General features: G+C 44.1%; 3 protein-coding genes and 1 long non-coding RNA gene across 8 annotated transcripts; 2 read left to right on the forward strand and 2 right to left on the reverse strand.

Annotated features, from left to right (window-relative positions):
• Positions 1-4327: 4327 nt before the first annotated feature.
• On the forward strand, positions 4328-26190 carry LOC138111716 (uncharacterized). 4 transcript variants are annotated; one of them, XM_069018071.1, is made up of 9 exons: positions 4328-4384; positions 5193-5267; positions 12651-12730; positions 14548-16512; positions 18673-18915; positions 20495-20578; positions 21172-21284; positions 23359-23557; positions 24043-26190. In XM_069018071.1, the coding sequence occupies exons 2-9, from the start codon at positions 5239-5241 to the stop codon at positions 24237-24239; spliced, it is 2910 nt and encodes a 969-aa protein (XP_068874172.1). In that variant the 5' UTR covers positions 4328-4384; positions 5193-5238; the 3' UTR covers positions 24240-26190. The 4 variants fall into 4 exon arrangements, with proteins under 4 accessions (XP_068874172.1, XP_068874350.1, XP_068874262.1 ...); XM_069018249.1 differs by lacking the exon at positions 4328-4384 and adding an exon at positions 5774-5893 and having other exon boundaries at positions 5058-5267; XM_069018161.1 differs by lacking the exon at positions 4328-4384 and having other exon boundaries at positions 5058-5267; positions 24043-24180; positions 24417-26190.
• Positions 26191-43482: 17292 nt separating this feature from the next.
• Positions 43483-96179, forward strand: ABCG1 (ATP binding cassette subfamily G member 1). 2 transcript variants are annotated; one of them, XM_069018369.1, is made up of 15 exons: positions 43483-43548; positions 46489-46732; positions 76444-76561; positions 77294-77426; positions 78835-78885; positions 80928-81073; positions 81728-81851; positions 82968-83082; positions 83783-83931; positions 84114-84215; positions 85346-85514; positions 86280-86380; positions 86816-86974; positions 87828-87946; positions 89294-96179. In XM_069018369.1, the coding sequence occupies exons 1-15, from the start codon at positions 43507-43509 to the stop codon at positions 89520-89522; spliced, it is 2001 nt and encodes a 666-aa protein (XP_068874470.1). In that variant the 5' UTR covers positions 43483-43506; the 3' UTR covers positions 89523-96179. The 2 variants fall into 2 exon arrangements, with proteins under 2 accessions (XP_068874470.1, XP_068874558.1); XM_069018457.1 differs by lacking the exon at positions 43483-43548 and adding an exon at positions 43941-44105.
• Positions 96180-97410: 1231 nt separating this feature from the next.
• Positions 97411-100180, reverse strand: LOC138117683 (uncharacterized). The gene is made up of 3 exons (XR_011154794.1): positions 100016-100180; positions 99269-99362; positions 97411-98457 (listed from the first exon to the last, which is right to left on the reverse strand). It is a non-coding gene; the product is annotated as an uncharacterized lncRNA (long non-coding RNA).
• A 5035-nt stretch (positions 100181-105215) lies between these two features.
• Positions 105216-108650, reverse strand: LOC138117689 (trefoil factor 2-like). The gene is given in 5 exon segments (XM_069028223.1): positions 105216-105288; positions 105907-106056; positions 107392-107538; positions 108481-108604; positions 108606-108650. Coding segments are annotated over 5 exon segments (474 nt in total). The 3' UTR covers positions 105216-105280.
• Positions 108651-124220: the final 15570 nt, after the last annotated feature.

Genomic DNA, 124220 nt, shown 5'->3' on the forward strand with positions numbered 1-124220 from the left:
GGCACGATTTGAGAATTCGTGGTCAGATGGGTTGAACTCAAAGAGGAAATGCAGCCCTCTGTAGCTCACAGGATGACCTCTGGTAGCAGTGAAGGCTCAAAGCTTGGAGAGAAAGGGTAGTGCAAGTCTTCCTTCCTGTAGCTTTTTCTCTGCTGTGCACTTGAATCTACTCTCAGGAATATACCTGAGTACACTCTCAGGAGACATTCCTGCTCATCTGTCCATGACCTCTCTGGAATGCATCCCATGGCCTAACGAGGATTTGAGACCTGATGCATGTGGGCAATATTTTAGCTCTTCCAACTACTGCATTCACAGAGGTGCATGAGCTTGCACTTTGTACTTTCCCTTATTTATATGCAATGATGAATTTTTTTGTAACTGATCCTTAGAGATGACGTAATTACTCTTTTTATAGTTCCAGTTTCTGTTGATAACCATCTGGTGAAGCTGTTGACTCTCTCCTCACATTGCTGCAGGGAATTTCCCCAGGTTGGAGGGACAAGTCAAGGACAAGCATAAATGAGGTGTGTCATTATTTCTGTCCTTCCCCTCCGCATTTTTTACCCAGTTTTGACCAGCTAGAAGGGCAACAGAAACTTTCTTAATTAGAACTGCATTATAGGTGTGCCTTCTTGAGATATCTTACTGTGTGATTGCATCACTACTGAAAACTGATTTTTCATTTCTGCTCATTCAAAACTCTTCCTGTTCTCCTCTTTCCCCCTTTCACCTGGGGTAGACTCCTCTCCCTCTTCAGCCAACAATTGTTTGGCTGAAAATACTTTGAAAAACTATAATACTGGGTTGTCACAAGGCTGAAGTGTAGCTGGTAAATTCGGTATACCAGCAAGATGAACCCACTCATGGTGTCAAGAAACCAGAGTTTGGGTGGTAAATTTAAACAAAACCAGAACTCTCCTTGGTTTTATTATTTTCTATACAGAAAATCAAAGGTATTCTTTACTTGGAGAAAGGAGGAAAAGCTTTGGGATTTTAAGGGAGTTTGAAGAGCCAGCCACAAAGGGCCAGATCTCAGGCTTCATGGGATAGGAGTGAGTCCTTTCTGGAATCCTGCAAGAATATCTTTGCATCAATTGCTTAGTGGAGAGAAGACCAGCCTAGGATAGAAAATATGTTTTTCCAGTCAGATAATGAACCTCTAACTGCTTCTCCCTCCACCCCCTCTATTTCTGTATTGGCAGCAATAACAATAGCTATTAATTTCAAGTGTCATGAGTTTGGGAAAGTGTTGCTTTCCAGTGCTATTATGCAGGAAACAAGCAAAACCACAAGCCTGCCTATAGATATAGACAGATAATGAGACTCTTTTTCCAGCCTGACCTCATGGAGACCTGCTGTGCTGTGTACTTTAGCCTGGAGGTTGTTTTGTCCTGCTTACGAAGAGATCTGCCACTCCTGGCAGCTGATCTGGTTACCTGTCCCCAGGTGACCCAAAACACAGCATCTTGCCTGCATATGAAGCAGTGAGGTGAGGGGTTTTACAAAACCACATTTGGGACAGGGAGAAGAAAGCTTTTAAGTGTCTGCACGTCACAGTACAAAGACAAATTTTAGCACATCACCTGGACACGCCAGTGGGACGTGCTCTGTTTCTAGCTGGGATCAACCTTCTGGTGTTTGGAGAGTTGGGCAGTGACTGAGCCATGGCTTCTTTCCAAACCTTCTCTCAGGCAGTGCAGTCCTGGTCCCCTCCTTCATCCCTCACGTTACACCGGTGCTGTCAGCCCACACGTGCTACCACAGTAATGGACAATGGGAAAAGCCCTTAACAATCCTGCTCTCAGGCTGGGCCATGAGGCACTTACACCCAGGAGCAAGGAGAAAAGAATGTGCTGAAGAAAAAGCAAACACAGATCTGCAGTGATAAGATCAGAAATGGCAACGGCGTTTTTTGTTCTCGAATGAATGGAGGTTCTGACCTTTGTGGGTTAATTTTGGAGACTTGACATTGAATTCCAGGTAGTGTTGCTTGTTTGGAGAGCACCTGTAGTGAAAACTGGAGTCAGGTTTATGAAAATACTTTCACTCAGCCAACAAATCCCACAGTTGAATAAGAAATCTATAGGGAAATATACTTGAAGAGTATTTGAATAATTGCTTTTCATTAAATACCCAGGGTGTGCCCTTTTCTTTTACATGTATATACAAATCTGTCCCCATAAATTTTTTTCACCTGTTGTTTGAGGCACTCAGGTTAGAAGATAGTTTTCACCTGACTATTAACATTGCAAAGTGATGTGTGGATTCAGAATTGCACTGTAAAGGAGGGGCTCCTTCCTTGGCTTGTCTCCCCCTTCCCTTTCACCTCACCCACCAGTGTAATTTCCCCCATCCCTGTTACATAGCAGAGCAGAGCAGGAAGTTGTCATAGAATCAGAGAATCACTGCATGGTTTGGGTTGGAAGGGACCTTAAAGATCATCTTGTTCCAACCCCTGCCATGGGCAGGGACAACTTCCACTATTCCAGGTTGCTCAGAACCTCATCCTACCTGGCCTTGGACACTTCCAGGGATGGGGTAGCCCCACCTTCTCTGGGGAACCTGAGCCTCACCACCCTCAAAATAAAGAATTTCTTTTAAATATCTAATTTAAACCTACCCCCTTCCACTCTGAAGCCATTCCCCTTTGCCCCATCACCACCTGCCCTCACAAAGTCTCTCTCCATCTTTCTTGTAAGCTGAGTTGTCAGCAGCTTCTTACAAGACTAATTTAGAATTTGTAGCCAGTTTTCACTTCTTGAGACTGAGTTTATGGCTGCTTTTGTGTCTTCAACAGTAACTGGAAGACAAAGGCAGTAGAAATGCCAAGCAAGTGGGTTTAATCATTTGTGTCACAGTAGAGCAGGGGAGGCAGATTGGCAGTGGAGTCACTGTGCTTGGTGCTGACACTTTGTAGGACATGGCTGTCCCTTCTCCAAGGAGATCACAGTGCAGTAAGTGACAGTGGAAGAAATAAGCTGTATGCAAAACACCCAGCCACTGATCTAAGAAATATTTATGGGGCTTTTTATGCCATGCAGCAACACGTCTCCCATGCAGTGATATACGTGGCATCACAGAAAAGGAAATTACTTACCAACAGCTAGAGGACTTTGTGGTTTATATTTCACATGTGCATACATTTATGTCTTTTCTCTATGCTGTACCTGTAAGGACACACATGTCACCAAGACCTCAGCACTGAGGCTTTTTCATTTCAGAGACTTCTGGACCCACCTCCCCTTATGTTCCACACAAAGGGGCCCTTACCACCCTCCACACCCAATCTATTTTGCACACTGGTTTTCATTCACCTTCAGAAGCCTGTTGATCAGACAGACACGTGGTGGAGAATGAGCAATAAATGTGCACATGGACAATGTATCTCAAAGTACTCTAGTTAGCAGCAGATAACCATTTCTTCCCTTCTTGAGGAAATACATTTACATCTTCTCTATTTCTGTCCACCTACATCTCTCCACAACTTACCTTGCTATCATAAAAGTAAATAAATAAAATACATATCCTCACATTGTTTAGTCACTTAAATTTATTTGGGTTTTAAGCTTTCTTCAGGGAAATAGAAAGTTTTCAAAGTGCTTGCAATTTCAACACACCAGTTCTTCACCTCTTGTGGTACCAACTGATCTGCTGCACTAATTCATGGGAAAAGTTTCCGTGCCAGATGTGGGCAGATTTTTAGTCTCTGAGGAGTGGTATCCATGGTCTGCAGGAAATCTTTGTGGAAGTACTTAAGCCAGCTACAAATCACTAAATTTCTCTGTTAACAAGACCAGGGAAATCCATCTCAGAGAAACCCTTAGGGAAGATGAATTATGAAGTGTAGCCAAATCATGTTTCCAGAAGATTCTGAACATCTCAAATGGCAGCTGCTGTAGAGATGCAAGCTTTAAGGTTGTTTCATAATCCTTCGGCCTTGAAATAAAATGACTGCCTATGTCAACACAAGCTTGGAGGACTTGAGTGGATATTTTAAATTATTTTAATATTGTTTTATTTGCTAATGATCATAGATCCTCTCATTACCCTATGCACTCTGTACTTGAGATACAGAATCACAGAATATCCTAAGGTGAAAAGGACCCACAGGGATCATCCAGTCCAACTCCTGGCCCTGCACAGGACACCCCAACAATCCCACCCTGTGCCTGAGAGCGTTGTCCAAACTCCTGGAGCTCTGGCAGCCTTTGGGCCGTAACCATTCTCTGGGGAGCCTCTTCAGTGCTCAATCACCCTCTGGAGGAAGAACTTTTTTCTAATATCCAGCCTAAACCTCTCCTGACACCACTTCATGCCATTCCCTCAAGCCCTGTCACTGATCAGAGAGAGCAGAGATTGGTGCTGCCCCTCCCCTGCCGTGGTTTGTGCTTTGTCACATTTATTTTCTTTGCAGGGCTCATACAGGAATTTGAAGATTTGTTTTGTGGTGATTCATTTAAAGAATTGGTGCTTTAGAGAAGGATCATTAGCTTAATTGCTTGGGATAAGATCCCTTTGTTTCTGGGTATATTCTTGCTAGATCAATGTGCCAGCTTATCATATGTTTATTTTGAAAGCTATGGACAGATCAGGCTGGTGGAGGAGAAAGTCTCCAAAGTCAGAGTCTAGGCTAGAAAATTATTGAATTAATATCCCTCTGGAAAGCAAACCAGACCAAATTATGGTGAGGAAAGAAAAGAGCATTCTAAGGAACTGAGACAGAAAAAAACAACAGCAGAGGACAAGTCTTAGTCATTGATCTCCAGCTGGAGCCCTCAAAGGAAGACAGCAACAGGGAAACAGAGCCTTCCATTATTTTCAGTTCTGAAATGAAACAAAACAAGAATATGGGTCCCACCCTCCTCCCATGAATGTTGGCAGGCCCCAGAAGAATAATTTGCATTCCAGCTAAGCCCTTGTTCTCATGTCTGACTTGCAAAATGGTTTCTCACAAATAATGCTGGAACAGGCACAGAGAGCTGAGCCCACCTGGCACTTGGATTAACTCAGGAGCTTGATGTCTTTCAGCTGCCCCAGAGCTGCCCCAAATCACAGGCAAATCCAAAGTCATCTTAAGCTAAAACACCTTTCACAAACTTATGGGGTGGTTGCAAACAAGGCTGTTTAAACTCTCTGTACCCTTTTCACAAATGTCACCAACTTCTTGTTCCCAAAACTGTGTTGTGTAGGGACAATTTTGTGAGGCTTTGGAGCACAAAAAGGGATTGTGCTGCCATGCCAGGTATTCTGAGCGCTCATTACAGGTAATTAATTTTTTTTTTTGAAGCGCACAGAGGTTGGGACTGTTTTTCATTGGGAGAAAAAAGCAGCTAGAAGCATTTGATAATCCACATATTCATGGAATTAACTTTGTCACTAATTGTAGTAATTGGCACTGACATTCTGTTGTGGTGCAGAGGATAGGGAGAGAGTGGGAGAGTCATGCTGTGTATTTTTAGAGATGGAAATTTCTGTAACTCTATATCCAGGCTGGATGGGGCTCTGAGCAACCTGGTCTAGTGGAAGGTGTCCCTGCCCATGCCAGGGAGTTGGAATGAGATGATTTTAAGGTCCTTCCCAGACCAAATAATTCCATGATTCTATGTTGTGCACACCTTCAGGGTAATGTGTTATAATGCATGCAATATTCATATTTTTGTAATTATATGAGTCACCTATTATCTCATTTTTATATTTGCTCACTGCTTTGAAATGTTCATTATGTTGTCATTTACCTGATCCACGCCTTCATTTATTTACTGTTTTTAAGGACAAATACCAAGATTTAAGGATATTTAAGTGTTTAAGGATAAATCCCAGATTTTCCCTGGGACGATTCTACATAAGGGATACCTGCCTAGAAAAACAGGTTGCAACTGCCTTGCTGCTGGTGAGCAAAAGTCATAATTCTTTGTGAAAGAAAAATTGAACTAGTGGAAGAAAATTTTAATTAACTCCCTGTGTGTTCCTCTGCAGGCTGGGCTAGTGAGTGTCAGTCCCTCTGCCAGCTCCATTGTCCTTGTGCTATTTGTGCAGAGGGATCCAACCCAGACTGGATTCCAAGGCTGTTCAAACAGGGAATGTTTGGCTGCTACACACAGTTGGTTAACTCAAATGTACAGAGTGAATTCTTGGAAGGAAATCACTTATTTAGCACAGCAATTATGATCAGCATTCAGTCCTCATCCAAAAGAGATCCCCACATACCCTTAGCACAAATACATTTTATTCATGGTGGTCTCATCTCCTAATTCTGATCCTGAACCTTTTAGATCTTGCACCGGTCAGTGAGACAATGGAAAATTTGTGACTGGAGCCTTTCCTTGCAAAAAAACCTGAGAAAAGCTTCCACAAATGTCTTTTCTGAACAAAAAGAGATAACACATTCTCCCCACTGACATCTGTTCTTCTAAAAAAGCACGGGCCAGGGAGCGAGTTGATGCACAGAACCTCTGATCTCTCACAGTGCTTAACTCTAAGCTCACTCTGGTTCTCCCCAAGATAAACCTGCTTTAGAAGCATGAGCTCTAAGAAGTGTAACTTTAGCCAGTTTTTGTCTCTGGCGTGGGGGCCCAGGAGCAGTCCAGAGCTTCTGTTTAGTGATGTTCATGCTGAGAGCGATCTTTTGGCACCTCCTTTCCTTTTTCACTTCCCATTTCTAGAAAAAAACAGTTTGTTTGTTTGTTTTTAAACCTCAACCCTTTGAAAAAGGTGGTGGAAGTTTGGAATCCTGATCCTGGCTGTGGAGGTATTTGTTGTGTTGTGTTGTAGCAAAACCAATGATTTACAATGAAAAGGGTTCAGGGATGAAAAAAGGTAACATGAGATGGAGTAAAGTTTTCTTGCACAGTCATTGCCTAAATCACATCAAAGAAAATGGTCAGCACAGAGGAGTCACTGGCAAAAAATTGCTCCATTGAAAGGTCTTTAAGTACTTTTTTTTTTCCTGAGAGAGCAGACTATTGAAAAACAAAACCTGTTTACATGAAAAGAAAATCTCCTTCAGAAGTAGACTGATTTCACTGGAATTATCATGGAAAACTTATCACAACACTTCATCCCAAAATACTGTCAAATAAGTTTTACTTTGCCCTTATAATTGGGTATTTTAGATAAAATTGCCATTTTACATGATTGGGAAATCAAAGTGTTTAAATTAAACACTTTGGCTGTTTAAACCAAACTGTTCAGCCTTAATGCAACCAGAATTTTCCTTCTGACTATAATTTTTTGTCAGAACACTTCATTTCAGTAGCTCTTTGGAGAGCAGTGACATTTTGAGTCTTGAGCTTAAGGTTCAGAGTTTTGAAACAACACAGTGATTCCTGTGGCTCTCACACCTACTACTACTTTTGTTAACGCTGAGCCCAAATAATTTTCAAAATTTTGTGGCTCACTTCTGTGGACTAAGGCTGGGAAGAAGAAAAAGTGAATTATAACATACCCTTCTTAAAAGCACCCCGAAACACCTGTAGCAAAAAGGTGCTTATTGAATTAATTCCAATATCTATGGGTGAAATATCAAAACTGATCACAAGGGTTGATACAGAGCATCAGAGTTATGGTTATTGAAGTTACACTGTTACTGTTGGCAACAATCCCTGGCTCGCTGCTCTTGAATTCTACCCTGGAACCCACAGCTAATTTCTTTTTTTTCATCTGTGGTCTATGATTAACATGGGTATTTGTTCTCTGCCAGTGGCGTATTTTAATGTGTTCCCGCAGCAGATGTTGTGTTGGTGATGCTGCTTCATGGAGAACTGGAATTCCTTCTCTGGAGAAGAATTTCCTCTTCATTTTCCTGTCCAGACTTATGGGGACTACACAGCTTTATTCCCTGATAGAGCAAACTACTGCAAATGCACAGGACAAATGCACAGAAGAAAGTAAAGAAAAGTGGCTAATGAAGTCACAGAAACAGCATGGTGTAATTAGTATAGATCAGGATTACCAGGGCTTTTCTAATTCTGGTTCTAGAGCCACCTTGGCTGCTCTTACCTGAGTTATCTCCCTGTGCAGTGCTGCTGGGTGAGGTAGCAACATCCTCTGATGATGTTGTGCTTTTGGTTTGGTGCCCTGCCCAAATGCTGAACACACCTCCCCTCTTCCAAACTCCTGTCCTGCACAGAAAGCTTCTCTGTATTTTTGCTACCCTTATTTCCAGAGCATTTTGACAAATCCATGAGATGCTTGTTTGGAAGCCTCGGGGATTCCAAGCTAGACTGTGACCTGTGGGCATTGATTTATTTCAGCTGCATCCCTGATTCTTTACCTGTTCTGTTTGTCCTGGTATTTTGTACTTGATTCCTCTTCCATTTGCTCTTTTCAGGATAATCCAGTGCAAGGCTGGGAAGGAAAATGTGGGTTTTGTTTAATCAGAGCTCGTTAGAGCCCTCTCATCACCTTAGTGGCTCAGCACCATGCCTCACCAGTCCTCCACAAAAGGAACTATGCTTTGCCAACTGTAAACAGCAATGGTTTCTAGGAAACCCACTGTGCCAGCCTGGAGCTTCTTGTTTGATGACACATCGAAGATTTAAACATATTTAAATCTTTAAGCTCCTGTCTTCAGCATTCCGTGTTGTTCTCTCCAAATTTTCAAGCAATACAACACATCAAAAGGTTTCTCAACATTTCACTTCCAATTCACTAAATCTAGGAGGCAAATAGAGATACCTTTGGACTTTGTTTCTTGTCTTTTTATTTTTCCTTTTTTTTTTCCCCCCATGAAAAAATAATGACTTTTCTAGCCTGGTTGGGCTGAGCTTTGGATCTTCTTTTAACCAGATCTTCAAGTATGGATGATACGGGGGCAGGGACACTGCTGGAACGTGATGTGCTGTTTAGGTCTCTAGTCAAGAAAATTTATACTCTTTGAACACCCAGTGCTAATACCATCTGATTTCCTTATATCTGATTAAATTTGAATCAGAAATACTTTTGTTTCCTCTGAAACATTTTCAACCCTCATGACCAATAAGTTTTGAGTGCACATTTAAAGCCAAACACTTCGTATGTTTTGGGGCTTCTGGGATTTATCATATCTGTGCTGTTTGAAATCACACCAAATTAGAAATGGATGAATTGGTTGAAAATAGGAGAGTTGTTGGGAAAAAACCCCACATTCTCTCTGGCACTGAAATTACAAAAGGCAGCACTTCTGGAAGCAGTTTTGGACAAGGGATAATCTTGTGATTTCTTTTGATTATTTATTATGATTAATGGGAGAGCAAACATAAAAACCTAAGAGACAGTCCTGAGTTAATATACAATAGGCTGATACAGAAACAAACCCAGTGATTTCTGCTGGATAATGCAGCTGTGCATTGCTCAGGGGGGCTGAGCCCTCTGAAATCAGGTTCACACACTGAGGAACTGAAGGGAAAATTCAGTGGTAGGGCACTACTTACACAAGTGTGGTTGCAAATAATGCAGAATGGCAGCTGGAAATGTCACTGACTCACAGCTAATATTCAAATTATAACAACAATAATAGTACTACTATTAATAATATTAATGAAAATAAAGAAAATAGCAACAACAACAATCTTGAGCAATTTTAGAAGGCAGGAGGGTTTGAGTGTCTGAAATCCATATTGTGACCACACTTTGTGACAGTGCAGGTACATCCTGCTTCTAAGTGAGGCTGTTTCATTCACCAGCATTTCCTTCTGGGAACAGATTGGTTACAGAGCCCTTTTGGGTTATTCTAAGATGAAACACATTTTGATTTTTACCAGTGACAGTTGTGTGAACTTACAGACATCCTCACACACATGGGAAGTACAGTTCCTACCTAAAAACCCCTTTTTCTTTCACTCCCAACATCCACAGAACAATGCACATCCTCACTGACAATACTGACACACTTTTGGAAGTTCTTGGATATTGAAGTTTGGTACTACAGCATGATAAAAGAAGTTAAAACCAGCATTATTCTCTTCCCCCAAACTGTGATTTTTCCAAGAAATTCCATCTCTGACTTACAAAAAGACAAGTGATAATCTGGAAGTGTTTGAGGATGGCTGGCAGGAGGGAAAATAAGAAAATTGAGTACCTCAGAACGGGTTGTTTATTTTTCAGCTGTCACTAGCTTATCTCTCCAACATTTAATGCTTTTAATTCAAGCTGGCAGGGGGGCTTAGAAGGCCAGAAGAATTTTGTTTTTCTCCACATTGTATTCTTTGATTTAATGAAAGATACTGCCTTCACCAATTCACCTGCCCTCTGTATTTCTTTTAGCTTCATCTTTTTTTTTTTTTTTGGTTTGTTTCAGGAAGTTAAACACAGGCTTTTAACAATGTATTCTTAAGCAGATGGAAATTAGTATCTAAAGAGGGGGTTTTTTTAAAAGTCCTGAGTCTTTGATCCTCCCAAAAGAATGCTAAGGTTTTTGCAAGTGAACTTTATGTAATTTAATCTGGTTATTTCCTTGTGTACCTTCGCCTTCTAACTCCAGGTGAAACCTGAGTTTCTTCAGCATCTTTCAAAAATAAATGTAAGAAGTAAGTGATCACTTAAATCTTGAGTTTATAGATTGGTGAGGTGAGTCACAAGGCACTTAAAATATTTGAGAAGGGTCACCAGTTTCATACTGGGACGTTTCTTAGCTGTAAGGCATGTGGCAAAACTTGTTCTGTGTTTACCAGAAAGCAAGTTTTACTGTGAAGTATATGACAAACTGAATTAAAAGTTAGTTTGGTTTTGGGGCATTGTCAAGGTGAAAGAGGAAAAACTGTAGAATTGAGGCTGCTTAACAGAGGAGCTTATCTGAACCTCAGCCCTGGTGACAGGCTCTAATGCAACATCCAGCCCCTCTGCTGTATCTATTTCCTGAAAAAAAGGAGAATTTGGGGTTTTTTTCTAATGCTATATGCCATTTGCTGTATGTTAGCAAAAATGGGCTTATACTGCTAAATTTAAACTTGATTTCTTCTTTTTCTTCATAAGAGACTTCTCCCTTTACACAAGTTAAGTGTCATTGCACATTAAAAACCAGTGGTGCTTCTAAGATACTAAAAATTTGACTTAATAGACCTTGCAGCCAATTTTCCATGGCTGTCATTTCATAGAAAATCCTGGTTAAGAAGGTAGGGAGTGGCATATCCCACCCTGCCCTCCATAGTTTGCAAGAGCATCAAAGGTTATTTGCACATGAGTAGGACCTGCAGAGGTCAGGGAAGGGGTTTAGGGTCAAAAACTACTCTGGTACGTGGAATTATACCACCACAATTCCCAGCTGAGTATGAATTAGAAACTGGTTTTGGTTTTATGGCAGTCCAAGACAGAAAAGTCTGAAGACACTGGCCTCCTAAGTAGAAGGAAAACATGATACCAATTATTTATGCAAGAAGAAATAGCTTGTGGTTATTCTTTAAGAATTCCAGTTAGATCTGTAAACAAGTGATTGCTAAGAAAAGATCTGACTGCATCAGGAGTTTCTACATCAAACAAGGCACAAAGCTGAAATTGCTGCCTCACACCAAATAACAATACCCTTAAGTTCATTTCAAGGAATATTTTTCTTTGTCTTACTTCCCTGTCAGAGTAAAACTGAAATGAAACAAATTTTACAGAACAACTGCTGAAGCAAAATCTGGAATTTATGTAGTTGTAAATGGGCCAGGTCTTGCAGATCTATAAAAAACTTGAAAAAGAATTAGGTAAATAATGCTCTTCCTTCTTCAGGCCTTACTCTGCCCCACTCCACTCCACCCTGCCCTACTCCAGACAACATTCCTCTCACACAGTATGATTGGAAAAAAAAAAACCTCACTGAAAATGAGTTAATGAAGACTTTTACCAGTATAAGCCTCAGGCAGGGCAGGGTATGAAAAAATATGACAAAATGTAAGCTGAAGTCATTGATGAGCCCCAGGCACACAGAGGCAGGTTTGACATCATTGAGTTAAAGTTGTGACCCAAATTTGGTGACCAGCAGGGACTGTTCATGGCAGCTGCCTATAGTTAGGAGGAGTTTACCTGCTATAGAAAATGGGGATAAACTCAGCTAAAAATGACAGGCCTGGTCACCCAGTATTTTCCACCTGTTTCAAAGAGGTGAAATAATGGAGGTTTACAACCACTCCAGTATCTTTACAGTATTGCAGAACCAATGACTGGCATCTGTTTGGGGTATTTCTAGCAATTTGTTGTTCTAATACAATAAAAATGCAAGTTAGGACTGAATACTTAAACATTTGCTCCTAAATAATTAATAATACAGGAAAATAAGGAGGAAAAAAAAAAGTGTATCTACTGATTAGGGCAAGGTTTTTGACCCGAGGCTCCTCAGTTCTGCATCTTAGTCATGCATTGCCCAGACCCAAGGTTGTTAAAATACTTCACTTATTGAATACCCTGAATAAAAGGGTGTTCAGATGCGTTGCACTGCTCACTAATTTCTTCCTGTCTTTGCCTCACCTTTGGATCACACTCAGACCTTGCTCCATTAAAGAAAAGCAAGCATGCTCCACCAGAAAACTTTGGAATTTATTACAGAACGGGTCAGGTGTGAGATTTTCATTGCATTGGCTGCCATCCCAGTGTGCAGGAGGGACTTGCAGAGGCTGGGACGTAACACTTGCAGCCTCGCCCCTGTTTAAATTAGCAAAGTGTTCCATTCAAAATGTCACTCTCACGCACAGGACGAGCACTGCCAGGAGGGGAAGACTCAACATGGGCACTTGGAATTACCTCTGGCATTTCATCCTCTCCGTTTTCCTCTGTAAGTAAAAATTTATTTGGTTATTTACCATTGCTATACGTTTAGAGGACGTCCTTGAGAAACATTCAAATTTGTAATCAGGGCAGGGGGGGCTGCTAGAAATAAATATAAAATCCAATAACATGAAATATTTACAGGGTTCTGGTTTTTTTTTTTTTTTCATTTAGCTTGAATGCATAGGATTTCAGCAGGTATTTTAGTAGGGATATAAAGCTGTAAGTAGGTAAAAGAATGAGAGCAAAGTATTTAGAAAACTCATCTAGAAGATCAAATATGCAGTGTCTGACCAAATTATGTGACTTTTTTACCCCTAAGCTTAGTTATGAATGATGCATTTTGCCAATTTTTCTCCTCTGAATGACTCTTTAGGAAAAAACACATAAAGCCCATGGATTAGGTTGTATTAATTGTGCTGTGTTCTCACTGCACCTCAAGAGTTTTTTAAAACAACATGTAGACATTCAGAGGGCTGCTTTATTTTATTCTTAATGTCTGGTTTCATGTTGTTCAGTGCTGACAAACACAAATTTCTTGACTGATCAATACCTGCTGTTAAAAGCTGAGAGATACAAGTACAGGGTCTTAAAATTTAAGCTGTCTTTGGAAGAAAAAAAGATATCAGCGTGTGAGAAAAATGTTGCAAAATATGTATTGTTACATTACAAGTTTTTATGTAGACACCAAACGATATGAAAATACCACCTTCATTTTACAGATGAGTAGAGCCACAAGTAGTTAATAAATGTGGTTCTTAAGAATTTGATAGAGCTACTCCAGTACACCCTGTCTGAGAATCCTCTAAATTTCCTACAGTAAAACCCAAAGATCCAGGATAATAATTAAGAGTTGCTAAGGAGTAAAACTGACATAAGACAGAAGCATATGTCTGTGTTTTTAGCAGGAGCAAAGCCACTTCTCAAAATCAAAGTTGAATTACCTGATCAAGTAAATTAAATAAGCCCAAATTAGCCTGACTATTTAATCACAATGGAAAATGGGTTTGATTTTCCTTTTAAAGAAACTTTGGGAGTGTTAGAAATGTTGTCACCTTCACACTTGGGAACTTGTACAGGAGTTACAATTTATTTGTAGTTAGAAATAGAGGTGAACATGGAAGGCAATGAATTTTCGCTCATGATTATTATGATTTAGAATATCAAGAGAAAGATATCCCCAGAAAAATTGTTCTCTCCTGCTTGACAGAAAGTAATTAGGAAAGGAATAAATGCCTTGCTAAATAAAGAAACTGAAACAATTAAATATATGCAAACAGGTAAGGAGAAAATGATGCTGAAAAATGCATTCTGTTAATTTTTAATTTTCCTGTTAATTCTCTAGGAATTTTAGTTTAGAGCAATCATAGGATCATAGAATGATTTAGGACAGAAAAGACCTTTAGGATGATCTAGTCCAACCTTAAACCTAGCACTGCTGAGTTCACAACTAAACCCTTTCCTAACTGTAAGTGAAATAATATTTACAAGAAGAAAAGAACATAAAAAGTTGAAAAAATATGTAGACTAGGAATAGAAAGGTAAATCTCTACATTTATACAGAAAAGAAGTATCACCAGGAAATCAGTAAGATCTGCTCAAATTTATGCAAATGAAAAAGGAAGTATCAGAGATTCAATGGTAGTTAAGGAATAACTACAAAAGTGTGAAACTGGCAATGAGGAAGGAAAGGAAAAACAATGAAGATGAGAACATTAAGTGAATTTTTCACACAAGAACCAAGTTACACTTGGTAGACGATTGAAGTACTTCACAGAATTACAGGGCACCAATCCATAATCCACATTTCTGAAATTCTGACAGGTACCAGGACTGGAATGGCATTAGAGGAAAGAGGCACAACGATTACCACCCCTGGGAGCCACGTAAATGTCTTGAGGAGCACAAACAACAGAGAGCAGAGAACTGGCCCAGATGCAAACAGCTCAGATGCCTCTACGGCAGAGCCCAGCACCCAGACAGCCCATTCCCTCCTGGGCACAAGCTCGCTGTCTCCCTCCACGATGAGGACGGTGGGTGGAGATGGGAAGATGAACACTACACCCACGACGCCAGCACGGGAGGAGGGCTCATCCGGGATGTCTGCCAGGAGCCCAGCGCTCCCAACAGCAGGGCCTGGCACCACTGCCGCCAGCCCGGGCACAGAGAGTGGCACTGCTTCCTCCCTGCCTCTCAGCTCAGCAGTGACGAGCCACTCCTTCTCCTCCTCTTCTCCTGAGGGCTCCTCAGCTGTGACTCCCAGCCCCCAGCAAAGCAGCACCAGTGGCACCACTGAGACGCCCTTGGCCACCACATCCCACCCACCCACAGCACTGGTGTTCTCCTCTCCGTCCTCCCCTGCTGGCTCTGCTGTGACAGCAGAGGCCGTGACACAGGGACCAACTACCCCCAGGCCTGTGGCTTCTACCTCCAGCACCTCTCCTGCCTCAGGTACCATCGAGGACAGGCTTTCATCCACGCTGGGCAGGAGCACAGAGACATGGACAGCCGAGCTCACCTCCACACCCCTCACACATGGACAAGCCATGGTGGAGGTGACGGCCACTTCATCTCCCATGGGGAGCCCCTTACCTTCTGTGAACACAGCCCCTGTAGGCAGCAGTGCCACGATTCCTCCTGGAGAAGGGGAAAGTTCCACCATGAATCAGGGGAGCGGAATGACAACTGACCCCAATGTCCAGACCTCCCATTCCCTCCCAGCCACATCCCTGGTGTCCCTCTCCACGATGAGGACGGTGAGTGAAGAAGGGAGGACAGACATTACACTCACCACACCAGCAAGGGAAGGGAGCTCACTCGGGACATCGCCTGGGAGTGGTGCAGTGAGCCCAGCGCTCCCAACAGCAGGGCCTGGCACCACTGCCGCCAGCCCGGGCACAGAGAGTGGCACTGCTTCCTCCCTGCCTCTCAGCTCAGCAGTGACGAGCCACTCCTCCTCCTCCTCCTCTCCCAAGGGCTCCGCAGCTGTGACTCCCAGCCCCCAGCAAAGCAGCACCAGTGGCACCACTGAGACGCCCTTGGCCACCACATCCCACCCACCCACAGCACTGGTGTTCTCCTCTCCGTCCTCCCCTGCTGGCATTACAGGCACTGAGTCAGATACCGTGACAGCAGAGCCCATCATGAACAGCCCAGCTCCCAGCACACCCAGCACCAACCCAGTGGCTTCCACCTCTGGTACCCCTTCCGTGGGCTCCTCAGCTGTGACTCCCAGCCCCCAGCAAAGCAGCACCAGTGGCACCACTGAGACGCCCTTGGCTGTCTCATCCCACCCATCCACAGCACTGGTGCTCTCCAGTGCTGGCGTTACAGGCGTGGAGTCAGGTGCTGTGACAGCAGAGGAGGTGACACCCAGCCCCGCTCTCAGCACAGCCAGCACTAATCCAGTGGCTTCTGCCCCCATCACCTCTCCTGCCTCAGGTATCACCGAGTCCATGCATTCACCCACGCTGAGCAGCAGCACAGAGACACCGGTACCTCGACACACCTCCCCGCTCCTCACACAGGGACACACCACAGTGGAGGTGACGGCCACTTCATCTCCCATGGGGAGCCCTTTGTCTTCCATAACCACAGCCCCTGTAGGCAGCAGTGCCACGACTCCTCCTGGAGACGGGGAAAGTTCCACCATGAACCAGGGGAGCAGAACAACAGCTGAGCCCACTGCCAAGACCTCCCATTCCCTCTCTTCCACAACCTTGGCAAGCCCATCCACAACAAACCACAGTATATCAACATCTGTTAATCCTTCTTTCCCTGGAACTTGCTGTGAGTATTTTAACACGTTATACTAAATTTATTTTGCTCTATGTTTGGAAGAATTGAGTATAATTTTCTTTTATTATTGTTATTTTTGGTTGGAATTTGAGCTTTTTACAATGTCTTTTTTAAGCTGGGAATTTAATCTAGGAATATGAATCCCTGCATCTACACGCTTTTCTCAAAAGCTGCAGCTCCTGTCTGCAGTTCTTTTTGAAATGACACACCTTGTCTTAGGCAGTGCCACAGGAGCAAAATGCTATGTAGTTATGCTGCATAGGCCAAGTTATGCCAGTGGAAAGTTTAATTGATTTTTATTTAAGTCTTGAAATTTCCTTTTATGAAATATTAGAGGCAGTTCCTTCATTGGGACAATCAGATTGAATTTATTTTTGCTAACTCGATTCTTATTTGTTTCAATACTAATTATTTTCTAGTGTATATTTAAGTTTTTGCCAAAGGGCTGTCTGCCCATATTCAAAGAATATGCAGTAATGAATCTTTCATCATTTTTTAATGGATAAAAAGGTAAAGCAAAGATGGAAAAGAGGAGAATGCAGTCTTTTTGTACTCTGCACCCAAAAAAGAAGGCAGCATGACTTCCATTTTTAGTGCATAATAGTATTCTTCAAGATCTACAAGTCCAAGGGATTAATCCTTTCCCTGATCTGGAGTCACAGTGTTCATGGAATGCAGTAGGAGATGTGCCCATGCACAATAAGGTGCAACTTGGTCTTTGACAATGGCTCAATGGCCAAGGACAGCCTGGTGACGAGTGGTTCCTCAGGGGTCACTGCTGGGACCGGCGCTGTTTAATGTCTTTGTGGGTGACATGGACAGCAGGACTGAGGGTGCCCTCAGCAAACTGGCTGATGGCACCACACTGTGTGGTGCAGCTGACATTCTGGAGGGAAGGGATGGCATCCTGAGGGACCTGGACAGGCTTCAGAGGCGGCCCTGTGTGAACCTCATGGAGTCCAGCGAGGCCAAGCGCACGGTCCTGCACATGGGTCGGGGCAGTGCCAGGCACAAACACAGGCTGGGCACGAATGGACTGAGAGCAGCTCTGAGGAGAAAGACTTGGGGGTGTTGGTGGGTGAGAAGGGGCATCACTTGGCCATGTGCCCTCACAGCCCAGAAAGCCAAAAGCACCACGGTCAGCAGGGAAGGGGGGATTCTGCCTCTCTGCCCCACTCAGGTGAGGCCCCACCTGGAGAGCTGCCTCCAACCCTGGGGTCCCCAGCATGAGAAGGATGTGGAGCTGCTGGAGGAGGTCCAGAGGAGGTCACAAAGGTGCTCAGAGGGCTGGGACACCTCTGCAGTGGAGACAGGCTGAAAGTTGGTGTTGTTCAGCCTGGAAAAGGCTCTGGGGAGCCCTTAGAACCCCTTCCAGTACCTAGAGAGGACCTACAAGAGGGACTTTGTACAAGGATATGTAGTGACAGGACAAAGGGGAATGGCTTCCAATTGAAAGAGTGTAGGGTTAGAGTAAATAATAGGAAGAAGTTCTTCCCTGTGAGGGTGGTGAGGCCCTGGCACAGGTTGCCCAGAGAGGTTGTGGATGCCCCATCTCTGGAAGTGATCAAGGCCAGGTAGGATGAGGCTCTGAGCTGACTTGGGCTTGGGTTTGGATTGGGTTTTTAAACTTATATAAAGCAATTACATGAAGGTAGATCCTGCAGACAAACTCTCCCTGGAACATGGGGACTCTTATCAGTGAATCCTTTATTGCATCCACAGGAATAAGTGGCTCCTTCAGCAGTGCAGGTTGCATTTTGGTCACAGTCATTTAAACCTGGCTGACAGCTATTTTCCTCAACCAGCCACATCAATTCTCCATTGTCTTAAAGCAACAGTGTACAATTCTGACCATTTACCACACCTTGACTGAAATTAGAAAGGCTAGAAGCAAGTAGAATGTCACCCATTTGTGTTTTGGAGCCATCAAACAAATGGCTCCAAACCATTAATGTATGGTTTCTGTCTATAGAGCAAATGGTTCACCTCTGCTCTGGTGGGAGAATGAGGTGAAAAACTGAAATCAGCTCCAACAAAACACACAGGAGTTTATATTGGTTTCACTTGTATTTTTTCTTCAGTATTAAATGTGTAGAATTGCAGAAGTGAAATGAACTCCTCTCAGCCATATGAAACTTTCTCACTTTGCAGTGCCAGTGTCCGTCGAAGTTCAGAACATCACTGCAGAAGAAATACACCTCAGCTGGACCAGTGGCAGCAAAGGCAGCATTTACAACATCTCTTTCGGGGATGGAAACCAGGAAATAAACAAAACAACCACAGAAGAGACCAAAGCTGTGTTTAAACACCTGCTTCCTGGCCATGTGTACACCATTTCTGTGGCAGTGTCATCTTGTGCTGAGAATAATCAGACTTCAGTCACTGTCCGAACAGGTACCACCTCCATCACCCTGGCATTTCTTTACTATAAACTCACAGAGCCTTGTTGCAATATGATCTGGACTGGATCTCACAGACTCTTACTCCTGCAAGTCATTTTCATTTATTTGACTCATCCCCTTACTTGGATAGGACTGCGTGGATTAAAGAGGAGTTTGCAAGAGTAAGAACTCACTCTGTGAAGTTTCTGATCATGTCAGGATATTTTGGTTGTAAATTTACCAGAAAATATGCTGGTAGTGTGAAGTTTAGGTTCTATGTGCTCTTGTGATTGCAAGCAGTCCTTAATTGTCATTGTTACCTTTTTAATTTCATCCTAGGTTACAGACATTAAAACAAATTGTTTAATTGTGTGTCTGTACTAAAAATGATTCTCAAGGGACGTGACACATAATATCCCTCTACAGCAAAGTTTCTCCTTTAAAGCTCCCCATTGGCATCTCCCCCTTAGCCAATTCCTTTAGACAAAACTTTTTCCACTGAAAGAATTGCCACTTGGCACAGTATAATACTGCTTTTCTATCATTGGAAGAGATCAAAAATCAGCCTGTCAGAGGAAACCACTGGGTTATTTTGGCCTGATCCACGTTTCATAAAACTGTGCTGCACTTTATCATTCTTTCCCAGTGGCTGAGAAGGTGTTCACGATTTCTTTTTATATAACTTAAAAGATCTAACTTGACTTTTGGCAATTGTAACTTTCTTCCAGCATTTCTTGACCTCTAAAACATTTGCAATCCTTTCTTGAGTTCTCTAGTGGATTGATTATTCTCAAAACCCTTCTAGGGCAATTATTCTGGCAGTTGACTGTGGGGGTTCCTTCTAATGGACTTATCCTCTATCTTCGTCTTTAGGACCACAAAGCCAAGGAATTCTCATCATAATTTCCATTGAAATCTTTCAATTCTTCAGTCCACTGGCTTTCATTTATTAGTTTCTCTATTTAAAAAAAAAAAAAAAAGGTTTCCTTTTGTAACCTGGAGCCATTTGTCCTACCAGAAAAGTGTTTGTAATCTAATTAAAAAGAGCAATAAAGACCAAGTCATCCATATTTCTTGTGAAGTAAAAGATTATGTTCAATTCTATGAGGAGAACTGGAGATATAACCACATAAAACCTGCTATACCACCCTTTAATGGGTTTTGACCCATTATAAATAATTCAGATTAGCCAGTCCAGGCAAGCATACTGAGGTTTTGAGACTCCAGGATGCATATTTTTTCCAAAAGTAATTGCAGGTGACTTCTACTTCTGAAAGCTCCATCTATCTTACCTGAGTTGTACAAGCATGTAACAGCACAACCTATATCTTTAGCTCTCATAAGAAATCAGAGTTCTCAATGCTACTTCAGTGAGTTCTCAAATACCACCTACCCACCCACCACCTGCCTCTCTTTTGATATGCTCCAATTTTATAACTTGCAATTCTAAATTCTCACTGGGCCAAAGGAACTTCTGCTTAGGTGACTCCTTGGCCATAATTAAAGACTTCCACTTATTCCATAATTTTCTTATTAGCAGCAATAATGCATGCACAGAAGTGATTATCTTGACTTTTAAATTTATTTTACAGATCCTGCTTCCTGTTTCGAAACAACTGAGTTGTGTTTAGCAGAAAATACTGGCTGCTCTGAGTTAAAAGGCATGGCATGCTCCAGTAAGTTTATAGAACCTTAACATTTGTTTATCCATAACTACGGGGTATTATTTCACAATATAGTATCTTCCATGAGTATTTTGCCATCTGCTTTATGATGTCAGTTCACACAGCATCTGAAGTTCACACTGCTTTGGTGAAGAAGCTGCCTCCATCAAACTTCAGTGTCAGCTTCCAGCTCTATTTTAGTCTGGACTTTTCTATGTAAAGCCTTCTTCTTTTGGCTCAGGGCTCATCCACCTACTTGGGAGGATTTAAACACACTCAGAGCCTTGCAGATTCTAACAGACTGATGTTGCTCCTGCTGGAATCAGTGGGAGAATTAGTGGAGTGGGATGCACCCTGAATAATACAGGAATGGTGAGCAAGTTGTGAGCATTGTGATGGCTGACAAACTTAGAGAGATTCAGCTCTGAGGGTTCCAAAGCCAGGGCATTAGACACATATGACACACTTTATTATCATTATTTGATTAGCTTCTGGTTTTATCAATTCTTATTATAAATACATGAGATAACAAAGTCCAAAGACCAATTATGGAGTGACATCCTGGGAATCATCTCATTGTTTCTTCTTTTTAAATTTTTTTCTAGAAAACCAAGCATTTGCCTGCAGCATTGTTTTAAAAAGCCAGATATTTAATAATACACTTTACAACTCTGAGAGTGAAGACTACCAAACATTGGCTGGAAAGATCAAAACAGATGTAAGTTGATGCAATCTTCTTTGTCAACTTGAATGAACCATGGAAAGGCTTGTGATTAGCAGCCTCAGACTCCTACATTCATTGTTAAATCAAGACTGGGACAGGTGAAAAAGAAAAGACAGTATAGGGAGTGCAAAATCTGCCAAGGACAGACAGTTTGTTGTTCAATGAGGAGGGTTATATTCCCTAAGCCATCCTCAAATGTAAGTTATGTAGTGAAAGGCACTTTAAAGTTCTATTTTTGTAAGTTCAAGGAACATCCTGTTCTGCTTACTTTCTCCCACTTCGCTAAACTGATGCCTGTGGAGGCAAAAAAAGAATATTACTCAAAACCAGCATTTCAACACAGACTTGGAAACATGAAAACTTTGCCAGTGTGTACTGTGAGTCCAGATCATTGGCAATTCTCTTCATGGAAGTGGCTGCAGGACTGGACAAAGTATCAAGGGGGTCATCTCAGGGGGAAAATGAGGAGAGAAAGTGGAAGCTTTGAACTAGTAAAGCTGACAGGCAGAAGCAGCAGTCTGGCACTTCTTTAACAGCATGTTCAAGAAAAGCACTAATAATTTCAACACCTCTCAGGAATCCTGATGTATATAAGTCTGTTGGAAAGGTAAAACTACTGTGAGATTGGGGTAGACTGCTTTAAATAACTAACACAGCTATTTTTAGTGTGATGATCATACCCTTTAGCTAAGAAACTCCACAGATTTCAAAAGCAGTAATTAATTTGTTCTCACCACGCCAACTCGGAGGTAACCTTGTCTTATGACTGCTAACATCTCCATTTCATGGACAGAAAATTTACTTTAGTAAATTTAGAAGGTTTCATCCAACCTGACTGAATGCAACAGGAATCCCTTTACTGGCTTTTAAGAAGCTTTTTCCTCATGCAAAGTGTCACCTTTTCTTCAAAAAATGACAAAATCAAAGAGAGGCTGTACTAAAATGATTGGAAATACAGACAATTTCTGTATTGGATTTATTTTTTCAATCTGAATGTTGAACTACTTCTTTTATATTCCACAGTACTACCACTTTGTAGTTGTAGCTTTGAAATTTTACAGTTTTACCTGCATAAGTCAGGTTTCCTATCCAGACTGCTCATCAAGGTGAGGAAAAGAAAAGCATTTTTGAAGTCTCTGGCCAAAGAACTTAATGTGATGTAAAGTCTGAGGTGGGGATATATCTTACAGAAAAGATGGAGGCAGAAAACTGAGCAGTGATTCAGAACAAGGTCTGTTATCATCTATGAAAAATAGTAATCTTTCAGACTTTTCAGGTAAAATACCATATTTATCCACTGTGAGAAGATAACTTCTCTTAGTGGGTTGAATCAAACACCTAATTTTCTGAAAAGATCAGTCCTGACAAAAACATATCAACCAGTCTTATCTAAAAAAGGGGGCTGCTTGTTCTTGCTCTATATCCATATGGAAGCACTAAGCAAGACTCTACTTTTGGAGATATCAGTGCAATTGATTTGATTTTGATTGATGTCATGGGATTACACTTGGTTTATGCCAGAATGATTGAGAGGCAAATCACACCCCTGTCTCTCTTTGCATAGGTATTCCCTAGCATCATGACTTTGAAAATCTGGTGGCAAAAAAAAACGTTTTAGACCTCTAACATCAATTTCTGTGCAGTTAGTGTGTGCTGGTAGTTCAAGGACCATGCTTGAAGTTTAGTTGCACATGTTAAAAAAAGTTAGGGGACACTGAACATAACTTTAGAAATATTGGGTCTCTCTGTAGATTCCAAGTTTTGTACAGTCGGGGTCCCATATGGGTTTGTGGAGGAGGACAACTTGTTTTAATGCATTATTCATTGATAGCTAGCTAAACAGATTGGAGCTTTGGAAGTCAAACTTAGATTTCACATTTTCAACCCCAGACAATGCGTTGCTCCGGAATCCTCTTCACTAAGTTTTTTATTTGTTGTTTCAAACCAATTACCTTGGAAGAATAGTAAGTGAAGAAAATTCATATCCTGATGTGTGCAGGATGTGTGCATTCCTGCTCTGCCCCAGCTGAGTGACAAGTGGAATAAATATCAATTTCACCTTGCACAGGTTGTTGCAGACGTGCGCGCTGAACTGAACAATGACCGCTTCGATATCGTCGTGCTTGGGTTCAGACCTGGCAGTGTGGTTGTTGATTTTCTCTCCCTGTTGCCAAAAGAAGAGCCTGTGGATATTTATTTTATATGGACCAGCCTGACTAAAATATTAAGGAACAAGTTTGGGAACGAAACTAAAGTAATAGTGCAACGTAAGTGATGCTGAAGCAGCTTCTCTGTAATGGTGTGGGGACTAAAGGGTCAGATCTACTGCTTTTATGATAAATTAACTTCCTTCTCTTAAGACATTCTAATAGTTCAAGTAACCTACTTAAACATTCACTGAACACATAGTGATTTCATACAGATTATGGATCTATTTTAAAGAGTGATTACGTATACCCAATTCCAGATTCAAAGGATGGGTCCTCTTCACACTAAAGGATCTAAAGACTCTCAGATTCAAGAAAATCCTCAGAGCAGCTGTTATGGGTGTCACCAAGAGATCACAAGAACCCTCAGAAAAGATTTCTAGTTAACAAATCTTCACTACATACAAAAACATTTTCAATATTATTCAAAAGTTTCAAAGCTGCCAAGCAGTAAAACACAGCTGTCACTTAGGGCTCCAGGATTTCTTACACCCACTTTTTACTGTTTCTAGCTAACATTTCTAAAATGTGTTTTGAATTTTCAGCTCTGTCTGTTCAGCCATCAACTGACAACTATTCCTCCTGGAGAGTAGCAGTGATTGTCCTTGGAGTTTTACTTGGAGTTGCATTAGTGCTGATTCTCTTGGCAATACTGTTTTACATCTATGTGAGGAGAAGATCAGGTAAATACTTGGTTGAACCCTCAGGACTCATGGGAATGTTTGTCTACAAGCACTTCTAAGATAAACCATCAGTTTCACTTAAGTATTTTGGGTAAGGCAGAAGATTAATATATTTGTCTTAAAATTCAATGTTAATTGTTTATATTAACTTAGGATAGTTCTACCCTCTCCTTCACAATGTCCATCATCAAATTCCTCAGCTTCTAACAACACCTAATGGATCTTCCTTTAAACAGGTATGGAATTTTTCACATTGTACACGTGGTAGAGTGAGAAACAGAGAAACTTCTCTTCAGCCTATCCCCTATAGGTACTGCAATGCCTCCTAACACTGGAAATCTAAGAGAGACAGGATCCAAACTACTCAATACTGTCTTGTATTTAGGTGACACTGAAAACAGGGTGGCTGAGCCTGGTAGCTGTGTCAGGTCACCTGAATGCCCAGCTGAGCCCAGAGTCATCCTGTTGGGCTTTGTGTACTTGGCCAAGGGTGATTCACCTCCCCTGAGACTTTTATCACCAAATAAAGATGCCTCTTTCTCTCCTGTGACTGCAGAATGGGCCCAGGGTAACTAATGTTCTAGCATATGCATCTTGGTTAGGAGCTTGGAGAAAAATGGGAGACATCTCAGTTATGTGGGCTGGCTATAGAAGTCCGGTGGACCAGAAATATGATTTGGAGGCTTCTGAATTTGGAGGTTTCTTTAATTGTTGGGCTATGAAGAAAAAACTGCTTATAGGTCCAAAGTATAGCATGCTAAACACAGATGTGGTTTCACAGCATAGCCTTGATGTATTATGGGATGGGGGAAGGGAAACAATAGGTTAATTTGAGCCAAAAGTATTTTTTCCACCTGTTTTTGCCTGTTAAAAATGGTTGGCTGAGCAAGGACGTGCCATATAGTGCAATTTTGTCCTGCCCTTGGTAATTCTAAAGTAGAATCCAGTAGAAGCAGCTTCTGTGGCATTGGAGCAGACCTTGCTTTAGATTTCTTAAGCAATTAGAAGAAATGACCTTTTACCTTTTCCCACCACTCTTAGCTGCAGTCCTGGTGAAGTTGCAGTCTGTTTCTCCCAGGGTGTAGTTTTTCCTGCTTGGAATGTGCTGAACAGATGACAAAGGGCAGTTTACTGCTGTACATATTTGCAGCAGGATTTATGTGTTTCATTTCAAACCAGCTCTCCCTGTATCTGTGTATTTTGTCAGTCTGCCTACACTCAGAGTTCCTGTTGAGACACTGAGTACCCCGTGATGTTGAGGCTCATGCCCCCTGAGCAGCCCTGGGTTTTGGGGATTATGTTATGGCTATGTGGCACAGGTTAGAGTAAGGTGGTGCCAGAACTGCAGCACAGGGTGGGAGCTCAGCAGAGTGGTGGTGCACAAACAGCTCTGCTCTCCGTGGGCAGCCAGTGTTCATTCTTTTTATCCCTCCTTCCCTGTGCTATAGCACAGCTCCCTGCCAAGGACCCTGTCTGGAGTATTAATTTTAGTAGCAGGGACCTATGAAACAGGGTCTTGCATGCCTTGCTCTCCCTTTCCTTCCATGTAGTGTCTGTCCTGCTTAGGTCTGAGGTGTGGAGTCACAGCCACCTTACTGATGGAAAGAGAGCATGATTAGTATTTGGTAAACTTATATTATGTGGCTTTGAAATATAGCTAGCTCTGGTGTTCCATTCACTGAGTAGTCACTCAGCAATGTATTCTGTCAGTCAATACAAGTTCCCCAGGGAGCTCTGTTGAAAATACAAATGAGTGCTCTTGCTTATGTTAATATTCTTTTATTTGTTCTTTGAGGGATCTACTTTGAATAGCAAATCCTCATTGCCAGTAAAGCTTTCTGATGTCCTTGTAAATAGTGTTAAATAAAGACCATGTACAGCAGGCTTGTACTATAGAATCCTGGGATTGTTCATGCAAAATGTATTTAACATACCTGGAAAAAAAAAAAAAGTGGTATTTTAAACTATTTTCTCAAATATGCTTTCCAAATAAAATCTTTATTTTTACAATTGTGCATTCTGAAGGAATCTGCTGTTTTTGTTTTGTCATGTAAATTGGAGCCTCTTCTACCTGCAAAGGGGGAGGGTGGCCAGTGCAGTCCACAACAGAGCTAACCTTGGTATGATTACACAGAGGATGATGTCTTTGAGCTAAAGATTAAACAAGAGAGAAGATCTACTGAATCTAGGTTTTTTTACCTTCTACTTCATTAAAAATCCCCCCTACCACCACAGTGTGGAGTCCAGACTCTGCCAACTCCCTGAAAATGAGAGCAAGGGAAGCCAGATCTGCCCTTTCCACAGAGGATCACTTCCTCCCTTCCAAACAGCATTGATGGGCTCCTCATGCATATTCCCTTCTCCTCATGCATATTCCCTTCTCAGAGAGAGGCAGCAAGTGGGACAGAGAAATACATGGCTGAGGATAAGACACTCAAAAGTATCTAGTTATCTCACTCTGAATCCTGCTATCAGTGGGATTTAAGCAATTCCTCCATTTTTGTGTGTCAGGATGTCTGTGACTGAGAAAGGGCATTTTGCCTGTATCAAACTCACTTTTTTCCCCCTGGAACTGACTGACACTGTGATCCAGAAAAACTTGAGCTACCTACCAATCCCTCCATGCACGCTGTGATCAAGGCCAAGGTCTTAGGAAATAGTGTTCTGTTCCTATTGGAACTGAGGAGATGAGACCCAAGTCTTCAGCTGATTTTTTTTAACAATTGCACCTTTCCACAGTTTATTATTCCAGCTTCTGTCAATAACCAAAAGCTTTTGTTTCATGAGTATGAGAAAATCGTGGTGCTCTGGAACCAGAACCACACCCAGCTGTTGAATGCATTCCCAAGGGCACAGGCAGTTTAAGACTGGATAAAGCCAAGCCTTGGTTGTGCAGTTGCCATCTCGTATCTAATTGGGATTATTTAGGCTATGCTAGGAATTTCCCTTAGTGCCCTTGTCATTGGAGATTTGTGATGGAACAACACCTGGAAAGGAAGGAGAAAGCAATAGGACATGATCTCAGTCTTAAAAAAACAGGCCTGGGAAACACTGGGAATGCCATGTCTGCCCTGCTGTCCCCCAGCCTGTGACAAGCCAGGTGCCAAAGGAACAGAAGGAACTGGGGATTAATACAGGAGAAGAAGTTCCCTCTGCAGGGAGCTGTCTCTGCCATGTGCTGGATTAAAGACTGGAGTGAGAGACTAAAGGGTCTGGAGACACTCAAGTTACACAAATCAGCAACAAGAGGGGTCAAAGTCACAAATAACATAGCAATGTGCCTTCCCCAAACTTAGCTGCTTGCTTTCCTCTTCTCCAACAGCAAGAAAATGCTGTAGGACTTCAAGTCATCCTAAGTACACGTTGACCTATAGCCTAAGGAGTGCATGTGTGCCCTCAGCACGGCCTGGAAATGGGAACTGTGGGATTTGGGTCAGGCAGCTGGTGCCAGGAAATGGGCACAAGCTGCTGAGACATCAGCCAGCCCCCTCCCCAGGCCCACATTCCCTGCACAGGATATTGCAGGGCTCTACCACTGGCTGTGGTTAGTCCTCATCATTGACTTGGTAATAAAAAACCTGCTGGCATCAGCTTCCAAGTGTACTAATGTGGAAAAAATCCAGGAACAGAAATATTACTGCTGGTAATCCAACAATTTTGGACACTTTTATGGGAGTTGAACTGTCCAATGACATCACATTCTGGGGACCCAAATCACTAACATCCCTGTTTAGCTACCATTAAATGCATCAAGCTGGTGTAGCTGCCTGCTGCAAACCCAGTTTCTCCTTTCTGAGCAGATGCAGGCTGTGCTGCTGCTGAAAAGGAGTAGAATTTAAACATTTTTGGTGTATAAACACACCAATCAGCCATTTGTTTCTAGAGTTAACTGGTTCTTTTAAGGACTCAGTTTCCAAAGAGTCAAAAAATGTAGGGCTGTGCACAACTTCTGGTCAGAAAGCTTGCAGTGAAAAACTGGGATCTGTCCAGCTCACAGCCACTTTGCTGCCACATGGCCCCAGTTAAAAGTCTGCCCTGAGGAAATGAAGTTCTTTTTGTGCTGTAGGTCACAGCTCTCTCCAGTTGTCTTGACGTGGGGGATACCTGAACTTTGCATGGTCAAATATATGTGAAATTGGGCTAGAAACTGTAGCAATAATTGATGTTTTAATTCAGGGAAATAGAAGCTGTTGATGCTGGCATTGTACGCGCCCTGTTCTAAGCCCACCACGATCCTGTGCTGGCAGCAACACAACACAGGTTAGGCAGGATTAGAAACGACTCAAAATGATTTTAGGGTGGCTTGGTCCTGTCAGGTGTTTGAGGCATTTCCTACACCACCATTTGACTCACAGAAGACAAGTTCAGCTTCTTTTTCTGCACTTCAGGGTGAGTTTGGGTGAGTTGTTGCACAGTCAGCACAGCTGTGGGGTCCCGCAGCAGATGTGCACAGTCAACCAAAAAATATTTAATGGATTAATTAGAAAAGGGGATACGTGTGTGTGGGCTGACTTCAAAGCCACTTCACTGCCTATTATTCCTTCTTCTCAGCTTCCAGCTTCATAAAGAAACCTTTTTTTCTTTGCAATTATTTTTAAATGCGAGGCTGAATGAATATAACACTACATCTGAGCCTCCGTAAATCTTGTCAACACCTTGCTTAGACATGGAAAACTCTCCATCCAGGAAGGTGTGGGGTCAGAAAGTCCTGCACTGTGCAGCTGGAGCCACCAGATAGCGCTCCCTGTACCGGCATCAGCTGCTCCAAGACCTGTTTGAACCAAAATCTTCAGTAATTCCCGAATTTTTAGCTCAGAACAGGGCAGCTGTTCGCTCACTTCCTTCCAGTGGCTTTTGCAATGCTGATGTGCACTTCAGTTCTCTTCAAGCCGTGTATTCTTTCCCAGCACAATAGATAGCTGGAGAGTTGGGAAATTAATAAGTTTTACTTGTCTGGAGAGGTGACACGGAGCAAGGAGAGGCTGGACAGACAAGGGGAGCTGCACATCCTGTAGGTCACCTTGGCTGTGCCCCCGCAGCAGCTCTGGGGCCGTGCTGGCACAGGCATGAGGAGCCATGCAGCTCTCTAGTTACACATGCACTTAAGCTCCTGGGGGAATCACAGCCAAAAAAGGCAGGGATAAAGGTGTCTGTGGGAATGTCAGTGTGATCCTACCTGTCTCTCTGAGTGCCTGAATACCAGCCTAAAGCAGAGCCCTGAACCCTCAGAAAATACTCAAAAAAAGGGGGTTTTTTGCTCCACAAACTTCTCTTCCACTTTCTTTTTTACATTCTGTGTTGGTGCACGGTGAGGTGAGGACATCACAACTCAGGGAGTCAGGGAGCCAGGAGCAGTCACCTGCCTGCCCCTGAGGCTCTGATGTGTTTGTTGGACACTGCCAAAGCCACCTCGCTGTCACTGTGGTCAGGTATTGACAGCATTTCCTAAACTTTTATTTGTCTCATTGCTACAGTAAACTACTCAACTCAGTAAAGGTTAATTGTCTATCAAATACATTTGAAATCTTTATTTGATTTCTCTTCTCATAATCAGAAAGCTTAAGCAGCCTACGGAGTCTATTTTTTCAGTTGTTCCTTGTGAAGATTTTCACATTGGATTCAGGGAATTGGAAATTTAAGTAAATTAATATTAAAAAAAAAATATAATTTTATGAGCCAAATGGCCAAATTATCTGTGTAAAAAACACCCAATGAATCAAAACATAATTAAATATTAGCTTTTGGCTAATTAAAAAATGTGACATTCCAGCTGCCACTTTCCTTCTCTGTCAGTAAGGTAATTTCCCAGGTCTAATCATTCCCCTTGCCTAAGGACAGGGATAGCTGCAGAGAGAAGCTATCAGTGAGCTTCCTCTTGAGTATCACATACAAGAGACTGATTATTGTGCCATTAGTTATTAAATCCTAATTTGCATTTAAGGAAAAGATCCTTTTTTTCTTCACTTCTGCTGGACAGTGCCTAAATCCATGCCTGGTACTTGCTGAATTCACGCCTGGAACAAGGAAATAAGAAGATGGATTGGCAACAGATGGCAACAGGAGATCATCAAGAACTGCTGTGCTGCTCAGCTTATGGGGCAAGTGATGTGCCATAACCCTACAGCCATGGGCTAGTGAACAGCCCTAAAGTGCCAAACGGATGAGCAGAATAATCTCTCCTCTTTCTTTTCTGTCTTTCCAGAAGAAAGGGACTTGGGAATAGCTGCTCATCCTTGGCCTGGGGGCTGCCAGCAGCAGGGCTGCCCAGGAGGAAGGAACTCCTTCTTGCAGGAATCAGAGCTTTGTCCCTTCCAGGGATGCAGCTGTGTTTGCTGTGTGATGCTGTGACAGGGGTGAGGCATCTGCCTCGCCTCGGGCTGGCCTCTGCTGTCAACAGAGAAAAATGAGCACCACCAGGACATGATTCATGTGCTCTGTGCTGTGTGTCTACTTCAGATGAGATGAAATCACCCAGAAATGGCTGTTTCTCTCCCCTGGCTCCAAAGGGAACATAGAGCAACACAAATTCATAGACACCTCCATTATAACACAGCTGTAGGGGCTCAGGAAAACACCCCCCTTCCCAAATTCCATCAGTTGGAAGAAGGTACCAGCCTTGTCTGTCATGCCAACACCTGATGAGGTGGGTCCTCAAATCTGTGGCATTACAGGCCTGGGCAAGGCATTATTTTGGATCATGAAGAAAGAGCAGGAGTTGTAGCAAGCATGGGGAGTTGAGCAGCAGCAGCAGTACCTGGCAGGGACAAAGCTGGCACTGGAATTTTTCTCTGTTTTCCAGGATTTTGCCATAAGTCTATTTACCACAGCTCCTTTTATGAGTGGTGTTTCTCCTCCCCTCTTTGCTTTGAGTATCACAGAATCACAGAACCATTTAGGTTGGAAAAGACTTCTAAGGTCATTGAGTCCAATCTGTGCCCAATCCCCACTTTGTCACCCAGCCCAGAACACTGAGTGCCATGTCCAGTTGTTCCTTGAATACCTCCAGGGATGTTGACTGGACCACCTCCCTGGGCAGCTCATTCCAGTGCTTAACAATCCTTTCCATGAACAAATTGTGAGCAGCCTGAACCTCCCTTGCTACAGCTTGAGGCAATGTCCTCTAGTTCTGAATAACTGCCTAAATGAGATGGGTCTTGCTAACAAGAGTTTGGTCCTGTGTGGGATAGGACGTAGATCCCTCATGTCTTTCCATCCCATATCCCTCTCACCATGCCTGTTGAATGCATCTTTACCTGAAGGCACACACATATTACAGAAAATGCACTCTTGCACGTGCCCCCTGCAGCACAGAGCTGCAGCCCAATCCTGTGTTTTGGCAAAGACTGGGCAACCCAGGAGCTAACAAAGGGAAGGGTGCATGAAGATTATGCAGGAGAGGGGAAGACAGAAAAAAAGGATAAGCTGAAAAATTCTTTAATGCTAAATTAGTGCATGCTGGTCAAGCTAAGAAAACTAAGGAGAGTTGTGAGGGCTTCCATCTTCATGGCAGGTCACTGCCCAGGCTCCTGCACGGAGCCCTCGGAGCAGAGAGGAAGCAAGGGTGTGTTCTGACTGTGAAAGCCTGACAGGAGACACCTGCTCTGATTCTCACTGGCAGCAACCTGCCTGCCTCAGACAAGCAGCTGGCAGCAGCAGGTGGCTCAGCTGATACTGAGATGGAAACCAGATAAACCCCTCCTCCTCCTTTTTTTTTTTTTTTTTTTTTTTAATATATTTTGTCTAGGTACAAAGGTTTATGGTTGGCCTGTTGGTTACAATGAGCGTGCTCACACTGCTCTGTGAAAAATTTCCTCGCTTCTAGCAAAAAGTGCTGAAAAACCTAGTTAGAAAAGAGAATGAATTTGCAGGTTTATGCCATGCTTGAAAATTCCCTTTTCTTTGAGTTGTCCAGTCTCATGCTAGGAACTGGTTCCTGCTTTGCTGTAACACCTCTGTACTTGGGTTGTCCTTAATGCCTTTTGCAACACGAGGGTGCAAAGGCATGTGAGGTATTTACAGTTCTCTCAAAGGAAAATATGGTCTAGGCTGTCACTGCCAAAACAAAAACCCTAGCAAAGGAAGCTCTTGGGTCACTGTAAAGAGGAATCTGATTTTGTTCAGCTTGTGCAATGGTCAGAAGTGACTGATATGCTAAATATGAGGAAACAGCATTTTCTGCTTTGTCCTACAGCTTGTATTGCAATTGTCTCTGTCTCCTTCTCTTTTATTAAATGATCTTTCCAAGGGTAGCCAGGAACAGTGGCCCTTTTCATTCTCTACATTACACAATGCAGTCTGTAATTATTTCATTATGACTTTAATTAGTCTTCCTTTCATTAAAGTTACAATCACCACATATCATGATTGACTTATTTATTTAGTTGACTACTCAGCTCTTAAAAGAGCTGAGAGAGTTGAGGGGCTTAAAAGAGAGTGAAATGGCTACTCAGTTTTGGAATTACCTCTGACACAGACTCAAGAGTACAAAACTAGTTCTCATTTTTTTTCAGGCCAAAAACTTTACATTGGAAAACTGCCAAATTCAAAGAGCCCTGTAGGATCCTGCTGGATTTCCTGTCAGTTCAGACTGGCCAGGGAGGCTGCAGGTGCCAGCCTTCAATCTGCTTCAAATAGGCTGGTGGAGAGCTCGACAGTGAAAACTTCCAGCCATGACTTCCCTGAAGGCTCCTTCCTTCCCTATCCACCTTCTCCTTTCCCCTTCGCTTCCCAACGAAAGGCTCTGCAAAAGTGGAAGAGTAACTTGAATAAAATGAAGCTGTTTCCATCAGTCAGTGGGGTTGTCATAGTCATCTGGCCTGTCCTCTTCTACTCAAAAAAGTTATCTCAGCCAAGTCTGAGGAATTGCTGTGTAAGGTTGGGATGCTCAGTGTGTGCTCCTGCCCTTAAAAACACGGCCTGCTGTCATGGAGCATTTGTTACACCATGAGCACGTACATGACTGGTTGCAAGGAGCTTCTCACCACGGGTGCTACATCTGGAAACTCCAGATGTCCACAGAGCGTGCACAGGTGAGGTGGAAAGTTGATCTAAATGGTTCAAAACAGAAAAGGGAAACAGCAGGATGCTTACTGTCCATGTGCTACACAGAGTGCACCTTGGTGGAAATAAAAGTAGAGAGATTTTAGCTGTATTCTGCAGCTGTCAGTGCTGAACCAATGCTGGAATCTTTAAGAAGTATTGACTTGGTAACTTGTAAAAACATTGTGATCAACAGAGGGTAGCTGTGTATTTTCTGTCTCACTGGACCAGAAGCCAGTGGCTGCTGAGGGACCACTGATGCCAGTTCTGTTCAGGAAAGAATAGAATAGAATTCTATTTAAATTTATATTCTATTTATTTTACAATTCTCTTCTATATAGATGGAATGGAATGGAATGGAATGGAATAGAATAGAATAGAATAGAATAGAATAGAATAGAATAGAATAGAATAGAATAGAATAGAATAGGAGTAGGTTGAAAGGGACCTTAAAAATCATCCAGTTCCAACCCCTTGCCATGGGCAGGGATGCCTTCCTGTAGACCAGGTTGCTCAGAGTCCCATCCAACCTGGCCTTGATCTCTTCCAGGGATGGGGCTTGCACAACTCAGCATGTGATACAGCTACATTCTTGTGAGGTTTGATTTAGTATCCTATCCTAATCTGTCCAACACTGTACAGTATCACAAAAATAACATAAATAGTTTAGCAAGAGGTAAACTAACATCCCTCAAGGCATTTATCACTGGGAAAGCTGCTAATGGGCATGTTTTGATTAAGATTGCACTGGAAGTGGTGTTAGGCCTGAAGAGATTAAATATTTGAATCAGTGATTTGGAAGTAAATATAACTCCTCTGCTGATTAAGGTGTGTGACTTAAGCAGAATGGTAAACAAAGAGGCAAGAATGGCTGCAATGCAACGATCTTGACTTCTTGATAAACTTGACTCACTTAAGGGAAAAGTATTTAAGCAGCTGACTGCCCAAATGCACTTTTAGGAATAAGGAATGAAGCCTCCAGAACAGGAGGCTGTATCCCAGCAGGAATGGATTCAGCAAAGGATTTGGCAGTGGAAGGATAAGCAGGTCAGCCTGAGCTCCCACAGTTACATCGTGGCCGAAAAAGGTTAATGGGATGCTTGGATTAACAGTGCACAAGCAGGGCAGGAGCAGGGTGATGTTAACTCCGAACATGGCATTAGTGGGATCAACGCTGAAATGCTACATCAGGTTTTGGCATCAACTGCTCTAAAGAAAGGCTGGGAAGGTGCAAAAAAGGTGCAAATGACTGGATGGCAGCAGAAACTGCCACAAAGGGAGCCCTAAAGGGTTCAGTGAATTTAGTTTAAACAAAACAAACAAAAAAAAGATTGGACAGAACTTTATTATGTCTTTGCTGTTGTTTTGAGGTATTTACCTTCTTGGGATTGGGAGGGGGAGAAGTACCAAGCTGCAAAGGGCTTTTACACCTGGTTAAATACACATGTAAACAAATGGTTGAAAATTGGGGTAGATATGTAAATACTCTATAAATTATTTTACAGCAAATGACAAACTGGTGGGGAAAAACTATCAAAGGTAACCTTGCTCTCTTCTGATTTGATACCTTCAAATAAAGCCAGGAGAGCTGCCCAGAAGTGAGCTGACTCCCACAGAGAGTAACTGCTTGGCTGAAGGACTGGTGGGATTCCAGGGACCAGATTAGCAGATATGACCAGATATGATAGTGACATAAACCAGCCTATCAGTGATCAAATGTGCATGAATTAGGAACAGTTCATCATGAAAGGTTTTCATGTCAGGCCTGTGGAGGAAGTCAGACACTACTGAATTCTGGCTGTGAGGTTTGTAATGGTAGCAAATAATTTGCAGGATTCCAAGCTCACCGCTCTCAAGCCTGTTTGAGCTGTGCCAGGGACTCCAAGGAGCTCATCTCTCCAAACTGACAGACTGTCACTCTAATAACCATGACAAATCTGAGTGTAGTGCAGGGCCTGCAGTTTGGCTCCCTCATGGGTAATGACAGCTCTGCCTCCTTGAGAACCTCCCTGGTGACCAAGCACCTTTTGCAGAGTGCATCACAGTCTAAAATCCCAAATTTTCTGTGCGTCTGCTGCCAGTCATGTCCAAACCCACCTGGGGCAGACAGGTTGGGAAAAGGACTCTTTTTCCTCCTGACGTGGATGGTCAGAGTGCCCATCTGCCAGGCACAGTCACTGCTCCACCCAACCTGCAGCAGGTGGGGTTTTTCAGAGTCTCCTGCCCTTTGTAGAAGAGCTGAATATCCTGAGGTGAAACTGTGGATTTCATGAAGCTGTTCTGCTTCATACAGGAAAAAAGAGGAAGGTGGTATTCACATCCCTTCCCCAGCTGGCATCTAGCTGCATTTTCAAAGCAGAACAACTGTGAGGGGAAAGACACACAAAACTTTCCCCACAGAATACTTAACAGCAGTGACTCAGGCCTTGTCCTGTCGCATCAGGCATGTTCAAAACCTTTCTCGAAACAGAGCAGTGACTGAATTTGAAATTTACTTTTTTCAGCTCTGGGATGAGTGCTCAGGGGCAGGGCTGTTGGGTGCTGTGGGATAGGTGCTGCGGGATAGGTGCTGCTTGCAGCTTTCAGTGAGAAAAACATGAGTTTGGGTCATGGCTGAATCATGTTTGGGTCATGTTTCCCTTTGTAAACAGCTTTCAGGTACTAAGTCCAAGCCAAATCCTCCAGGCATGAATCTTTCCCTGGCATTTCCTTCTGCCTAACTTTTCCTGGTGATGCCTGTGTCCCCTCTTTCCCAGGTGCTTGACTCTATCCCTTGGCACTGCACAGGGAGGCTGAGCTAAAGAATTTCAGGAGATTGGTGCCATGGCTCATTTTCACGTTGCCCTGCGAACTGAGACTGCAGCCTTTTCATCAGACTGCGAGAATATTTTCTTCACCTCATCTGCTCACAACAGGTTTGCTGAAGGTTTTCCCCTTGGCTATCACTGCATAAGTGCTATCACTTACTTCCCTGTGCCCAGACCCTGAGGCTACACTCTGGGAAGGTGCAGTTTAGGGAGATATGATGCCTAAAACCCATCTGTGGTTTCCAGTCATTAGTCTGAGCAATGCATACATGTCTGGTTATAACCAGGGCAGTATGATTTGAGGGGGACTGCACTGGAGGAATGCAGAAATATGCCCAAAATAGCCTCTGTGCTGGGCACCTTTTCCCTAGAGCCCTTGTCTTCTTCCAGCATGAAGAAAAAATTGCTCTTTCTTCCTTCATGGTAACTGAGGGAAGGTAAATTTGGTGCGAGCCTGCTCTGTTTACACCAACTGGAAGCAGTGAGTTCATATAAATTATGCCAAATCTCTGACAAAATAACTCTATTTGTTCGAGCAGGAAGCCTGGCAATATTGTTTTCTTGCTCTCTCCTAGCACACCTTGGGATCAGCTGGCAACTGAGTGCTACTTAGATCCAGACTAATGAACCACCAGCTCTTGCAGAGCTGAGCTAAGCCATTGCACCTATGATTTGTTCTTCCCTGTGCTACACCCCTTCAGTTTGCTTGATCCAAAAAAAAATATAACCCCCTGTACACCTACTGATTGCCATGAGTGCCACAGGGAGCAGCCACAGAAATGAACTGCACCTAAACTGGTCAGAAAAAGGTTGATATCGTGCCCTTGAATTTCTTGCCTGTGCATCTCGGGAGAGGGACATTCCAGTACCCAGATGTAAAAATACAGATAAAATCTGGTGAGAAATGAACATGTGAAACCTCTTGTGTTATTCCTGGAAACGACAGCTGAAGACAAATGTGGTGTAAGACACAGCTCAGGTGGCATCCATCTCTGTAACACTGGCCATGGCTGTTCCAAGTCAAGTGTCTAGAGCTCTCCCCACCTGACAGGGATGCTAAAATGGACCCAGAATCCCTCCCAAATCAAGGTCAATATTTAAGGAAAGCCTGAATTTTCTTTTGTGGGTGCCCATTTCTCTCCAATTTCTCCAAGATTCTCACTCTTTTGAAAGAGAATCCACATGACTAGCTCAGATACCAATTTTCCAGGCAGCTAAAATTAGACATGAATCCCACCCATTACACAGAGTATACCTAACCTGAAAGGAATGACTGATTATGTTCTTCAATATTAAATAGATCTGAAGGCAGATCTGTTTAAACTGACTGATCGCACTCTTCTCAAATAGAATTATGTGAATGTTTCCAATATGGATAGGGAAGTATTAATGTCATGTATAGAAAGACATGACAAAATTCAGAGGGGTTATGACTGTTGTTCCAATAAATAGGGAAGGGAACCAACAGGAAGGACCACAGCTGTGAAATCAAATCTTCTGGGGAGGGTAACTTTGAAGTCAGAACTGAAGCATGCTCAGGGTAGACAGTGTCTTTGAGCCATTAGAAGATTTTATTAAAAATATGTGAAATTATACCTTCCCCTCCCTTTTTTTTACACCCTAAAAATCTGTAATTTGGCCAAAATGCCTTATTTGGTAAGAGCTGCAAGAGCCACACCCCAGATTATGCCTTAGACAGTTACTCAAAAGATGGTTATAAAATATGGGGGGGGGGGGGGGGGGGAAATTACGGCTCTCCTTATATTTTGGTCTCCAATATGATTTTACCTTTTTTGCAGATTCTTTCCCCGCAAAACCCGAGAGAGAAAACTTCAGGTCTAGTGGCTGAAGTCGAGCAGGATCCAGGGAGTTTGGATCAGATACAACACAGGCCCTGAGCTTCCGTGGGGTCCTGTCTGGATGCCAGGCACCCACCAAAGCCACTCTGTCACTGCCCTCCACAGCCAGACAGAGGAGAGAAAATACAATATTCATGAGTTAAGGGCAGAGAGAAACCACTCACTAAATATCATATGCGTAAAACAGACTCAGCTTGGGAATATTAATTGAATTTACTACCAACAAGATCAGAGCAGGATAACGAGAAGTAAAAACAGATCTTAAAAACCCGTCCTCCCACCCCTCCCTCCTTCCCAGCTCTGCCTCCTCCCCCAGCGCTGCGGGGAGAGGGGAATGGGGGTTATGGTCAATCCATCACACGCTGTTCCTGCCCCTCCTCAGGCAGGGGAGTCCTTCCCACGGGACAGGGTTCTCCACGAACTTCTCCAATACGAGTTCCTCCCACGGGAGACAGTTCTCCAGGAATTCCTCCAGCCTGAGTCCATCCCACGGGCAGCAGTTCTCCACAAACTGCTGCAGTGTGGGTCACTCTTCCGCGGGGTGCAGTCTCTCAAGGCCAGGCTGTGCCTACCCGGGTCCCCCACGGGGTCACAAGTCCCACCAGGAAACCTGCTCCAGCCTGGGCTCCTCTCTCCACGGGTCCTCTCGGAGCTGCCTGGGGGCCGTGCCATGGCAGCCACCTCCATCTGATGCCTTTTCCTGGTTTTAAAATCAAGAGTCATACACGGTTAGAAGGGGAAAAGGGATTTTACCTTGGTATTTATTTTAAGGACCCTTAGGTGTACACGTCCAGGTCATGTGCATCGAGATGCACCCCGCCGAGTCTGTATCTCCCCACCATCGGGTATAACATTATAGGTGTTACTAATTAGCAGATCTATCAAAGATTCCCCAATGAGAAGCTCGAGTGAGCCCCCCTCCCCAAGGAACCTTCCCCTGGATGGTTCTATCTTGGTTTACAGAATGTGTTCTGGAGAGGACCTTGGGCTCTGGGGCACACTGATCCCTGGCTGTGAAGCTTCTAAAATGTTGAGTCTCTTAGCTGGACAAACACGTCTAAGAATGTAGGCAAAAAGCACTAGGAGTACAGAAGTTGTGAAAAGGTACAACAGGGGTATAAAAGAAAAGGCAAAAATCTTCATGGCATCACATCCCACACTTCCTTCGTCCCACAGGTGAAGCCGGGCACGGCTGCCCCGCCCGGAGAGCTGGCGGGACACCTGGGAACATCAGACGAACGTAGGAATCACGGCAGAGACAGCACCCTGGGACACATCCCCCAAACGCAGGGCCGCCGGCAGAGGCGGGGCCGCGGGAATCACCAGGCGAACGCAGGGAAGGGAAGCGCAGTGGAACGTTTGGCTCAGCGCGTTAGAGCGCTGCGCTCGCAGCGTCGCGATGGTCCAGATCGCCGGTTCGATCCCCGCCCGATGCGGTGTACGCTCGGCTCATCTCAGGACCTCGGCGTCGGCCGTGAGCAAGGCGCGGATTACTGCTCTGCTGTGCCCGGTACTGCTCCGGTTGGTGCCTGCCCTCGCCCGATCCCGCGCAGAGAGAGGAGACGAGCTGAGACCGGCCCGTGTCGTGCAGCGGGCAGCAGCCGTGTGCTCCTGGCTCCCTCCACCCCAGCGCAGGACCCCGCCGAGGGAGCTCCACCAGCCGCGGACCTTCAGCCCCCCGGCCTTGGGGGGCACAGTAGAACCAGTAGGATTACAAGTAGTAGAATAGTGAAATAGTAGAATAGTGACCAACGCGAAACTGCGAGGGAAAGGACTCGCAGCCTAAGCGGGAAGTAGAGGAAGAGAAGAAGAAAAAAGCTCCTGCTTCGGAAGCACGCCTAACTGCGATACTGGGAGAAAAAAATCTCCCTTTTCATGAAAATTAATCATTCTCTTTCACTAAAGCACTGAATTGTTTTCCCCTTCCCTGTCTCTCCTTTCCTCCTGTCCCTTTTTCCCCAGTGGAGACTCACAGCTGGCAGAAAGCCAGGGGCTCAGAATCAAACCATATTTTTTTTTCTCAGTCTCACCTTTCAGCCGTTCAAACCTGTATTCTTTCCACTTTTATTTCCCTAAACCTACAGAAATAACTGGGGCAGGGATAAGAAGACAGGAAACATACTCCAGAAGTGATCCAAACCAGTATGTGTTTTCAAACGGCAAAATGATGCTCTGTCCATGCAAACTCTTGTTGGGGTTTAATTCCAGCAAATAATTGCACGAGCATTTCACAGTGGGCAGTTTGTTTTTGCTCTCAGCTTGACTCTTTAGGAAGATTTATCCTGAAATATTTTCCAGAAAACTCCTTAAACTCTGCCCTGAGCAGCTTAAATTAACAGCAAACCGCAAATTACTAAAGCTGAGGTATGGTTTTAATGACAATTCCATCTAAAATATTTTGCCTTTTCCCGTTCCAACTTTCCCTTTCTCGTCTGCCTCCTCCACACTTCTCGCTGGGCTTTCCCCACATGTTGGATCCCAGCAGAGAAGTCCACAGTGGCCTTTGCATTTCCCGAGGCTGCAGCACTTCTGTACAGGAACTAGTTCTCGCAGAGACCCCAGAGCTGCCAGTGCTGCACTAAAGTGCCTCCCGTGCCTCTGCTGTTCGTCTGCCCTCTCTTGCCGTTGGTGCATTTCCACTTTTCCCTGCCCTTCCCAGCGCATTTCTGCTTGCAGTGTTCTTTTTCCTTCCTGTGGGCTGCACCAGTCTACTGTCTGTAATGCTTATCCTGCTGTAAAGCCTGGAAGCTACTACTATTTCCTCATCTATTTTAGGAGTCAGATTTTTGTCCCTGCCTGCCTGTCCTCACCTTCACTTGTAACTTCCCTTTTTTTTTTTTTTTTTGTCCTGGATATTTTCTAACACGGTTTTATCTCTCTCTTTTTTTTTTTTTTTTTTTTTTTTCCCTTCACACACAGTTGTGTTCTTGATCTCTTTTGTCTGCAGGGACCAGGGGATCACCTGTAAAGTTAATGGAAGAGTTAATGAGGGAATGTAGGAATGCAGGAGACTGCTATTTTTAGCGTGCTTCATCTTATGTAATCTTTTTTTTTTCTCCCCTGTGTGGTATCAAAATAGATACCAAAATACCAAATAGAACTCGGTTTCTGATAAACCTGTTTTATATCTCAGTGTTTTACAAGAAGCCCCTGTAGATACTGATACTGCAGCCACCATGATAAAAATAAATGCTGTGGATCTGGTCATGTACACCTGCTCAGGAAAAACTCTCATGGAAAGCAGCACCTTGGTACCACAAACTTGTTATGGACAGAGCTGAAACTTTGGTTTGTGCAGCAGATTTCAGTTTTTGTACATTTCAGTTTTGCTCCAGCCTTTATGTTGTTTTCCTTGCTTCTCTCTGAGCCTTTAGGAAGTTAAAACAGAGGATAGCAAACATCGTGCTGGGTCTCTATCACACAATCACTAGGATCAGGGTATGGCTGCCTCTCTCTCTGTGTCTAGTTCCCCTTCAGAGTTAAAATAATGATGTTTTTAAGTATTTTGGTTTACCCTGTAAGCGCCTTAAACATACCCATCAGTATTTCACAGCCCTTTTCAGGTCCTGTATGGAGATGATGCAGCTTTCACAATGTTCTAAGGGTAAATACAAGAGACAAGCTTGGATAAATTTTGGGTGCTACAGACACATGCTCCAAATCAAGTTAGCTAAAACCCTGGGATCCTCACTGGAAGAATGTCTCATAATTTCTCTTTATTCCTAATATTAGGAGATAATTGTTTTTAAAATGTCTACTCAAACACAGTTTAAGCCTTCAGTGAGGACTTCTGGATGGGCCCATCCAAGTTTGGTGTGGTATTCCCCAGCAGGTTGCTATTTCTTCCCCAATAAATGAGTTATGAGTAAATAACCTTCTGCAACATCTAAGGACTGAATCCAAGACTGAGCTTAGAGAGTCTCCACACTATTCCTTTACAATGGGTTGCAGTGCATGGTAAATTTTGCATGTTTCCAAGGGGGAATCTTTCCTCATGGAAGAGATTCCTACTGAGGGTTATTAGCACATTCAGGAGAGACAATCACATGAGGAAATCCTTGAGCCAAGAACAGCTGTGGGCTGGAAGAGCATCGGGCAGACATTTGGTAGAAGCCAACCCCGTGCTTAAGCGCTTGTTTGCACATGTAGCATGCATCTCCCTCTTGTCAGGAGGGAGGATACTGCAGGGCAGGGACCCCATCTGACCTGGCACAGATGTTCTGTGCAGCAGTTCCCTCCCTGCAGCGCTGCGCTGCCTGTGGTAAACACCCCTCCACAGCTCTGCAGGGATAAAATACTTACTTGCCTCTCAGGGGCTTTGTGAAGCTTATCCCGTGTCTGTACAATGCTACACGAGTTCCAGCCACGGTGGGAAGCTCCCTGATTAGAAGATTCCTCTCAGATTATGAACTCCTGTATAAATGTTTGGTAGTTGCTTTGATTCTTGGTATATTTTATCCCCTCCTTCTGCTGCTTCCAGAGGAATTGAGAGGGAGCCTCACACACCTAAAACAGTCCCAGCAGGTATGGGAATGCTCAGATGGCTGGTGGGTTTTTCAGCATCTGGCTTCTTGGCAAACTGGTCAGGCAGAGCTTTCTGTCCCCAGGTAGCACAGGGAATAAATCTAACTCAAAGCCTAGTCATGGATCAAGATTGAAGCCAGCAGTGCAGCACAGCCCCAATGCCATGTGAACACCACCCACTGCCTTTCATGACCTCAGTGTCAGCAGGGAGGTGTCAGAGGATGAACCAAGCTCTGCTCCTGGTGCCCAGCAACAGGACAAGAGGAACGGGCAGAAGCTGATGCCCGGGAAGTTCCACCTGAACATGAGGAAGAGCTTCTGTCCCGTACAAAGACTGAGCACTGAACAGATTGTCCAGAAAGGGTGTGGAGTCTCCCTCTCTGGAGATATTCCAGAACCATCTGGACACAATCCTGTGCCCTGTGCTCTGGGATGGCCCTGCTGGATGGAGCAGGGAGGTGGGACCAGGTGATCCACTGTGGTCTCTTCCAGCCTGACCGTTCCACGATTTAGTGATTGTGTGACCTCGCTGAAATTCAGGTCTTTGCTGTGAGGAGTAAATGAATGGAGAATGTAACTCAGTGACAAGTTTTCTTTTTCTCCATTCCTGAGCACAATGGCTTGCTCATAAATCGGTGGGTAGCAGTCCCAGGGCCAGAAGAGCCGTCTCGTCCTCGTGAAAACGGGATGGCAAGAGGCGAGGTTAGATGGTGCTTCTACTCTCCATTTCCTCAGGGAATGCCTCCGGAAGCCCATCAGGAAGCCCATCCCTGCCCGGAGCGTGGGGACAATGCTGGCAGCCCCTCTCATGATGTCCCGGCGAGCGACCTTCGGTGCCCCGGTCCCCGGGACAAGCATCTGCCGCGTGTTTCGGCAGAGCCACAGCCAGGGCCACCAGCGGGTTGGGGACACGCTGCCCACCTTCCCCAGTGCCGAGGGGTGCCCCAACCCCGCCGCTCCCCCTATCCCCGGCGGGGTGGGCCGGGGCGGGGGCGGCCCCAGCTGCATCCCTGCCCGCCCGCCTCCCGCAGCCAGTCGGGGCGGAGAGGCGGCACTCGAGGGCTCCTCCGCCAGCAGCCGGGCGGGCAGCGGTGCACATGGCATGTCTGATGGCGGCTTTCTCCCTGGGCAGCGCTTTGGTAAGGAGCGCCCTGCCTTCCCTCCGCGGGGCCGCGGCGAGCGCCGGGCGGGGGGCGAGGTGCGGGGCTGGGGGATGGAGATGGAGCGAGGGCTCCGCGGGGAGCTCCCGAGACGCTTCCCGAGGGAAAAGCAGGGTCGGAGGGTGCGTCCGGGGCTACGTCCCGCCGCGGGGTGCAGGATGGAGGATGAGGGATGCGAGATGCGGGGCGCAGGATGCGGGATGAGGGATGCGAGTGTGCGAGCGGCCGGCGGCGCACGGCGGGACTTGACCGCTAGTTACCTCTGTCTGTAGCTAAGGCGGGGGGATTATCGCCGAGCATGCTCCCTGCGCCGCTGCGCCCCGCCGGCTTCCCAGCGGATTTGCGGAGGGACCGTAACCTTTGCATAACACCCGGGGCCGGCGGGGGACGGAGCGGGCAGAGCCCGCAGGACCCTCCTGCTGCTGCGGCCGCGCGGGCGCTGCCGTCCCCGCCGGGCTCCGGGAGCGGCCCGGCTCCTCAGCGGCTCCATCAAACTACATGGGAAATACCCCAAACTGTCCGAAAGCAGCCGAGAGGTGAGCGCGGTGCTGCGGGGCGGCCGCTCGCCGTGCCCGGCGCGCAGGGCTCGGTGCGGGCACAGCTCGGCGTGCGGGGCTGGGCATCACTGCGGGGTGGCAGCGGGGAAGAGAGGGGGCCGCGGGTGTTGGGGCCTGCGGAGGGGGTTCAGGTGTGTCTGTGCCTTACGCACGGCTTGGGTAAGTCAGTGGCTGTCGTAGCCACGGGGTTGCCCGGCTTTTTTCCAAGCGAAGGTGATCCCAAGACCGGGAGGCGTTTGGACCGGGCCAGGTGCTCCGGGGGGATCCTCACCCATAGCAGGTGGTCCCTGGAGGAGGCAGGTGTGTGAACAGGCAGTTCGGTGCACAGAGTGACTGAAATTGCTTAATGTCCCGATAACAAAAGTCTTTGGCTTCATGCTTTCAGATAATTGAGTGGTCAGAGGCAAGGATCTTGTCCAAAGGGTGTTTCTTTTTGAATGGATCTAAACTGGAGAAGCTCTGACTGTCACCTGAATAATCAAGGTGACCTGCTCATTGAGAGTTAGAGTTTGGATATTCCCTCCGATGTGTGAAGGTGCTCAGTGGGTCCCCAGAACAAAACAGATTATGAGTGCCATAGAAAGCCTTGAAAACATTCAGGGAAGAATATTGTTAACTCGCCTTCTCTTAGGTTTTAGGGAAGTTCCCCTGCCTTAATTGTTGAGTTCTAAGATGTTTCACATTAATCTTGTTATGTTCAAATTACATACCATGGCAGTCAACTATTTAAGAATTTGACAGTAAGTGTTACTGGATACCAGACCTCTAAGTAAGTTGAGAGCACGATTAAAATCTCTTCCTTGAGAAAATGTGGTGAGCAGAGCTGATTTTCTTCCCAGAACTTGGCACTTGTGCACGAAGAATGTGAAGACACCAGCTATGGAGTGGTTATGCAGGAGTACTTTTTTTTCATCAGTGATTATGTAGGACTGTGGTTTTCTTTAATGTTTTTGTCAGCATTCATGACAAATGACTGATCTAAACTGTGCTGCTGTTATAGCAAAGACGGGAAGACCAGGAACCATGAGAGAGAGGATGGAAGTGGCACAGGGAAGAGGGGGCAATGTCACTTCTTATCTGAGTTGGACAAATGGAGGGAAACAGTGGCAGGACCCCCAGCTCTGTTTGCATTCATGCATTGAGAAGTAGTGCAGCACATCTGCTTTCCAGGAGATAACTTTGTGGATCCTTGGGCAGATGTGTTAGCGTGGAAAGCCTGGCACATAAGCCATCTACAGAAGTCTTTTCCAATACGAATCTGCATTAAAAATACTAAATTTCCTGATAGACAACTGTGCAGATGTTCAGCTCTGCTTATGACATCCACCAAACAGATGACAGCCAACAGCCTCTGAACTGTTCAAAATTCTGTTTAGCTGAAGAAAATTCATTACTGTTTTTCTTTTGAGCTTACACACATCCTGTTCATATTGGTGCAAGGCACCTGTGCTGGTAAAAGGAATGGAAAAAAATCCAGATTTTGTATGCATAATTAAAAAAAAGAAGAGAAAGGCTGTTGTCATGGTCAGGGGAGGAGGGGAAGGAGATGTAGTCCAAAAAGTGCCAAGTGGAATTGCACTGAATGCTACGATAGGCAAATATAGCAAGAGGTATGGCTGTGAGCACAAAACTTTGACCTTACAGTGTCAGTGGTGCAAGAACTGGAGCAGGGTTTGTATGTTTATGTAGCTGATAAGATTGCCATTAGTTACCACTATTGAGCATGGAAAGAACTCAAGAATTTTGGGTGCAAAGCATTGTGCTTTCCTAAAAGACCTCCAGAAAAACCTTTTTTTTTACTTTTACTGTTGTCCCAGGTTGCGAAGTCTCCAGAACTGTCAGTGCAGGAGAAAGGGAGGCAGGAAACAGTATATTTCAAAATTCTCAGAAATATCATTTCACCTTTACAGAAGCATAGGCGGATCCAGAGGAATGAGAGCTTTTGGACATTTTGAGTGGCTGTCTTTTGAAATGTCTGCACATGTAATTGTTCAGCTAGCTCCCTTCCCCCTTCAGCTCTGTCCCAAGCTCTGGAATCAGAGTAACTAGAACCAAATTCCTTAAGTGCATGAGAAACCAAATACAATGGGGACTGAACTTACAAATGTATTAATCTGGTGCAAGATCTGAAAGGAAAACTAGTGCTAAAGGGACTGTATGTGCTGCAAGAGCTCTTTAACCTCTTCAGTCAAGGCTTAGGCAGAATGAACAGAAGATTGCTTCATTTTACTCTTCTTCCACCTTTCAGCACATTACGGTGCCAGATTCTTGCATTGTTTACAGAATAATTCCTCTGATGCAGAAGGTTTTGCAACGTGTTCCTAAACAAAAGTCTGTGAACTTGTCTGCACTTCCCCTGCAGGGTGGCAGCAGTTCTGGTTGCACCATGGCCGAGCCAAAGTCCGTGTGTGTTTCGGTGGACGAGGTGGTCTCCAATGGCACAGACACCCAGGACATTCGACTCATGAATGGACACTTAAAAAAAGTGGACAATGCTCTGACAGAAGCTCACAGGTTCTCCTACCTGCCCCGTAGGCCAGCTGTGAACATCGAGTTTAAAGAACTGTCCTACTCTATCCAGGAAGGGCCGTGGTGGAGAAAGAAAGGTGAGGAAAACAAGGTTTCATCCACGAGAAGCTGTACCTGCAGTAGTTCATACAACTGCTTATTTCTGCCTCCCAATTCTTAAGTATTTGATGTAAATATAGTATTGCTGTGCTGCCAAATATCTGTCCTGTGATCCTGCCTGTCTACAATTTATTGTTGAGGGTGGGTAGAGCATGCAGGAGTTTAAAGATGGGGGTGGGGGAAATGAGGAGGCTTTGTTTTTTACTCCTGCAGTTGGTTGTTTTGTGAAATGGTTGTTTTTTCAGTACCCTTTCAGAACAGCGAGTATCTCAGAATTTCAGAAGGCATTAGACACCAGGATAAAAATTCTTTTCTTTAAAGGCTGTGTTTGGAAAGAAGTGCTGTGAGCTACAGGTCTCTCTGCAGCTTGGATGGGTCTCTCTAAGCTTATAGTTTCTTTGATGAAATTACTGGCTCTTGCTGGGACTGAATCCTGTGGTTTAGTCGAGGACCAGGATGCTCTTTGGGTAGCTCCTTTGCTGATACACACTGCAAAGAGTTCACAGCCTGCAACACAGGCCATGCCAAAAGGTATTGGGCACTTCTTAGGGAAGAGAAGTGTTGGGAGTAAGAACTCTCAACTCTCTTTTTTATATATTAGTGGCTGATTCCAGTTCTCAAAGGTGGCTCTGTCCCTTATCCTCTGCTTGGCATCCATTCCTTTAATACCTTCATTTGCTTTGTGTAACCATGTGTTTCCTAGAGAGTTTTTGGGGGTTTTTTGGGTGTGTGTGACTAGTCCTCTCTGAAAGGAAAACTAGGTCGTGCAGTAAATTCCTGCCAGCGAAAAGAAGTATGCCCAAGGGAAAATATTGAAATCTTCAGGATTCTGTGTACTAAATGATATAATTGCTCTTCCTTGAGGAATTCTCTCTCAGTAATGTAAATTTGTATGGTTGTGTGCTTTAGATCTTTTATGAGATAAGGCCCTGCCAGTGCAGTGCTCACCTGAGCCATACTTGATACCTGCACTGGCTCTGAAACTGTAAGTCCACTGGCTTAAAGGTTCCACTTGAAATTGTTTCACCAAGTAGTTGGCTGCTGTCTGTAAATTGTGTTATTATCACAACACCAAGGCTTCAATAGTCTAAAAATGTGTGGTATGAAAAGAACTGGAGCTGTTGCCATGAAAGTGCTACTGTATGTGGACAGGCTGTGCATACAATTGAAAGATCTGCAGATTTCATGCTTTAATGGGCTTTTCAACATCAAAACTGAATGTGGACACACTGGCCTTCTTTTAATTATTTGCTAGAATTGCATGGAGCCACATTGTCCATAGGAGAACAACTTGGTTTGGCAGCAACTTTGGTACATTCAAAATTATTCTTTATCTTATCAGAACAAACACAAAACATTGAAGGTTTTTTGTCCTCCAAGAAATGGAGCTATGCCAAAATGTCTCATTTAAGATTTAGAAGCTTGAGATTTCTAACTGGATCTCTTTCTCACTGGCCAGAAGTGATTGAGGGGTTCTATACCAAAAACCTCTGTTCACATTTACTGATGTGCCTGGGTGACTTGGCTTGAACAAAACAATGTCCTGGCAAAAATGTCCTGCAGCTGAAAATGACCTGTGGAGGGATTTAGCTCTGTGGTATGGCTATGACTGTGTCACTACATTTGGATTTGAAAGAGGAGATTGAACTTTCCTGGCTGCCTGTTTGCAGGGGTTCAGATCCTCCTCACCTGGTCCCACACCTTGTGTCATTCCTGGGACCACCAAGGACAGCCTTGGAGTGGCTGAGCTGCTGTCTGCCAGCAGCACTTGGCTCTCTTCTGCTTGCCAAGGACCTAAAACAGACCTGGGAGGTCTGCACTCAGTGCCAAGTGAGCGTGAGCCAAAGAGTGCTCTCACAGGCAGGAAGGTGAATCACACCGTGTGATTGAGGCCATGGCCAGCTGGAGGCAAGGCGTTATCCTTCTCCTCATCAGTAAAAGCACAACTGGAATATTAGATCGGTTTTGGGTGCCTCATACCAACAGAGATACTAGGAAGCTGGAAAGGATCTGACAAAGGGGTAAAAAAATTGTTCAGGGGACCTACAAAGAGCAGCTGAGGAGTCTGGGCTCGTTCAGTGTAGTGAGGGGGAAGCTGGGGGATGGTCTCACTGTGGCATACAGCTGCCTAGAGGGTAGTTACCCTCTAGTAGAGGAGCCAAACTCCTGCCAGTGGTGCCAGATGATACCTAACGAGAGCCCATGGCCACACATTGCAGTTTGGGTGGCTTATGGTGGACCCCAGGAAATAAATACCTGTTCCCCAGGTGCAGCTTTGGGATGTGTCACCCAGGGACAGTGGGGCTTTCTCCATGACAGGGGAGTGTGGGAGATTTGGCTGAGCAGCTGATCTGATCTGGAGTTGGGGATTGTCTTGCTTTGAGTAGAAGGCTGGGCCAGGTGACCTCTGAAGGTCTCTTGCTTCAGTGTTTCAGTGAGTTGCTGCTCAGATTACAGAAACCAAACTTTCCTCACAGCCACATTCTCTGCCCCAGAGACTGGCTCAATATATTGGTTTTAACAGAAAAGATTTTCCATTAGAGAAATGAAAAACCAAATTGCCTAAATAGTTTCCAATGAAGGCAGGAACCAAACAATTCAGATTCTTTGAATGTTTTAGTGGTTCTGCAAGTAGAATTTTATTTTGTGTGTAATTTGGGGTATCTCTGTTTAAACCTGATGGATTTGTAGCTGAGTGCATTACATATAAAACTATTCTGACTGCCTTATACTGGTTTCTGCTCCAGTGGGAAACTGGGACTTTGCAGTGCCCAAGAGAAGGGCAATATTGTGCCTCCAGACACTGGTGGTGGCTGCAGTTCAGCACTCCTTGTGGGTACCCTGTGCTAAAAGTCTCTTTCATTGCTGTAATATGAAATATTTGAACTCACTTTTTATGAGAAGAGTAGCAGAAAACATGCTGGGGAAAAAAAAGAAAGGCGATGTCTCTCAGTTCACATTGTTCTTGGGTGCTGGTTGTGGTAAGAAGCGATAAGGGGATGCTGTTTCAAAAATACGCCTTTTAAATTAATGGTGTTTCTATTCTGAAATGGAGCTTGAAAAAGAAAATCTACTATTTCTACATCATTCTCTACGACTGTAATGAATTAGTTAAAACCTTTCAAGACTGTTGGATCACAAAGGCAGAAAGTACAGTTTCCTTGCAATTTGTGCCAGCATGTTGGAGAGGAATTCAACTGAAGAGCAATTCCCTTCAGTTAAAATGGCATTGCAAAGTAATGTTAAGGTTAGGTTGTAAATTAGCAGAAGGAGGAATAATTAGTAGTGCTGCCATTGTGTTCTGTACTTAGCTTGATTGTTCAGACAATGCAACTCATGGTATGTCATGTCTTTTACTTTTCATTAAAAGCCCAAAGAAAGGTGAATTTGTATTGCTTGTCAACAACAAAGAAGCTAAATAAGACATAGTAGACTTCAAATTGGAATTTTTCATTGATTTTTGTCTCAGCCTTAAACTGCCTAATTAAACTGTTAAATATAATTTTCTCTTTAAATGTAAGGAGGGGCATTTTGATTCTAAGTTTTATATGATAAATGCTTCTCTCCTTATGAGGCTTTATCAAATTCGAAGCAGAGATTGGTGTGACTCTGGAGCTGATTAATTCCTGGTGTAATTTCCCCAGAGGTCAGTGGGATTAACGGGGAAGGAATATGGCAGGTCAGTCCTTGATCAGAGCAGCTGTATCTGACCCATTCCATTCTGTAGGAGTTGTTGCCAAAATGGGAATTTTGAAGAGGTTAAAGAGATAAAAGTTTCAGAAGGTCTGAGTCGACTTTGGCCTTTTCCCCATAAAGCTTTTAGGGAATTGGTCAACAGGTAGAAACAACTGTTCCTTCAGTTTTGAAGTAAAGAGATTTTTGAGTGACTTGTGAGGTTAAGGATCTTCCAGAACTGAAAATGTGTCTCAGCTTTTGAATCCAGTCTATGTCTGAGCATGTCCTGGGGGTTTTCTGTGGGTCAGCGAGGTTCAAGATCTCAGAAAGCCCCAGGACTCCTGGAGGAACTGTTGTGAGGTTAACATGGACTGGCAAAGCTGGAAAAAGGGAACTTCAGCACACATAGAAATAATAGGGCTGCTTAGTCCCAGGACAGTTCTCCTTTCTTTTAGGATGAAGGACCCAGCTAGCTTGGAGGGAAAGAGAAAGAGGAGAGTCCTGTGTTAGATCCACTGTGGGCCCTTAAATGTGAAAAAGCAAGATCTCCAGAGCTTTAGAACAAAACGTGGCCGAAGTATCACTGCTTTGTCACAAAGCCATTTATCTGAGGTTAGAGAAAGAGATGAAAGTGGGTCTTACCTTGGCTTCTGAGCTGTGTGTTTAAACTGCAGTTTGAAATGTAAATCACAGAAACACAGAGATTGGTTTTACCAGTTCATAGAAAGATTATAGATGTGTAGGTTTTCGTACTAGGACTGCCTGAAAACTGTTTGCAAGAGGATTTGTTAGAAAAGTCAGTGCCTCAGGATTCTGCCATTTCTGTTAAAAGCACCATGAAATAATCTGAATTGTGGTTTGGGGATGAATTATGTATAGTCTCCTATACAAAGGGGGCATGAAAAGTGCTTTGGAGCTTTCTGTCTAGGTCAAAGTCATTCAGCTTTACTTTAAAAAGATATATATACATTCTATATATCCATGAAAAGACATTAGCTCTATTCTTTCTAGGTGGCTTTGCTATAATATAGGATGGAAATAGAAATATTCTGCCTATTTGATTGAGTGCATCCAGCAAGAAAGTAGTGATAAATTTGCTTTCAAAACACCACAACAACTCAGGGATTGCTTTTGCCTTTTTTTTTTCCTTCCTTTCCTCTCACACTTCTCAGTATTCATGGTTAATTAGGCAGCGTTTTAAGTTGGAAATTTCTCCGTTGTTATTTTTAGGGCTGTAATGAGTCATTTGTGCCGCGTTCGAGTGTGAGTTCTGGTAGGATTTGGTCTCCAGTAACCTCTGAGGGAACGGGCTCCGGCCGGGCAGAATGCAGCCGGGGATTTTCGTGGAGTGGCTTAGGAGCAGTACAGAAACTCATGCTCAGCAGAAAACGCGGTATTTCTTGCTATTTTGGGTTTGTTCTGATGGCTCAGACCCCGTGGAAACAAACCGGAGAGGTGCTGTCTTTGCTGTCAAGGTTGTTGCTCCGCAGCTTTGAGCGGCAGCAGCGGGAGGAGAGGACCGGGCTCATTCCGGGTGGCTCCGAGGTGTCCGATGGGGGACATGGAGTCTTTGGCAGGCTCTTTGGTATTCATGAAAGGCGAAAAGTGGCCGTCAGAGCCCGAGATAGTGTCATCAGAACAGCGCGATCCCTGCCTTCCAGCTCCCAGGGCTGTGCATTACGTTAATACCGTTCTCTGCGTAAGATGGAAACTTCAGCCGCTGTCAAACCATCAGCAGAGATTTAAACAGGCTGGGCTTTGCTCATTTGCTTCGGTGCTGTCTTAGGAATTAGTTCTGGTACACACACTCGCACAGACCCGTTTCTTTTTATTTACTTGGGCACCCTTTCTTTCTTTCTTTTTTTTTTTTTTTGCAGCATCCTTTCTACGACTTCATTTCAAAGATCCCCCCCCCCCCCTTCTCCCATCCCTTCCGGAGACATCCAAATGAAAGAGAGGAGGGGAGGATTTGGCCCGAATGCTGTGCTAATCCGTGCTGGGGGGGTGGGAAGAGGCCGGTGCCGCGGGCAGGTGCAGTGCGGTGGAGGTGCCGCATGCCCGGCGCGGTTACTCCCGGGCGATGCACTGCAGTAACCCGGCGGGATGCGCTCCTGCCTGGTTGGCTGCTCCAGGCTCTGTTGCTAAGATGGGAAGGAGGGAGGGAAAGATGCAGAGCAGGAACGAGCGAAACCCACTTTCCGAGAGAGGTTTTAGTTTGTTGGTTTTTTCTTTTTTTTTTCAGTTTTTTCTTTTTTTTTTTTTCCCCCCCCCGCCTCTCTCTGACAGATGGGTTGTATTGTTCTCGACCATTTTTTGCCTGCTTTGTCTGAGAGCGTGTTTTCATCTCGGAGAGGAGGATGTGTGCAAATTAAGATCCATATGTTAGGAAGAATAAACAAGTTAGGCCGGTTGCAACCAACTGCGATGCTGGTAAAAGGTTCTTTTCAGGCAAATACTGTGTAGATTCGTTGGCAGCAGCTTAAAATGTTGGCAAAATCAATAAAAATGAGACATGATTTTTTAGCAGAGGGCTTCTAAGCACATGTTTTAACCTTGCTAAAGTCCGTGCAGTTTTTCTTTCAACACTCTGGCTGTATCAAGATGGTAAAAATGTACTGAGTAGTCACTGTTTCTGGAATAGCTCACAGTGTTTCATTAAGTGATAAATAACTTCCCAGTGTCCTTTTGCATGTGTTCCATAAAACAGGGTACAAGGCTTGGTCAGCCCCTTTGTCTGATCCTTCTACTGTTTCCCAGCTGAGTATGACCTTAGTTCAGCATTACTTGTTTTTCTTCAAGCAGATCCCATTGTTACTGTGGGTTTGGTTTTGTTGGGGTTTGATTTTTTTGTTTGTTTGTTTGTTTGTGGGTTTTTTTTGACCTGGAGCTTTTTTAGAAATGAGCCTTGAGTTTGACTCAGTGAGTTTTGGTCGCTGAGTCTTTCTGTGAGCAGAACATCATCTTCTTCTTTCTCTTTGCTGTATTGTTTATTAAACCTAAACATTATGATGTCCTCGCTATTTTTCATGCTAGCTAATGTTTTGATACAGTAAATTTTATTAACTGCTGCTATGAAAACTTGTGACTGAGGAAGGAAGTTTTAGAGAGATACCGATTAAAACATTTTTGAATTTATGTGCCAAGAAGTGGTCACAGTGAGTTGTTGGGAGTCTGAGCTCTGGTCTTTGCTGTTCCATCTCTCAGAAAACATGTTGGGGTCTGGCTGCAGCTCACCCTGACACCCTCCACTAGAACTTTGTGTATGCTGAGTGGGATTTGATGAAATGATTTATCCTCTGCACATACATAGTCATGTCCTGCTTGAGGTGTTGAGGAGGTAGAGACAACGTGCACCATCATCTGGGTGTACTTCTGTCACATTTCAAAGTAGCTTTGGTTTCAGTAGTCTGAAGATCTGTCTGAAGGCTGAGGGAAGATGAAGCAAGAGGCATTTCGCAGTTGGAGGCTTCAGACATCACATGGTTGGTCAGGGTTTTCCCCAACCTCACTAAAAGGAAAGAGAAGTCACAAGAGCAGCCAAAAGTAGAAGCTAACTCGAGTAAAAGTGCTGTTAAAGTTCTTTTTTTTTGTTGTGCACTTACATGCCACTTTGGAGAGTGCCTTCTGGAATTCCATGGGGTCTGAGCTTACCAGCTCACTAGGGCAGATTTTTGTTATCAGGGGTTTTAGTATCTCAGAGTTCGGCTTTGTATTCTCTAAAAAATTATTTGCTTCACTCTTCCCTCTAGCATTGTTCTTGTAGGTAAACTGGGGAGACAGAACATGATACTACTGAGAATGTGGCAGGCCCTGCCTCAGTTGCTTTATAATTCACATCTGCACTGCTTTATGATTTACATCTGCACCCTTTAAACTAATGGATGCTTTTGTCTTCTTCTAGAAAACAGTGTTCGGTCTTATTATTAAAATTAACATGTCAAGACTTACAAGAAACAACATGCAAGGAGAACCCCAGCAAGATTTACATGGTAGCTTAGCACGTGGGAATGAACTGATTTGAATTTAAAATTACAGCGATGCAAACTGAAAGGTGGGTGTTCATTCTCAAAGTGAATGTCCTTGAGGCAAAACCTAAATGCAGCAGCCATGCTTTACCCCCAGAACCTCTGTGATTTGCAGAAGGATATGTATCTTACATAAGACTGAGTTTCTGTCAGAAGTAAATTGGGAGTTTGGGTCATTGTGCCCAGAGTCCCTTCCTTTGCAGCAGGCAGCTGAGAGAACTGGCCACCTACCTTCTTGTGGGATTATTTTATTTTGGAACTTCAATAAAAGACCCTGCTGAAACATGACATCCATGTCAGATGACCAAAATGCCCCTCTTTTTTTTTAGGTATTCCTTCCAAAAGACATCACGTACAATTAATGTTGCCAAATCTTTTATCAGAAACTTCTGGACAAGATCTTCTTTCTCTTACCAAAAGCCTTGGGAAAGTAAGAAGCTGAGGTGTGGGTGGTTCAGATTGCCTGACCACTGTGCCAGCTTTGAACCCAGCAGCCACCGATTTTTGGTTAACACATCCACAAGCTCTTACTTACCATGTGGAAAATTTAGTTTTCTTCTGTGAAAGAAATTTATAGTCACAACTTCAGTCCCTAGGACTGGCAGAGTGTTCCTTCTCAAGCCCAGGACCAAGCTTTAACAGCAATCTTCTTCCTGATATCAAAGCCTGTGTTATTCAGGAAATAGAAAGACTGAGGGTCCCCAAATTGTCCAAATGCAGTCACTTTTTCACCAACTTTGTGAGAAGAACACATAATAAGATATGTATGGGAGAATTACTGCCCTCTTCAACCAGTTCTTGAAGTTGTTTGTCCCCAAGTGTGATGGAAAAGGGTAACAGCACAGACAGAGAAGGCCAAACAGTTTTGGTTGTTTTCAGTAACTTTGAACCTCAGTAGCTTCCTACAAATAACTAAGGAGGCCTGCTGAAATATCCCCATTAATGATTATTTTGAAAGTGTCTCCCTTGTGAATTCTGTGCTTTAGTGCAGACGTTTTGAGTTCAATTTGGCCTTTGGACACTTTGTCTCTTAGGAAAGAAGACTTTGGAGTGAATATTTGATCAGGATGTGAGTGGTGGCGTAAAATACAGCAGGACTGGTCCTGTGTTGGTGTCTCTGGAACAAAGCAATTCTGTCTAGGAAGTGGTGTGGCTGGGGATGTGTGCTGCAGTCATGCCTGGCTCGAGTCATGCCGTGGGAACCCGTGTGACTGTGTTTCCTTATTGGACCTTCTTGTCTCTGCTGGGCTTCTATTCCCATTTACAGCTCATTTAGACTTCGCTGATTTGTGAGGGAAACAGGTGCATTCTGAGGACTTAATTTTCTTCAGAAGGTACAGGGATAAAGCCATCCAGATTCTCACCAGGCAGAACTATGTGGAATTACATAATAGCCAAAGAGATAACTGCTTGTTTGTTCAGGTTTTTTTGTTATGTATCTGTTCCAGATAAAAATAAATGGCAGAGACCTTGGCTTTACAAGCTAATTTCACATCCACCTCTCATCTAGTATGTACAGCCTGCATCTTTTGTGTAAGAATCATATTTCTTCCAGTTTTGCATGTTTAGGGTAATGGCAAATGTTTGTAATTGCAGTGCTTCTGCTGCAAAAGAGAGAAGATAGAATATACAATGGTCAGGTTCCTGGGTGAACGAGAATGGAGCCATGCTCTGTCTCTTGCTGAGATTTAGAGGGAAGGCTTTTATGCCAGACAGAGCAAAGAAGTTTCAAATGAAGTGGTGCACCCGGTTAATATGAAATTTAAAGGAAAAAAACCCCGCAAACTGAAGCTTTTAATACTCTTGTTAAGTGATGGAGTTAAATTCTGCCCTGTTGCATCTGTTCTGTGCTTTTGAAGCAGTCAAGTGGATGGGGCTGCACCAGCAGAGCATGGCCACTGTAATTTTTTTTAGTCATGATGCAGTTATTACCTCAAGTGCTTTGAATATTAAGCACTCTAATAACACCAGCATGGCAGGGCTAGAATGGGTAAATGAGTACCCAGTTAAAAGAAAGGGAATTGAAGCTAAATATTTGCAATTAGAGGAAGAGCATTTTCTTTTTCTGGGTCAAAAAGCCACAAACTGCAGCCAGCTTATTGCATATGAATATCAAGGCCTGACTGCCTAAAATGCTGTTTGAGTCTCATAAAGCTGAAGCCTGTGAGTGGCTGTCTGGGACTGAGTTCCTCTTCCTTCTCCACTTGGAGAGGTGAAGGTCTTATGCTGTCACCAGAGAAACGTGAGTCAGAAAGGCAAGGACAGTGCAGAGGGGCACATCTGTGCACAGCTGGCAGTGAAAAGTTACTCCCCTGGGTTTTCATTTTGACCCTGAGTCTTGAAGAATTACTTGAAGAAGAATTTGCCCCAGAGGAACAAATTGACAGTACATAGATACAAAGATGACTGATGGGAGACCTTTTGGAAAACGAGTTGGGTCAGTCTGTTTTGTAACCAGAACTGCTGTGTCCTTCACAAGGAATGTGCAAGGGTGTCCAATGATAATGATTGTAAAAATCACACTGTTAGTAGTGGCTGGAGCTGGTGGGGCTTTGAGACATAAGGGGATTCCTCCTGCCCTGGTGTGTGGCAGCCTTGGTTCTGTTACTCCAAGCCCAGTTAGTGGTGAGGCAGGGCACCCAGCCAGCTCTATGGACCAGCAGGAGGACAGAGGGCTTTTCCAGCACCCTCCTGAACACAGATGGGCAAACCTGAGCAGCCCTGGTGTCTCACTGACATTCCTCCTGGCTGGCTGATTGTGGATTCCACACACAAGCACACACAAAAGGTCTCTTCCCCAGTGGGTTTTGGACACTGTCCATCCAATCAGGTCCTCAGACTCTGGTCTCCTTCAGTTGTTGTTGGCACCTGGACCTACAACCCCTCAGATTTGCAGCCTCTTGCTCCAGCAGCTGAAAAACTTCTGCTACTCACGCTGAGACCATGGTGGCATCTCCTGCACGTGAACTCACAGTGGTGAGGGCATTCCCACATGAGAAAGCTGGGAACAGTGTTTATCAGGAGTGCCATTTGGGCCACAGTGATTAGGATCCCTGTCAGACAGGTGTAGCTGCCTCCTTACGTGCTTCTGACCCCTTTAATCCCCATTTCCATCTACTTTCTCAGGCCTGTTCCTCCTGATCCCTTCCTTTCCCTGCCTTTTGCAATTCTCCTGAATGTCCTGTGATGGGTAGTTCTCACTCTATAATTCCCATAGCCACCCCTTTGGCTGGTTTTACAACATCCCAAACTTCTGGTCCCCCTGCATGACATGGTCAAGTACAGCATTCCAGGGAGAGAATTTCCCTGTGGACACATCTTGGTGGGCTTTCCTCCAGGAGCAGTAGTCCTGTCCCTTTCATCTTAACATCTTCAGACTGGCCAATTCAGGGAGGGGGCTGTGTCCTCTGAGCCTCAGCTCAGTCTCTGTGCTCACTCTGACTGGCCTTTTATCACATAACTGAGCATAGACCATTTTTAGACCTTCTTGGCTGGTTTGATTTCTCTAAGCTGTGTATTTAAAAATAAATGAAATAATATGGCTGGCCAGTCGTTTGTTTAAGCCCATGGAAAGTTTCCCTGTGGTGTAAATCATCACTGAAGTGGAACTCTCATTAGGCACATTTTTACCCTCTCCTGTGAAAGTTTCAGGAAAGTTGTGACTGCAGATAGGGAATGGAGCTGCTGCACTTGTGATTATAATAAATCAGGTTCTGCTGTCTTAAAGGCTGAGTTATGACAATATGTGTGAGCTGCTATATCACAAACAGCCAGAGGAGCTTGACAGACATCCCTGAAGGAGGTTGACTATTTGATTTCTTGCCTGGGAGAATGATGATGTAAACCTGAAGGAGAAATACATAACCTGAAGTACTCACAAGTCCGTGAACCCTGGGGTTACTGTAAGACTTGGTGTTCATGGAGCATGATTGTGTCTTGTGCAGTGGTGTGACATCTGGGGACACCAAAAGAAAGATGAAACTTCAGAATATGCATGATAATACTTAACAGATTTACTCTTTAGTCTCCAAGCAGAGGTATGGGCATCAGTCTCCTGGATCCCATATATTCTATTCACATTATAAAATCAACCAAACACATAAACATAAAGCAGGCTTTCCCATATAGGGCATGGCTGTGACATTTCAGCACTCATCTTTTGATTCTTATTGACAGGCAGTAAAAATAAACTCCCCAGGCAAACTGAATTGGGACAAAAGGTGGCACATATTTTACAGTAAACAAAAATAACTTCAAAGTCAACCTACAATTCTTCTCAGATGTTCATACTGTTCTGCTCTAAAAGTACAGGCCCAAATGAACCTTGGAATCACTGCAATGACAAAATTGGACAGAGTTTAGCCAAGAACAGGTATCAGCATTCTGCCAGGGCTGCTGTCTTAGGATAGAACATTCTGGTCCAAATTAACAGAAATGAATAAAGTTTGATGAAGGAAGGGTATGGCCTAATACCCAGAAGAAACTTTTCCACTTATTTGTATGTTTCACTGCTAAAACTGCATTCTAAAAAATACAGAAGCCAATGTAATGAATTTTAAATGTCAGTGTTGAATGTCACCAATATTCAAGGCCTGTTTATATGGTGGTGGAATGTGTCAGCAGACACCATGCAATATAGGTGTGTCTGAAAGCATGAGAGGATCTCCTTTCAGAGTGCTAAGAGAAATGTGTTACAAGTATATTGTATGTGCATTGTCTTTTTATGTATAAATATGTTCAATATATATCCATTTAATATATCTATATAGATACCTGTAAATATGAGTGAGTATATATATACACACACACAGGTTATATATATATATATATATAACCTATATATATATATATATATAGGTTATATGTAGATATTTATAGGTTATCTCTGTTTCCTTATTTAGATGTATGTATGCACATACACTCAGGTATATTTATTTATGTACAAAAACTGCCTGTGTATCACTGCAACAAACACTTTGAAGATAACATTTTTATCGAGGTGTATATTCCTCCTCCTCCTTTGTAGTGACAAGATGATGTAATTATGGGAAAGCAGCGGCAGCCTGATTTTTTTTTAAAATGAAAAGCAGGAGAGTATCAGTTGCTTAGAAGTGGTTCAGGTCTGTTGCTATTGGATTAACTGCATAACAGGCTAAAATAGCAGGAAAAATGAGTGTAAAATGGAAGCTGTTTTATCTGAGTGCCAGTGGTGTAAAGAACAGCAGGAAGAAAAGGCAGAGTTTTGCAGATGCTTTTCAATAGGGACTTATTACTTTGCATAAGTTGAGTAATTTTCTGCTCCCAGTCATTTCTCTTGTAATCAGATTGTTTGTGCTTTGTTCTTGCTTCCTTTGGAAGTTGTAAGAATTGGTTGGAGCTCTCATGTGTAGCAGTGGTGGGTCCAATTCAGACCTGTTTGGGCAATTTTGCTGTTTACAGCTGCCAACGTCATTGTCTGAATTTCCTCATTAGCTGAGCATTTTTGCAGCTTGCTTTCCTGCTGGGTGTAAAGGAGAGTATGTTTACGTGCCAGATAAATGTCTGCTACTTCTGTTTGTTTGAACAGTGGTTTGCTGGTGAAAACTGGGGGGAGTTGTGTATCTTGGAGTGCAGAAGGAAAATACGGAGGTTTTAAGTACAATAATGTGCTTCGATTTGCAAGAGCCACTGAGAGAGGGGTGCAGAGAACAGGGATATGGTAGAGGTGTTCTTCTGACTGATTTTTCTGGGGACTAGAAACGTTCCTTAACTGCACCAGGAAGGCAAATAAGAGCACTGCAGGTCCACAGCTGGAGGGCACTTCCCAGGAAGAGCTCTCTGCACATGGTGGCTGTCCACGTTCCCTTGTGGCTGCATTTGCCTTCCCTGAGCACCTCCGATGTGGGAAAGGGAGTGGGCTAGGGAGGCTATTGCCTGCTTGTGGTCAGCCTGGAGAGGATCCACGCTGCGTACCCCTTACACATCTCCGAGCTGTGAGCAGGAATGCTCTGTGCTCTCTTCATCACAGGGGTGAGGCAAGTGAGATAAAGGTGACAAGAGCTGTACGGAGTTGTCTTTTCTGCTGGCCACCCTGGCACTCCCACACCTCAGGATTTGTGTGAATTGCCCAGCGTCTTTTAAAAGATGGTCCCACCCATCTCCCCTCCTCCAGCTCCCCCATCCCTGGTGGCAGCCATTCTGTGCGGGTGCTGACACTAAAACCACAGAGGAAGAAGTGGCTCCAAATGCTTCCAGGGTGTTTACAACTGTACACAAGGAAAGGAGATTGGGGATATAGTCAAGATTAACCCCTCCTTTTGTATTGCAGTATTATTATCTAATGAGATCAGAAGCAAAGCCCAGCAGCTTAGTCAGTATTAGAGCGTAGGCACCCATTTCAGGAGGAAGCCTTTGAGAAGAGCAATCTTGAGCCGTCCACCTACACCATTTTCTTTGCGGCTTTGCAAGATGGAAAAAGTGACAGATGTAAACCTCCCCAAAGGCAGTTGCATGTTCTCCTTATGCTCATTGCCTCCAGACACTCCTGCACCCCCGGCTCATGGGCGATCTCTGTGGGTGACCCCTGCCTTTGCTGTCCCTGGACTGCTGGGACAGAAACAGCAGCTCTGTTGGATTCATGAGGAGACTGGTTTTGAGTCATCCATCAGCTATTTCCACCACACCAGGTCCCATTCTTGGGGTTTAAGTACTTTGGGAGTCAAGCCCTGTTCTCTGCCCTTGCTTCTTCCTCAGTTCTAAAAGTACTTTTTGGTTTAAGTTCAGCAAACACCCCTCCACAAGAGCATGCCTTGTGCAGTTTGCCCAGGCATTATTCTGACATAACAGACAGTGGGATTTCTGTGGGCAAAGCCCAATTTTAATTTTTATTATGTTTTGAATAAACCACTCTGTGTGAAACTAATCCTGGTGTGACCTTGGCTTTACTGACATATGAGGGGTCTTAAGAGCAGTGCTGTAGGAACTGTAGCAAACCCTTCAGTTGTATAAGGACAATTTATCAACAGCAAATAAATGGAGAGTGTGGGAGACAGGAATTGAGTGGGTAAGATGCTGTCCCTGCTCCAAGATCTTGAGCTTAATATTTGATGTCAGTAGACTAAGAATATGGGACCAGGGCATGTGGAGGCTGCTGTGCTAACAGTAATGCCAGCTGTAAATACACAAGAACTGTTACAAATATTACAAGTACAGAAGTAGAAACTCATCCATTGGGGGCAGATAGCAGAGCTTAAAAGCAGCGTGTTGGGTTTCACTCAGGTCTTCGTTGGAAGTGGAGCAGTGACTCAGTTTTAACACATACACACAGGAATTTAAAAACATGGCAATATTTTGAAAATGTTGTGATCTGGTAACAGAGCAATGTTCTGTACTTGTGCCATTACCCAGATTGCTGCAGCCCCTGTCAGAATAAGGTAATCTCACCTGTTGGCACAAGGACAAAAAAGACACAGGTGGTGCATTCATCACTTGCACACAATGATCAAAAGCATTTAGCCAGCACTGAAATGAAAACCAACAATATTAGAGGTGCTTATTTTTCCATTTGCACACAGGCTACGGCTGCTATTACTGTGCCTTGTTCTGTCACATACACTTAGAAAAAATCGCTTCAAAACTTTGAACTTGTGCATTGCCCATATGGCACTGAACACGCTACCCTGAGAACTGTCTGTAGCCTGGCAGACCACAATTGTTTTATCACTGTGTGTAATTCATGTCACAGCGAGATTTAAAAATATTTTAAGGTATTACTTATTTTTATGGTATTTTTAAAAACATGGATTGCATGAGCTGTTGTACCCAATAGGCAGTTGACCAAATTTTTCCTCGGGTGTCTCACAGCAGTGAGAAACAGGGCTGGACACATTCCTAGAATCATAGAATGGTTTGGGTTGGAAGGGAACTGAGAGATCTTCTTGTTCCAATCCCCTGCCATGGGCAGGGACGCCTTCCACCAGACCAGGCTGCTCCAAACCCCATCCAACCTGGCCTTGGACATTTCCAGGGATCCAGGGGCAGCCACAGCTTCTCTGGGAAACCTGTGCCAGGGCTTCCCCATCCTCTCAGGGAAGAATTTCTTTCTGGTATCTAATATAAATCTACTCAATTTGAAGCCATTCCTCCTTGTCCTGTCACTCCATCCCTTATCCCTCTCCATCTTTCTTGTCAGCTCCCTTCAGGTGCTGGAAGGCCACAGTTAGGTGGCTAAAAGCTTCTCCTTTCCAGGCTGAATAATCCCAATTCTCCAGTCCTTTCCTCATAGCAGAGGTGCTACTCCTTTGAATCCATGTAGGTTCCTACTGTGTAAGAGCATGTGTACAAGTTAGTCAGCAACCTAGGCTCCCTTTATTGGCAGAAGGTTTCACTGATGGTCAGTGGACTGTAAGTTACTATGAATTTCATCCAAAAGATGCCAGAAAAGTGAATCTCCACATTCCCACGGGGAAATAGCTGTGGTGGGGTGGCCCTGGCCAGTGGCTGAGCATCCACACAGCCACTCCCTCAGTGTTTCCTCCACGCCCCCAGAACAGGAGAGAGAAGAGCAAAAGCTGAAAACTCGTGGATGAAGATCAGGGCAGTTTAATTAGTGAAGCCAAGCTGCCTGTGCCCCCTCCCAGCTTCTGGCACACCCAGGGCTACTCTAAAAAAAGCAAACCTTGACTTTGTGCAAGCCCTGCCCAGCATGTTATCAACAGTGCCCCAGAGCTGCTCCAAGGGGGATGCTCTGCAGGAAAATCCTCTCTGTCCCTGCCAGGCCCAGTAGAACAGCTCACATTTAATGTTTACATTATAGATGTTGGCAGCTGGTTAAAATAAACCCCGTATTGAGATTCTGAGTTCCCGATACATCGGTGTTCCGACATGGAAGGTTTCTGTCTTCCACTCTTTTGAGTCCTGCAGTATTGCCTTGTGTCTAGGCTGTCATGAATCCCTGCTTTTGCTCCCTGAGTCTGTGGCAGCTTCTGAACCAACACAAGCCTGTGCCACTGTATTGATTTTAGTGGTGCTGCGTTGTTTGGCAGGAGCTGGGTGTGGAGAGTGCCTGTGAATTTTAGGATCAAAGCATGGTTTGAGGTGACATGGGTATTCTTCTAACTGTGTCCCTTCATTATTTCAGTTAAAGTGACAGTATTTATGGAGAAAACAGTGTAAACGCCCTGGACTCTTTATCTCCTCTTTATTTCCTGTGTATACTGGTGTGTTAATAGGTAGCAGAGATAAATGACTTACAGAAGTAATAAAGTATAGGTAGAGCAGTGATATAAAGTCCTATAATAAGGGAATAAAGAAACCTCACATGACAAGTCAAGTTGAATTTTCAGATAATGTATCCAAACAACTTGTTTTTGAAATGTTCTTTGTCAGTTTAGTTGGTGGACAAGAAGAAATGGAAACATGTTGTCTTGACTTTGGGAGAAAAGATGTGTTGTGGAATATGGTTTACAGAGACATCTAATTAGAAAGTTATGAGAAGACCAACATTTTTTATGTGTGTCTCTCTTACTAATGATATACATGAGTCTTCAGGCCATTAAAATAGCTCATTTCTTTTGATGGACTTCCAGTTTGTGGAGGAAGCAGCTGCTTTTACTACCAAATTTCTCCTGTCTAATTAGACCAGTTGAACCAGCCAGCTTAAATCAGTCCATAGCTTACCCTTTGCCTTTTCATTGAAGAGCTGAATAACCTAATTGTAAAGAAGGACAGAAAATGTCAAAAGAAGTTACAGTTGCTACTGGGAAATGAACCAGTTCAGAGTGAAAAATACAAGGGGAAAGGCTGTTAACACAGAGGGCCTCCTGAAGAGCCTGTAACAAAAATCCCTCTGGAAATTCTCAGTATCCTCTCTTTGTTGAAAAATGACAGTGCATCAGAGTAAAAACATGTTGTTTCTTCACTTTATTTTCTTCTGACTACATTTTAATGCAGGAGAGTTGTTAGGTCGAGGACTTTATAGTTAGGAAGAGGAAAAACCCAGCCAAGTGGATGACCAGGGCTCTTGAAACTCTGAGAGACCCAAGCTGGAGTTCTTGATCTGACTCAAGGACTTAAGACTTGGATCATCCTCACCTCAGGAGTTCCACTGGCCTCTGGAGTGACTTGCTGCTGGTTTGCCAAGAACATACCCAAGCAAAAAAATCCACCTCCAAAACTCAAAGTTGAATTTTCTCTCAGAATAAAGTGGAAAACCTGTAGTGGAAGTCATGCTTTTGTGATACGAGTTACTGCTTCCCACCTTGCTTCAAAAATAATTCTGTAGATAATTCCAAAAATACAGGATTTCCAAAATGCAGAATGACTCTGATGCCTTATTTTAGTATGTCCTGAAAATGTGAATCAATGTTCATCCTTTTTTTAAAAAACTTCAAATTATTTTCATGTGTACATTTGAATTTTTTTAGTCTGTGAAGTCAAAATTAATCAAATTGATGATATTTATACTGCAATTAAAATGCATATATCAAATGATTTTTTTTCTGTTTTGTTTGCGAAATATTGAAGAGTTTTGCTCTTGAAAACTTGATTTTTACGTGGGACATATTATTGAGGAAACGTTTAATTGCTTAGGATATGTGGTTAGCAGCAAGACTCCTGCTTTGCTCATGCTACTCTATAAGCTTCAACTAATCCATAACATAAAATGTAGGTCAGCTGGAGCTTTCAAAAACAGATGGAAATTTAGGAGTTTACAATAGTGCAATGGATATATGTCCCTGTGAAGCTGCCAACTTCTCCAAATGCAAAAAAAAAGCAGAAATCAGAGTGCTGAAAGGTGCTTGTTCTACCTCATTTCCATTCCAGAAGCAGCAATGCCCTGTGCAGTGGCTTTTGTTTGTAACATATTCAGCACTGACATGCTGCAGAAGATGATAATTATTTCAGTGGTGTTTAGAGGATTGTGTATTTAGTTTGCTGACAACTAAAAGTATTTTAATTTGGGCAACTTCATTAGTGTAAATATTCTAGAAGAGAGAGATAAAAACACAGTTGTTCTAAGTAAAATGAGAGAAGTGGAGGTAATGGAGGGTTTATTTCTGCACACACTTCAGATTTTCCTTTAATTTTGCATTCAGGACCATAGGTTGTATCTTTGACTCGATTAGTGCTGAAATAAATACGTTATCCCATGTTTCTATTTCGTTAAAGTCTTGACAGTTTGGAGGAGAAGTGATCAGAATCAGCGTGGCTATTTCTGAAAATAGAAGTCTCCCAGGACACGTGCTCCAGCTGTCCATATGGCAGGAGCAGGGATGTCCTGCTGCCCTCGGAGCTGCTTCAGCTCCAGCAGCTCTCCCAACACGACTCCTGTTCCCTCTGACAGCTTTTCCAGGTTTGAAGGCCCATCAGGAAGTTTCTATCCATGTCTCTGCTCCTGGGTGTCTATAGTAGGGTTAAAGACTCAGTGCATGAGCTTAAAATTTACTTTTTAAAACACCTCTGGTATTTGCCCCCGAGTGTGTTTCAAAGGGTCCTCCGGGCTCCAAGGGTTCTTCACCTTCTTGTGGGAGAGAATGGGGCAGGAGCAGTGGGAATGTGAGGGGATGGAGGTGTGTCTTGCAGTCTGCAGTGCAGAATTGCTTTGAGAGGGTGGGCAGAGGCAGGGCAGGGATGTGCAGGAGTTGTTCAGAGGGTCGGATGGGCGAGGTTGCCTGTTCCTCAGAGAAAGTTCCTGTTCATCACTAATGTGGCTGAGTTAGACCGATGTGAAGAAATGGAATTTGTTTGGAGTCAAATGTAACATTTGGAGTTTCCAAAGCTGATTAATGAGCTGTGATTTTTTTTCTTGACATCAGACACTCTGGCAGCTTTTAAATTGCACTGGCTACGACTGGAAACATTTTTCAAAATCCAAGAAATGTCTCTCCTCATGTCTGTAAGGGCTGGGGACAAAGTGTTGTCTTGTGAGCATGTGACCCATGGCAGAAGTCTGTTTTAGACAAAACTCTGTTTCTAGGAGTCTGAGAAAAGGTTTTTTTCCAATGCAGTTTACAGGAGACATGTCATCACATTCCAGTTTAACCTGGAGTTTGGGATGAAGATCACAGAAGGCTTTTCTTTGTGCACCAAGCTCTTTGGACCAGATATTGCCACGAGGCCAAATTTGGAGTAATGAGATGCTAAATAACTTCAGCTGCTTTTGCTGTAACTCTAGAAAGCCCCAGGGCTCCTCTCTAACCCTCACACAGCTGGGTAGGAGGAAAGAGCCAAAGTTTTACTTTTGCTTTTTTCCGTGCCCACCTTCTTGCTCTGGGTGCACGTGAGTGGGGAGGCCGGGAGGAGGGAGGGGGAGATTCACAGTGAAGGAGGACTCTGAACATCAGCACAGGAGAGCCAGAGCAGTGTTCTCTGAGGGAGGAAGGCTTTTTCTTTCACTCTGCTGCAGAATGACCCAGCTGGATCCATGCTTGGCAGGGAAGGCAGATGGGGCAGTTCAGTTCAGAACAGCTGCTGGGATATTTCAGGATATCTCCTACTTGAAGATTTTCTTTCTTTTTTTTTTTTCTTTTTCTTTTTCTCAAAAGGAAGGGGCTGTTGGGAAGGGTTCTGGTTTTGTTTGTTTGGAAGACTGTGAATAACACTATTTGTACCTTGATGTATGAAGGTACTGCAATTATGAGAAATTGCTTTCTGCCTGATTGTCACACGTAAACAGCTTTCATCTCACAGTGTATCAGGCTCGTGACTTCGGTTTGTCATTCGAGGGAATGTGTCAGCCTTTCATTTCGAATCGGGCTGGCTCTTCTTTTGTCAGGAAAGACCTTTCCTGTGGGCTTAAGTAACAGAAACAAAGGCAATTAAAAAAAAAAAAAGGCAGCAAAAGCAATTCTCAAACAAAGATGAGGCTATGGATATTACTTGGAAAGGACAATTCTACTAGATTCAGAAGAAAGATGAAGCTGTGCGTCATTCATATTTTTTTTCCTCCTTTCATATTTCCTAAGGGTTGAAGATAAATTAGGGTAGCTATTTTCTGTGCAGGCAAAGTACAAGCTATGCCCCAGATCTCCAAAATGCTTTAACATGTAAATACTGCTTCTGGAGGCATCAGGTCCTGCTGCAAGTAGAGATTTATTTGCATTCATGTTTGAAGGTTACTTTCGTTCATTGACCTATTTAATTGTCGTTCTCTATCCCCGGCTGCAGGCATATGGCTCCATGTGCCTGTGGAAGGAAGAGGAGCAGCTTTAACTCTCTCAGGCAGAAACATTCAACAGAAAAAACAACAAGAACTGAATCTTAACATGGATGGAACATGATAATAATAAAAATAATAACAATAATAAAAATAATAACAAGAATGACAATAACAAGAATGATACCCCTGGACCCACATGTAATGGTAATCACGCTGTAAACCCCAGTGGAAGGCTGTAACTGTGCTGCAGGATGAAATAAAGGGAGACACAAAGGAAACACAGGTTATTTAGATGCTTCTGCTCTGGTCATAACCATAAAAACCACAGAATTAAATGGGGCTGGCACAAACCCAGCATGGCTGGGAGGTGTGACCAGTAGTAGCAAGAGCAAGGAGGTTTGCCACAGTATTGGTGACACTCTGTTCCTCTCTTCTGTTGGAGGAACATGTCTCAAGAAAATCTGTGAATTCTGTGTCCACCTGCAGACACTTCAGTTTTCTGTCCCTTGGAGGTGTGGGTTCTCCAAACAAGGGGAGCGGGGTTGTGTAGTCTATTAAACCTTCAAACTCAAAATCAGGGGGTTGCAGAGCTTGCAAGCCTAACAGGGTGTCGCATCTAATTAGTTATTCTGAGGAAGAGCAGCATTCAGATACTAAAATAATGTGATGAGCAGCCAGGATAATAGAGAAAGAGCACGGTGCACGTAACTCTTATTGCAGAGTTTCAAAGGAGTGGAATCTCTACTTAGTCAGGGCTTTTTTTGTTTGACTGCACAATGTGAACTGTCACATCCAGTGTCTTGCATAAGTTTAATATCTAGTCCAGGGATCTGAGGGAACAATGAAATTAAAGGACTTTTCAGATTCTTTATAACCTACAGCTTGGTTTAAGAGTCTCCCTGTGCTAGAACTCAGTTTCTTGCCATCTTCTCATCCTTCTCTTTTATTATACAACATGACCTACAGTTGCTGGGGATTTTGTGTCATGAATCTTGGCTTGGGGATTTACAGTTGCCCTTTAGGCTCCAATTTGCTGTGTCTTTTTCTGACTTGCCACAGAAGGAAGTTACTGCTCAGCACAAAGGAAATATACTGGTGTCAAACGTTAGGCATTCACACAAACAAAATTCAAAATCTGCTTTTAAGTTTGTCCTCAAACGTTTAGTTTTGATTAACATCTCATCTTCCAAAGCACATTTGGATTTTTCAGGCTCTGAGATGGGTTAAGTTTGAACCCAGTGCTGCCAGTACTGTGCTGTGTACTGGAGCCAGTGGATAGCTTGAAGAAAAAATGTGTGAACTGTCCCCAGTTATCAGAGTGCAAAGTAAGTGCCAGGCATTAAAGGCAGAGTTAAAACACAGTATCTGATACCTTTGAACAGCCTGAACATGGCCAGGCTGCTCTTCTTGATGAGTTCCCAGGGAGCATCTGAAGGTGTGGAGTTCCAACACAGCCTGAAGATTGGGAGTGTGCAGTTGCTGTGCTCAGTTGCTGCAATTGTGCAAGCAAATGAGGGACCATGATCAAACTGACATTTAAACCCACAGAAAAGATCCTAAAGTCAGCCATCATTCCTTTGGCAGTGGATGGGATTTCTCACAGCATCGAGAGGCTGGGTGTCTCACCTAAGCTAATTGTCCTCAACTCCCACTGTAGTTAAGAGAGAGGCTCTTCCAGAGGGTTATTTATCCCTTCCCAGAACAGGAATTCAGAATAAATGGAATTAATCACCAGTTTGGTGTGCCAGTTCCTATCCAGTGATAATTTATAGGCCCTAGAAATGAATTTAGGTTAAGCATCAAACATTTAGATGTGTCAAATTAGGTAGATTGAACACTCCAAGCCTTGCTGTGAGCACGGGCTAAGCCCTGCATCTGAGTTACGACTAATCCACCCCATGACCACTAAGTGGGAAATCAGCTGTGGATCAAGAGCAAAATGTTTAAGAAGGCCTGCCTGTGGGCTATATTAAGAAATGCCATTTAGTCCACTACAAAGAAAGAGCTTTGCTGCCCACAGGAGGTTTTCTTTTTGTTTTTTTTTTCATAAATCTTGAAACATTATTTTAGGTTGTGAGGAATGAATTCCTCATTTCTGAGTTGGAGCGAGCTGTGAGGCGGAGGAACTTGATTTGGTTACTTCAAGTACTCACTTGGCTTTTCTGCCCTTTCTGTCCTGATGTTTTGGTGCCTGGCATGCTGTTTTATAGACATTTACATAACGAAGGTCGTTTCTCTCAGGCAAGGTACAAGAAGACATTACAATTGCAAATTCCCTTAATTGTCCTAAAGCAGGGCTCAGAGCTTAAACAATGGAAAATCCTATTGTTCAGTGTCCCCGAGAGACTGTGTGAACAGAACAGAAATATGTGGATGTGTTGATTCTAAAACTAGAGTGAGAAAATGACTGGTAAAAAGGCTTATTCACTTGTGATGCACAAGGGATGGCAGAAGTCATGAGCCAATGACATATGAGTTCACATGTAGGTTTTATTTGGTAGGCTTAAACATGTTTATTATTTCTAGTGTCAGTTTGCCCCTCCAGGCTTCACAGAGGTACAGTTCAAGCCAGTATAAAATTAGGAAGGTGCCTGTTATTAAAGCAATATATTTTTTCCACTCTGTTTGTCAGGAAGGCTGTTTCTGGGAATTAAAAGATGCCATTTTTCTTCCCAAGTACCTGTACCTGTAATTCACTTTAACTTAAGCTTATTTGAGCTCAGTGTGGAGCTTGGGAAAGAAACCTCCATTTAAATAATCCCCATCAAGAGGGTTTTTAAAATTCAAATTATTTAAATAATCGTCAGCTGATACAGATAATCCCTTTCACCTGAGAATTTACAAACTGAAACATCTACAAACCCTGTTGATAGCAGGGAGAGGATAGTGTTCTGTACTCAAGTAGTGGGTGGGGAACAGGGTGCCCTGGCTGGTTAAAGCAGAATTAGAAATACATGGCAAACGTCTCCCATACTGAGATATCTCTGACTGTGTTCCAGTTTAGGGAAACACCCTGCCTTTGATCCAACACTGGTTTAGGTGAAAAGCCCCAAATTACTTCATTTTATCATGGGATGAAGCAGATTGGTGTAGTCCCTTCTAGTAAACACAAAGATGCTTTTCTGTGAAAATGGCTTCATAGCAGTGAAAAAAGGGCTGAGATGCAGAAAGTGAGTAATAGATTGAGAAGGAGCAGGCAAAAGAATTTTTTTCTGGCGTATTTACACCTGGGTGTATGGAAAAGGATGATGTAGCAATGATAAAGAAAAATGTTTCCTAGCTAATGTTTTCCTACATCTCCAAATGTAAATCTGGCCTTGAGCTGTTACCTCTTTGTGAGTGTGTTTCTCATCTTGTGCCCCTCTGTAGAGTTTCTGCCAGTATTCCCCAGCTGTTCAGTTTTGTGATAGAAATCGAAAGAGTCTACAAATGAAATGCCTGACAGGTCACATGTGGATGTTTTCAACATCTGGTTGGACTTCTGCAAGGTCTTTCTCTCAGCCAGAAGTCACTAACTCTCCCTTCAATATGATATGGGACCAAGTTACCCTGTTCTTCCCTTGTGCAGTTGTTGTCCAGTTCATAATCCAGGGAATGGCCTTTGGCCATCGAGGTGTGACTCTGGTGAATCTCAGAGGCAAAGTCAATAATTTTCTAGGAGCATTTTTCCTTATTCCTGCCTCAAGGGGAAAGATGCAGATGTCACACCTTTATTCCACTTTCCCTTATTTCAGTTTTGGGTTGGAGAATTCCCCTGGACTTCTGCATAAGTTTGGGGATTTTTTTAATTGATACAAGAGGAGGTGAGATGAGGGCTGAGCCTATAAACTTTAGAATAGGAAAGTACAATGGGGATTCTTTAATGGGTCAATATACAGTGCCAAGAAATTGCTGTGGTTTCTCCTCGTGATTTAAGGAACAATTTGGCTGATGGTACAGTAAGAGAACAAATTTGTGTATTGAAGTTTAAACTGCTGTTTAAAAAGTATGTTTCATGTTGAAAACATTAAAGTAAGGCATGGTAGCAATACAGTACTTGCCAGAGATGTCTTCTGTATTTCTGGATACTTCTCAGAAGGAATACATCCGATCTTAAAACAGCACCACGAAAAGATGCAGAAATATAGTCCTTGTATAATTACTTTATTTTTGATAAAGGAATGCTTCATTTCTGCCAGGCAGAGAGTGTGGAAAGAGCAGGGTATGATGTCTCTGGTTTTGATTTTTAAGTGCCAAACGCTGATTTCTTTGTGGCTCAGTTTCCAGTTGTTTATAGTTTTGCCAAACTCGCGCTGTTCGAGTTGAAATTTCCTGTGTTGCCTTTTACTTCAGTAAATGTTCTGAGAAACCTTTGAGCTGTTTCAGACCAGTGGCTCTTGCAGGGCACCAGCAGTGATTTCTTGCCACCAGAAGAGCTTGTGATGAAAGAGAAACAGTTCAAATACATTGGGAAGGGCAAATCTTGCTCTAATTGCAGCGAGCAGGGAAAGCCTGCTGTGCTCACCCGGGACCCGAGATGGGGTCTGGGTGCCTATTGATGGGAGGCAGAAGTAGGTTACAACACCTAGAAACTTCCAGGAGTCTGTGTGACATTTCTCTGAGTAACAAATGAGTATTACTGACAACGGGATGCAAATGAATGAAGCATTTCAGTCAAAAACCTAGAGGTGGAATTTACCTGAGGAAATTCACTGTGAGGTAGGAGTGAGTTTTGGTTATGTTTTTATTGGTGCTGATTCAGACACATCCTGAAGCGTGTACTCTTACCCTGAGGATAAGGAGGGGATAGCTTGCTTCTTTCCAGATTAATCATAATTTCTGTGGGAATGGTAAAACCAGATCACTCCATAAATCTCTGTAAAATCCACGAGGAAGCAGATAAAACCATCGACACATTTCTCCCATGCTCATTCCAGTAGTAAAAATTTTGTTGGCTTGAGCAAGGAGAGCTCCCTTAGAATCTTCATCAGAGACACGAGGTCACCTCTGTCACCTCTGGAAAAGGGGCTGCCATGGGCTCTGTGCTGCTTCCAGGCAAGGAGGGAATTCCAGTTCTGGAATGGGGTCTGGTCAGCCCAGGCAGGTGGTTCAGCTGTGAAACTGATCAAGTATCACTGTGCCTCATGTTTGATTGAATGGGAAAGCCTAACATGGAAAAACAGAACACATTCTGCATCTCTGGAGAAGCATTTGTGCTCTGGAATGTAACGTGAGGCAAAATTAAGACCGAGAAGTTTCGTACCGCTAGAATTTTCTGTTTCAGTTTTGATTTCTTTCTGCTGCGTTCTGTTTTTAGGGGGTTGGGCTGAGAAATCTGCTGAGGGGTTGTTCTGGTTCGTTACGGCGTGTTAATGTCAAAGCCGTATTTCAAGTAGTTCTTGAAAACTGATGTTAAGATTCCCACGGGTATCAGCCCTAAAATACATACTTTTAAAGGTTATGTCACAGTAACTTCAGGAGGGGACATTGGAAAACTGAAAGACCCATGCTGATGAAATTGAAACAGTTTCAGGAGAAGTGAAAAATGAGAAAGTCACAATGCTGAACTTGTTCTTGGTGTAAGTCCGGTCCAAAGGGAGAGCGCTGCTGTGGTGCTGGAACTGAATGGCTCATGATGTGCCTCCACCTTGGGGTGAGTTGGCCTTGAGATCCAGCCTTCCATTAAACTCTGCCCTATCCAAACTCATTGCTGCAGGGACTGAGGAAAACGAGTTGGGCTGGGATTGAAAGTAGTGAGAAATTCCTGATATATGGCAGATGGACATGAAACAGTCCCTGTACTGTGAGAATACAATCCCCTCCAAGTGCATAATCTGTTCCTTGTGAAAGACATGTGGCCCAATATAGAAGTTTTAGGTCAACTGATTCAGTTGAAGATTAGCCTCAATATTCTGAAAGAGAAGACTGTGGTTACTTAGGGACTTTAATTCCTCATAAAGGATTATACTGGGGCACCACACTACTGCCACGGTGTCAAACCTTTCTGTGGGTTTGCTAAATTAACCTTTGTAATAGAAAAACTTATTATGCACTTCCAGTCAAAGGAAGAGACGGGGTTGAGTTTGTACCAACTTAAAATGCCAGTGATTGGGATCCTAATCTAAAATTCATAGGTTTGGGGCTTTTCTTCTTAAAGTGTATTTCTCTACTGTATTGCAAATGACTTGCTGAGAATTTTAGGAAGAATTTTTTCATGGAAAGGGTGGTCAAGCATTGGAGAAGGCTGCCCAGGGAGGTGGTAGAGTCCCCATCCCTGGAGGTGTTCAAGGAACGACTGGACATGGCACTCAGTGCTCTGTGCTGGTTGACAGGGTGGTGATCAGTCAAAGCTTGGACTTGACGATCTTGGAGGTCTTTTTCAAGCTGATTCTGTCTCTTTGTGATGATCCCTGCTCTGGTTTAACACAGTGTGCAGGATACTCAAAATGGAATCCTCCATCAGAGAGGCTGAAACACGTGCAGGTCACGAGGGGGAAGACACTGCACTTATAAACTGATCATCATTCGTGAAACTCTGTTTGGAAAAGTGGCTTTAATGTGTGTAGTGTTAAATCTCACAGTCATACACAGGGAGGTTTCAGTTTTAGGTAATGATACCTATGTTACCACGCGTTTGCAGCTGCTGAGTTTGTGTTTTAGGTTGCATGTCCCTCGTGGATGGCAGTACACATTTTTTTATCCTCCCTTGAGAGTTTGTGCAACATTTACTGCCTGAGTGCATAATGCAAGTAATTGGTGTTACATTCTAGTATTGCAGTCCCTTCCAGGTTTAACAGGCTTGGGAGGGAGCTGGTTCTCATTACACGGAAGGGGTAGAATAAAGGACTTTGTCCCTACAGATCCTGTTTGTTAAAATATTGCTGTGTCTGAAGGATCTGATTGTTCCTTGCACTTTCCCTTCAGATGCTGATGTGGGTGGTGGCTTTGGTGTGAAGGACAAGCTGGCTGACTTTGTGGGGGTGCCATGGATTTCTCTCTCCAAAGTCGCTGTTGCTTTTGATGGATTGTCCTTGCTTTTGTTTTCAGGACTTGTTCCATAAACAGGCAATGTGGATACTCTGCTATTTTCATACCCGTGTTGCCTCGTGGCTTCAAAACCAGTTGTTTCCTTTAGATCCAGGGCAAGATTTAGAATGAAAAATTATTGGCCTGTTCAGAAAAAGGTGCTCGAGAAATTGGCTATTTTGATACATTTAGTCAATTCCATTTTCTAGGACATTTGCCACGAAAACAGTAGGATCAGATAATTCAAGAGAGTTTTTGTGGCTACTGCCTTCCCCCTGGGCTGGGGTGTGCTCAGGGAAGAAGGTTTGCTGTGGATTTGGGAGGTCCCACAGCAGCGTGACAATGTTTTTGGTACAAAGTTTGCTCTCTTGTGGCATAGGAGGAGTGTGAACCAAGAATGGAGACAAGAAGAAAATTTAAAGAGAGTAAGTGGAGACGAAAACAAATTATCAAGTCAGGAAGAAAAAGAAATCAGAAGAAGATAACCCACAATTCTTTTTTTTCCTAGGAGCTTGCAGACAATGTGATTTTTTTAGAGCATTTCCATGTTCCAGCTACAGCCTGTGCTGATGATGAGAGGTCTGGCATAGCTTACATGTGGAATGAACATTCTGCCTGCACATCCACCAGTGTGGCAAAATGCATTGCCAAATCCTGACTCAGCATGTAAATGGATTTTCCACCCTTCTGTTTTGGTTTTAATTGAACTACATAAACATTGTCAATATATGAGATTGTTTTTTTGGCACCCTACTTAGCATTTTTTATTATTAAATGCTTTAATTAGAAGTGCCGATAATTAAAATAAAGTAAGCGAGCAAAAAAACCAAAAGGGAAAGATCCTGAAAATTTTATATGCTGGTAAGGCCTCTCTCCACCTTCCCCACACAGTTTTCATGCCTTTATGTGGAAATCCTGCAGGGCAAGGTGGATGCAACTGGTCTAAGTCTGTAATTCTCATTGGAGCCCAGTTTGCTTACACCTAGACTAACATGGAGTTTAGGCTTTTAATAAAGGTTTACTGGCAAAGATAATTAACTCAGAAATAAGTTGAAATACTTGAAGGAGGTGATGTTGTCACTCTAGAACATCCTTGCCTGAGGATGTAATTACAGTGGCATGATATTTTGAAATGGATTAATCTAAAAAGAGAAAAAAGAAAACCCTGCGTGTTCTTACTCTGGAATAAGTATTTCCCTAGAAATTGTTTTTACAGAGTTATTGTGGTCAGTCTCCCTGTCTAGGCAAGCCTTTAGAGTTCCTCTGGAACGAGAGTCCTTGTGGTAAGAGAATTAAGTAGTTTGTGTGTCTCCTTTTGCTGTCTTTCTTGTCAAACCTCTTTTAGTGGGGAATGGACAAAGGAAAGAGGATTTGAGATCTCAGCTATTGCTCTCTCTATAAGAAGCTGTTATTTTGGTAAGAGGGCGAATTTTGGCACTTTTAAGTGCAGTGATTGGAGGGCAGCCTGCTCCAAGACTGTGGAGTCGTGTTTGCTGTGGAGTATTGGGTATTTTAACAGCATCCTAGTAAAATACTTTGAGAGGACACCTAGAGAATGGCAGCAAGGCTTCAAATCCCTGTTCAAAAATCATCCTGCAGTGAACCAAAGGTGTGAGACCCTATCATTCCACCATACCATTTGTGTCAAGGGAGGAAGCTGCTGTTTCCACTCACAATTTGGCTTCTAATAGTTTTGATAGTTATTGCAGAGTGCTGATGTTGGCATCAGCCTCCCAGGAGGAGCCTGCTAACGCCTGCCTGTCATCAATGCTCGGTGGAAATGAACTTCCATTGCTCCCCAGATGTGATTGTTAAGAGTTCAGTGAACTTTTCTTTTTTCTTCCAGGCTATAAGACCCTTTTGAAAGGAATTTCAGGGAAGTTCAGCAGTGGAGAACTCGTTGCAATTATGGGTCCTTCAGGAGCTGGGAAGTCAACGCTTATGAATATTCTGGCAGGATACAGGTCAGTACCAATGAAAATCCCAGGTTAAGATAAGATCACTGAGCCTGAGGGCTCCTTGGAGACAACACCAGGAGAAAGTTTAGCCTAGAGTTTGTTGAAAACAGGCACTTCAGAGATTTTGAATTAGATTCTTATTGCTTTTATTTTTTTCTCTGTGTCATGTTTTGGTCACTTGGGATTTATCTCTTAACAGGTGTGAGCCAAAAATAAGAAGCAATTTAAAATCCAAAAAACACACATAAAGAAAATCTCCTTTTTTGGCTGTGTAACAAATCTGACTCAGTGTCTTCTGTTTGTGATATTTTTTAAATCACATAAACACTTGAAAAATCTACTCTCCACTTCATAATGTTGATGTCTTCTTGACCAAACTGCAATGACTGAAGTGACTGTGCTTCATCTTTCTAAATCCCCTCTTGTATGGCCAGATACAAAGTGTCTCTGTCTTGCTGTCATTTGGGGCATAAGGAACAGAATAGAGAAACCTAAAAAAACCCCTTCTTCAATGTGTTGATATTTTTTCAGATATTTCTACGAGACAGCACACATTTTGAGTAAAATTTTCAGCCACACGAAGCTTTGTATGAAAGAGAACATAATCGTGAAATAAGTTAATTTCTGTCCAGTCTACCAAATCTATTTCATAGTGGCAATAACAACCTAAGACTTTCACGTGTGGCAGCACAAGGGAAGGCAGGATTCACCTCTGGTTATTTTGTTGTTTGGTTTCAGAGAGACGGGAATGAAAGGAGAAATCCTCATCAATGGGCAGCCCCGTGACCTGCGCTCTTTCCGCAAAGTCTCCTGCTACATCATGCAGGATGACATGCTCCTTCCTCACCTCACTGTCCAGGAAGCCATGATGGTGAGCTTTGTTTCTTGCTCGAATTTACCTGAGCAGGGGAAAATGGAAAATGGTTTGTGTTGTGCCCTCGTTCTTAACTCCTGGCAGTGCCACAAGCTGTTGTCTCTGTCTGATCCCGCTCAACGAAAGTTCTTGGAATTCGATGATGCCTTGAATTCCATTTCTGGCTCATCCTTCTAGGGATTCTTTAGCTCTATAATTTCCAATTTGTGCCCAGCATTATGATTTGGAAGGAGATCTAAGTGTCTGCTCCTTAGATCTCCTAGAGAATGGAACCTGAAATTCTTCACAAACAAGCCTTTGTAGGGACCATCTGTTTGCTTGGGTGGTGGATGAGTAACCTCATCCCTCTCTCTCTTTCTCCCCATCTTTCATGTTCTGACTGAAAATTGTTATTTACGCTTCAGTGTGATCTCTCTGCCACTTCTACTCTTTTGTGCCTTTTTTAAAATAAAGTCATTTTATAAAATCTCTTTCATTTCTTCAGGGAAAAAAAGCCAGGAACAGAATAAGTGCAAGATGTACAGGGAATGTAAATTGTTCTCACTGGTTTTCATAGCATCAAGAGGTTTATGAATTGCCAACTTGACCAGTTAGTCTGGAAGTGTCTGTAGCTCAGCTTGAGAAATGAGCCAGTTTTTCTCAGAGGTTATTATCAAAATAAGGCTTAGGTTGCTCACACTGTGCCAGCTAAATTCACAAATTTCATGGCAAGAAGAAATCACTCCAGTGTTTATATGGCAAATTTTCTGCAAAGATTCCTTTCTGTGGGGAAGTTTTTCTTCTCTTTTGTTTACTTGAGTGTTTCCGTCAGAATCCCACGGGACCACTTTTGCAGAATTGGGCCCAGATTATAGTTGCTGTCTAAAATTAATCAATCAAGGCTCTGACAAAAAATAATTACTTAACAGTTTAATTGCTTTTAATAAAGGTTAATCATGATGTTTTGTGGAGCCGCCTCTCAGGATAGCAGATGACATCTTTCACAAGATTATTTATTTCTGTGCTCACTTGTTTGCATCCTGGAGAATGGCAGAGCTCAGTTATCCTTATAGTGGGAATGAAGCACAGATAAACTGTGTTTCTAGCATTGCCTGGGAAGTTCTTGGGTGTGCAAAATCTGTCACTCTCCCATCTTCCTCTCAAGTTCTTTGACTTTCAGAATGGCCTTTTTTTCTAATACACTTTTTGTCAGGTGCTTTTCCTAAGTCAAATTAGAGTCAGTTATTTACTGCACAGAAAAATGTGATGCTTGTGACTGGAACATTATAGGTCTACTTCAGATTTTCTGACTGGCTTGAAAGAAGCTGTTTAAATGGTGCCTTGGAGTGTTGTGCCTGAGACATCTGTAACTGGTGGTTGTGCTTCAGACCAGTTTAAAATCAAATTCCATTGTTCTGCATTCCAGGTATCTGCTCATCTGAAACTTCAAGAGAAAGATGAAGGGAGGAGAGAAATGGTATGTACACTGCCCATCAAACTAGAATTTTGGGGGATGCCAAAGAGCCGTGGAGTGAGCTCTGTAAAGCAGACATATTTCATCTAATACTGAATTGCACTGGACTTGTAATGACAGAATAAATGATAACCTCAAGGTTGACGTGTGTCACTAGGAGAGAATGTTCACTGCAGTCTCCATGAAAGCTGCTTTCACTACGAGACTGCAAAATTGTGAAAGATTTACTGAAATAAACTCACAGGTTTTGCAGGATTCCTGTTAATGCACCTTAGCATCTTGAATTCTCTTCCATGCGTGTCTGACAGCTCAGGCATCTCATGTGGGGTGAGATAAATCACCCAGCTGGACCTGCATGAGGAACTGTGCCCCTCTCATCCATCCATGGGGAAAAGTACAACTTCTCCTAAAAGGTGAAAACTATGGCAACATCCTAGGTAGAGCAGCTGGTTTTGTGATTATCCTTTGTGTTTATTTTGAAATTGAAGCAACTGGCATTTCTTCAGACTCAAAAGAATCCTTGAAAATCAGAAGGGAAGCTTACAGGAATCAACTTGTGTTTGGTAAACACAGGTTGTTTTTTAATTGGAAAATAAATTTATATAGAAACAGCTGTTGATTTAGTTGTACTTTGGAAGCCTTGGTTCATTTACACATTGGTGAAGTTAGGCCAAGCAAGTTAATTCCCTTGTTCACACTGTCACTGTAATTACAAGCAGCTCTTTGAGGAAAATACTGTGCTGTGTTTATTCAACACATGTTAGAAGGATTTTCTGGTTAGTGTTAGAGGCCTGTGCAAGAGAAGATAATTCATTTTATTGTTGTAAATTGCAGTGTAAATGTTTATCACAGATAAATGTTATGAATTTATACACTCATGCTAGCAGGATTACAGGCTCTTGTTTAAAGCAGGGGCAAGTGAAAATGCTCCAGTGAACCACAGTTTATGTTTCTAGTTGACCTTGCTTGTGCTGCCTGGGCCCTGTTTACCCTTCCTAGAGATCAAGGGAATGAGGTAGTTGGGCTTTTTTCTCTGAGAGCAAGGATTAGTGTGTTTTGTTCTTTTTTTACTCCCTCTTAGTGGGAGAGGGAACTGCTGGAAGTCAAAATCAGGACAAGCAAAGGGTCAGGCCCTGGTTGGTCTCACCAGTTTGCACCAGCTCAGGCACTCTTTCTGGAAAACTCCCTCCATCCAAGCAGTTGGTACTTGAGAAATGGTGGGCTCTGTTTCCTGAACTTAGGTGAAGTATTAAATGTCTGGGCTGCTTTCTGCCTTTGAAGTGGTAGATTTTGTTACTTGCATGAGCAGCGTAGCTCATGGGTTCACTCATTTTTGTGTCCATGCTTTTACTGATGCCAAAAAGCTACATTCCCCTTATATAGGGCTACCAGACCAGATCTACAGTCGCTGAAACAGAAGAAATCATAGTGCCTGGGATTGTTCTGCTTTTGCTCCAAAAACCCAGGGACGAGCTGTGCCCTTCCTGAGGCTGTGCCTTGAGGAAATCCCGAACATCTGAGAGTACCTGTGACAAATGAACTGACTCTGAGGGGAATGAAAACACTTGAAATCAATGGCTGCACTTTAAAGAGGAGACTGTGGAGAACAGATGAGATAAAGGAGGTCACTGCTCTATAGAAACCACTGGTTTTTGTTATAGAGTCCCTTGTAGAGACAACCCCAGAGTTCTGTTGAAAGAAGCTTCTTGGTTTCACTGTGTAATTACCCCTCAAATGCTGCAAAGCTCTTCTGATGTCAGTGTCATATCCATAAATATACAGCTATTGAAGAACCGATTTCCACTTCTTTTTCACCTCTTTACTGAGTGAGGTCATGTAGGACAAACAAGCAGAATTTGGGTCGAAACAGTAAGTGGTGGACTCTTAACACTGAGTCTAATAAATGCTACTTTAGATGGAAAAAGGCTTTAAGTGTGTGGGTGATGAAACAAAGTCATGAGCTGGTTCACAATCTCCATGAAAATCAGTGAAGAGGCTGGAGGTTTTTTATGTTCTAACAACGTGGAATGTTCTGTTCCCTGCAGGTGAAGGAAATCCTGACAGCCCTCGGTTTGCTGACATGTGCTAACACGAGGACTGGGAGTCTTTCTGGAGGCCAGAGAAAGCGTCTTGCCATTGCTTTGGAGCTGGTGAACAACCCTCCTGTCATGTTCTTCGATGAGCCAACCAGGTACTTCAAGGCCAAAAATTAAAGATAGACAAATACGGCTTTAGAGAGTAGAGCAGCACTGCAGAAAAGTTATTCACCTCTAACTTCTTGGAAAAGGCTCATTTTGTGCCTGCAAGCACTGAATAAGGGCAAGAAATAATTTGCCTTGGGTACTTAGTGCCTTGGGTCACTGCTACAACTGCTGGACTGTGGGGCTATAAATAATATTTAAAGCAGACACAAACTGCAGCAGGAAGGAAGAGAGAGAGGAAAATATTGTGGCATGGATTTCTTTTTCAAGCAAAGACAGCTTGAATATAAACATTTTAAAATGTGACTTTTGGTAATGAATGTGATCAGTCTGGGAGGAGGCTGGGAAAGCTATGAATATGTATCTATTCATTAAAGTTGGGAGCATTTACATCTGCAGCCCTAAGATGTAGAAGTCCCTTAAGGCAGCTTTGAGAATATTCTTCTTCATTCTCAGGCATGCTTCCAACATAATTAAAAGCCTGATGGAGAAATACAAGCATAAGGTTGGCATATGATAAAATTAAACTGCTACAGAGAGAAGTTGTAAAAGGACAATAATGAGAGACCAAGTAGCAAATGTGTGTGCCAGTTTTGGGTGGTGCCTGTGGATAACAAACTTCTCTTTGGTTTTTTTTTTCTCAGTGGCTTGGATAGTGCATCGTGTTTTCAGGTGGTGTCTCTGATGAAGGCTTTGGCCCAGGGTGGCAGGTCCATCATCTGCACCATTCACCAGCCCAGTGCAAAGCTGTTCGAGCTCTTTGACCAGGTATTGCTCTCAAACTTCCTCTTGATGTGTAGTTTAGGTGGGTTGTGCTTTCAAGGCTACACTCTTTGATCAAAAACATGAATAATTCCAGTTGGTGGCTACAAATCAGATAAAGAATTTAAAGAAATAAGAGCAAAACATACTTTTTGATTATGTTTTTCCCCTTTATCTGCATGTTTCCCTTATTTATGTGTCGTCTTTGTGAAGAATCTGGCTGTTAGGTTTGTGAAATCGTGGTTTTTGCACTGCTGATTATCATGCCTTCACCCAGCACTGCTCCTGTGCACAGGGCTGTCACTGAAGTACCTTAGAGCAATATAAAAGCAGGAGAGCTGCAGTGTCAATGTCTGCAATGTTGCAAGTACATATTCTCAGCCTAGATACACAGGTGTAGATTGAGAAGAGGTAGTTCACATGAAATAATAATAATAATAATAATAATAATAATAATAATAATAATTGAATTTAGTATTGAAAATTAATTGAAATTAAGTCAGTTGGAGAACTTTTCTCCAACCTAACAATGGGATGTGGGCTGTGTGTGTTTAGATTAGATAAAAATGTACCTCAGTCGTGTTAGAGGATTTAGATTAGTCCTGTGAGAGCTGAGAGAAAACCTCCACCACCACAGGTGAACAAACTCTTGCAGATTGCCAGTCTGGCAGGGAGGTTTATTTAAAGTCAACAGTGTGGCTAAAAATGAGAGTGATAGAGCTGTTTGCTGTTGCTGTGCTGCCCCAGCTCTCCTTCCATTCCTGCAGTCACCAGCCTCGTCTCCCAGCCCAAAATATCCATAATGTGTGGAAATTAGATGGCTTGGCTCTCCAGCTCCTTGCCTATTTTCAGCGTGTGCCAAAGGCTGGAATTAGTGTGTTTCTGTGCTAATGTGTTCCACGTCCTGGAGGCAACGTGTGCAGAATTCAAACCTCAGGCATTCAGTTTTCTGTTAGTCGTGATTCCATGCAGAGTTAATTTCAAGTGGTGACAGATCTTCCCAAGGTGTTCTTGCCACAGGGACAAGGAGATGTTATTAGGCAACAGGTTCAAATATTTTGGTACTATTTCAGGTTTTTTCTTATTTCTTTTCTTTTTTTTTCCTTTCTTCTTGTTTTCCAGCTCTATGTTCTAAGTCAAGGTCAATGCATTTACCGTGGGAAGGTAACAAACCTCGTCCCTTACTTGAGAGATTTGGGGTTGAATTGCCCAACCTACCACAACCCAGCAGATTTTGGTAAGGACAACTTGAATAGTTTATTTCATTTATTTTGTATTTTATCAGCACCTTCAGGGTAATGGGGACCATGGTGTGATTTATACTTCTGTACATATATTCTTCTGTGTGTGTGTTCATATATGTACCAAAATTCAAAATAAAATTAATCAGATATTTTTTTTTTTCCTAAGTAATTTGAATGCCATCTAGTGGTGCAGTTCAGTGAATATTTCTCTGGGATGGAAGTCAAAGTTCAGGAAATGAAAGATAAAGCATGTTCTTTAGTGTTTCATAGTAACTAATGTTAGTGGCTTTTTTAAGTGGGCCCAGTATTCTGCTTGGGTTTCTTTTATCTTAAGAGTACCACTGTGGTATTGTACAGATAAGAGCATTGAGGGTTTTTCAGTGTTGTTTCTTAATTCCAAAAAAGCGGAAAGTGCCACAAAAATAGGCTTTTGTCATTTTTTGTTACCTGCATTCACTGCCTTTCCTGTGAAATGGTTCCTTTAACTTCCAGGATGAAGAGACCTCCCTGAAGATTTGTGGAAAGATGCATTTAAATGTTGTTTGTATAGATAAGAATTTGCACGTGGCATTTTGAAGCCTGTACTGAAAAAATTCTGTTTTTTTCAGTGCTGCAGCATCAATGGGATTTAATAACAAGGCTTGTACCTGGTCAGCAGTGCAAAGCAGTAACTTAAACCCTCTGTTTTTGTAGTTATGGAAGTGGCCTCGGGTGAGTACGGGGACCAGAACAGCCGCCTGGTCAGGGCCGTGAGGGAGAGGATTTGTGACACGGACTACAAGAGAGACGTGGGTGGGGAGAACGAGCTGAACCCCTTCCTCTGGCACCGGCCCTCTGAAGAGGTATTTTGTGCATCACAGCTCTTGGGCAAGGCTTGGGGCTGCAGGGGGAGGGAGGGAATTCAAATCCCTGGTCAGTGGAGGAGTCTCTGGGCACACTCAGCTGATGTGAGTGGGCTTTTGTGAATGAAAAGCAAACAAGATACTGCGAAGGAAGGAGTTTATTCTGTGATGTGTTTCTGCAGGACTCCTCCTCCACAGAAGGCTGCCACAGCTTCTCTGCCAGCTGCCTAACCCAGTTCTGCATCCTCTTCAAAAGAACTTTCCTCACCATCATGAGGGACTCGGTAAGAATGGCTTTATAATAACTTTTGTAGCCAAAAGGTCTGTTCAGCTGGGTGTGAGGCAGTTTGTAATACACTTCAAAGGTCCTGTCCAGCAGCTCATCCGTGAACATTATCACAGAATTTCAAAGGGAAGAGACTGATCTTCCAGTCTTGCTGTTAACTGTATCACCTTCATTGTGAACTACACCTTTCTACACAGCACTCAGAAGCACCTGGCCTAAAAACCTAAAGTTTAAATCCCCTCTGTGCTGGCAGGTCCCTTATACAGTTATTAATCCTACTGAAAAGTGACTGAGAAGTTGTACTGCTGTGTCACAAAACTAGGTTTTCCAGAAAATTCAGGATGGCGGAGATAATAATTTCAGTGTGGTGGAAAGTTACTACTTAAAGTCTTCATTTTTGGAAATAGAAGACTGGTGGATAAAAAGTTTGCTTCTTTGCCATAACTTGTTCTCCCTTGCTGCTTTTTGTAAGTGCATTTGTCAACAAGGACTAATTAAGTTAATGAGTTAAGATCAGGGGAAACTGTAACTGATTTGCTGATACACAGATTGAAGGCCAATGTTGTTTTCAAGATATTTTTTTCCTGCTCGACTCTAAAGGCTTGCAGTTGTTCCCAATGTTATTATTTCTTCTGTTCTTCCAAGCCTCTTGTGGGAATACTGTGTTGTAGAGAAGGCACAGAAAGCTAATTTATTCCTGATGAAGTTACTTTGGTCTATAGAAGCCTGAAATGCCTTTTCTGCTTCTCTTCTGCTCTGGGGAAATTTATCTTTTAGTCAGGAAGTCTCTTTCCCCTGGTGAATAAGAGCCAGTGGCTCCATGATATTGTCAGACAGTGAGATTTCAGGCTGCAGCATTGCAGTTCCTGCCTGTATTTACTGGAAGAAATTTTCGTGGGAAGCTCATAATTTTTCTTAGCCAGTAGGAAATTAACATTTCTCACAGCAGGGGGTTGGAACTAGATGATCTTTAAGGTCCCTTCCAACCCAAACCATTCAATGATTTCTATGTAAGATTTTCTGGGCATAAGTGCTCCTTTCCTGCAGTCTTTCCATCTGATTTCAGCCACACTGGCATGGTTTTTGAGCCCAGACTTTCTGATAAATGCCGCTCTTTGCTTGTCACAGGTCCTGACACACTTGCGGATCACCTCCCACATTGGCATTGGGCTACTCATTGGATTGCTCTACCTGGGCATTGGCAATGAGGCCAAGAAAGTGCTCAGCAACTCGGGATTCCTCTTTTTTTCCATGTTGTTCCTCATGTTTGCTGCGCTCATGCCAACTGTCCTCACCTGTGAGTACGGGGCACTGTGTCACAGCACAGGGGAGGGGATTGCAGGGAGGTGGGAGGGTGTTGGGATGTCTCTGCTTTGTATAAGATGACATTTGACTTGTGATTCTACTTCTAAGAGAGGTGGGTGGATGAATCCTGCACCCACAGAAGCACTGCTGTGCAAGCAGAAACAGGCTTGGCCAGAGGCATTTCTCCCTCCCCTGTCTTGCCAGGGCTTTTCAGCACAGACAGTTCAGTGTTACAGTCCTGGACTGGAATTTCTCTTTATCCCAGAGCATCTCAACCATGCCCTGAACTCATGGTTGGACTTAAGGAGGATGTAAGAATTTCTCTGGAGCTTCCAAGTCATGAGTCCTGCATAAAATCATCTTATTCATGTGGTGTCAGAAGCAAACTCCTGTGGAATGGACTGTTTTGTACTTCCTTTGGGAGCGCTGCTACCTTGAAGTCCCTGTTGGATTAAAAGGAATAACCAATTTCTTTAAGTTTTCACATCACTTTTAATTGAAAAATCCTCTTTAAGGGAGGTTCAGATCATCTGAGTAGACTAGTCCATAGCCTCCACAGTGAGCAGCTCCTGGGGCTGACTTTTTATATTTCATTACAAATCACTGAAACTTTTGCTGCTCTGTCGAAGACCTGAGAGTTCCAGTGCCACCCTGGGACTGCAGCAGTGCAGGATTAGATATGGACAAGCTGTGTTGTTATTATGTGAAGCAACACTGCACCCTGCCAGTCTAACTGAACGATCTGTGTTCTCTGCAGTTCCCCTTGAGATGGGAGTGTTTCTCAGAGAGCATCTGAACTACTGGTACAGCCTCAAAGCCTATTACCTCGCCAAAACCATGGCTGATGTTCCTTTTCAGGTAAAGGCTCTACTCTTCAATAAAATAGAACCGTTTAAGTTGATGAGTGACAAGCCCACTTGCCCAGAAGATAAGTACTGGTATTTTGTCTATTGGAATAGTGGGGAAAATGTCCATATGTGTCTGCTGAAGTTTCAGGGCTGAATCAGCAGCACCCTGAAGAGTGCAGGACTTGACAAAAGCTGAGACCTGACCCAACATTCTTTTAAGAAACAGATGACAAGCTTTGCTTATTTGCAGAAGGGGAACTGTGAAGGGCTGTGAGTGGAATCTGTTTTGAAATGCCCAAGCAGAAAGGCAGGTATCACACGCCTGTCCTGCAATGGAAAGGCTGAGAGCTGTGGATTAATTAGAACCCCCCCATGTTTTTGTCTTACTCAGAGTAACAGTCAATGTTCAGCTGTCAGGGATAACTCCCAGTGCCTGTCCTTGCAGATCATGTTCCCTGTGGCTTACTGCAGCATCGTGTACTGGATGACTTCCCAGCCCTCCGACGCTCTCCGCTTCGTCCTCTTCGCAGCCTTGGGGACCATGACATCCCTGGTGGCTCAGTCTCTGGGCCTGCTCATAGGTGCAGCCTCCACATCCCTCCAGGTACTGATGTTTCGTGGTCTCACTGGAGCTCTGCTGTCTCCTAACTCTGCTCCCTGTCACTGCTGCTGTGTCCCCAGGATGTGTGTTGAGAGGTGACAGGCAGAAAGTTGTCCTGCTGTGATGGAGCTCCTGATGCTCCCCGCTCACATCAGCGTAAGGGGCACAGACCTGCCCTGGATGTGAGGCTCTGAAGTTCCTGCCTCACCTGAAGGGGCTGTGCCTGCCCTTGCTTGGGTGGATTGTCACTTGCTGTTCATCCCAGACTGAGCAGGTCCTGGGGACTGCAGGACAGGTGTGTTTCTGTGTCCCTACAAACTGGAAATTTTCCACAGTAGCTCAGGAGAAGGTTTTTTTGGTTTATCCAATAAAACTGTAGAAGGAAAGGTAGGAAAAGGCTTGTCCAAAAACCAAACTTCTGGAAATGGAGGGAGAGAGGCAGCTGTTGGCATGACTGGAAGCTGGTCAGGTAATTCCTGGCAGGAGATGTGCTGAGGTGACCATTGCACAGCAGAACTGCTCTGTGGTGCTGGTGGTTACTGATGATTCTGACCTCAATATGCATTGATGCTGTCAAGATTTCTGCAGTAGAACACTTGATTCCCTCTCTGTGCCACCCTGTGGAGACCAGCATAACCTTACTGCGTGATCCCTGTGCTTCTGCTCTTCCCCTCACAAGAAATCTCACCAAAAAAAGAAAAAAAAAACAAAACCAAAAAACCAGCAATTTTCTAATATTTCAAAATGTGATAATTTTCGGGAGTAGAATTACTCTGAAGAATAATAGAAAAGCAAGTCAATTTTTGTTTTTTCTCTGTCTTTCTGAGGAGAGATTGTCTATTCCTTGTCTTCACAGGTGGCAACATTTGTGGGCCCAGTTACTGCCATCCCAGTCCTTCTGTTCTCTGGGTTTTTTGTCAGCTTTGATACCATCCCAACATACCTCCAGTGGATGTCCTACATTTCCTATGTCAGGTACTGCTGTGGAAGCCTTCAGCCTCCCATCTGGAAATGCTGTTTGTTTGCCTTTGCTTGCTTGGTTATTTTGGGTGCCAAAGAGACTGTTCACAGCATGTTCTTTTGTAGTGTAAACATATGTGTGATGTAAACCACATTATCTCACTGCATTTTAAGTTGTTATGTGTTGTGAAATAAACAGGAACAGGTTACAGGCCACAAGAGCATGCCAGTCCCTTTGAATTCAGTGGGATTGCACAGCAGGAAAATCCTCTGGGATTTTGCAATATAAATAGGGATTTCTGAAATAACAGTGACACCCCCAACTGAGAAATTGATGCCAGCACCTCATTTTGGAAGAAAATGTAGTGTAATTCACTGCTGTATGCTAGATAGGTTTGTTGGATAAAGGCCTGTTTTTAAGTTTTCCAGGCGCACTGCCACAAGAGCCACGGGATTTGTGTCACCTCTAATTTAAACTGCTGCTTTAAGATCCATAGGCACCTTATATGCTGTCTGTGTCTGACACAGCTGTCTTAAGGTGGGACAACTCCCATCAGGAAATCTCTGGAGGGATAGTTTAGACTAGACACTGAAATGTTTATAGCTGAAATTAGGAGAGGTGAATTTTCCCATTCCCCATTTCCCTACCCTGCCCAAGCTGCACTATTACTGAGAAACCCCAGGCAAAACAAATCCTCTTTGCTGCCAAGTGAGGTCTTACACAGATTCCTATTAAAGATAACGAGACTGCACCCTCTGAATTAATACCTGGAATTCAAGGTGAGGCCTTAAACCATTGGCAGGCCCGTGTGGGGTCTCCTGAAGCCAGAGAAAGCTGTCCTATGCATGGGATATCCCGTGTGCATGGGACCCATGCTGTTTGTCTGCTTGCAAAATCAAATGCCTGGGAGCATTGTCAGTGAAACCATTAGTGCACAGAGGGAAGGAGAAGGGACGTTCTAGATTGATGCTGGTTTTAATATATTTCTGACTTCAAGCCATAATTGCATCCCTGCTGCTTATTAAAAAAAAAAAAAAGAAAAAAGCAAAATTATGTTGTCACTTTTAAATGGGGAATTCCTGACTATGAGCTGAAATGATGCTGCCTTCTGATTTAATGTTTTTCTGTGCACTAACTGGAAGCAGTCAAAGGCAAAACTCCTGCCCTTGTTCCGTCTTACGTAAAATGCCCGTGACATGTGATGTGCCTGATTGTAACAGGGACAGAACTGTGCCCCGAGACAGATGTGTCAGAACAATATTGAACCCCTCAGAGTTTCAGCTGAGCTCTCACAGGGATTGTATTGCACTTCTAACCAGATCACCAGGGTTTTCCTTGTAATCCCTCCTCCTTCTTTCCAGGTATGGGTTCGAAGGGGTCATCCTCTCCATCTATGGACTGGATCGAGAAGATCTGCATTGTGACAAAGATGACACCTGCCATTTTCAAAAATCAGAGGCCATCCTGAGAGAACTGGATGTAGAAAATGCCAAACTTTACCTGGACTTCATTGTTCTTGGGATTTTCTTCTTCTCTCTGCGCCTGATTGCCTATTTTGTCCTCAGATACAAAATCCGAGCGGAGAGGTAAAGGAAAAGCAGCTAAACCAATGCAGTAGGAGAACTTTAGACATGCAATAGAGGGCACTTGACATTGTCTCACTGTGGCAGGCTGGTCCCCAGTGCCCAGCCCGATGCTGTCCTGACCGAGCCCATGGAGAGCCACAATGGGATAGTGGACATACAGTGTTAAGCCAATCAGTCCAGTTGGGTTGGGTCATGTTTTCATTACACTTTCTAGCTTTAACTAGGAAGAAGAACTAGAAGGGAATTTTGCACCACAGAATATCAATACCGAGGCAGTGTAGCTGTAACAAGAAACCTGGCTGCAGGAGCTTTCCTTTTGAAAACCGGTTTTGGGATAAGGTCACCAGGATCGGTTCTGGTAGCCAGAATTGTGTAATGTCATCTCTAGTTGACAAGGTAATGAGATGCAAAATGAGGAATGCAAAGAAAATAGGATTCTCTCATATTTTTAAATTCAGAATTTCATCTTTGCGGTTTTCTATGTATTATTTTGCAATTCTTTTCCACAGAACTACCCCTTCTGGCTAAAAGTCTGTAAATGTATTAACAAGGTAAAGACATCTTTTTAATATGGATACTTTTTAAAAAGAAACCTGAAGTGATTCAAGTAATTATTTTTGTTTCTGTCTGAATTTAGAATTCTGGTGCTTTACTTGTCGAGCTGGTCTCATATCTGAAAACTGTAATGATAGGAGGAAAAGGCAGATTCTGAATCTGCACTAAACCTCTGGTCCTATTTGGAAGCAGCACTGGATAGCACATGCAGTTAGACATGGTCAAGCTGTCACTGAATGGTTGAAAAAAATATTCTTTTGCAGTGTCTTTAAATCCTTAGTATTTGTAATATTTTGAGATACTAACTCTGCTCATTATCTGTTTGATCTACCTCCTGCAAATGAAAAAAATCACAGCACTCCAAGGCTCATTTTCAATTAAATTGTGAAAGCAGGATCTATCCCTAAAGTGATTGTTAAAGGAGTGCAAGAGCTGTCCACAGATTAAAGCTTGGGCTACTGTGTTAAAACACCTGTGACTGCCTCATCCAGAGGTGTTCATTATATCTGCAACACACTCTGTGTAGGACTCCCCTCCGAATACACAAATGACCTTGTAATGCTGCAGGTCTAATTATGCCAGGCAGTTTTGTTCTCATCCCTAAGTCTACATGGGAATCAATTGATCGGAACATCAATGAAACTGTTACTTTGGGTTACTTTGTAAATTTGGCAGGGGGAATTTGGGGTCCAAGTTGATGTGAATTTTGTCACTGATTTTCATGGGTTTGGATTTTCAACCCAAAATGAATCCACCATACTCACACTGGACACCTTGGCGAGCTTTGGTGCAAACTGCACAACCTTCTGCCGTGGCTGTGAATTTATCTTGGTGTCCCAGACCCCCAGGTGAGGCCTGCAGGTTCTGTAAATGCATTATTCCCATCAGGATGCTGAAGTCTTGTAGGTTGGAAGCAGCTCAATGTCAGCAGACCCTTGAGGAGCCCAACAGCTCATGGCAGCAGAGCAGATGAGAGAGACCTGGTGCATGTGCTGGCCCCCAGCAGTCAAAAATTCACAAAACTCTTCCGAGACTCCATGGCTGTGTCTATCCTAGTGAAATAAACAGTGCCAGGGCCAGCTCTGTGAGTCCTCAGACACCTGGGGCCATTAGGAATGGCCCCTGTACTGACTTCTAAACAGCCCAAACACTGTCTGGAAAAGCTCTGGCTGGGCTGGGATGAAGGTCTGCCATTTAGCAGGGAAGACAGTTCTTTCCCAGTTTTCCTGGCCCGTGCCCAGGCTCTGTTTGATTTACCAATACAGACATAGACTGTGTGTATCTGTTAAACTCAGGACATTTGAACTAAGCCTGTGGTCTGGAAGGCTTTAAATCAAGTCACATATTTTAGGAAGGCTAGCTGAACTTTCCCTGAAAATAAGGTTGACCTGTGAAAGTAAAAAATCAATCTTTACTGAAGAAGAAAAAACAAATTCCTTGGATAGCCTCTTTGCATAATTTTTGTTGCTGTTTTTTCTCAAAAAGCTTTTGTACATCTCTGCAGCTTTTCCAGGCATAATCACGAGCAGGTACAAACCCACATGGCTGTCAGATTTGAGAAATTAAGAATCTGAGCTATTCTAAATAATACTTGTGGCTATGAACAGTTTTTAAATAAGGCACAAGCTGAAATCCCTTTGGCACAACGTGCCTTGATTATTTCATGACTCTCAAAGTATTTGTGAGTATTACAGGCAGTTCAAACACTTTTTGCAAGCAGACAGAGGACTACACTTGCCAAATTACTCTTGGGTTGCAGACATCTGCTCCAAGCTGAGGTCGAAGAGTGGGACATCCCTGGCACTGAATACCTTCAGGGTTCATGTTTTGTGTTTACCAACACCATTTACCAAATACCACCCTGACAACCCCTTGCAGAGTTCCAGATGAGGTGACTTTGCTGGCACTTCAACACTGGTAACTTAAAGGATGCTGTTCTCTCCCATCTAGACCAGTTTTGCAATGTGAGTTCCTTGGATACTGTCTTGTTATCTGTGCCTGTTCCTCTGGTTTTAGACTTTCTCATTTTATGTTTTCAGCCTGCAGCATGTCCTCCTGTACTGTAACTTTGTGTTGTGTTATAGAAGCCAAAAATCTGGTCCTCCATGGGTGTTCCTGAGAAAATTCCTGCTCTGGGATAATTTTTGTCACTCTTTTTTTTTAAGATATGCTTTTTCCAGCCTTCTGCTGGCAGCATTTAGCTGGAAGTTACTATTCTAAGGAATGCTTCCAGACTGTAGTATCCCAGTAATTCTCTGGAAACTCAGTGATACACATAGATGAGATAGTAATTTTTTCCCTCCCTAGCTCTCAAATTAACAAATGATCTCTCTTTTGTCACTGCTCTGGGACAGAATCATTTAAAATCCATCCCAGTTATGTTTTCATGTACTACAAAGATTTTTAATGTAGTCTTAGGTTGGCTTTTTTTTCTCTTTATGTGGAGATAAATTCTAACAGGCTGGTATAAATCACATTCCCAGGCTAATGGGCTGAGCATGCATGTGCTGTTGTGTTGAGCAGCACTTTGTGAAGCTCTGGAGGCTTCACTTGGAAGAATAACAAGGCCAGCAAGATTCTGAAGACTTCAAATCCCCAATTTTCAAATCTTCAATTTTATAGCCATATATAAAGAGCCATAACCAGTTTGAAATCAATGCCACTGTTACCATTTGAACCACTCACAGTCTGACTAAAAGTTGTGTAAGAGGCTAGAGGTTTCTAAAGGTCACTTTAAAACTGAATGTATGATTTTTGTTGGAATTGTAGGAAGACTTTAGTGTCCTGTTGGCCTCCTTGTTATATTTTGACTTGTTTTGACACTTTGCTTTGGTTACTGTGTGCATTAGTTAAGACTGTAGGTCCTTCACCCTTCTTTTGTTGTTTTTCTTCGTGGAAACTTGCCTATAATCTGAAAAACCCTGAAGGTTGTTAAAAATAACTTGAAGCTTCATTATTTACAATTAAATAAAAGACTTGGAAAGCAGATTCTACTCACAGGAAATTGAGAAGATTCCGTTGTTACAGGCCAAAGGGAGTAAGAGAAGACTGACTGGTGCTGAGATGCTCTTCAGCTCTTAGAATTTAGAGCACAAAGTCCCTATTTTCATTAAAAGAGAGGAATATGTGCACATGTAACAGGGAGAGCTGGTTATGTAAGTGGGAGATAATGAACTTGAGTCCAAGTACTGGATGTCTCAGGTGATTGACAGTTCGATCCACACTTTTGTGTCAAAGTCTGTGTTCTCAGCAGAAAGGAATGTTTTATTAAACCCTCGTTCCTGCAAGGACGTGTGGTACATACTGACCTGTGCCACCCCAGTGATCCTCACAGAGGATCTTACCTGTCCTAATTACACAATGCTGGGTGGATTTTTGGGTTCTAAGAATCAGGGGGAAGGCCAGCAAAGCAGATATCCTGATGGGAGTCTGTTACAGACCACCCAACCAGGATGAAGAGGCAGATGAAATATTCCATGGGAAGTCTTGTGATCAATCCCCCTGGTTCCTGTGGGAGAGTTTAACTTGCCAAATGTCTGCTGGAGATACAACACAGCAGTGAGGAAACAGTCCAAGAGGTTCCTTGGGTGTGTGGGAGGTAATTCCTGACACAGCTGGTGAGGGAACCAACCAGGGGTGGTGCCCCACTGGACCTGTTGGGGACAGAGAAGGGCTGGTGGCTGATGTGATAGTTGGAGATCCTCTTGGGCACAGTGGTCATGAAATGGTGGAGTTTTTGGTTCTCAGACAGATGGAGGGGTGGGAGCAGAACTCCTGCCTTGGACTTCCAGAGGGCAGACTGTGTTTGGGAGCTGGGTTGGCAGAGTCCCTTGGGAGGCAGCCCTGAAGGGCTGAGAAGTCCAGGAAGGCTGGAGTTCCTGGAGAAGGAAATCCTAAAGGCACAGCAGGAGCAGCCCATCCATCCCCATGTGCCAAAGGACGAGCCATGGGGGGAGAAGGACCAGCCTGGTTAAGCAGAGAGCTTTGGCTGGAACTCAGGGAACAAAACAAGGGTGTATGACCTTTGGAAGAAGGGGCAAGCAACCCAGCAGGACTACAAGGATGTTGTGAGGTTATGTAAGGAGAAATTAGAAGGTCCAAAGCCCAACTAGAACTTAATCTGGCTAGTGCTATAAAAGACAACAAAAAATATCTCTGTAAATATAGCACTAAGGAGAGTGTCCATCCTTCATTGGATACCATCCTTTATTTCCTACCACAACAGCCCCATAGAGTGCAATTACTCAGGAATTTGTGTGTGGAGATCCATTTATAAAGTATGATCATGTGAAAAGCTGTTGGGAACTAGAAGCAGGCAGAAAATGACACCTTGTCATGTCCTCTGTGACAGCTTGTGGCAGGCTGATCACTGCAGTGCCACACAGCACTGGTGAGTGCATAAATTAAGTGCTGAGTGCCACTGGAGTTAATCAGGAGCTCTGCCATTAATGAACAGGGGCAGTAGCATTTTCAGGGATCGACTCCTTCTGCCCTCCTCTTGAATACCTGTTTCCATAATACACCAAGAGGTGGTTGTGGTGTATCCCACTGAGTGACTTCTATAAACCCACATATCACTCTTCATATTACATGTCTAAAAGTTTCAGGCTGAGCCTGCATGCATAGCAAGTTTCATTTTAATTCTGTTTAATGCTTTATTCCTGTTTCTGTACATATTTCACATGGAGTTTCTGAAGGAGTAACTGTACCACAGAGCATAAATCTAGCTTCAGTCTTTTTGTTACTTTGAAATCTTACAATGAATGATAATTTTATGCAGTTGTCAGCTGTAGAACCTTCTTTTAAGAGACTTAGATTTCTGTTGAGACCTGTTGCCAGCACAGTAAAACAGAGGGTGACCACTCAAGGTGTGTCTCCTTTGGCACAAAACACATCCACAGCCCAGCCTGCATTCTCTGCATTGGTTATGCCTTCAAGGCACATCCAGCTTTTGCTGATCCATTTTTTTTTCTGGGGGCTTCCATGCAGCTCAGCCTGTGCTTGTGTCCCTTTTTTCTGGGTATTTGTGACTGCTGTCCCCGTGAGGTGTGAAAGTGAACTGCTTGGGAACAATGCAGGATGGTTAAAGGTGGAGGCATGACTTTGAGACTTCTTTGAGCTACCAAAAGTCCAAAGTGCTGGATCTCTGGGTGTGCTTTACTCTTTCAAGAGGAAAAAACCTAAAAAGTGTCTTTTTAAACAGATTGCAAGGCAACATGGAAGCTTCTGCTTTTAAAGGTTGAAGAGGTTTTCTGCTTCAGTGGCATCTGTGATGTCTTTTTTTCTGACCCCATGGTAGTTTATAATAGTGGCCCATTTAGGGTAATCATTATACAAATTCCTTTCTGTTACTTCCAGAAACCAGCTTTCCTGGCCTCAGTGCTCATTATACCAACCTTTACAAATGTGAATGAGCTGCTGAGCAATTTTTTTTTTTTTAATTGAGAAAATTACGGCAGAAGAAAATTAAATTTGAGAAGATTACACTGATGCATCTTTTAAAAATAAGATAACAAGCCCTGCAGTGGAGCCAAGCCTTTACCTGTGTCAGTATGGATTTATCAAACACCTTATCTGAGTCAGCTGACCTTATTGTGAGATACTGCCCTTGAACCTGTTTCTGAATTACTTAACATTGGGTTCTTTTGTTTTTCAAAGCAAGAGTCAATGCAAGGTATGATTTTAAATCAGCGTGCTCAAGTGTGCATATTCTGTGTATCTAATCTGTCACTGTTGTTTCTGTAATGCATTTGCATTACTAGGAATCAGTTCTATTCTGCTTCTCTAGAGACCCTCGCTGCCTGCACGCTGTGATATATTTGCACTGTTGTAGATATATATACATATAATGTAATTATATTATACAAACCATGTCTTTTTCAGGTTGCTTGTTACCTTTGTAGTTTATGCTTCCCGGTACAGTGGACCTGAGTAAAAATGTGGGATGTGGGGCATTCTGATGATATATTACAGTAATAGAGAAATCTTTGTATATTTCTGTATACTTAATACCTGTAAGAAAAGATTTGTATGTGCATTATTTTCCAAACTTAGGGCTTTGTTTTCTGAGACTAGAGAACATTTATGATAATGTAACACACACACACACACAAAAAAATCAAATAAAGTGTTATTATTTTCAGACATTTGCCTTTGTCTCTGTTCTCACTCTGAGGGAGGTGGAAGGTGTGTTGGTAGTGATACATTTTCACTGCCTGTTCCTTGGTTCTGGCAGCCAGCAAGGACACAAAATTGCCCATTTCCGATTGTGGTGGTTTCAGGTAACTCCCACTACAGGTGGGTTACAGAAATATCCAGTAAAAATCCTTGAAAACATCAACTGCAGTCACACTGGGGGTTGGAACTAGATGATGTTTAAGGTTCCTTCCAAACCAAACAGAGCAGGTATCAGGGGGTGCTTCCCTGAGAAACCCTACACAACTGAAGGACTTCCTGAACCAGTGGAATGAGTTACCTTTGTGTTTCCATCCAGTTTGGGTGGATTTTTCTTCCACAGACTGATCTTCTGTTCATCTTGGCCTTGCTACCTGCAAGTGGTAGCAGATGTTCCCTGTGCTGTTTCAGGGCAAGAGGTGGGAAAGGATCATTCCCTGTTTGCCTTTGCTTGGCACTCTGGAATGTGTGGCTTTCTTCCTCCCTTCTCCCCAGCTGAAGAGAAACCCTGTTTTTATCCTGCCAGTCACCCCTGTCCATTTCCCATTTTACCAAACACCTTTCTCCCTCATTCTGCCACAGCACCTGTGCAATGTTCTGCAGCCCTCTGTGCATTTCTGTCACCAGGAAATCCTTCAGCTGGTTTAGGAGACAGTATTTTAATTTCTTGTGTTTCTCCTGAAGATGCACATTGGCCAAAAACAATATGCTTCCTGTTTCTGCTGGACTGCTGCTTCCTACTGCACTGGCAGGGAAACTCCTGGGCAGAAATCTTGACCTGTGTGAGTCCCCAAGAACAGTGTCAGTGCCAGGAGGAGGGGTCAGTGTTGGTGTCCTGTGCTTTGGCAAATACTCACTTGCCTTTCATGCAGCTTTAAGGCTGTTTCATGGTGTTTTGGGGTGGCCTTTCATGCAGCTTTAAGGCTGTTTCATGGTGTTTGTGTGCTGGACTTAAGGCCAAGCCTAAAAAACATCACTGTCCTTGTGCCATCCCTCCTGACCTCCACAGCAACAAAATTACCTGCCTTGCTCACTGCAGTTCAAAGAAAACTGCCCTAACTTTTACAAGTACCCACTCAGAAATAACACAAGCAGTGATGCTTAAAGCATGAATTGCCCTAAGGATGCAAGAGGATTGCATTTTCAAGACAGTTTTCTCATGATGACAGAGATCATACTTTATGTTACGATTTATAGCCCTGGATATAGTACTAGATGGAAGGAATTATGTTCCCAAAAACTAAATGCCTCCCTGTGCCAACTGGTGTCCATAAATCAGGAAGGGAAGAGGAGGAACAGGAGTCTTTCATAGCCTGAGTGGCAACAGAAATTACTTTAAGCATTTTACATGGCAGTTAATGCTATTAAATAACTCAACCATAAACTTCTCATTAGCAACACTGCAAAAATTAATATACCTCACATGCAATTACCATCCACTGTGCTCTGCAAATGGATTCATAACATAAAGAGCGTTCGAAAATAAAGGAAACTTTCTTTTCCAGTAGCTGTCCATTTAAAGCCTGCTTTGGAATGCAGGTGGAAAGGCACAGGAAGCCAAAGAAGTGGGCAGAGTAAGAGAGATGGGCTTGTTGAGCATGGGAGGGTGCAGGGATCTGAGCAGTGCCCAGGTGAGCAGTGAGCAGGGGCTGTGCTGTCAGCCACCAGCACTGACATCTTCCCTTGGGACAGCCTTCATGAAGGGCTTGGTGGGAAGTGTTGCCAGCCCCATTTAGGGCAGAAAACTGTCAAGGGCTGGATTAGTCAAACTGACACTAATTGCATCCATTTCTGTTGTTTAGTGCTTTTTAAATTTCACAGCCTTGTTTGGTTTTGTGTCCTTTTTTTTTTTTTCTCCTGTGCCTTTTAGATTTTTTCAAGATCTGTGAATTTTATTATGCACTGTTAACTCTGTGTGATGGCTTTGCTGGATTCCTGACATTCCCATTCCGAGCCTGTGCCTGCACACGCATGGGAAGGCTGAGAAAAAAAGTCAGTGCTATCTCTTCCACAAACAGAAAACATTATCAAAACATGAAGCTGATCCATTGTCAGCCTCTGACAGCAAGAACACCCCTCAGAATTGCAGTGTTTCCCCCAGTTATTTCTAGCAGAGTCATTCTCTGGTCCTGCTGCCTGTTTTGCTGTGCTGGGCAGGTGAAATAAAGCTCCACCTGTTCCTAGGATCTTCTTGCTCATCCCCATGGCACCTGTGGAGTCAAATATGAAGTAGATTTTATGGCTTCATCAAGAGTCTTACAGGTGCTTGTTGTCTTTCTCCTGTGTAAGAATCAGACAGTAACCCCAAAGTCCTTAAAACAGGAACAAAAGGGACAGTAAACCTTTTTACTGTGCTCCTTCTGTTTGTTGAAACTCATTCTGTGTCTTGGTGCAGCATCCCTTAGATGGAGCATATTGCCAAGTCTCAAAAAGTGTAAGAAGCAGGGGAAATCTCATTTTGTGGCAGGGAGGAGCTGGATTTTACTCACCAAATTTACTTTTCATGAATCTTTCTGGGAACACCACAGGCTGGAGTGTCAGTCTGCTCTGGTGGCAAGTCAGACCCCTGGGAATTTCATAGAATTTCTGCAACATGTTTAGCAGTTAAGATATTTGGCTCAGCTGCAGTGATATATTCTGATTCAAGACTTCCAGATTCTCATATAATTGTGGTGTTTTAGTATTGAATCCTTAAAAATTGCTGTTTACCAAAACAACCTTCTGTTATGCTCTGAAACAGAAGCACATGTTGAAGGAAGCCTGAGAGACCTAACTCAGAGACAGATGGGAACAGCACCCTACAGGGGCCTCTCTTTGTCCAGTGGCTTCTCCAAGGGGGATTTCTGGGTGCCACAGTGGGTGTGCAAAGGGAGACCACAAAGCAGAAGAAGTTATCATAGCTAGGTGAATAGAAACACTGGTCCCCAGCAGAAAAGTACTTTGTTGTCTTACCCTGCCCAACTCTGGTAAGTAGAAGTTATATAAAATGGAACTTCATGAAGTGAAAAATGGAAATTTTACCATTCACTGTTGGGGGAAGGAGCACCCAAGGACAGCAAACTGGAACAAAGCTGCATCCTCTTCTACAGCACCTGCGAGTGCTACCCAGCTGGTTCTGGAACATGAGTGCATTCTGCATTGCAGCACAGACATTTTACAGCAAAGTCTGTTTGTCTGGCTATTTTCATCTAGTACTGAGAGCATGTTTGTTGTCCCATTGTGCACCTGGGGGAGTGCAGGAACTCATGCCTTCTGATCAGTGAATCACTATGATTCTTATTGTTTAAAATACACTCCACTCACATATCTCACAACTTTGACATCATACCCTATTTACACACTTTGCTTACTTATACATTCTACCTACTTATATATTTTACAACTTTTACATAATACTCTACTCATACATTTCACTTATTTATATATTTTATAACTTATAACTTTCACATATCACACTACTCATACATTTTACTTGCTTATACATACTTACACACATTACTTTACTTATACACCTTAAAACCTTTACCTGATATTCTACTTACACATTTTACAACTTATCCATAATACAGTACACATACATTTTGCAACTGCTGTGCATGAGATCTCACATTGCTTGATTGGTTTCTCTATTTTGCCCAATGAGCTCTGCACACACTTTTCTGACAATATGATTGGTTTTAATCCAGTGTGGCACAATCCTTTTTTATCTATTCCTTGCTTTCTTGGTATTTAGTTTTTCAGCTTCTTTCCCAATTTAGCACAGTTTACCTTTCAGTCCTTGATGAATTCCTGAGGGCTCTAACAGGTGGGGCTCCTGATCCAGGCAAAGAGTCAAGATGATGACAGCAACAAAACCCATCCAATGATCACCAGCCAAGTTAGCCCAGGAGATCCAACCAGCAAAGGACAAAAAACATACACAAACCTGCCCCACCTCTCTCCTCAAACCTTCAGACTGGAGCTTAAAAACCCTCTTGGGGCTGATGTGCTGCAGCTGAAGGTGGAAAGGCCAGGTGAAGCCAGTGAGGGTAATTCCAGCCTGGTCCCACTCTGAGGGCTCTGGTAAAAATCACTAAAAATGGTTTGGCTGGGGCACACTGTCAAGGTTTAAATACTTTACAACAGTGGGGTGTGCTGGGACAGGGACCATCCATGCTCTCTAAGGTATTTGGGCAGCTCATGTTCATATACCAACACTGGCAGCTTTCAAATGCTTTAGAAGGCTCAGATGAGGAAAAAGAAACCTGAAGAGTAACAATGGACTCTTCTGCCCAAAGAGGACTTTTGGTTCTGGCAGAGTGCTGCTTGGAAAACTCATCTGAGAGCTTCTGAAACTCTCACCTGAACTTTGCTCCTAAGGAAGGTTTAGCAGCCTGCACCTCAGAGAGAGATTTCCTTCTTGGACTCAGTCTGGCAATGAGTGCAACCTCTTGGAAACTGAATCTGGGTCCGGAGATCATCATTCTGCCTGGGTTTAACACAGAGAGCCAGGTTTGGTTGTTGTGTTTTATTTTCAGTTCTCTGAGCTGTTTAATGGCATTGTGGTCGAGTTTTCAAGCTTTAGTAAAGCAGAGACCTGTGGCAGCACTGTGTGATTTAGCTGCTCTCAAGAGAGGAAGATTTCAGTTTCCATATTCTTTTTCACTTCAGTTTAGCACCTTGTCTGAAATCTTTCTTTTGAACACGAGCTTTGCCAAAGGAGGTGTGTGACACTGTAGCAGGATCCATACCCTTCCCAGAGTCATTTGGGAACGGCACCTGAAGGAAGTGACACATTAAAAAAACCACTTTTTTTGGAAGTGTTTGCAGTTAAATCCCTTGTTCACATGGCTACGGGTTTGTTCTTCGTTGCTAGCACCCATCTGCTCTGAGCTCCTTGTCTGTCCTAGTTTTCTCCCATTACTTCTCCATGTCAGCCAAACACAGCTTTCCTGCATTGCTTCAAAATGAACAATTTCTGAGACCTTTTCCTTGGTGACAATTGCTTTAAAAGCCGGTAGAACATCTTCACTCACTGAAGCACCATTGCAATCAATCTGCAATGCCAAACATGCTCTATTCAGCCCTTATTAGAAGCTGGAGCTTTGGTGGCACTCAGCTGCCATGGTTGCAGTTTAGGACTATTGGGTGTTTGGGATTTTAAACGTCATTCACTGTGTAATGGCCTCATCAGCACAAAGCCTTCGTGTCACAAATTGACACAAATGGGTTCCTGTAGCACCTTTGCTGACGAAAATCACAGCGCTGACCTACTTTTTTCCCCCTTTGTGTTGGTTTGACACAGCCTGGTTTTTGGTGGGAGAAAAGCTGCTCAAAACTTCTATGTGGGGCACAGAGCCAGTTGCTGAAGGTTCTGATGATGGGCAGGTTACTAGCCCAATTGGGCAAGTTGGTAACGCCTCTGTGATGACACACTGAAGAAAGGAAAAACCACAGGAAGTTCTCTTTCTTCTCCCAAGGGGTGGTGAGGCAGCTGGGGGGGTCCATCCCCACAGGGGCCGCGTGGCCAGAGCCCTCCCGAGGCCAGGACTGTGTGGCCAGGGCCCTCCCGAGGCCAGGACTGTGTGGCCAGGGCCCTCCCGAGGCCAGAGCCACCCGTGCGGTGCCGGTGAGGACAACGTGGCCAGCAGCAAGAGACAGAGAGAGCGATTCCCTGATGAGGAGCCCGGACGAGATCAACCTCTCAATTGCATCTTACAGACACCAACTTTCTTCCAAGTCAGAGGAAAAGGAAAAGTGAGGACACGTGAGGAGAACCAACATGGCAGCAGCGAGGTCAGTGAAGAAATAGGAGAGGGAGGAGATGCTCCAAGCGCTGGAGCTGAGATTCTCCCGCAAGCCGTGGTGAGGACTACAATACAACAAACCCTTTCATGAGGTGCATGGGGGGGTGCAGAGATCCATGCACAGCCTGTGAAGAAAAGCATTCATGCTGGAGCATGTGGATACTGAAAAGCTGTAATCTAGTGAGGAACTCGAACAGAGAGAGAAGACCCTTGCTTTTAGAGAGAGAGGAAGAGAGCCTTCACTTCCAGACTAGAGCAGCTCATCCTTAAAAGATGAAACCCCATGAACTACAATGACCCACGCTGGGCAGTTGTGGGAAGACTGCTTGGCATGTGGGAGGGACTCACCTTGCAGCAGGTTCGGGTGGGACTGCTGCTTGTGGAAGTTAAAACCATGCTAGAAAAGTTCGCAGAGAACTATCTCCCCTGGGAAGGATCCCACAGCACAGCAGAAGAAACTCTTTTCCTTAAGCATACTGAAGAAAGATTTTTAAGAAGTGAAATACTGACCAAAACCCCATGTTTTGTCTCCTTGCATGGTCGGTGGAAAGAGGGAGGGACTGGGAAAGAAAGGTGTTCTGAAGGTTTGCTTTGGTTCTTGTTACCCTTTTTACTTTTAATTCTGTTAATAATAAATTTCCTTTATACTGTTTAAGTTTTAACCTGTTTTGCCTTAAAGCATTTTTTTTTTTCCAATAATCCTTATCTCAACTCATGGAAATGGAGTTTTCAATTTCCCCTCCTCTGCCCAGCTATAGCAGAGGAAAATAAGTAGATGGTTTTTTTCATGGGTGCCTGGCACTTAGCCAGCATCACACCACAACACCCTTCCAGAAAAATATACAGAACTTTGTTTACTTATTTAGCACTCACTGCACGGCAATGCAGGTGTGCAGAGCTGCAGGTACAAAGGGTGAGTCTCCATTCAAATCTTTTTCTCTCTGAGGCTGTAAATGGGGCCTATGGACACTGCCTCAGGTGAGGGGAGCCCTGAGAGTGACCCTGAAGGGGAGGAGAGGAAGGTCCCTCATTTTGTAGCCACATCTCTGCAGGTCCTGCACACTTCTCTTTGGTGTGCACTCCTGTTTTGGGATCTCACTTTACTCTGCCATGGCTCTGCCTGTTGTCTTCAAATCCTCAGCGGCTGTGGCTTTCACTCTGTTTCTGCCAGCTTTATTTTCTCACCAAAAATGTTAATTTTTAGAATTCTAGGCAGTTTTTTCTGGTTCATTTGTATAGGTGTGGATAACAGTCTACCTAGAGAGACCTCGAGCACTTACCTACTGTAAATTCACAGAAATTCATCCCTTTGGACTTAGTGATGATGGCAGATCCTTAGGTAATAATTATTTGTGATGTGAGCAACTAACTCTGATTTATAACCCCAAATGTCTGGAGCAGCTGTGTGACCCTGTGGTGGCTTAGCTCTTGGGAATACTTGGCCTCAGCACAGCAGTTCATGGTTTTTGCAGGTGACATCATGCCCAGGGATGATGCTGAGGGCACTTGGTCTGTTCAGCCTGGAGAAGGGGAGACTGAGGGGAGACCTCACTGCAGTCACAAGTTCCTCGTGATGGGCAGAGGAGGGGCAGGCACTGATCTCTGCCCTGTGGTGACAGTGACAGGATCTGAATGAATGGCCTGAGGTTGTGTCAGGGGAGGTTTAGGTTGGATATCAGGAAAAGGTTCTTTCCCCAGAGGGTGGTTGGGCACTGAACAGCTCCCCAGGGCAGTGGTCACAGCATCAGCCTGACAGAGCTCAAAGAGTGTTTGAACAACCCCCTCAGGCACAGGAATTCTTGGCGTTGTGCAGGGCCAGGAGTTGGACTTGATGATTCTTATGGGTCCCCCCAACTCAGCATTTTCTGTGATTCTGTGAAACACCTCCAAAGACCTGCAGTACACTGCTCAGTTTATTGCTCATACTACAACCAGTATCCAACCATATTCAAATCACATTATTGAGCCTGTTGGAAGTGGTTTATGAATGACTACTTTTTTACCTGCCTGGATAAACTTACTCATCACTAAAGTATACTGGGATAAATCAAACCACCAAGGAGGCATGTTAAGGAGGAAGTTTTTTACAATGAGGGTGGTGAAAGGCTGCAACAGGTTGCTCAGAGAGGTGAAAAGTCCCTGGAAATCCCTGGAAAAGTTCAAGGACAGATTGGATGGGGCTGGGAACAACCTGATCGAGTTGAAAATGTCCCTGTTCACTGCAGGGTGGTTGGACTGGATGACCTTTAAGTGTCCCTCCAAACCATTCTGTGATTCTGTGTCTCCATCCCTCTCTCTCCTTGCAGTACAGCCTTGCACAACAGTTCTCCTCTGCTGAGCCCTGAGCACAGTTTGCTGCTGCAGCAGTCTCAGCTCACCCATTTTATTCCCAACAGGGGACTCAGAGGCTCTTTACTGGGCTCTTTACCGAGCTGGCACTCAGCTGAAGCAGGGAAGCATTCGAGCTGCTGTGCTGAGCATCCAAGACTCCCAAGAGACAGCAGCCACACTCGACACCAGAAGATTCTCCTGTGTCTGGTGAGACACAGCAGCTCCATTTCAGGTTTAGGCCAGGGTTGGGAGAGCCCATGTGCTGCTTTTAGTGTGGCAGAGACATTTTCTGAGCGTGACCCATGGGACCGACTTGTGAACACCAGAGACAGGGTGATGCAGAGAGCAGGAGGTGTTTGAGTCAGACCAGCACAGTGATCAGCTAACAAAGGTACCCTTCCCTATGTCTCAAGGGGAAAAAAAAGCCCAAACCCACAGCTATATCTATATAAAGGCAAACCCTGAATATTTCCAGCACTCAGAAGGACGAGTGGCCCATGTGATGCCAGCTAACAAATTCAAGCAGTCACTTCCAAGTGTGAAGTGTAACTAACACAAAAAGCTGAGTGCTGTGTTCCTTTTGGAAGCACTGGTGGCTGCTCCCTCACCAGCAGGTTGCTGACATGCCAAATTTCCTGAGAAACAGAGAAATACACAGCTTTAAAATAAAGACAGCCAAGAAAACCTCACAAGTTGTGGCGTACTTCTTTTATTACAGTGAAAACCTGTGCAGTGCTAGGCTACGGAGAGAATAAAAGCTACCAGTAACTTTTCATCAGAAAGGAGTCAATCCCAGATAAAAAACAGTCTAGAAATCATGACTGTTGCAAAATATAAAGTCTGAGTTGGGACCTCCGTCTGTTGTTCCGTTGGAGTAGATCCAAAGATTGCAAAGTTCTCGATGGAAGTTTCTCCTTTAACAAGCTGGGGAGGTAAAGAGGAGAAGCAGATTAAGGAACATGTTTTCTCCATAAATCACACAGGATGCTAGGAAGTGTTTTGCCTAGATGTAGGACATCCAAAAGGCAATTTTTTTAGTGATTTCAACCAACCCCCCCTATGTAGATGTTTTTCCTAACTATGACTCAGATCAGTAAAACCAAATTATGGTGAATTGCATGTAGTACAAAACGCAATGTGGCTGAGGCTATTGGTTATTAAATATGCTGAAAGGTCAGTCAGGGGGATCAAGCAGGGGATCAGAAATCTCTGTAACTTTCATTCCACATTTCTAAAGCAAAGCCTTTTATCTCTCATGCTGATAAGGTGGATGTGAGCTGGGTGGCTGCACTCTGCCGTGGCATTAGCTGAGGGCTTGAGCTCACACCTGAGCCCAGACTACCACATTGGCCACAAATCCTCAGATGCACCAGCAACACCCCACTCTCTGTACAAGAAGCTGGTTTTTTAGAGTTTGGCCACCTTTTCCTGCTCCCACCCTTAGGAATCTCTGGCTGGCACAGCACACCAAGCCTGGGTGGAGCAGGGACTCTACCAGGAGCATCCACAGGGACACAGGAGACATCTCCTGCAGGGCATTACCTTCCTCCATGACACGGTGGTAGAAGCACCAGGGGACACCGGCAGGGTGTGCCCTGAAGCAGCAGCCCTTCTTTGTGCACTCCCAGGGCTTGATGCCGGGGTGGCCGCAGTTTATCCTGGTGTAAGGATTGTTGGGACACATTTTCTTCACTGTGTAAAGCAAAAAAGAACAACGAAGGAAGGAAGGAAGGAGAATGTGTTACTTCATGCTCCGTCTGCCTGGTGATGTAATTCACAAATAAAGGCAGGACACAAAGGTGAGGTCCCTGAGTACGTCCCTGACGACCTCTGAACCAATTTCAGGCACCAGATTCACCCAAATCTTCACCCAGCCTCGTAGGCAAAACTAAATACCAAAGGGTGATGAACTGCTGCTGTGGCCCAGGGACCACAGGAGGCAAAATTCACCCCTGGAAGTGTCTGGCAGCAACACATCTTTACCTATCCTAAATCCAGCAATGGGGTGAGAAGTCCTGTGCCTCCCACAGTGAAAACACATGCACTGGCCTCACACCAGGGTTTTATTCATGACCTCACCCCAGAGCAGCCTGGCTAACACAGGGAGAGGACCACCCAACCCTCTCTGCGTGCCAGCTTAAGTTACAGAAAGGAAATAAGGAAATAAGTCTTTTAGGAGGAAATCACAGCTCTGCCAGGTACTTAAAACTAAAATCCCAAGGAAAGAGATTATTCCACCCAGCTTGAATACTTCAGTTTTCCTCTGATGGAACAGTTCTGTCCTATGAAAATGGCCCTGTAAGTTCCTGCTGCTTGTTTTTCAAGGTTTACAAGAATTGCAAAGAGTGCTCAAAAGCAAAACTGTTTTTTCCTACTCTAATTCTGACCCCTGTTGACTAATCTTGATTTATATCAGGTTCTCCTGTTGGGTAACATTGCCTTTGCACCTTCACTTCCTTTCATGTCGCTGCTGAGACTGCCCTGAAGTTCTCCTAAGGAGGAGTTGTGCTGTCAGCCCAGCAAATGTAGCTTACACTGAGTTAGTTAACACAGCTAATTACACTCAGTTACTTAACACAGTTATGTAAAATATACAGCTAATCCTTGGAAGACTGGGAGAGTAGCTGTTATCCTCTCTGAGAAAATAATGGCAAAAAATAGAAGCAAGATGCTGACAGATGTCAAACAAGTAGCCACACAGCAAACCCACTTCAATAAGTGCTGAGGATCCCTTGCTCTACCCATGGACAAGACCACAAATGAAATTGAAATGTCTCTAAACAATCAGCACAGGTTGTTTGATAACTAGAAGCCTAAAGAAAGAGGAAATACATCGTGTGAAGAGGATGAGGCAGAAATCTGATGGCTAAGCAAGGCTTGACTTTGTGTTTTCCTACCACTGGTCTCCTAACAGAGGTTTGTGCCCACTTTTCTTGCCTAAGGAGAGAAGCAGAACTGCTCCCTGGTTGTAGACATTTCTGGATAATCAAACACAAGGTAAATCATTGTTTCTGGCAGAGATATTACCTTTCTTTGGTTTAGGACTGTAGCACCAGGGGACACTGGGGACTGAAGCGTTGAAGCAGCACCCGATTTTCTTGCACTCTGCTGCTGAGATCCCTGGGTAGCCACAGTTTGTCCTCTCCCTGGCAACCACTTTACACTGGCATTTTGCTGTTCAGGACAGAAGGAGCAAGTTACAGGGTGTCAGTCTGTGCACTTGTTAGAGGGATGTTTATCAGATGCTCACTGGGAACGATGCTCTTTCCCTAGATGCTTTCCATCTTTTCTGTTCCCTGCCAAGACCACAACCTGAGTGGTTTAAAAACTGCTTTTAAACTCCTACCAATTTTGCTCAGGGCTGTACATCACCCTTTGAGAGTCTGTGGTCTCACTTGCAGCCCAGCCAGCCCAGCACAGTGTGGTTTGTGGGCTTCGAATCAACCACACCAAATGGGAAATCCCAAGAACTTCAAATATTACGCTATTAAATGTTTGCTGCTTTGCCCATCTCATGTGAAGAGAAAAAGAGTTAAGGGTCCAGTGGATATTCAAACAGGTGTAAAGATACAAAATCTTTGCATTCTTGTCAGGTGATTATAAAATATAGGATGGTGTGCAAATAGCTGCAGCTATGCTTCTAACATTTTAAGTCTATTGCACAGTCAGCCACAACCAAGAATTTCTGGAGCTGTCCTCCAGCTGTCATTGCTTTCCACTCCTGGAGTTGTCTAAATTACTTTTCTTTTACTGAGGAGGCAGATAGACTCCTTTAAAACTGTATTCACGTGGCAAAGCAGCATAAGCCAAATGCCAGAAGACAATTTAGACAAAGCTGGCTCCTGTTCCAGCCCTGGTCCTGTTCTAGCAACCTCCTCTGCCTTTGCAGTGGGTTCCTGGTTATTCCACCAACACAAAGAGTTCACCTGCAGTCTTTCACATTTTGCTATAGACCTCTCTGAAAAACATTTAAAAGTAGGCTCCACTTTGGGAATAAAGAGCAGCACAGAAAGCCATCTGCTGTCTGGTCTGTTAAAGCTGCCAGGCTCTGGCTGCAGTCGGTGGGATGAGGGTCCCACACGTACCTGGAAGGCAGCAGGAGGTGGATGTACTTACTTGGAGGTGCAATTCCCTCTGCCAGGGTGCTGAGGGCTATGACGAGGGTGATGGAGAGTGCACAGACCACCTTGAGATCCATGGCTCTTGGAAGAGGAGCGCTGCTGCTTCCCCTGGAAGCCGCGGGTTTTATGCGCTCCTTGTGTTTGCCCAGCGAGGTCTGATAACATTGTTCCATCTGCTGCTTCACCCAGAAGGTTGGGTTTTCTTTTGTTTGGTTAGGAAGTGTTGCCATGCATATTTTGATACCGCGGAGACAAATTTCTGGGCTCCCGTGAGCCATTGATCACGTATCTATTAGGTACTTATAGATACATATCTATTATGTGATCCTATAATCTATCAAATGGATGCTGCTGGGTGCCTCTGGGTGCCAGAGGAACCTCTGGGTGCTCTGATTTCATTAGAGTATTCCAGACCTCTGGGCGGTTTTTATTTTCCAGTCACTACTGAAAAATAAGTGAAATATGTCCTATCCAGGTGTATCTTTTCTGCCTTAGTTTTTCCCTGGCCTTAAGGTTTTGGTTATGCTTACTCTGAAACAGGTAAGGGAGGAGGGCTGGAGCTGTGACACCTCCAAGCTTCAGGAGACCACTGTGCACCTGAAAAAATACATAAACACAGAAAGTGGCAGGTGTGACTGTGAAATACTGAGCCCAGCTAAGGCCACTGCTGGTTTCCACACAAGAGGATTTAGCAAAAGAAGGTAAGATCAGGAAAAAAAAAGCCCAAGAGGATCAACAGCATAGAGACACAAGAGAAGAAATGAGAGTTTCTGTATGATCTCAGCCTGCCCCACAGGTGCTGTGCTTGTCCAGGAATCAGTCCTGAGTGTCCCGGTGTTATTTTGGAGTTGCTGCCCTGTGCAAGGTCCTGTTCCAGGGGTGCCACAGCAGGGGCTGTCCCCACTCCCTCTGCCTGATCCCCAAAGCAGAGCAGCACTTCCCAACCCATCCACCACCACCTGCATGTGTTTTGCCAAAACCAAGTTTCTGAAGCAGCATGTTTGACCAATTAATTCCCTGAGTGGTTTTCTCCTGGTTTAAAGGTGGCCTCCAAGGCAGCCTTTGGGCTGTTTTGGGACAACAGGCCTTAGGACTTGGACTGATGAAGGCTTTATTCTTCCTTCTGGACAATTTTCTACCATTTACTGTAACATTTCTTCTAGCTACTTCTCAACTCTTAAACACAACCAGAGCAGTGCCAGGGAGGGGGGGAGAAGCAGTGGGCTGGTGGGACCATCTCTGCACCCTTCCTACAGGAGGCATCTGCAGAGCAGGCAGGGCTGGCTGCAGCCCCTTGGGTGCTCTGCTGCATCACTTTTCCAATGGGAAATCCACCAGGTAACTCTTCCTGTTCATCAGCAAAATAAAGAGATTCAATGCACCTTGTTGATCTTTGACAGAATTGTGTCTCCTTGCTTTTGAATATTACATATGAGTTTGTTTTGTTCATCTTCCCATTACAAAGTTTAAAGTGAGAACTTTCAGCTTCCACGGCTGTGTTTTGGAGGAAGTTATTTGTTGCAAGGTATTTCCAGCAAAGGGGGAGGGATTTTGTTCTACAAGGGAAAAAGATAATAGGGTTCTTTTTCCTAAAGGTTAACTTATTTAATACTTGATGGGCTCTATTTATATCCATCCCTATTTAAGACATGGGTGGCATTTCTCACAGAAAGTCACAATTCATAAATTAGATATTTTGTGTATCCTCTATTTCACAAGATACCAGGCTGCAGGCAGATGAGGGCTGTGCTCCATCACTCAGCAGCTTGTATCACATTTTTTACCTCCATCACTTAGAGAAAATGCTGGCCTAAAAACTTTAAAATCCAGTTTTCCCCTTATGTACAAAGGTCCACCATGATGCCTGTCCAGAGAAGTCATGGGTAGTTTTTCCACCAGCTTTCTCCTCAGGGAGCAGGAGGTGAGGTTGGCTGAAGCACTGCCCGTGCACGAAGGGAAAGCAGCGATCCCAAGGTGGACCGTGCTGCTTTCGGACCTCCACGGAATTCTCAATAGATTATCAGCCCATCGTGTGAGTCAGCTGAAACTGCAGATAACATTTGTCACTCCTGCTCCTTTCTGGACATTAATTTAGCCCTTATCTGCTGGCTGTCACCTCTTGGGCCCGATCCCAGTTGCGGGCACAAAGGCAAATCTACCCCCGAGCTCTCGCTGCGGAAAGAGCGTTTGATTGGCATCGTAAAGCAAACACAGTGCAATAAATGAGCTGCCTGCTTTCTGCCAGGGGATTACTTAAAGAGCTTTAATATGTTTATATAGCAAAGCCTCGAAAATTATCTGGGGTTTCCCTGTAAATGTGTTTCCTTCTGTGAGGCCGGCTCCTACCTAAACCTTTTGGTAGCTCTGTAAAGGATCTCAGGCTCTGCAAGTGCCCATGGCCAGAAGGGGCTTGGAGGGCTCCTTCCTCCTCTCCAGGCTCCGTGTCCTCCCTCACCACCCTCCCCTGGTCCCTTTTAGCTGCACTGTGGAGCTCTCATTTCCTCCCCAGCAAGCACGTGGAGAAATCACCACGGCTGGTATTGGATCTTGCTGTGGATCAGTGCCAGGCTGCAACTCCTTATTTTGCTAATCCAGAACTTTGGAAGGATAAGGGTATTTTTTTCTATCTCTTTTCACTTAAAATAACCAGCAAACAGAACAACTTTGATTTTCGTCCTAAGGGGAGTGTTTTGTCCTGAAGGGAATTTCCTTTTTGTGGTAACTGGTAGTTTGAATGCTGACATGAAGAAATCTGTCACTGGGCCAACAGCACTGCATGTGAGCCCACAGAGTAAATCCCAAGTTTTGAGTGCTCTCTAAAGTAAATCATCATAACAGAGAAAAAAAAAAAGCAGTGGCAAAGGAGAGGGATGTCTGCAATTTGCTCCTTCCAGCCGTGCAAGGCACACAAAGGCTTGAGCTGGCACATAAAATTCCTTAAACCAGGACAATACCTGTCTGTCCACCAGATAACACCGAGGGGTCAAAGTACAAACAGAGAAAACCTTGCATCTTAATTCTGGGAATGGACAGCTCAAAATAACCCCTGGCATCCATGGCTTTGATAAAGATCCTTACCAGAGATGTCTAATGCAGTTGTCAAAATCAACTTGAACTTTGTGAGTTCAAACTCCTTCAGGGGAATTTTGTCAAAGAATATGTCATTTTTACAAACCACAGACAGTGCTGGAATGGGACTTTTGTCACATTTCTGTGGCAAACATCCTTGCTCAAGGTGAAAAGAGAGATTTAATTACTGAAATTAATCAAATATGTAACTCAGAGCTGAGTCAGATCTAAAAGCCTGAATTTCAGCATCCAATACACTACAAAAATGTTTGGTTGTGATGCAAAGCCCAGTGACAGTTTAGAAATACAGATCTGAGCCTGTAATTTTTCCTAATGCTTCTGGGATCTCCAAGCAGTCCATGATCTCAGCATTGCCATCATTTTTTGTGAGCACCAAAATAACACCAGAAAATCCTTGCTGTTCCTGGAATGAGGTGGGGATCAGCCTGTGGAGAAGAGGATGCACTGGCTGGAGCCAGCAAAGCAGGGAAATATGTATTTTGTTTCTCTTCTAGACCCCATCAGATTTGTAGTGACCCAGAGAGGGGAAGAAACTCCTGAGAAATGCAGAAGATCTGATTCAAGATGTGACCATTGAAAGGTCTTGTTATGATAATGGTTGTGATACATTCCAGTTTACCATGCCCCAGGCAATGACGGAGTCCAAATCCTGGCCTATTACCTTCTAAAAAGGGAAACATAAACCAAGACTTATTAAATTGAGCTTAAAGGAAGAGTAAAGTGTGTGAAATGTTGGCAAACAGCAGGGTGCTATTGAAAGACACAATATGAAAAACTCAGTAAATATTTACCATCGAACAAAAAATATGAAAAGGATGTCCTCAGGCACACATATAGACCCAGAATAATTAAATTAAGGAGTAAAGGAAGCTACTAGAAGAAAAAAGACCTTTATTTCCAAAATCAAATAAAGAAAATAGAAAACAAAAGTTCTGCAGGAAAGTAAAATCACAAAGAGATAAACAAATAACTTCAGACAGGAGACAAAGGTCAGCAATCAGAAGGGAGAGGAGAGGATTTTTGTTCAACATCCTCATAAATGATCAGGAAAGCTTGGTGAACAATGAGGTGATGAATATGCTTATGATTCAGAGTTATTTTTCATATTTTTTAAAAAGTGCAGCTAGCTCAACAATCTTACAAGATTGACTGGGTGATAAATGGTAAATGAAGTACAAGGTAAAGTGCACGGAGGAAGAGGTAACCTAAGTATATAATCACCAAGATGGGCTGCAAATTAGCTACTGTCACTCACACAGCTTCCCATCACTGTGGATGTGCCAGCTGACTATTCAAAATGACAAAAAGGCAAATTGGTTTCAGTAGTTAATAGGAAAGGAGCACAAAGGAGAAAACATAATTCTGCTAAGGCCCCAGTCCCTGCTGCTCCCATGCCCACGTCCCTTTGTGACGTTCTGGCTGCCCCGAGTTAAAAAGGAGACATGTAATTAGAAGAGATGCTGAGAAAAGCCCTCTGGCTCATGAGAGCAATGAGCTATGGAAAAATGTTTTGAAGAGTGTAGGGATTTTAGAAACTGCCACAGGACAGACGGGGAAATTTTCTCCCGGATAAAAACAGGGCAACAAGCAGAGGGCAGGATGGTTTTCACTGTGGGGAGAGGTCATGAGGGGCTCCTGCAGTGAGTTATGCTGGGACCTTTGCAGCTTAACAGGCTCACAAACAGTCTGAAAGAGGAGGTGAGAGGGTAAAATCTGTTGGTGACACAGAATTTCTGTGGTAGTGAAAATATGAAGCAGTTGCTCCGATGGGTTGTGCAAAATGGAATGACTGCAGAGTTGGATGGCACGTGAGGCTTCATGTCTGGAAATACGGAGTGATGCACACCTGGGAAAGGAGCAATCCTACCTTTCCAATTGCAATAAAGGACCCTGAGCTGATTGTGATCACTCAGGTTACTGTGAGTGCAGTGTGAGGATGACAGGAGCATATGGAGGATAACAGTTTTGTGAAAACACCAGCTCAGTACTTAGCAACCGTGAGAAAAACGGGTGACAGATTAACAATTCTAAGGCAAGGAATAGAGAATCACAGATTTACAAAGTTTTTCCATTTTATAAACCCACCCTCTGTCTACATTTTCATGCTGTGTTCTCAGTCTCCAGCCTGTAAAAGGTCCTGTGGTGGGGATGGTGGTGTGGGACAGCATCCACACCAGGAATATTTATGTACACCAGGTCTCTCCAGATCCATACAGGTCACAGGAGGCACAGCTCGTGGTCTTATCTAACACAAAAGTCTCAATGGCAGGTTAGAAGCACATGAAGGAAGGTGGTTCATCACCAAGCAAGGGGATATCATGCAATTCAGCTGCGGATGCTAAAATTTCCCACAGGTCTGAAAAGCAACTGGATGAACTCATTGAAGAAAAATTGTTTGGGGCTGTTGAATCCCCAAACGACACATCTATCTCAGGAAATGTCTAAGCTGCAAATCCTTGGAGGTTGGAAGGGTATTCTGTAAAAGTATCAGTGTCTGTGGCTGGTTGGACTTGAGCAAAAGTTACTCATCATTTCTCAGAATAGAACAACCAGAAAGCATTCAGTAAAGTGATGGGGCAGGAGTGGGAAATGAGAATAATGTAGGGTATGACTGGGTTATCTTTGCTCCTTGTTGAAGTTTTTCTGTAAGCACCTGTAACTGGCACAGGGAACTGGGCTGGGGATGGATTAACTTAGTCTGGCTGATCGCACAATTTTATCATTGCATCTTTTGATTTTCATCATTTCTCAGGGACATCTTTTCAAATCAGCTAGTGCAAGTTTCAAGCTCAAAACCAAGATAATCTAGTTTGGGGTTGATACTGAATCTGGTAAATATATCCTGGTCTGGAGAATGGAAAATGCTGTGATGGGTGGAGCTTCTGAAACTCACCAAAACCTGAAGCAAACTCACGCCAGTGGATTGGTTGTGATTCCCAGAAAGAAGAGCCAAATCCAGCACCACTCATGATGCAGGGAGGGTTTGAGGGTCTGTTCCCTTCCACAGTGACTGGTGGGAGGGAGGGATTCTTGCAGGTGCAGTGAAAGAGCATCACCTGCAAGGGGCATGAGCCAACATCTCTCACCTGCACACAGGGACAGGGAGTCACTGAGATCACCCAGCAGCCCCAAACACTGATGTTCTGAGGGCAATGGCATGGAACAGCTGATATACATTGCCCATATTGTATCACTTCAGCATAATTCATTCATTAATGTCAGAGCAATTGGCAATGTAAATAGGAGCAGGCAGGGGTCAGCAGCCATTTCCCCTGCAAGCTAAAAGGAAATGTTCCCCCTTTAGTTTTCTGGTGGTTTCTTAGAGCAGATTGAGAGCTCTGGGTTTCACCTCATGTGTCGAGGACTATTATTTGGGATACACGAGATAAGAAAAAAAAAATCAATGGTTCTCATTTGCTACTATGGGAACAGTGATCAAAACTTTGGAAACCAGGCAATGGAGGCAAAGGGCTGCAAGGTTATTTCTGACACAAATAGCTAAAGAGATAAATACAAATGAGAAATGCCTGAAATAGGAGAAGCAGGAGTCCTAGGAAATGATAAGTGAACCTAAGACCTTGTGTGGGAGGAAAAGGTCATTTCAGAGAAGTTTTGCCCTAGTGCTTTCAAAAGTGGGGAGTGAAAAAATATTGCCTGAACAGTCTCCAGCTGATGGTGAGGACTGGAAAGGCTCAGAGGGATGTACAATGTGACAGGGTCTGTAAAAGAATTGAGGTTAGAAAGTGACCTGGGCTGGCTCAGCTGAGCTGATAGCAAAAATCACCTACAGAGCTGGCAGAGTGGAGTCAAGATTGTTGCTGTTTTTAGCAAGTTTCAGTTATTGCTCTTTTCACTGATGACTGTGAGGGGAGGAAATGTTGGCCAGGAAGTGTTTCTTCTGCACCAATTAAACGTGGTTAAAAACAGAGGGAGAAATATTAAGCTCCAATGTTGCAAGAGTTGATATATGGGGATTAGTGGGAGAGCTACTTCAGGGGACAACTGTGTCTCTGTAGAGTTCAATTCTTCAAGGGATTTAATAAAATAATGGTAGAAAAATGTAGAAAGAAAAGAAGTAGACATTTCAACAGAACAAAAAAAAAAAAAGACTAGCTATGAAATTCCTTTGAAATCTTCCCTTTAAAGATTTTAAAGAGACTGGACATAGAAAGTGAACTATAAAGTTCTGCCAAGAATCAGAGAAGAAAAAAAAAAATCTCTCAAGATGGGAAAATCTTAAGAAGAACATCTTATTTTACTGTGTTTTTTTATAATAAGTTACTGCAGGTGAGAGCTTTGCAGAAGCCAGAGCTCAGGCCTAGAGGAGCACGTTGGAGGCTTCCAGCTGGGATGAAGGATGCCATGGCAGAGGAAATGACACCTGAGTCTGCCCTTGCTGTGTCCTGCTTACCTGGGGTAACCCCACAGAAAAGGATGCAGCCACTCCCTGATCTACAGCTGAGGTGCAAGAACTGGATCAAATGCACCCAGCAGGATTAAAATAAGGCTGTGAGAGCTGGCTGGGATCTCTCCATCATAGAGTTTTGTCAGAATGAGTAGATTGGAACAGAAACTTGATGCCTGCAAGGATTGCATTGGCACAAGAGCGCTGTGACAGCTCCTCCCAACCTGAAGGTGTTCTGGGATGGGGCAGACAGCAAGGAAGGGGGGTCCCTGTCACCTCAACAAAAAGCCATTTGCAACAGTTCCTGGAAGGGAAATCCATCTGGGCTTTTAAAAACACCAAAAATACCACACCTGGCTCATGAATTCCCTGAGTCTGGAACACCCGCTGGGAGAACACTTGAAGTGGACACTTCCCCTCTTGTTGTGGCCAAGTGTGTCCAGGGCCCAAGGCAGCACAACTTTGCCCTTCCACCCTGCCAAGGAGGTGGCACTGGCTCAATCTACCCCACTTTCATCTGAAGTCCTATCTCGAATCTTCAGGGCAAAGTGAGAGCTGAAGCCAGAAAACCCCTTTGATAGTGGGAACATAAAGCCAGTTTGGAGCAAATAGCAAAGCAATCAAATTGTGATGATGAAAGGTTTTGTTCACATATTCTGTGTATGTCACACAGACAGTGCTGTAGCCCAAGAGGGCTCTCACGTTGGATCACTGGTTTAAATCTGTCATTTGTAGCACAATAAAGTGAATTGTCAAACATATTTCTGTCCACAGTAGCAAAACAGCAATTAATCCATGCCCATAAATACAGGGGGGGAAATGCTAATACTGCAGTAAATCAAGCAGCTTCCCTCTCTAACATATTTTGCTTTTCATAAATGAGACCTGAATTCTCAATGTCTCTCTGCTAATGGGAAAATTCTTAAAACCTAATTAAAAAGTCTCTATTCAATGGGCTGTGGAGAATTTATAGCAGTGAAACTGCCTGTGTCAGACTGATATGCTACTGATAGTCCTGTGGGAGCTAATGATGAAGGGACTGCAAGTAAGAGTGGAGAGGAAAAGGAACTAGGAGAGAAGAAAGAACTGGGCAGCAGGCTGGGCATTGTTTCAGACAGCTGTGGTGGTGTGCAGGGAGGCAGGGGAAGGGACAGGGCTGGGGACATGCTGCTGTCAGCCCTAAAAAAGTGCTGGTGAGATCCAGTGACTGTGGTAAAAGCCACTGGGGCTTCTGGAAGGGCAGCAGGAGCAGCATCTGTGAGGAAAAACATGTGTGCTGAGAGCAGGCTTTGCCATTGATGAACTTCATGCAAACCTGATGGATTCAGGGGGAGTTCACAGCATTTCTCATTTCACCACCCACAGAACAAACACTGCTTTTCTCCCAAAGTAAAACCAGTTTGCCCAAAGCAGGAACAGGCTCTTGCCCAGCATTACAGGCATGTTCATGCCAGGCAGATAAATAAAGGAAAGCAGCCCAGCTCTCTCACCAGCCCTGCCCCCAGAAAATGCTTAATTGGTGGCTAATGTCCCCCTCCTGCACCTTTAGAGACCACTGTGTTAAATCCTGAGCTGCTCACCAGTGCAGAGCACAGGCACACAGCACTTTGCATCCAAGGATCTCTCACTGGAGGTATTCCAGAGCCATCTGGACACAATCCTGCACCATGTGCTGTGGGATGGCCCTGCTTGAGCAGGGAGATGGGACCAGAGGAGCCACTGTGGGCCCTTCCAGCCTGACCCATCCTGGGATTCTGTGAAGGGCTTTGCAGTGGCAGCACCCATTGCTGATGGGAGGCCAGTGGGGTTAAATTGCTTGTAAACCAAACTATGACTTTCTGGTTGTTGGAACCCACTGTTCCTCTGTTCTACAAATGCTGTTTCTGGGTTTTAGTCCCAGCCTGGTTGGACTTTGTTTGGAGTGGTTCAAAACCTCTTTATTCACCTCCTTGATAACAAAGGAGAGGTTTGGAAATGTGGAGAACATGAGGCCCCTGTAAAAAAGGGGACTGATTCCTGAAGAACCCAGGCACCCTCCCTGCCTGCCAAATGTCCTCCTCATTAGGCAATAGGAGCAGCCACTTTCACCTAATGCCCATTTAATTGTTTGCATTAAGAAGGGCCACCTGCAAGGGGAGAAGCTGAGAGGGGAATTATGTGAGTCAGAACGAAGCCTTGGAAGTTGAGAGCCCCAGCCAGCTGCTCTCATCTGAGGGCTTCAGGACTGGGGCTTTTCCCCTCATTCTTTCCTCTAGCCTGGACTGGAAATAAACCTCTGGCTCAGTCCCTTTGCCCCTTTTTACTTAGTGAAATTGTGTCTGCCAATAATTTAATTTAAATTATTTGTTGCCACCTCTTCCAGCCCTGCTGTCTGTGCAGGGTTCTATTCAGAGTAACTGTTATTTAGTAAATGCTTTGTTTGCTATTCCTAAGAGTAGTTTTATACAAACTCTGATTAGACTGTTCCCTACCAGTTATGGGAGTGAACACACTGGTCAGGAATTTTCAGTCAGAGGTTTTCTTCCCATGCTGGAACTAAACTTGGCCATTGTAACTGCATGAGGTAACAAAATGATTGCTACTGCAAGGCCTAATTTGGTGAATTTTTCGGTATTACATTAATCTCAGAGATCTGCAATGTTCAAAGCAAATGATGCCTAATCCTGGCCTTTGGGAAACACAGACCTGCAGAGTGTATGAAATGATGAGACACCCTCAGCTGAAATGCTCCTGAAAAACAGCTCCCAAACAGATTTCAGGTGAGAGCACAGCTGGGAAGTTCTTTAGAGGGCAACCTTGGCAATGAGGCTTTCTCCCTTTTTGAAGAAGCCAGTCCAGACACAGGAAGGTGAAATTCATTTGCTTTAGATGTCACCAGGGTCAGGGCTTCAGCCTGGCACGAGCACTTGGCTCCCATTCACACTAGGTGGCTCATCCTAGTGCCAACAGGACTTTCTGGGACTTTCCTGACCTCATTCACTTCACCAGGAAAATGAGCAGCAACCCCAGACGGAGGTGGCCAGTCCTCTTTTCACCTGCCTTCACACTCCAGGAGGCAGCAGGGCTGTCTTGAGCCCCTCCATTCGTGCTGGGCCAGTGCTTGCTCCTGAAGGAACAGTGCTGGAAGTGCTGGATCAGCCTCTTTCCCAGGTTTTGGGAGCCAGCCTTTCGCTCCAAGCTCTTGCCTACCTCCTTTTCCTCACAGGATAGAGTCAGCAATCCCTCATCTCAGGAAAGAAGCAGGATGAAAGCAGATTTCGGCAGGTTCTCTGCTTCACCCCCTTGCCATCCAGCTAAACTTAGAAGGTGTCTTTCCTCTCTGGTGCTCCATAACAAGCATCCTGGACCTAAAAGTTAGCAAAAACTGGTCTTGAAATCATGAACTAATTAGGTTGGAAAAGACCTTTGAGATCATGGAGTCCAAAAAATTCTCTTCCACATGCTGTGGGGTGTGGTTAATTATTCAGAGTTGAAGTCATGGGAGTAAAATCTGTCTGAAATGCAAGATCCCTACAGGAGATGGGGAGGGATGAAGTCACAGCCCAGCACTTTTTGCTTCACTTTCCCTGAAACCACAAGTGTCCAGGGATAAAGCAACAGGAGTTCAGCTTTAACTGGGCCACAGGGAGGGCAGAAGCTGCACCAACCATGGCTGGACCCTGCCTGTGCCTGGATCTGGGGCCATCTCTGACCTGAAGGAGCTGCACCTCTGGAGCCAGTCCTGAGGGCTGCATGGGAAGGGCTGATAATTGCAAACTCCATGTTTTCCTCCAGCTTTTCTCTTCCTCAGCAATATCGGGACAGGGAATATGAAGGGATTAATTACTGGAGATGGCAGTCTTTATTTTTTCTTTACAGACTGAGCACATTTGGGTATGCCCAAGTCCCTGAGTGCTCTCCCTCAGGGCTCAGTTTGGTTGTCTGCACCCTTAGTCCCACCTGCAATAGCCCATGGCATCTGCAGCACTCCTGGGAGCTGGGCAGCACCACACAGGACCTGTGGAATTTGCTATGGGGCACTGAACACCCCTGTGTGAGCATCCCAGTCCATCCCTCAGCCTCTCCTCCCTGTCATGGTTCCTGTGCACAGGCAGTCTAAGGCTGCTTGTTTAAAAGATTCCCGTAATCCGGGAGTTCTGAGGGGTCCTGTTTCCCCCTTCCCCTCCCTCCCTTCACCAGCTGCTGAGCACATCCATGCCTGAGCTTGATGCAGGAGAAAGGAATCAATTGTTTCTGGTTAATTTGTGTACTTAATGACCTCAAAATAAGAGTTGTTTTCCTCTGGCTTGGGCCAGCACCAGGATTACCCTGAGCTCCTCCTAGCCCTTCTTCTTGCTCCCCAGTAGAGCTCAGAGGAAGAGATCTCTGCTATCAGCACACAGTGGCACTTCCAAGTGCCTCCTGCCATGCCACAGCCCTGGAAGATCAGGCACCACACCACAGGCTGTCCCCTGAAGGCTGCATGTCACAGAATCATAGATAGGTTTGGGTTGGAAAGGACCTTAAAGACCATCCAGCTCCAACCCCCTGCCATGTCACAGGGTCCTGCTGTCAGCCTCTCCTTGGTCCCTCTATTCATGTCAGGGCCACACCTGCCCTTGCTGCCACTGGTGGGGAGCCAGCCACGCATCAAAAATAGCCATGAACTCAGGGCTGCACTGCCTTCCACTATAAATAGGCCTGACACAGGTCAATCCTCTAAGCAAAGGGCTCTTAGTGAAGTAGGTTATGGTCCTGGCCTGCTGGCAGAAGCAGAATATGTTAACCTTCACAGTTTATTGCGAAGATGTTTATTGTGGAGTTTTTTCGACTCATATCAGTCCCTGGCCCCTCTCTGTGCCTGCAGCCAAAATGTTGCTGTGCAGGCTGGTGTGGCCTTGAGCATCACCCTGAGGAGCCTCTGAGGGGGTGACACTGCCTTTCCCTGTGGAAGCAGAGTGCTGGCAGTGCTGGAAGCTGCAAACATCAGCTATTCAAAGGTGTAAACACAGGGGACGACCGCAGTGCGGCATGAGAGTGATGCCATGAGACTGTGGGCAGTGCCATGGTCCAAGTGACAAGGGATGGTCCAAGTGGCAAGCAAAGGGCTCGAGCAAAACCCCTCAGCTCCAGTGGGGCAGCAATGATGGATTTGGTCAGTGGGGTGGCTGCCTTTGGCCTGCTCCAAGGCAAAACCAGGCCTTTTCCCTCCATCCCCTGGGAATGCTGTGCCACAGCCACCACACTGAGGATGCCCCAGGGGCCAGAGGTCCAGCCAGAAGGTCAGAGGCATCACAGCTTGTCCCACCCTGGCTGGGCACTAACAGCCCCAGCACAAATCCTTTTACCCTATTTTATCCCTTTTATCCTATTTTATCCCTTTTATCCTTAGAGTATTGCCCAAACAACACCTGAGAGACTCTGAGAGGCTCTGTGTCTCTCCTACTCCTCCTTTTCTAGGGCAGTTAAAGGCACCTCCACAAGGAACCTTTCTGAGCTGTGTGAAGCAAGGATTATACAGGATGATGCCACAGAAACTGATTTAAATAAATCTTACACTATTAGCAGATTAACTAAACATTTAGAAAATCTCTTTTCCCTTCTGAATATTCACTTGTTTTTTGAGTTCATTCATCTTGGAGAATGAAAATTGATTTGATCTTTTGTAACACAGTCCTTGAGGTACTTTCTCAACACCACTTTATTTTTCCCGTTGTCACGTACACAACAGAGTGAGAGGCACCCATACAAAATTTGAAAGCAGCAACACAGCTTTGCTCCCTGATTCTCTGCTGGTAGAATGGGGCTGCTCCCTTTGAGCTGCTGAATGGTTTAAGTCCAAAATTAAATCAGCTTTTCACCAACCCAAGAAGGAAAGAAAGAAGCTGCAATAATTCCTGATCTGATTCAGAAAAATGTTATTTTTGAACTGCTCGAAAAGCAGCACTGCTGGGAAAGCAGATCTGTGTGTGACTGTGCTACCACAGCTAGAAGAAACACAAATCATCGGTATCCCAACCTTTACCCTCAGTCCTTTTCACAGGAACAATACTGAAATTGGCTTCTTCTGTTGTGTCCATCATGATCCTGATTTTACCTCTGCACATAACTTTACAGCTATAAGCATAGTATTCACTTAATGTTTAGTATTTCTTGAAGGTGAAGCAAGCTCCCTGTGAAGTGTTACGTACCAGCCCAGGCTAATTTCAGATGCTGGACTTTACAGTTCCTGGTTGCTGATAGAGAAACCCCTGAGCTTTGTCTCTGGGTCACTGCTGCTCCACAGCCAGGGAGGTGGTGAGGACTCAGGATAATGCCCATCTGCAGGCTTTGGGCAGGATGTGTATCCAAAGGAAGCAGTCCCTTTTGAGGCTTTTATTTTAGATTGGTTGTGTTTTTTCAAACACACTAATTTATATTGTGGAGCTTTTTTACTGTTTTAGTTATTTTAGTCCCTTTTGATTAACACGTTTTTAGCACATTTAAAGCAGGCAGAGGTGGCTGGTGCTGGGCAAAGGAAGTTCAACCATCAAACTGGGCATTCTCACCAGCCTGGCTCTTGTTTATCACTGGATGTGTGTTCTGCCAGTTGCTAAATAAGTTATCTTCAACACAGTGAATCACCAAATCAATGCTTTTATATGTGTGTGGAGCAATATTTTCTATTTACTTCTTAAATTATGCAGGTAACGAGGAGCCTTCAAACAGTGCTCAGTCCAAGGGACAAAATGAAGAGGGGCTGCAAGTGCTGGAGAAAAAAGGAAAGAAAGTTTTTTTCTTTAGTGAAGCAAATAGGTGCAGACCCAAATGAGACAGGATTTGCAGAGGGGCTTGTTATTATTCCTCCTTTCTTTTATCAGTGTTTGGTAGGTCTGGTACCTGTGCTTCCAGGAAAAAGGCAGAGCAGTGGTTCAGTCCCTCCACTCCAGGCTCTCCCTCCCTTGCTGGATAATGTGCACAGGTTGTAGCACTGGGGAAATTGGGATTATGGGTCTGGTGGAGCTGCACTTCTTCCAGCTGCAAAACCACCATTGGCAAAAAAAGTCTGGAAGAAGCCCCGTTCCCGTGTGCATGCCTGTGGTTTCTGGTGCTTCCACAGGGCCTAAAGAGAGGTCATTAAATGTTACACTCATTGCAGTAATTGCTATCCGTGGGGACTGATAAAGGCTCAGTCAACATTGCAGAGCTGGTGACGTCAGTGGGGTAAAAAAGGTGACACTGCTGCCTGCCAAGCATTGGGGTGGAGGGGTCATCCCAGGCAGGAACCGGCTGGGTGCAGGCAGCCTTTGGGAACGGGCAGCCTTTGGGAATGGGAAACCTTTGGGAATGGGCAGCCTTTGGGAACGGGCAGCCTTTGGGAACGGGCAGCCCTTGGGAACGGGCAGCATTTGGGAACGGACAGCCTTTGGGAATGGGAAACCTTTGGGAATGGGCAGCCTTTGGGAATGGGCAGCCTTTGGGAACGGGAAACCTTTGGGAATGGGCAGCCTTTGGGAACGGGAAACCTTTGGGAACGGGCAGCATTTCGGAACGGACAGCATTTGGGAACGGGCAACCTTTGGGAACGGGCAGCCTTTGGGAACGGGAAACCTTTGGGAACGGGCAGCATTTGGGAACGGACAGCCTTTGGGAACGGGAAACCTTTGGGAACGGGCAGCCTTTGGGAACGGGCAGCCTTTGGGAACGGGCAGCCCTTGGGAACGGGCAGCATTTGGGAACAGACAGCCTTTGGGAACGGGCAGCCTTTGGGAATGGGCAGCCCTTGGGAACGGGCAGCCTTTGGGAACGGGCAGCCTTTGGGAATGGGAAACCTTTGGGAATGGGCAGCCTTTGGGAATGGGCAGCCTTCAGGAAAAGGCAGCCTTTGGGAATGGGAAACCTTTGGGAAAAGGCGGCCTTTGGGAATGGGCGGCCTTTGGGAACGGGCGGCCTTTGGGAAAAGGCAGCCCTCGGGAATGGGCAGCCTTTGGGAATGGGCAGCCTTTGGGAACGGGCAGCCCTCGGGAATGGGCAGCCTTTGGGAACGGGCAGCCCTTGGGAACGGGCAGCCCTCGGGAATGGGCAGCCTTTGGGAATGGGCAGCCTTTGGGAACGGGCAGCCCTTGGGAACGGGCAGCCCTCGGGAATGGGCAGCCTTTGGGAATGGGCAGCCTTTGGGAACGGGCAGCCCTTGGGAATGGGCAACCTTTGGGAAGAGGCAGCCTTTGAGAATGGGCAGCCTTTGGGAATGGGCAGCCTTTGGGAATGGGCAGCCCTCGGGA

This window comes from Aphelocoma coerulescens, chromosome 1 (assembly GCF_041296385.1).
Source record: "Aphelocoma coerulescens isolate FSJ_1873_10779 chromosome 1, UR_Acoe_1.0, whole genome shotgun sequence".
In the NCBI taxonomy this organism is placed as follows: domain Eukaryota; kingdom Metazoa; phylum Chordata; class Aves; order Passeriformes; family Corvidae; genus Aphelocoma; species Aphelocoma coerulescens.

Excerpts from the sequence above, each read along its gene's own strand:
- LOC138111716 (XM_069018071.1), top strand. The coding sequence starts at position 5,239 with ATGCCAGGTATTCTGAGCGCTCATTACAG. Across the intron at positions 5,268-12,650 it reads ATTCTGAGCGCTCATTACAG|GACGAGCACTGCCAGGAGGG; the intron begins GTAATTAATTTT and ends TCTCACGCACAG. Across the intron at positions 12,731-14,547 it reads CATCCTCTCCGTTTTCCTCT|GTACCAGGACTGGAATGGCA; the intron begins GTAAGTAAAAAT and ends AAATTCTGACAG.
- ABCG1 (XM_069018369.1), top strand. The coding sequence starts at position 43,507 with ATGGCATGTCTGATGGCGGCTTTCTCCCTGGGCAGCGCTTTG. Across the intron at positions 76,562-77,293 it reads AATATTCTGGCAGGATACAG|AGAGACGGGAATGAAAGGAG; the intron begins GTCAGTACCAAT and ends GTTTGGTTTCAG. Across the intron at positions 83,083-83,782 it reads CCACAACCCAGCAGATTTTG|TTATGGAAGTGGCCTCGGGT; the intron begins GTAAGGACAACT and ends CTGTTTTTGTAG.